The 112,231-nt window shown below is 47.1% G+C and overlaps 2 protein-coding genes across 2 annotated transcripts; both read right to left on the bottom strand.

Annotated features, from left to right (window-relative positions):
• Positions 1–36,817: 36,817 nt before the first annotated feature.
• HTRA1 (HtrA serine peptidase 1) lies at positions 36,818–89,403 on the bottom strand. Its single transcript, XM_025396496.1, has 9 exons — positions 88,758–89,403; positions 62,748–62,847; positions 62,118–62,322; positions 44,794–44,988; positions 44,284–44,316; positions 42,937–43,051; positions 41,564–41,621; positions 39,632–39,727; positions 36,818–37,534 (listed from the first exon to the last, which is right to left on the bottom strand). The coding sequence occupies exons 1-9, from the start codon at positions 89,359–89,361 to the stop codon at positions 37,366–37,368; spliced, it is 1,575 nt and encodes a 524-aa protein (XP_025252281.1). The 5' UTR covers positions 89,362–89,403; the 3' UTR covers positions 36,818–37,365.
• A 4,133-nt stretch (positions 89,404–93,536) lies between these two features.
• Positions 93,537–96,260, bottom strand: ARMS2 (age-related maculopathy susceptibility 2). The gene is given in 3 exon segments (XM_025397497.1): positions 93,537–93,981; positions 95,874–95,902; positions 95,904–96,260. Coding segments are annotated over 3 exon segments (348 nt in total). The 5' UTR covers positions 96,171–96,260; the 3' UTR covers positions 93,537–93,929.
• Between the last annotated feature and the right edge of the window lie 15,971 nt (positions 96,261–112,231).

The raw sequence follows: 112,231 nt of genomic DNA, 5'->3' as shown, positions 1-112,231 counted from the left end.
TTTTTTTTTTTTTTTTTTTTTTTTTTTTTTTTTTTTTTTTTTTTTTTTTTTTGAGACAGAGTTTTGCTCTTTTTACTCAAGGTGGAGTGCAATGGCACAATCTCGGCTTACCGCAACCTCCGCCTCCCATGTACAAGCAATTCTCCTGTCTCAGCCTCCCAAGTAGCTGGGATTACAGGTATGCACCACCAAGCCCAGCTAATTTTGGATTTTTAGTAGAGACAAGGTTTCTCCATGTTGGTCAGGCTGGTCTTGAACTCCCAACCTCAGGTGATCGGCTTCCCAAAGTGCTGGGGTTATAGGTGTGAGCCACCGTGCCTGGCCCCAGTCCTGCTTCCTTTTTCTTTTTGTGATGGAGTCTTGCTCTGTCACCCAGGCTGGAGGTGCAGTGGCATGATCTTGGCTCACTGCAAGCTCTGCCTCCTGGGTTCACACTGTTCTCCACCTCAGCCTCCTAAGTAGCTGGGACTACAGGCTCCTGTCCTGCTTCTTATCCCAGGGCAGTGATTGCTTCAGCCCCCTTCCCCTTAACCAAGCAAGGGGGGTGGGTTGGGATATTATGTGGTCACCTCCCCTAAAGTCATCCCCTGTGCACATCTGGCCCCTGCTCACGGTCCTCCTGCCCTCTGACCTACAGCCCAACCAGCCTGCCATCTCCTCGGGGCCCAACATGCTCTACCCACCTCTCTTTCTCACCTTCAGCCAGAAGCACGGGCCTTTCAAGTCAGTGAAACCACAAGGGGGCAGAAGAGGAAGGCAGCGTGATCAACAGGAGGCAGGGGACGCTGGTGACAAATGGTGCTGTGCCTTCACAACTCACCGTGCCCAAGGAGTGGAGGGAAGATACACAAGAGCCCGGTTCTGAGCAGAAGCCCAGCAAGGCCCTTGTAGGGCCTCTGGGCAGGGCATCAGCCCAAGTCACCCATGCTCCAGTCATGGAGACGTTGTCATTGCCAGCCTATTATTCCTACACTGAGGATGGTGGTCGTGGCTCTGGACTACAAGCAAAGCGGGCCAAGTTGAGCGTCTCAGAGGACACCCACCACCCAGAAGGAAAGCCTTTAAAAAGGAGGGTGGGGGCAAGGATCTGTTGCCCATATTGGCTGAAGAGCCCACTGTAGTCCCAAAGCGAGCTCAGTGGCAGGTGTGGCCCTGGGGGCCCTGAAGCCCTGGCCATGCCCCTCTGTCCCAGAGAGCTGGTTCACATAGAGTTTAAGGCAGAGGCCCAAATCCACCGCTCACTCATCAACAACTACCAAGTCAGCCGTGGTTGAGAGCTTGGCAGGTAGTGTTGAAAACCACAACAAATACTCTAAGGAAATGGAACAAAGGAAGAGTTTTAAACACGTATAGGGCAATGACGAGCACACAACACTCAGCCAAACCAAAGGACAAAAGAGCCACTGGTGTCACCAAAGCTAAAGAGCAGCATGGCCACAATGGGGTCCCTATCCCTGACCAGTGAGGAGGGAAACCGCGATGGATGGCCTCCATGAAGCTATCACTGGTACTCAGCTAGTTCCTTGACTGGGAAATATTCCATTTATATTTCCTTCTTCCTCGTCATAGCACCAGGCCCGGGAGCCAGTGCCTCTGCGTGTGTGTGCACATGTGCTGTATGTGCAAGTGCTCAAGTGTGGGCAGATGTGTGTGCACATAGGTATGGGTGCATGGGTGTGCATATATGTGTGCGTGAGCATGAGTGTGTGTGCACATGTATGGGGCACATATTTGTATGTAGGGGGTGCATGCATACGTGTGTGCATGCAGGCAGGCACATGCTGTGTGGGAGCACCTGTGTGTGCACGTGTGTGAGCATATGTGTGTGCCCATGCATATGGCAGCAACTCGCAGCAGATGCACAACCAACACCCATTGTGGATGTAATTGAATAAACACATTTTTTCATGGCATTCAAGGCCATGGTGGTGGTTTTGATGGGAATGAGGAGTCAGCACCAGGGGAACCAGGAGGTCCAACACAGCAAAGAGCTGGTCCCAGCAGTTCCGGGAAGGTGGAGTGTCAGCCCCATGAAAGGAGCTGCCACTCGTCCCCCCGGTGGAGTGGAGCAGCTGCACCCTCCATCACCTCTGCAGTCATACCCTCCCCAAGACTGTGGCAACTTGGGCAGTTTGTTTGCCTTGCTCCAAAGCATTTGGTGCAATTTTCACAATTTTCACAATGCAGCAGCAAAGAATGAAGTGGTTAGGAAGACCACATAAATGGAAAAATAATGGTAGACTAGGGAAACAAAGGCAGGGTACATTGAGAACACAAAATTGAGGAATACCACAAGGCCTTCCACTAGAGGAACTTGGCTACAATAGATCAACTTGAATTGTGGCTCTAAGGTTCCTAGCAGCCAAAGCAAACAAGGAAACAAGATCAGTGCTTATAAGACATAACCCATTTGCTGTTCTTAGGCATTACTTTTGTTCCCAGGGTCTGGAAAAATGTTTCCCAGGTGGCCTCATGGAGGGCTTGCCTGGGAGAAGGGCTTTCAAATCATGTTTCCACATCCCAGAGATGTTGGAAGTGATGAAACAGGGGAGAAGGGATGAGCTCAGATCCTGGGCCTTCTTCCTCCCCACAACCTCAGCTCCTGCAAAGCATCTCTGCTTTTCTGGGTAGTACTTAGAATGCTGCCCAGAGCTGGCAGCTGCTCATTTCAATTCACAGCTGCCAGATATATCACCTTTGACTTCTTTAAAATTTCTTCTGTCCGTTTTCTAGCATCCAAGACTCCCAGGGGCCTTTCCCCTTTCTAGGCCAACAGAGCTCTCAGTGAGACCCAGGAAGCCCGCATCTGGGTCCCTGTCCCCTTCTCGTCCTCCTCCTCTCTCCCACCATCCCCAGGTGATGTTCTCAAGCCTTACCTGGGCTCACAAGCCCCCTGGGAGGGTAGAGTTTCTCCTAAAATTGCTGTTCTCTCAAGAATTCTCCTGTAGGGCTTTTTTCTCCTCTCTCCTCAGGCAGCGAAGAGAAGGGGAAAAAGCTAAACACTCAACACGGAGGGAAAGGCTGTGTCCCCAGCATGAAATATTCCAAGTGTTCTTGATTATAGTGCATCATGGATTATATCTAAAACATGTTAATGACCACAGTGAGAGAGGAAGGGCAAAACAGCACATTAAAAGTACATCTCGATTGCAAGACAATTCCCAATTTCACATTAAAATTGCATAAAAGACATGCCTATTAGAATTAGCAAAATGGATTTATTAGAAACGGCTGTCTTTTTATATTTTTTCCTAACACAAGAATTTAGAGGTCCCTAATCAATGTCTCTTATTTTTTGAGGAGGAAATTGAGATCTAAAAGGTTACAGACCTTCCCCCACCCCCCAGTTAAAGGTCTCTTGACTCACCTGCTGCCTCTTTATGGGTTTCCAATGGTTTATCACTTTTTGTAACTCCTTGATAAGGCACTGCCTTTCCAGTAGCAGGTGCTAAGAAAGCTAGTAGGTAAGTAGAGATAAGATAGAAAGAGGTAAAGAGAGTCAGATTTTTCTACACTGGCTTCCTGGTTAGACTAGGAACCTACTTTCTTCCCATCGCTTTGTGGCCCAGAGGTTAGGAGGTCCTTCCTGAGGATACAGGAGATAAGTTCCAGAACCTTCTGGAAAGTGTCTTAACTGAACCATGGAAACTTACAGAGAATAGGAGCCCATTAAAAGCTCTTTTTGTGTTTCTGTGTTGCTAAATGCAGTGGCAGACTGACGAGGTTGCTCAGGACTGATTCTAAATTCGGGGCCATGAGCTGTGCTGGGCAGTATATAAGCATCATCAGGTGTGTTGGTTTAAAATACGCATGCCTGGGCCTCACACCCCACGGATTCTCATATGCTAAGGTTGATATAAGGCCTAGAGAGGTTGTTCAAGCTTCCCAGATGATTTTAATTGTGGTGAAATAGATACAATTCCCAGGCGATGGGGATGCATGGCCAGGTGTGTGAGAACTGAGGACTACAGGTGCTGAGCATGCTCACCTGGCCACAAACCCAGGTAGAGATTCACCTTGATGCAGTCTCATGTTCATTTGGGAACAGAAGAAAGGCAGTTTGAGCTGCAAGGCAGTGATCTCAAAGAGCTCACAGAGGACTCTGTATTTAATTCAGTGGGAAATGGGGAACTCTGGCAGGTTCTTGAGGAGGGTAGTGGTAAGAGATGAATTTTATAAAGACAAAAGATAGAACAGTGTGTCTGTATTGAGATGCATGGAGATGCACACATTTCTTGAGCACAACCACACCAAATAGCCTGTGCCAGGGGTCTGGAAAGCTACAATCCCTGCCTGAGAAATTTATAATCCAGTTGGGGAGAAAAGTCACTGGTGTGTCGGAAAATAACCGATGCAAACCACTAAGCCACTTCAAGATCTGTCAATCAGAACTGGCACTAGAGATGTGTACTACAAACCTTAGAAGACACCTGACTTTAAGAAAAAAGACAGGTGAAATCAAAGACCTCTGTAAGCTTGAATTTGGGGAAGAGCTAAGAGTTAGATGGATGATAGTGAAAGATTTCTGAGACAGTACCTGGCAGTGCCTAGACATTCATAAGTTCAAATCTTAATTTATGTTATGGATTACTTTTTTAGAAACAGAAGACCAGTGGTTGTTTTGAATTATTACTTTTAGAAATTGTTTTTTAAATGTAAAGGTGAAAATAAAGCCACTAACAGAGACCAGGTTGTCTGTCATGGTGTATCAGGAGGGCAGCACGTGCCAGCTGGCTCCGCAGAAGCCAGGACTACATGGATTTGAGGGATTGGATGAGGTTCCCCAGAGCAGTGTAGGGCTTCCTCTGGGTCCCATGGGATGCTGTCACAGCGATCCTTCACATTTCTGGGAAACATGTCCTCAGATCTTACAAGTGTCTGACCACAAACCACTTCAGAAAATTCTAAGCTGGGTGCAGTGCCTCACACCTGTAATCCCAGCACTTTGGGAGGCCGAGGCAGGTGAGTTACTTCAGCCTAGGAGTTTAAGACAATATGACAAAACCTGGGCAACATGACAAAACCTTGTCTCTACAAAAAAATTAGCCGGGCGTTGTGGAGCACACCTATAGTCCTGGCTACTTGTTGGGGGCTGAAGCAAGAGATCACTTGAGCCTAGGAGGTCAAGGCTGCAAAGAGCCAAGATCATGCCACTGCACTGCAGCCTGGGTAACAAAGTGAGACCCTGTCTCAAAAAAAAAAAAAAAAAAAAAAAGAAGGAAAAAAGAAAAGAAAATAAAAGAAAGAAGAAAGAAAATTCTAATGTCATGACAAGAAAGCAGTTAGCATGAATTTAAAATGAGGTATAATTTGACTCACACTTGGACTGAAAATGGTCTCTTCAACAAATTGCTGCAACAAGTGGTTGAAATTTAATTCCCAAACCATTTTAAAATTTACAATGAAATAACGAAAGAAAGTCTAATTTTTTTAGAAGCAAGGGTCTCGCTATGTTGCCCAGGCTGGTCTTGAATCCCTGGACTCAAGCAATCCTCTCGCCTCAGCCTCCTAAGCAAGAGTCACCATGCCTGGCTCCCCTTTTTTTTTTTTTTTTTTTTTTTAAGGATAATATGTTTTATTTTAAAGAGCAAAATATATCATCCTTGAGGGTCCTCCTGCCTTGTCGGATCATGCGAGGGTCCCAAGTGTGGTCTCATGTACCTCAGCCCCGACCCGGTCTCTCCCTGTGGTTCTCTGACATTGTATTGAATCCTGGTCCTCTCCACTCCGCCCATCACTGCAGCCTTGTAGAAGCAGGTCTTGTGTGACATGCTTCCTGCCCAGGCCAGTTGGCTCAAGCAGTGTTGGGTGACTCTAGTGTCTAAGCATCTGGGTTTAGTGCCCATGCCTTTGCTGGCCCCCAGGTAGCCAGCCCCAAAACTCTGCTCTGTAATTTAAAGTAACCATAGCACTCTACTACTGAAGAAGGACCCATGCAAGTTTTCTTCCTGGAGCAGGGAAAGATACTACCAAGGCAGGAGAACGGCGTGAACCCAGGAGGTGGAGCTTGCAGTGAGCCGAGATCGCACCACTGCGCTCCAGACTGGGCAACAGTGTGAGACTCCATCTCAAAAAAAAAAAATTAAGATACAAAGACGAAAAGTAAGTTTGCATTTTGATTATACCATGGATTATGTTTATTCAGTGTATCAACCATACTAGTGAATTTCTAAAGGACAAATATAACTTTCAAATAAGGCACAAAATAATAAAATGAACAACTTACCATCATACACATCAAACATCACCACCTAATCCCAAAAGATTTATGGGTCACATGTCATCCCTAGAAAGGTTCTTCATTACATTCTTCTTCACATAACAAAACTGTCCCGGAATATGTAGCATTCTGTGAATGAAACTCTATTTTTACGGGAACTTAGGGAGGTTGGCTATTTATAGGAATCTGTGAGGACTCCCTTTGTACATTGAAAAATCATTTCCGAGTTATTTGGGGGTGGAGATTAGTCTGGCTTCCCAAGCATCAGCTTGCTCAAAGAAATCTTTAAAGTTTTCTTTCCATTTTAGCTGAGAAAATAGAAATAAAAGTGGCAGATAGGTTGGCCTTCTAACAAGAGAGGCTGGGTGTGGTGGCTCACGCCTGTAATCCCAGCACTTTAGGAGGCCAGATGCATGAGTTCAAGACCAGCCTGGCCACCATAGTGAGACCCTGCCTCTAGAAAAAACCAAACAAACAAACTTAAAAATTAGCCGGGCATGGTGGCATGTGCCTGCAGTCTTAGCTATTCAAGAGGCTGAAGTGAGAGGATCGCTTGAGCCCAGGAGTTCCAGGTTACAATGAGATTGCACCACTGCACTCCAGCCTGGGCGAGGGAGCCAGACCCTGTCTCTAAAACAAAAGAGCAGGAGTACCCAGCCTTAAACCCACAACAGGAGGAAGAAAGGCCCCATTCCTTCATGCACGGGTATTCTCCCTCGGGACCTCTTTCACAGCCTTCCTATGCCACTCCCACTGTTTCTCTTTGCCTTCGGGAGGCGTCCAGAATGTTGCATCCATCTGTCACCATGAGCTCTGAAATAACACCTAAAGCTGCAGGGTGTGCATTCAGATGCTCTTCGTTAGGGCATCTGGCCGGGGCTTGCTGGCCGCAACTGTCTTCATCACAGATAATGTATCTGTAATATCTGAGGATCTCTTGACAAGAAAGGACTTGCTAAGAAGCCAACTTATCCACCTGTCAGTCTTCCAGTTAAAACACCTCTTCAACCACCTCCAGATGGTAAAATCTACATGTTTTCAAACATTTACAACATGAGCTTCTACAACTCTTAGTCACCCTTTTTTATGGGCAACAATGCACAAAAGTCACAAGATAAACGTTAGCCACTGCCCAAAATAAAGAAAGGAAAATGCTCATCTCTCTCTGTCCCAGCCCTGCAGGGGCAATATCCCATCTGACTTCCTCTGAGACCTGCAGAAACAGGATTGGGCTGGACTGGCCAATGGTCATGCTCCTTCACCTCTCACCTGGCTAAGCGGCAGCCTCTCCCCTAATTAAGCACATGTGCACATGTGTGCATGCACAAACACACCCAGAGAACCAAAAGAGATTCAGGTGGAAGCCAAATGTGAAATGAAGCCTATCATTCGGGGTTTTTTCCAAAATTCATTTTGAACTTCTTATTTCAGCAGCAGCACGCTCCGGTTCAAATATTCTGAGAATGTGTCTCCCGCCACATAACACGCTTCATGTTGCCTTTCCTCATTCTAAATGGGCCACATTCATGAACTTCAAAGAATTACTGTTTTAACATTTCCCTTTTCCTGATTTTATAAACTTTTCTTCAATATCACTGCAGCTCATCTTTCTATTCCTTAGTGTCTTCCTTTGTCTGTCGTCGGATGGTGGCATATCTATATGTATGAGCAGCATTTTAATTCTTTGACCATGCTCACTTCCAGTATTCCTTTAAAAAGTCATGATTATGGGCCTTTGTGCTCACTCACACAGCCTCCAGAGAGTCTCTTGCACTTTCTCCTGGCCCCTCTCCTGAAGAGCCTAGTGACATTCAACCATTTGTCTTTTAGAGGGTTTTTGCTCTTTTCTTCATTCTCTTCCACTGTGGATTAGAGGAATTGTGCTGATAGGGCTGACATCCCATATGCCACAGCATCCATGACTAGAGAGGACAAGCCCTCTTTTTTTTGTTGTTCCTATTCAAAAAATTGGGGAAGGATTCTGATTGGGCTAATTTAGGTCACATGCTTACCCTTGAGCCAATCAGCTCAGTAAGGCCAACGGTGCCATCTTCAAGAATATGGCAATGCCCAATCAAATGGATAGAGCAGTTTCCAGAAGCAATCAAAAATCTATTCTCAAGAGAACTGAAGACAAAGTACTCAAAACAATAGACACTCACAATAATTAGCCGGGCATGATGGCAGGCACCTGTAATCCCAGCCACTCAGCAACCTGAGGCAGGAGAATCGCTTGAACCCTGGAGGCAGAGGTCACAGTGAGCTGAGATGGAGCCACTGCACTCCAGCCTGGGTGACAAAGTGAGATTCTGTCACAAAAAAAAAAAAGACACTCACAATAAAGTATGTGTAAGCCTGCATGTAGGTGTAGTGAGCTATGATAACTTTGCTGCCTGAAGACATGTTTATACATAATAAACACATCACAAAGAAGTTATCAAAATGCCAATAACTACTACACTAATTTAATATAGATTCTGAATAACTTTCAGTTTTTCTAGAAAAAGTTAGAGTTAAGTATTAACTTAAAATTTTAAATTTAAGGATAAGAATTAAAAATAAGAAATACACAATGTACAGCCTCCACATCAGCAAAGGAGAAAAATGGGGAACATTAAAAAATTTCAAAGACAGGCTGGGAAAGAAATGCAAACAACAAGGATGGTAAATAGAAAATACAGAAGATGTTTGAAATGAAGTTTAAATGTGTAAGAAATCACACTAAACAGAAATGGATTAAACTAACTTTTTAAAAGAGACTATCCATATTGTATTGTTTTTAATCAGGCTGCGTCTGTCCTATCTATAAAAGTTATGCCTAAAACAAAATGACAAGAAAGATTGGGAAAAGATGTACTATGCAAAGACTCAACAAAAGTTTGCATGGTGATATTAATTTGTAGTAAAATATTATATAATTATACTAAAAATTATTAACAGACATAAAGAGGATGGCTACATAAGAATAAAAGAAACATTGCACCAAAATTTGGTTGCATCTACCAAAATAATCCTGAAACATACTGAGCAAAACCTGACATAATTGCAAGCAGAAATTAATAAAACCACAACCATCATGGAAGATTTTAGCTCAGACACTATACATCAAGTACAAAATTCGTAAAAATATAGAAGGGTTATATATGAAAGGGAGCTAGTCACCAAATCATGATTGAAATCCAACCTGTGATTCAATTTTAGGCAAGTTATAAAAAACAGAAGCGTCCACACTATAAGCCCATTGTCAGCGCCCTTTCTCTTATCACACTGACAATCATTTACCCATGAATAGCATGACTGAAAAACTATTGCTGCCAGAAAATGATTAAATAATCTGGATTACAACACACATTTTCAAAACTTGCCAAAGGGTGACAGTTTTGTAAAAACAAGAGGAAGGCAGTCCTTGGCTTTTTATCATATCATTGATTTGAAAAAATGGCATCAGGCTTAAAGAGCAAATAAGACGATAACATCTCCCATAGTCTCTGCCCGAAGACTTGCCACCTACTGACTGGGGGGCTGGTCACTCAGGAACTCTTTCTAAGGCAGGGCTTCCCGTCTAGAATTTTTGCAGGAACTTAAAGAATAAAAGATTCAAAACAACACTAAAGATTACAATAGAATTTTCATGCTGCCTATGAAAGCATCCACAGTTAGTGTGACCCTTGACTGCTATTTACGAGAATATCCCTGGTCAGGAATGTTTATTGCCCTGTCTGAACTCTTTTATATACTCATGTTCACATCTGATTCAGGCTCAATTGTACACTAAGCCTCTTAACTCTTCCTCGGAGGAAAGGTCAGGAGAAAAGCTACTTCACTTCAAATGCCCTGCTTCATTCAATGAGCCTGTGATCAACACTATCAGAACAATATATATCATTTATTTTAACAAAAGGTATTTCAAATGTTGATCTAAATCCATTGACCCTCTTGAAAAGAATTCATAACCCATCAAGGTGCCGTGGCCCAACACTTGATAACCACAGTCCTAGGGTCTCGCCATCCTTACATCCTTTCTGATGCTTCATAACACACAACATTTTGCTTTAGTTGAAACTAGCTCCTGGAAGGCGAATGAATAGTTAACCGCATCATCCATTCACTAAGAAATTATAGAATACCTACTCTGTGTCAGGTCTTGGCCCAGGCATTGGGAGTCAACATGAATAAAATAAGGTCCCTGCTCTTGCAGAGCTTATGATGCAGGTGGGGAGACCTAGGCAAGCAGGTAATAACAACACACTGCCACTACAATCAGATAACCAAAGAGGCCATGAGGGCACCTAGGAGAGTCCCCTTGCTGGAGAGAGTGGCACAGAGTAAGAGTATCAAGTCCTGAAGGCGGTAACTGGGCCAAGTCATGAAAGAAGAGTAGGCAGAAAGGAGGCGGGGAGCAGGTAATGACAGTGGTTACAGAATTAGGGCAGAAGGTTTAACATGTGCAGGGCATAAAGATAGCAGCAAGCAGCAGACACTGGGAGGACTGTGAGTGCAGAAGAAAGTCTAGGAAGTGAGTGGTATGAGATGAGGCTGCAGAAGCCAGCAGGAACCAGACACAGCCTTGTGTGCACCCTGAACAAGGAGAGACGCACATGCCTGGCCCTACAAGGAGGCTTAGCTTCATCTCTACAGCAGTTCTTCATGGATCTCGAGGCCAAAATAGCCTACTTCTTTGTCTTCTTGGGGCTTTGAATCAATTCTTTAGCCTTTTGTCCTGTATTTCCAGCTGCCAGAAGAAGAATCCCTCCAGACGTCTTCAATGCCTGTGGCCTAAAGCGCAGACTTTCAAGGTTTTTTTTGGTTTTGTTTTTTTTTTTTTTTGAGACGGAGTCTCGCTCTGTCACCCAGGCTGGAGTGCAGTGGCCAGATCTCAGCTCACTGCAAGCTCCGTCTCCCGGGTTCACGCCATTCTCCTGCCTCAGCCTCCCGAGTAGCTGGAACTACAGGCGCCCGCCACCTCACCCGGCTAGTTTTTTGTATTTTTTAGTAGAGATGGGATTTCACCATGTTAACCAGGAGGGTTTCGATCTCCTGACCTTGTGATCCACCCGTCTCGGCCTCCCAAAGTGCTGGGATTACAGGCTTGAGCCACCGCGCCCGGCCGACTTTCAAGTTTGACATTCCAGGTGTGACGCCAACTCCAGGCAGTCCACCTGCCTCTCTGCAGACTTTCTTCTCCTACCCACCTGTGTCCTAGTAACAGAACTTACTCTTCACCAGCTCTTTTAAATTGCTTGCAGCAGCCTAGCTCCCACTCTGTAGCCACATTCACTGTCCAGGACTCACCTCGAGCTGCCCCCTTTGGTGGAGCATGAGAAAATGTCTTCCCAATAATTTGGCATTTTGTATGCACCACCTGGCATTGTCAAATTTCTTCTCATATGTTTACTTCTCATGTCCTGAGCTCCTGGAGGTAGCGAATGTGCTCTGAAAGACACATTCTACATTTCAAAAAGTCAGTTGGGTTAGTATGGGTCAGAACCAGAGTTGTGCTCTCTCGTTGTTAAAAGGGAGCACCTTGGTTGTTAGACAGCAGTAAAGGCTAACCCCAGACTGAGATGTCTTGACCTAATAGACAAGTGCCAGAGTCCTGAAAAGGACCCACTTCCTCCCAGTGAGATTCCAACTATTTAATGCTGGTTCCTCCATGGTCAAAGTCATCTCCAGGCCTGGTGACCCAGGGATCTTGGGTCACTGAATGGAAAACATGAAGACTATTGACCTCTGAAAGTGGCAATGTACATTCTTGAGGTGACCGTCCTCTTTTTCTGTATAAATTTTGGTATTGTTCAAATCTCTGGCACATATATAATATACATTCATAAGAAAAACAATTATTAAAGTTTTTGAATGCAAAATAATCAAGAAGCTCATAAAAATGATGCCATAGTTGGATGATGTAGGAGGTTGTTTTTTACTCCCAAACACCTCAGCACCTGGGGGACACAGATGAGTAAAAAAAAAAAAAAAGGAATATCAATCCTGCCATTTGAGTCAGTGTGCATGCATGTGTGAGTGGCTGTGTGTACAAGTGGGGCTTTTCAGTGAATGGTCAAAAGGGGAGTGTGAAGGAAGAGAGGAAGACTAAGAAAGAACACGTAAGAAGCAGAAACACTAGCAAAGACCAGGATATGGAAGAAATGGAAGTCCTTCCTCTAGCCCTTGAGAGAAACACTCATTTCTTGAGGCAGGAAAAGGCCCGAGAAGGATGAAGTCTCAAAGTTTTTGGAAGAAGTTCTTAGGAAAAGGAATTGATTCTCCTTGTTGTACCTCCAGAGAGGAGAACTGGAAGTAACACCAGGTGGATGTTGCAGAAAAATAAAATACAATGCATCCTGGGAAGGTGCTTTCTCCCAGGTCAAGAGTTTCCAGGGAGCTGTGTGGAGCGCAAGCTCCCAGTTCCGTGAAGTGTTGGAACCACGTGCGAAGGCCACCCAGCAGCATACAGGCTCAAGTGACCTCCAGGCCATCCAAGGCAGTGTGGTACAGCAGAGGGCACTAGGATTTCCCCTTTTCCCCTACTTCTCATATCTCCCATGTACAATCCTTAGGCACATCCTGGTGGTGCCAGAATCGAAATATATCCCAACCCATCTACCGCTCCCACCTTTGCTGCCAGCTTCCAGCATCCCAGTCCAAGTCATTCCCTTCTCCCCTGGAAAGCTGGTGTTCTGGCCTCAACTCTTAGTACTCTCTGGTCGGCTCTCCCCACAGCAGCCAGAGTGGTATTTCTTTATTGTGTGTGCGTGTGTGTGTGTGTGTGAACAAATACTTATTTATTTATTTTCATTGACAAATGAAAATTGTATATATTTGTCATGTATGATATTTTGAAGTATGTATACATTGTGGAGTGGCTAAATTGAGCTAATTGACATATGCATAACCTCACAGACTTATTTTTTGGTAGTGAGAACACTTAAAGTCTACTTTCTCAGCAATTTTCAAGAATACAATACGCTGTTATTAACTACAGTCACCATGTTGTACAATAGATCTCTTGAACTTATTCCTCCTAACTGAAATTTTGTATGCTTTGACCAACATCTCCCTAACACTCCCCACTTCCAGCCCCTGGTAACCACCATTCTGCACTGCTCCTGTGAGTTTAGCTTTTTAAAAAATCCACATATCACGCAATATTTTTCTATGCCTGGCTTATTTCACTTAATGAAATGTCCTCCAGATTCATCCATGTTGTTAAAAACGATTGGATTTCTAGTTCTGTGAAGAACGGTGGTGGTATTTTGATGGGAATTGCACTGAATTTGTAGATTGCTTTTGGCAGTATGGTCAATTTTACAATATTGATTCTACCCATTCATGAGCATGGGATGTGTTTCCATTTGTTTGTGTCGTCTATGATTTCTTTCAGCAGAGTTTTGTAGTTTTCCCTGTAGAGGTCCTTCACCTCCTCGGTCAGATATATTCCTAAGTATGTATTTTATTTTTGCAGCTATCATAAAAGGGATTAAGTTCTTCATTTGATTCTCAGATTGGTCACTGTTGGTGTATAGCAGAGCTACTGGTTTGTGTACACTAATTTTGTATCCTGAAACTTTGCTGAATTCACTTATCAGTTCTAGGAAGAGGTGGTATTTGGTTACATGAGTAAGTTCCTTAGTGGTGATTTGTAAGATTTTGGTTCACCCATCACCAGAGTAATATACACTGAATCCAATAGGTAGTCTTTTATCCCTCACCCTCCTCCTATCAAGTGATTCTCCTGCCTCAGCCTCTTGAGTAGCTGGGACTACAAGCATCCACCACCACATCTGGCTAATTTTTGTGTTTTTAGTAGAGACACAGTTTCAACATGTTGGCCAGACTGGTCTCAAACTCCTAACCTCAAGTGATCTGCCCACCTTGGATTCCCAAAGTGCTGGGAATACAGGCATGAGCCACGGTGCCCAACCTATATGTATTTTTTTAAATGCCAATACCGTGTGGTTTGGATTACTATAGCTTTGTAGTATATTTTGAATTCAGGTAGTGTGATGCTTCCAGCTTTGTTCTTTTTGCTCAGGACTGCTTTGGCTATTTGAGGTCTTTTGTGGTTCCATACAAATTTCAGAATGTTTTTCTATTTATGTAAAAAAAATCATTAAAATTTTGATAAGGATTGTGTTGAATCTGTGGATTGCTTTGAGTAGCATGGACATTTTAACAATATTAATTCTTCCAGTTCATGAACATGGGATATCCTTTCTATTTGTGTCTTCTTCAATTTCTTTCATCAGTATTTTACAGTTTTCAGTGTATAAGTCTTTTATGGTTAATTTTTTCCTACGTATTTTTCTATAGCTACTGTAAATGTGATTGTTTTCATGATTTCTTTTTCAGATAGTTCATTGTTAATGTATAGCAATGCTATTGGTTTCTGTATGTGGAAGTTGTGTTCTTGACCAAGAAATGAACAATAAGTAAATCATGGATGCACCAAATGCTATTAAAGCACAGTTGACCATAACCATGAAAGAAAGATGTTTATTAGCATCAACTGTATCAGCCTTGTTAGAATTTATACGAACTTTGGGGAAGATATATTGGGTGGCTTAATACTCTATATGAACGTATGCTTTTTTTCTCAATACATTTTTCTACAGCAAATAGAGAAGTCAAAATCATTCCATGGATCCTAGGTCCTCCAAACACAATCACAATCTACTGGTTGATGGCAGAGTTCCTCCGACAGAACAGCAGTTTGAGAATCACAGATTATCATTTAGTCCACAAATACTTATTGTACCTACTCTGTGCCAGGCACTGTGTAGTGAACAAAGAATACGGGGCCACTGCCCTCCTGGGGCTTCCAGACTGGTGGAGGAACAATTAAACAAGCAAACATGCAGACAAAGGACTGAACCAATGTTTCTCCCCTTTAGCCTGTCTTAATTTAGTTACTCAAGTAACTTATTTAGACATTTAATGACGACCAGAAAAGAACGAAGTAAGCTGTTCAAGATCTGGCTCCTTTCCCATAAGAGTTTCATTGGGCTAGCTTGCTTAAATGACTACAAAAGTACTTCTCGTTGAGTTGAGAGCCATAATGAAACTCTCATTGTATGAGTATTTGTTTTTCAACTTTTTATTTCATGGGCACACGTGCAGGTTTGGTATATAGGTAAACTTGTGCCATGGGGGTTTGTCGTACAGATTATTTCATCACCCAGGTATTAAGCCTAGTACCCATTAGTTATTTTTCCTGACCCTCTCCCTCCTCCCAGCCTCCTCCCTCCAATAGGCCCCAGTGTCTGTTGTTTCCCCTCTATGTCTCCATGTGTTCTCATCATTTAGCTCCCACTTTTGAAAAAAACTCAACATCACTGATTATTAGAGAAATGCAAATCATAGCCACAATGAGATACCATCTCACACCAGTCAGCATGACTATTATTAACAAGTCAAAAAATAACAGGTGTTAGCAAGGTTACAGAGAAAAATCAATGCTTATACACTGTTGATGAGAGTGTAAATTAGTTCAACCATTGTGGAAAACAGTGTGGTGATTCCTCAAAGACCTAAAATCGGAACTACCATTCAACCCAGCAATTCCATTATTGGGTTTACAGCCAAAGGAATATAAATCTTTCTATCCTAGAGAGACATGCATGTGTATGTTCATTGCAGCACTATTCACAACAGCAAAGACAGGAGATGCCAAAACCAACCGCAGCAAAAGCAAAAATTAACAGATGGGCTCTAATTAAGCTGAAGAGCTTCTGCACAGCAAAAGAAACCATCAACAGAGTAAACAGACAACCTACAGAATGGGAGAAATTTTTATAAACTATGCATCTGACAAAAGTCTAAAATCTAGCATCTATAAGGAACTTAAACAAAACTACAAGAAAATAAACAACCCCATTCAAAAGTGGGCAAAGGACATGAACAGATACCTTTCAAAAGAAGAAATACATGTGCCCAACAAGCATATGAAAAAAAATATATATATATATATATGGGTATTCTAATCTGAGCATCCAGACTCCTCCAGAGAGCTAGGAAGACAGCTGAGAGATGCTCCTCTCCATTGAGTATCTAGATTATGACCCTGGAAGAACTGCGGCTCAAGGAAGACGACCAGAGTCAGCCCGCTGGACACTCAACTTCCAGAGAGTAGAGGACAAGTGAGAAGTGTAACAGTAACTGCCTGTGCAATTGTACATCCTACTGAACTGGAAGCATGGTACATTGTAAGGGCTCCCCTAATTCCTGTATTATTCATTTCCTGAGTCAGAGATTCCCAAATCTGGTGCCACAAACAAATGAACTTCAGGTATCCATGAACTCCTAAAATTCAGGGAGTGTGTCTACACTTCCTAGGTACAGAGTACATGGCTTTTATCCAATACTGGAAGTCTGAGCTTTAGAGGTTATGTTCTCATCTACCCAGCCATTATGAGCAGAGGCCCAGGTGCAGGATATGGAGCAGTGAATCCACATTCTGCAGTCATGGTCATCCACAGGAGAGCCGAGCATTCGACTGATTGAGGAGAAACAGACAATGATGATAGCAATAAGCTTTCTTAGGCTCCACACATTGTGCAGAATGTCTTAGCTGCTGTATTTCATGCATCCTCCCCATGGCTTCTAAGGCAAGTCCTAATATCATTATATCGACTTTCCAGATGAGGAAACTGAGGCTTGGGAAGGTTAAGTAACTAGCCTATTATCAGAACGAATGACAGCTCAGATTCAATCCCAGATCTAAATGATTGCAGGGCCGCTTGCTTAACCACTACCCTAGGCTTTCCCCATGGCCAGAAGCACTTGACATCTCTTATGGGAAGCAAAAGGCACTATTATTACAAAGAGCCTCTAGTTACCCCCTTTGCTATCAAAATCAAGTCCAAAGACTGGTACCAGAAGGTCCCAACAGTGTCTCTGGCAAAATCTGATTTTTTTAAAAAAAAGTAAAGGGAATCCAGACAAGTTCCCAAGATTACAGCTGCTAGCAGCTCTCACGCCTGGTATGTGTATACTTCAAAGAGCCATTGTGCATCTTAATTACAGATAAATAGATAGGTATAATAGTCTCTGTTGACTCTTTTGAAGTCTAACTACCTAATTGTGGTCTACTCAAAGGTGAAAATCCCAAGTTCCCCATGCCCTGTCAAGATTACTTTGCCGAAGTTTATAATTCAACTCAATTCAACCCAAACCTACATGGTACCTACTACCTACAAGACAATAGGCCCCAGGCAACTGTGGGAGGGAGGGTGAATCACAAAGATGAATGAAACATTTCATATATCCTTCCTCGCAAGAAATAAGGATGCAGGATGCATTTGGTGTAATTGATACAGTCCTGTTCACTAGGTGCAAATCATTGCTTTAAATGTTTCTAAGGGATCGGATTGAAGAATAAGAACAAGGACCAAGAACAACATCAGACCTGGCATATTATATGCAGTGTCTCAAAACCCTACAACACCTCTATGAAGGAGGTTTTATTGGCCCGTTCTGCAGATGATGTACAGTTGAGAAAACTGCCTGGTGGCACACAGCTAGTAAGTGAGAAGTCGAACAAGAGCCTGAGCCCAATTCTCATGGCCTGGAGAGCCCTCATCCTCCCCATGGCCTCCTGCTGAGAACCCTTTGCTGTAAGGAGAATGCAGTGCCTAGTTCATCTCTTTTATTTACTTCATCTTCCAAGAAGCAAATTCAAAATAATGATATAAGAAATACATTTTAGGCTGGGCACAGTGGCTCATGCCTATAATCCCAGCATTATGGGAGGCCAAGTTGGGTGGATCATTTGAGCCCAGGGGTTCCAGAGCAGCCTTGGCAACATGGCAAGACCCCATCTCTACAAAAATATACAAAAAATTAGCTGGGCGAAGGGGTCCGCTCCTGTGGTCCCAGCTACTGGGGAGGCTGAGGTGGGAGGATCACCTGAGCCAGGGAGGTCAAGGCTGCAGTGAGCCGTGATTGTGCCACTGCACTCCAGACCAGGTGACAGAAAAAAAACCAAAAAGAAATACATTTAAATTCTAGATTGGAGCACTATGCGATATGGAACCATGATCTCGGAAGGGTTAGGGTTTGCAGGCCGCACTTCCTTTTCAATGTCATTTTTAAGGAGTCTTCCATCCACCACTTGCGTTCACTTTTTCATGTGCAACTGACATCGTCAGCAACAAGCAACGGCCTCATGTTCCAGAAGCCCCTCCTCAGGAGCTGTGCGACAATAGCTGATCAAGCTGGCTTCCTCTGTATGAAAATGAGCATGAGAAATCGTAGCTGCCTCCTGTCACCCATGCATGCAGGAATATTATCTAGCGAGCCCATTTTTACACTGCAGTTAATCATTGACAGTATTTCTCACAACTTAGACAATGCCACTAATGTATAGCATAAAAATAATCTACAGAAAGATTAGTTTCCATGACCCTATTATGTTATAAAACATCCAAATTACTGGCATTTAGATTATCAAGCACTTGGTTTGTGGGGAAATGCCTTATCTCAAGAGTTGCTTTATTATTATGGATAACTCTGATTACCAAAAGTTTTCCAGGCAAAGTCCACCATCTTCTGTTATTCAAACATCAAGCTCATTAGAGCCACACACTCTGAACTTATGGTATACCAAGTATTGCATAAGATCTGAAATGAAGTGTTGAACAGGTATGATAATACATTTTAATTTACTGCAATTGATATATGCTAGAGATGCCATAAAATGCCCACCATTATTATGCCTGATAATTGTTAATAGAGGACAATCATGAAATACTTTATTTGGACTTTTCTGTACTATATAGAAATTTACAAGGATAATTAATCACAAGAATCAGGTGGTACAATATGGGTATACTATGCCCCTCCAAACTTCATGTGAATTAAGTTCCTAAGCTTGCTAAAATTATTAATATTTGGAAAACCTTTTGTCCAATAAAGGGAAAAGTTACCCTGTTCTCAAATCTTAGGGGACATCAGAACCAAGGGGTCTAGAATAGGCATAAAGATCCTAATGTATGCTCAGGTCATTCTAATTCAGGTGATTTGGGGGAATTGCACATTAAAGGGATGTAACCAACCTATTTGAGTACAGGGCAATCTCTCCCCTGGCAAGAGGCCCATCAGCAATGCCCTGGGGCTCACCCACACCCTGGTGCTGGGAAGTGATCGTTCCAGCCCTTGCTCTCCACTGTCCTTTTCAGACGTAAGAGCTAAAGCGTAATGACAAATGCCACCTTAACCTTGGAGAATATGGCTAATTTGTTTGCTTAGCAGTTCAAAGGCAGGGATAAGAGGTTATAACTCACAGAAGTAGGCATGATTAGAGTTCACCAAGCCCCTCCTCATCCCAGAAACTCCCAGCCCCTTGGCACCTGCAGCGTTCATCTTATCCCTTCCTCCCACCTCTTGCCAACCTCCCCTTTCTTCGTCTCTCCTGGGCTCTGGCTGCCTCCCCTTTTCCTTGTTGTTCATCATTTGTTTGTCATCATAGTCATTCATTTAAAAAATCAAGAGTCCCCTACTTCTAGTTCATTTATAAAAGCTTACTAAATTTATTTGTGTGTGTGGTTTTTTTTTATATTACCATATGCTTTCTTCGTAGTCACTAGCTAATTCCTACTTATCTTTTTTATGCAAGGTTTTGAGCTGGGACCTCTAGCCATGCAAAATCTGAGACACTTGTTTTCTGGAGGGCAGAGGTATGCTTTACTCATGCCTGCATTGCCTCCCACACAGGCAGCGTGCTCAGAAATACAACAAGTGTCCAAAATATTTCTACTGAACTGAATTAAGTGTGTCTATGCTGCCAGAACTCACCTCCTGGCTGGGAGATGGATACAGATGCAGAGAAAGGAGATCACAACACAGACTGTGTGAGTTTCCTGCAGCTGCTATAACAAATGACCCCAAACGAAGCAGCTGAAAGCAACACAAATGTACCATCTTACAGCTCTGGAGGGCAGAAGTCCTAAACGAGTCTTACGGGCTAAAGTCAAGGTGTCACAGGACTGTGCTCCCCTAGAGGCTCTAGGGGAGCACCCATCTCCTTGCCTTTTCCAGTTTCTAGAGGCCACCCACATTCCTAGGCTCGTGGCTCCTTCCTCCACCTTCAAAGCCCGTCATTCCAACCTCTGCTTTGGTCATCCCATCTCCTCTTCTTCCTTCTGATCCTCCTGACATCTTCTTATAAGGACTCCTGTGATTTACACTGTGCCCACCAGAAAATCCAGAATGATCTCCCTGTCTCAAGATTCCTAATTCAATGATGCCTGCAAAGTCCTTTTGCCATATAAGGTCACATATTCACAGGTTCCAGGAATTAGGAGAGAGACATCTGTGGGGAGGGGCATTATTCAGTCAAACTTGCAGGCAAGCATAAATCTAGGAATTCAGAAAACAAGGTTGGGGCAGGGAGAGCCCCCAGGCGGGATGGCAGGGGTTGGCTTTCTGGAGGGAAAGGTCTCCAGCTGAGCCATGAAGGATAGATCAAACTGGGGGATAAGAGCGTAAGTTTTGGAGTCAGGCAAACCTGAAGACTTGATTTCCTTATTTATAGGTTAGTATAATGTCCATTTCATAAGGCTATTTTGAGGATTCAGTAAGATAATGTATGTAAAGGGCCTGGCATGTGGTGAGCATGCCATGTGACTAAAATCTAGGACATGAAACAGCAGACAGAGGATTTCAGAAACATCAGAGATGACAACCAGCTTAACTGCTCATTTCAGACTATTGCCCTCAAGGCTAAAAGGACATAGCAAAAGAGAAATTGTGGGGGAGAGAAACGTAGTGTCCTAAGAGTGACCACGAAAACAAACTTCGTGCCATTCTCCTTCCCAGAAGTTGTGAGCTCCACATCCAGAGGTCCCGGTCTCCTGCCAACCGTACGTGGCTATTTCCGTTTAGAATCAAAGATGCTTGGGGTGTAGTCCAGCCAAAGGAAATGCCCATGACCACAATCAGGAAACCATTTCCACAACAACCCAGTGCCAAGCAGCAGCCCAGCAGCGGTCATCTTGGGCCACGCCTGGGAAGCTGGCTATTGTCCTCACCTACTGGAGGGAGCGCCCTCCTCAGGTTTCCTCAGATATGGTTTTCTTTTAGAACGTTGGGTTGGGTTCCTGAGAAAAAGAAGCCTGGCAGGGACTGTTGGTTATGATCGCAGTGGTGGCTGGCTGAATGGACCGTGACTTCTGGTGACCACCTCCTAAATGTGCAAAGCCAATGAGTTTGGGATTTGACGCTGCTGAATGTCTGTTACCCGCAAAGTTCACCTGTTGAAACCTAGTCCCCAAGGTGATGGTTTGGAGGTGAGGCTTTAGGAAAGTGATTAGGTCATGAGGGCAGAGCCTCATAAAAAGGGTTAACTGCCTAACAAAAGGGACCCCAAAGAGAGCCCTCGCCCACATGAGGACACAGCAACAAGACAACAATCTATGAACCTGGAAGAGGACCCCCACCAGATACTGCATCTCCCAGTACCTTGCTTTCGGTCACACTGGACTGCTGGAGGTGGGGCAGGAAGGGGAGTGGACCTCCTCCTTAGGTGACATGATTTTTCCAGCAATTAGATGAAACCAATGGAAGCAGGCCCAGACATCAGCATATTTCCTGAAGCCTTGAGTTGGAGAGTTTTCTGGTTGCATAAACTTCAAGATAAGTTACAAGCACAGGTGTTTCCCACTGCGAGCTGATTTCCTTCTCTCTGGACCAGATGAAGTGGTGGAATGGGGTCCTTAACAAAATCCAGATTCACCCTTTTGTGCAGGGCAGTGACTTGGCCCTACTTGAACTTCTGGTTCAGTTTCCCCTGTGGCTCCTATGCTGTATTTATGTCAGCACTGTGTCCTGCTGCCTTCCAAGTCAACAGAGATGGCTTAGGATAAAATCACATTACAAAAATGGACATTTAAAGGCAGAAGAATAGAAGCTATGCCTAAGGGTGGGGGGTGGAAGGGGTATGAGGGAGCAGACCTGGCTCTGGAGGGGATCAGAAGATTGTTTTAGTAATAGAGTTTGTGGGACTCCATGTTTGCATGAACCAAGACTCTTGTGGTTGCAAGAAACAGAAACTTAACTGGAAACCCCCAAGCAGAAAGGGTGTTTTTAGTGCATATCTAGGGTATCTCACGGTCCCCAAGGGCTAGGGTACAGTCAGCCCTCGGGAGTGGATGGGAACTAGGGGCTTGGGTTCCTTCATCATCTCCCAGTCCCTCATCTCTGCTCCCTCGGCACTCTGAAACTCTCGTCTTGCCCACACTGCTTCCTTCCGCCTCTCTCTTACTAGTTTCCTCAGCAAGGAAACCTCAGGCTACCAGCAGCTCTCCAATCTGGATCTGCTCCTTTTAGGAAACCAACAACCATGAACCGAGAATCTCTTAGTTGCAACCTAAGAAAATCGGTGCTCGACACTGTATTTAAATGACAATTTATGTAAGTGGAGAGTCACTAATTGTCTACATCAAGGAGTGGGGCCTCAGAGGGAGATTAGGGGCTTTGGGAAGAAGAAGTGGAGGTTTTAACCCCTTCTCAGAGCGGCCATTATCCTGGTCCAATTAACTGTGCCAGGAGGCAGAGCCACTTTGCCGAAATGGCTGCCTGGGTGTTCACTGCATTTTCCATGCGAACTGAGTAATGGAGAGCTCCAAGGATGATTGTGGATGAAGGAAAGAGAACTAGGCAGAAAAACTAACAGGTACTCAGTACCAAGCTGTCCGTACTTAGGCAAAAAGCTTCCACCAAGGAGGGTACCTCAGACTTATTTCTGACATAATACTGCAGGCCCAAGCATTTCATCAGGAATTCAACCCAAGCAGGAATTTATCGTCTAGTGCTGGAAACAGGAACACATTTAGAGGATGAACACAACGGTGAGGGCATGGGAGCCTACACTCTAGGAAGGCTGCTTTCCTTTTTTATTTTATGTTTTGTTTGTTTTTGTTTCTTGTGGCTGTTGGTTTTCTATAGCTTCAATGGCTAGAAATCGTTTTTAAATGGTGGATGTTTCACCTAGAAAATTAAAGACGGGAGTCGGGATGGGCATAACTGTGGCCTTTCAGTATGCAACAGGCTTGCTGCCAAAGTGGGATTCGGTGGTTCTGGTTGGCCCCATAGCCACAGCTGGGCCACAGAAACGGAACTTACCAGGACACAGATTTTTCAATCCAATGTAAGACTGAGTTGCCTTTGGGTACAGGAAGTCTCCTTTCTTAGGTGTGTGCGTTCAGTGGCAGACGCCTACAGTAGCACTTTGAGGGATGCCAGGTCCCATTCCTGGAGGTGTTACTCAGGATGGGCAGCTCACAGTGGTAACTTTTTGGGGGATCTGGGTCAGAGGACTCCCCAAATTCCCTCCAGTCTTAGCATGGAGCCCCCAGTGCCAGCCCTATTCTCTGGGTCACAGCCCTCCTTGACGGGTGCAGCCTGAGAGACCGCCATTGCCGGACACGGGGGAAGACATGGGCGCACAAGTGTTCTGCAACAGCACTAGTCCTGGGGGCCAAAATCCCCTCTCTGTGGGAAGACCTGAGAAGGTTCTGGGGCCAATCACCTTGGCCAATCCCCTGTGCCCCTCATATAGCCCCAACATATGGGAAAGGTGTAAGGATCCCCAATACAGATAAACACAGTGAACCCCAGCACCATAAAGGCTTATCATCGAGGAAATAGAAAAATGGGTTGTGGCATATGCACGTGATAGAATACTATGCAGAAGTCAAATGGAGCAAACTATAAATATGTATGTATGTATACACATGCACATATACGTACCTATACATATATCTCTCAACAGGATAGATCTCACACAATAAAGCTGAGTGAGAAACAAAGTTGCAGAATAACACACACTACAATATCATTTATGAAATTCTTAAAACCTGCACAAGACAATGTGTACTGCCCACGGATGCATATGTCATATATAAACTTATGAAAAAAACAACACACTAAAGTAATAGCAATGATTGCCACTAGGGTGAGGAGGCGGGAAGAATGGGATTGGGTGGGAGTGATCAAAGAGCGTTTCTTTTTCACTTATAAAAAAGCAAATATAACGAAGTGCAAATTGTTAAATCTGGTTAGATGGAGCATGGGTGTTTGCTATGTCGAGAGGCAGAAACAAACTGAAGCCCCAAGAGATTAAATCATTTTCCCAACATTGGTTGGGATGCTGCTTAACACACACTTTCCAGGCTGTTCACAAAGCAGCAGTGGATATTGATCCCAGGCTGCCCAGAGGCCACCTCCACTCCACTCTGGACTAGGACCAGCATGCTTGACCACCTCTCCTCTACACATGCCTGCCATCTCTCCCCCATTCATCACCTGGAACCCCAGCACCTTCAACTTTTAATAACACGGAAGGCTCAAGATGTTGAGGGAAGGTGAACCGCTTGCTCCACGTCCCTGTAAGAAGTGACTCACATCAGAGCCCAGCTGGTGGTAGGGAGGCCTGGGGGCTGGGTGGCGGATGGGAACAGACAAAGGCAGAGGTGGCTGTAAATTAACACTCTTGCCACCCTGGAGAAGACTAACTTATCACCACCAGTTCCCAGCATTTCTTCCTGGGAGGAAGAGGGGCCAGCATGAGATGGAAACAGATTTGATCTTTGGCATCAGGGGTTCTCGTGTCGAGTACCTCAAGTCACCCCGGGCCATTGAGGCAGGAATCCCTCTGTGCCCTGAGTGGGTCTGGGTAGGTCAGGAATCCATGGTGGAGGGGACCCCAAACCAGGTGTGTCCCTATGAACAGACAAGGAGTGGTTTAAACCAGATCACAGCCCAGTGCCAATAGGGGAGATTAAGCCCTGGTCATCAAAACGAGAAGAAATGCTTAGCAAGCAAAGAAACCATGAGTAGGGAAGATGAATACAGTGGCAGAGAAGCCACCCAAATTAGGGAACATAAAGGTGCTCCTAGCCCTAAGTGATGCTCCCCTGCCCTTTAGGGCCTAAAGTAGCCTCATGTTTCAAATCTCATGAAGCCAGAGGCAGCAGATGCTTCCCATGGAGCAAACAGGAGGCTATAAATGTCTGTAGGTCCCTGTGGACGTCTCCCCACAGCCCCTCCACTCATTTTTCCTTCATTCCTCAACTGTTCATGTACAGGACTCTGGAGAGTCTGTGCACAAGGTCCCTGCTTTCATAGGGTTTATATTTTAGTGGGAGAAAAAGCAATGAATAAGCAAGGCAATGAGGCTGGGGTGTACAGAAGGGGCCAGACGTGGCTGGGGCATAGAAGGGAACAGACGGGGGCAGGTGGGCTTGGAGCCACCTCCCCTGAGCCTGACAGTGCTGCCCACAGTCCGGCTGGGGGAAGCTGCCCGCTCCTGCTAGCAAACTTGTGTATCCATCCTCTCTTGATTACTTCCTCCAGATATCCGTCCCTTTCACACCCAGGTCGTCTGACACCTCCCTGGAGTTTCACGAGGCCAGCTCACCCCCTGGTGGACACACCTCCACCATCATCACAAAATTTTTAAAAAGTGTTTGCTTTTCATTTAATTTTTATTTTAAATTCATGGGTACATGTGTCTGAACAAGTTTACCTATACAGCCACAAATTTTAGTAGGGCCTTGCCTTCTCTCCTAGCCCAGTAATAAATATTTGAAGTGTTCTGGGTCTCCAACGCAATACACCTACCTTATTGTACTAGTCAGGATTCTCCAGAGAAATAGCACCAATAGGACATACAGAAATCTACAGAAAGAGATTGACTATGGGAATTGGCTCACGTGATTATGCAAGCTGAGGAATCCCACAGTCTGCTGTCTGCAAGCCAGAGCCCCAGGAAGTCGCTCAAACCTAGAGCACCAGAGGTGCTAACGTCAGAGGGCAGAAGACAGATATCCCAGCTTAAGCAAAGAGAGAAACTTCTGCCCTTACTCGGCCTTTTTGCTCTATCAGCGCTCTCCATGGGTTGGCTGATTGACGCCCACCTGCAGTGGAGAGGGCGAATCTTCTTTACTTGGTCTGCTTAATCAAATGCTAATCTCTTCCAAAAACACCCTCAGAGATACATCCAGAAATAATGTTTTACCAGCCCTCCGGGCATCCCTTAGCCCAGTCAAGTTGACACATAAAATTAACCCTCACATCCATGAATAAAGAGGAAGTAATGTGGTTATAAAATGAACCAGTGGGAGGAGGGGGCCCTGTGTGAGCAAGGACCAGGTTGTACCAGATATAGCAGCCCTGGGCACTGCAGAAAGGGCTTGGCAGATGAATGAAGGAAGCGGGGAGAGCACATTAGCCAGGCAGGTGCACCTGGGGTGGTGGGCAGGGCACGGGGGCAAGAGGCACCCCCAAAGAGCCCAGGAGGGAGGTGATGGTGGCTGCATGGAAGAGAGGCAGCTCAGGTCTTTGTCACAAGGACAGGTCACTGTCCCCCGCCTCACCACAGGAGAGGGGTTTGTGCGCCCAAGGTGTAGGACTGCATGGGGAAGGCGGCCTACCTGGAGCACCTCCCAGAGCCACACTGACCCAACGCACCGTGCATGTATCCATCTTGTCACAGCCCCCCAGTCCTCATCAGTCAAGAACAGATTTTCTTCCATGGGAATGTATGTTTCTGTCATGGGGAAAGAGTGGGGTTAGGAAGCACTGGCAGGGCAGGTCGGGAGGAATGCACCTTAGTGCCACGTGGGAGCCACATGAGAGCCACCTGCCACACTCTAGCTATTGCAGTGATTTCAGGCTTACATTCCACAACTTGAACCTGCTTGGGGAGTCTCTTCCTTTGGGAAGTTCCAAAACTGTGAGAAAAGTATGACAGTGAAAGAGATCTGACTGAACCAACCCCCATGTTGCCTTTAACCTCAAACTGCCTTTAGTCATTCCTGGACTTGGGCCAGATTAACTTTGGGAGAAATTTAGTTTATAGTTTAAGTGATAATAGCCCTTCCCCAAAACTAAACCACCTTTGTAAAGCTAATAAAATTCCCCCAGGTTAGGAGGATGACAGGCACCTGAATTCTGCTAAGGTGTAGACAGGTGTCCTGAGCAAATGTGAGCAGAGAGTGCTCTTCAGAGAAGAACCGTAACCACCCAATGGGTTTTTCTTGCCCACTGCCCAGATAGAGCCAATTTATAATGATTAAATCGATAATTACCAGCTGTTATTCTGGTGGTCACAAGATTTGCATCTTCCCCAATTACTCCTACAGACATCAGCACTTTTGTAGAACCTAAGGTTGGCCTTTTGCGATGTCTTTTCAGGTTTTTTGCATTTCTCATGACCAATGGCTCCACCCAGACCCACCAACCTGTCCTGTGGCCACACCCAGAAGCAAACTCAGCACACATGAGGACCATTTCCCACACGCCTAAGATTGCACCCCCTAACCAATCAGCAGCACCCATTCCCTAGCCATCCCCCTATCCTCAAACTACCTTTGAAAAATCCTAGCCTCCAAATGTTCAGGGAGGCTGATTTGAGTAATACTAAAACTCTGGTCTCCCATTTAAGCCAGCTCTATGTGTGTAAAACTCTTTCTCTATTGTAATTCCCCTGTCTTGATAAATTAGCTCTATCTGAGCAGTGGGCAAGAAAAGCCCACTGAGTGGTTACAGTTCTTCTCTGAAGAGCACTCTCTGCTCACCTTTGCCCAGGACACCTGCCTTAGATCTGCAACGTGGGCCAATGCAGATGCTGCTGGAGGGCCATCACAGGGTCTTTTTCTGGGTCAGACAGGTGCTTCTTCTGGCTCTAGAGCTTGATAATGAGCCTCATATTATTTCATTTTTAAATTTTAATTAATAGACTTTTTTAGAGCAGTTTTAGTTTCACAGCTAAATTGAGTAAGAAGTATAGATAGTACCCCTATGCCCCCTGCCTGCCCCAACCCCCAGCTACCCCCTTTATCAACATCCGTCACCAGAGTGGTACATTAGTTACCTAATGATGAACCTACATGGACATGTCATCATCACAAAATCCATAGATTACATTAGGGTATATTTTGGGGGTTGTATATTCTATGGATATTGACAAATGTGTGTGCCTATCATTACAATATCATACAAAATAGTTGCACTGCCCTAAAAATCCTGTGTTTCACTTCTTTATCTCTCCCTCTACCCAGCTCCTAGCAACTACTGATCTTTTTACTGTCTCTGTAATTTTCTAGAATGTTACTGTTTCCATAATTTTCCAGAATATTATATAATTGGAATCATATACGATGTAGCTTTGTCAGACTGGCTTCTTTCACTTAGCAATATCCATTCAAGTTTCCTCCGTGCCTTTTCATGGCTTAATAGCTCATTTCTTTTTAGCACTGAATAATATTCTATTGTCTAGGTGTATTGCAGTTTCCTTACCCATTACCTGCTGAAGGACATTTAGCGGCTTCCCATTTTTCGGTAATTATGAATAAAACTGCTATAAATGCCCATGCTTGGGTTTTTGTGTGCACATAAGTTTTCTATCCTGATGCTTTTAAGCATTTTTATAACTTCGTGGATTTTCAGCTTAACATACTTTAAGTAATTTCTACTGATGAGAACACTGTGACTGATAAATGTTTACCCCTTAGCCCATCCAGGACAAGACTGTGCTCAGGCAATCTGACCAATGCCCAGTGGTCCCTGCAGTGAGAACCAGCGTACAAGCACTAGAGGCAGACAGCCTGGTTTCCACCCTCTGCTTTGACTTCAGTAGTTCTGTGTCATTTGACAAGGAAAGCTGCCTCTCTGAGTTTGTTTCCTTTTCTTAAAAGATGGGGCAACGTTGACTAAGGTGTGGTGAGAATTTAATGGGCTGGGAACTGTATAGACTTAGCACAGTATCAGGCACAAAGCCAGGGCTTGATAAAAGTTAGCAAAAATGGGTGCATGGCCAAGGTTGAAAGTAGACACTGATGTGACAAGCCCCTAACTCAGTATCCCAGGAGAACATTCTCCTGAAACCTCCCTTCCCTTGGATGTGCCTTTGTGCATGTGAGAAAGCTGCTCATATTCTTCCATCTCGACTCCACCTTTCTCAACAGCAGTCCTTACACTGAAGTCAGTGCAACTCATTTATGAAGGAAAGGACAAGAGTGATAAATGGGAAAATAGCTTCAAAGTTGAGGAGTCTTGGTTGTTGGAATTTCTGATGCAGTTTGAATCCCACACAAATGACTTCCTTGGGCTTCTCTTTGTTGAGGTTCCTAGAGCCTGCTTATGCTCAGCATCCATGCAAGGCCTTTGGTGATGGTGCCCATTTTCTACACTGGGTATCATCTCAGACTTTGTGTCCGAATGTAATGACTCATCAGAAGAGAACACAATGGAAAATGCACAAAGACAGACCCAATACTCAAGAATTAACAGAGCCAGGCATCTGAGATGGGGAGACAGGTGTCCCCACGGGCTCTCCCTCTTATTGTCTACAGCATTGATGACCTTTCACAGGAGGTGATGCCCATGGAACATGGTGTGAACTTTTCAGTCTTACAAAATCATTCTCACAAATCAACCACTAAGCTTGTGTCACGCCGACTTCACCACTTCAGAGTTAGACCAGTAGAAAATTACACCACGGTGCAAAGAGGGTCTTCAGTCACAAACATCAATGAGCATCAGACAAAGGGGAAAATGGCATGGGGGTTAAGAGAGAGGGCTCCAGAGCCAGACATCCTGGGTTCCAATGTGTCAGCCACCCCTCCTCCCTGCTGTGTGACTTTAGGCTGGTTACTTAACAGCTCTGTGCCTCAACATCCTCATCTGTAAAATGGCGATTCTAACACAATCTCATGGGGCAGCTGTGAAATGCTGTGTGTACATCACATGTCATGGTGGTTGGAGGTGCTGACAATGGTGGTGGGTGAGGGGAGGAGGTGGGCTGAAGGAGGACCAGCTGGCGTACACAAACGCTTACCTGACCGGGTGAGACACAGTTAACTGAACGCTGTTTCCAGACAGAGTCTGTGCCACTTTTTATCCTTTTTTAAAACTAAAACCGCGTTTGTTAGTGTTTATTTCATTTGATCCTTGCTGATTCTTGGCAGAGCCCTACACTGAGGCAATGTCTTTTAAAAGTTCTAAATGAAACAACTGCCCACTGGCAGGAAGGCCCCTCCTCTGTGTGTGCCCCACCCACATTCTGACGGAAGCAGCAGAGCCTCGGCCTCCAAGTTGGGAGCTGGCACTGGCAGCAGTGAGGCAGCGCAGCTGGACCCCCCGACACAGGATGCTGAGGGGGTGGGCAGCCCAGGTAGGCTCTCCCAGAACCAGGCCCAGTGCCCTGAAAAGACTGGGGCCCTACTGACAGGTTTCCAACCTGCAGACATGATTTGATTCCAAAACTGGCATCCCCTTGGCAGTCAGACTCCTTTCTGGGGGCCGTGGCTGAGCGATGTCACCCCTCGGGTATTTCCCAAGATCTCCAAACAACAGAGGAGCCTGGGACCCTGTGCGTGGTGGAGAAAGGTGGGGCCCAGGGAGAACAGTCCACACCCAGACACACCACGGGGTGACTTGAGAACTTTTTCATGGACATCTCTGAAGGAAGCTCATCCAAACAGATCAGATAATGACTGAGGAGGTGGGAGAAAGAGAGAGGCAGGCAACATAGTGTTGGAACTTTGAAGAGTCTTTGGGGTATTGGCAAATCAGCAGTTTTTAAACTCAAATGACCATGACTTTTATTGCCTTGTGAAATACAGGAGCTAGATAATAATTATAGGGACAGTAAAATAGACAGAGGTGAGTGTGGGACGGAACCTGGCCTGTCCTCCTACTAGCTCCAGGCACTTCTGTTTCCCTATGTGCTAAAATAAATACTTGATCTCACAGCAGACAGCCCCCAACTTCCAACGGTTGTGGCGTGGAAGTAATATGCTTTCAGCAGAAGCCACACTTTGAGTCCCAACACAACCATTCTGTTTCTCATGTTCGGAACAGTACTCAATAATTGATTACACGATTTATTCCACAATTTATTGTAAACAGGCTTTGTGTGAGGTGATTTTGCCCAGTGGAAGGCCAACGTCAGTGTTCTGAGCATGTTTAAGGTGGGCTACGCTGAGCAATGATGTTCGGTAGGTGAGGTGTATTAAATGCATTTTCAACTTACAGTATTTTCCTTTTACAATGAATTTATCAGGACAGAACCCCATCCTGAGTCAAGGAGCACCTGATCTGCTCACAAGGTGCCTAGAAGAAGTGATGTAAGACAGCCATGGTGGTACCACTTATGACCAAGATGAGCACACGGCCGGCGCCCACACACCGTTCCCCGGCGCCTCAGACCCGAGGAGGGGCTGACACCGGCCACTGGACACTTTTTACAGATAAGGACAAGGAATCTCAGAGAAATTAAGGGACTTGCCCCAAGTGTCATGGTCAGTAAAGCCCAGAGCTGGGACCGAACCCACGATGGGGAGTATTCCCTGCGCTGGGCCTTGCCCGCAGTGGTTTTGAGAGCAGCTGTTGAAAGCAGGGATGGGATCAATGGTAGACCTCCACCTGAGGTCCCCCTCCCTTCCAAGGTCAACGTGTGAGGCCCCCACAGGTCCTGTTGTTTATCCCTCACAAACCGCCCAGTTGCACTACTCTGAGAGTGAGGCCCCCTCGCTTGAGCCCCTGGGCACCCCACTGGCCTCTCTGTTCTGGGCCCCGCTCCCTTCCTCTCCAGCCTCACCCCCCCTCACACCCCCACTCTCAATGTGCCCAGCACAGTCCTGGGTGCACTGTGGTTACACAAAAAGATGGATTCCATGAAAGAGTGCGTGCTAACAGGATTCATTCCTCTAATGGCAGATGTGACCGTCCAGGGAGGTGTGGGCCCACCTCAGCTGTCGGCTAATCTGTATTGATTGACACCTGCTTTCCAGGCTGGGCTCGGCCCTATGGCCTCAACAGTGGAAAGGCAAATGGACTTGGCCCTGTGGAGCTGCAGCCCCAGAGTGAGTCCCGACAAGGGAATGGGCAGTTAGGACAGCACATGGCCAGCGTGTGAGCTCCTGGCAGGGGAGCCCTGTGGGGCAGATGGTGAAGAGATGAGGAGGAGCTTCCATGCACAGGGCAGGGAGGGTACTAGGATTTAGGTGTAGAGACAAGAGAAAGAACAGCCTGTTCAAGGAATGGAAGTGAATTCCACACTACAGAGCATTGAGAGCAGGAGAGGAATGGAGAGGTGAGAGGGGAAGGAAAGTGGGAACCAAGTCGGGAAGGGGCTCAGATGTCCCAGAAAGGTGTTTAGACTTGTTCCAGGGAGCTGGGGGCGAGGCAGGGCTCAGTTGTGTGCTCCTGACCTGTCGCAGACATGGGAGCACTTGCCTCCTCTGGTCAGACACACCAGGCCAGGGGCTTGGGGCCCCCACTCTCCCCATTCTTCCCCACTTCCCCGCAAAGGCGTGTCCTACCCCCGCCAGAGATGAGCTGGGTGGCCTTGGGCAAGTTACTTAATCTCTCTGAGCCTTCATTCCTTCATCTATAAAATGCTATAAAAATAGTTTCTGGCCGGGTGCAGTGGCTCAAGCCTGTAATCCCAGCACTTTGGGAGGCCGAGAGGGGCGGATCATGAGGTCAGGAGATCGAGACCATCCTGGCTAACACAGTGAAACCCCGTCTCTACTAAAAAAAAAAAAAAAAAATACAAAAAACTAGCCAGGCGAGGTGGCGGGCGCCTGTAGTAACCTGGGAGGCGGAGCTTGCAGTGAGCTGAGATCCGGCCACTGCACTCCAGCCTGGGCAACAGAGCGAGACTCTGTCTCAAAAAAAAAAAAAAAAATAGTTTCTATTCCCTGGCGTTACTGAGGGGACTAAGTGAGATATGTGTGTAAAATGCTTGTACTGTGCTTGGCACAGAAAGCCTTAGCGACAGCACCTGCTGCCACCTTCCACACCCTGCACGCCACATCCACACTCATTCTACGGTAGCATTTACTACATGACACTGCCATTCTATTGTTAACATCACTCCTCTCCCCTGTATGCAGCTCAGATATGACGCCCCCTCTCACCGGCCCTCCCTTTACCATGGCAAGGAAGCCTCCAGCGCCCAGCTGTTGGGCTCCAGAATGCTAACCAATGTGCGCACCTGTCCCAGCTGGTCCAGGGCAGCAGTGAGTGGGCCTCCAAGGCTGGAACGCTCACAAAGGTCATGAAAAACACATGTCTCTAAATGGGAATGGCTCTCCAAGAGAGATCTGATTGTTCTCATGCCTCAAGAATAGAAAAGAGCCCATCTCCTGAGCAAGTTACCTTTACCCTGGAGGTGGGGGCAGTGCAGCGAAAAGCAGCCCCCAGGGCAGCCTGCCTGCTCCCACGAGCATGTTCCAGACTGTCCTCAGCCTTGGCTGCTCCCTGGACTCAACCAGGGTGCTGATGGTGGACACACACCCAGAGCAGGGACCTCATCAGAAGGTCAGGGAGCTGAGAGGGAGACCCAGAGAGCAGGTCTCCATTTTTTTTTTTTTTTTTTTTTTGACAGGGTCTTCCTCTGTCGCCCAGGCTAGAGTGCAATGGTGAGATCACAGCTCACAGCAGCCTTGACTTCCCAGGCTCAAATGATCCTCCCAGCGAAGCCTCCCAAGTAGCTAGGACCACAGGCACACACCACCATGCCTGGTTAATTTTTGTATTTCTTGTAGAGACAGGGTTTCACCGTGATGCCCGGGCTGGTCTTGAACTCCTTGATCCACCAGCCTAAGCCTCTCAAAGTGCTATTACAGGCATGAGCCACCACGCCTGGCCACAGGTCTCTTTTAAGCTACTTCACACTGAGCCTCAAAATCCGCCTCAACCCAGTGCTCTAAATGGTTCCCACCAATGGATCAGCATTGGCAGGATGGACGACAGAAACCTATCTGCCCTCGTGGCACTGAGCCATTCTGATGCTGTCATACCTCTGACCTTACCTGTAACCACCTTCAGAGGTGCAACCTTGAACTGGACTGGCCCGTTCACCCAGACATATGTCCACACAACCTCAGCGAGGCCTGGCCCTGACTCCAGTGGTATTTGCTGAAATGGGCCAAGCATCCTTGCCAGCCCATGGAAATGCTACCGCCCAAGGTTCAGACCTGTCTAAAATATTAACCAGGTGGAGACAATCACTGTGCAAGTTCTGATAACAACGCGTGCCGCTCCTCACCACGCCCACCAGACAGGAGTATTCTTCCAAATTTTCAGATGGAGAAATGGAGTCAGAAAAGACAAGACCCCCCAGGCGTGGTGGCTCCTGCCTTTGGGAGGCCAAGGCAGGCAGATCACTTGAGCTCTGGAGTTTGAGACCAACATGGGCAACATGACGAGACCTTACCTCTACAAAAAATACAAAAATGAGCAGGGCATGACAGTGCAAGCTGTAGTCTTAGCTACCCAGGAGACCGAGGTGGGAGGATCACATGAGTCCAGGAGGTCAAGACTGCAGTGAGCCATGATCAAACAAACCACTGCACTCTAGCCTGAGGAACAGAATGAGACCCTGTCTAAAAAAAAAAGAAGAAGAAAAAGAAAGATAGAGGACCCTGTAGACCCTGTATAGAGCTGCCCAGCTCAGATTCACTCAGCCGAGCCTGAAAGACACAGCAAGGAGGCCCCTGCACACCAGGCCCTCTCTCCTGGCCAGTGCATCAAGAGAAGCATCTGGCAGGGCAGGCTGGGGACAGTCACGTGATGCAGTGTGCTGGGGAAGCCCAGTCACGTGGTTGGCTCACAGTTTTGCAGAAGCTGGAAGCAGAGGACTAGAGCCGAGGGAGCCAAGATTGGAAGAGGCACTGTTGAGCCCACATTTGGTGAGCAGGAGTTCTCCAGGAGCCAGAACAGGGGGCAGGTGCTGGCTCACCAGCCAGAGGGCTGTTCGAGAGACCTTGAAGGGACCAGAAATGGCCAAGAGGAACTAGAAACTGAGCTCCATGGAAGCAGAGATGACAACTGAGGACATTTTATAGATGAAAAACAGGCAGAGAGGTTAGGGACTTGCTCAAGGTCACACAGCCGGTAAGATATATAGACACTGGATTTAAGCCCAAATCCATCTATAACTCCAAAAGCCACACTCTTTCGACTCAGTGCTCTGCCTCCAGGCTTTAGGACTAATTTATGTTGCAAAATCCCGCATCACAGCCTAAAGCAAGCAGAAGAAACAACGATTCTGAAGGTCTTCAAATGTGAGGTGGGGGTTCCAGGACAAGCAGCCCCCATGGGACACAGGGTCTCACGGGTAAGTGCAACCATGTAACCAAACATGTAATATGCAACAAAGTGGCAAGCTGCCGTTTCTGTCCTGTATGGGACCACACATGCAGGCAAAACTCCAGCCCCGCCCAGTGTCCTGCAGAGATGTTGCAGAGGTTCACAGAGGCCTCAGGCCGGTCCGTCACCAGGCTAGTTTCTTCCAGCAGAACCATCTGTGATCTCCCGGATGCCTGACAGGCTGAACACCGATAGGCTCAGGCCAGGACTGGGTCTGACCTCAGTGCCACCCAGGGCATCCTCCCCACCTGTGGCAGCGCCTCAGCTCTGGGGACCACCCAGGAAAGCAGGCCCACATATAAAACATCTGAGAATGAACCTCTGAAGCCACAAGCCATTCTGAGTCATTACCTTTCATGGAGAAGGGAGGGAATGCAAAACACACTTCCAGAGCCGAAGAACTCGCTGGCTCCTTCCTGACTCTACTAGGTCATCCAACCAGAGCGCAGAGACACGCCAGGGTCGCAACAGGCCACAGGCTGCTCAGATGACGAGCACCAACACTGATGAGAACTGTGCTCAGCTGGACTGCCCCTGCACTTAAGTTGGCCCTTTGGCCTTCTGCAGCCTCCCCAGTTAGGAGCTGGACCTTATACCTCTGTTGATGGAGGAAGGATTCAGCTCTCAATCGGGGGAACTGAACCTCCATCCGGTCCAAGGCCCTCGTTTTGACTGCTGACAGTTGGAAAGCTTTGACCCGCTACTCTTGGCGTAAACAGCATCCTCTCTGGTGTGTGCTCCCCACAGGGACATAGGTCTGTGCAAACTTCCAAGCTAAAGTTGTGCAAGTCCTCTTGGGTCAGCTTTCCACACTTTTGGAAAGCTTTCATGGAGATAAAGGTACCTATAGCTGCTTTTGGTTGCACCTGTTTGAGGGCATGTCAAGGGGAGTCCTCCTCTAAACTCACCAAGGCTCAAGGCCTAGTTCTTATTTCACAACCCAGGACGAATGAGGTCAGCTGCAGCCTTGTGCATTCTGGGCCCATTCTGGGGTTGCATCCTGGTCTCCTGAGCTGTCTCCCTTTCAGAAAGAGACTTGGCTTCTGAACTGAAGCTCTAGGGAGGGAGAGCCTGTGTCTTTCCTGCTCTCACTGACCACACACTTAAAATGCCTGGCACAGAGCAGAGGCCCAGAAAATCTTTGTTGACTAGTTGCATGCAGTATGATGTCAACAGACTGTCTTTCATTTGACAAGCTCCGGATGCGAGTGCAACTGTCCTCAAGTCCCGCTTCATAAAGCCAGGGGGTCCGAGCAGAGGTGTGCATAACCCCGGCAAATCCCATGGGATGATTTTGAAATAACTCATAAGACTAAGAGCTCAAACCTGCATGGACAATGCAGTTAATGAGGAGCCCACTAACATTAGAATCATGAATCATTCCAAAAAGACTGCAACAAGCTGCTCTTGGGAAAGGAAAATAAGCACTGCAGAAAGCAATGTGTAAGAAGTACTTTAATAGCTCAAACTCAGAGTCATCGTGCTCCCAGTTCCAAAGAGATTCCTAAAAGAGTCAACTCTGGCCATTTCAGAAGCCAGTGTTCACCCACCCGGGGTCTCTGTGCATTGACCTTTGGGTGCTGACTTGGAGAAAAGCACAAACGCGCCCCGTCCCATCCCGGCTCCCGTGGGGCTTCTTCTATCTACGCATTGTATCGACTGCATTAGTTGGTCTAAGATGATGACTCAGTTAAAGGAGGAGACAAATGCTGGCTGTCTAAGCAAGAATGGCCCAAGCTGGCAAGAAAAAGCACACTGCATACATAGGATACAGAAGGGCAGAGCTTCTGCCTGCGGATCTGCAACATTACATTTGTTTTGCCTGCAAACTATCAAGAAGGATTCTGTTGGCCAGGGAGTCTCCACTGAACAAACAAAATGGCGGTCAAAAGTCTTGAGTGTCCTATTCCAGCAGCCCAGAGTCCTCATCCGTCATCCACGGGAGAGTCTTTGAGGGAAACATGAAGTCCAGCTCATGCCTCTGCCTATGGGTCGATTTCTTCGGGAATCACTGTGATCATGATGTCTTCATTACCTCTACGGACCACCATGTTCAGGGTGCTTTCCCTTTTAATGACATCACTGACGTCATTGGCGGAGACCACCGACTGTCCATTGATACTGATTATGACGTCGTTTTCCTTGAGACCACCACTGCAACACAAAGGGAAACACAATAGCAATGTTTCATGTTTCCATTCCTCCTGATCTGACTTTACATGGACAGAGGCACAGTTTAGAACCTAAAAGCCCAGAGCAAACAGGATTGGATGGTGGTGAACTTAGAATAATTCAAACCATCAGTGGGCCGGGCACAGTGGCTCATGCCTGTAATCCTAGCACTTTGGGAGGCTGAGGCAGGTGGATGACCTGAGGTCAGGAGTTCAAGACCAGCCTGGCCAACATGGCAAAGCCCTGGTTCTACTAAAATTACAAAAAAAAGAGCCAGGTTTGGTGGTGGGCACCTGTAATCCCAGCTACTCAGAGGCTGAGGCAAGAGATTCACTTGAACCCAGGAGGTGGAGGTTGCAGTGAGCCAAGATTTTGCCACTGCACTCCAGCCTGGGCAACAGAGTGAGATTCTGTCTCAAAAAAAAAATAAAATAAAATAAAAAATAAACCATCGGTAGACTGGATACTTATCAAGGTTTTTATTATTATTATTATTATTATTATGTTCTTCCCCCACCTTTTTTTTTTTCTTTGAGATGGGGTTTCATTTGTTGCCCAAGCTAGTCTTGAACTCCTGAGCTCAAGGGATCCTTCTGCTTCAGCCTCCTGAATAGCTGGGATTACAAGCAGGTGCCATGATGCTGGGCTCCTTTTGAGATTTTTAGGCTAACTCATCCATTATGTCCACTCTAGAAATGCCTACTAACACTTGTATGGCCTTATGACCCCAAGGAGATCAAAGGTCAAGATTGACCCCAAAGTGGGGAAGGATGTACCAGGTACTATCTGCCATGTAGCGTGACCATGGCCAACTTGCTTATAAAGGGTATTGCAACTGAGAATGCAGTTCCTACAAGGGTGGGCAGAATGCTTCTGTTAAGAGGCACTTCCTTTGTGTGGTTGCCACTATAACTGTAGCTCTTATATAGGTCAGCGTCAAAACGCTGTCATGGTCCTTCATATGGGCCAACATAAGGGTCTGCAAACTTTTTCTGTAAAGAGGTCCATAGGAAATATTTTAGGCTTTGCCGTGTATATAGTCTCTGTTGAAACTACTCAACTCGGCTGCTCCAGCACAAAAGCCACCAAAGATGTCATAAACCAAATTTCAGTGGACACTGAAATTTGAATTGCATACAAATATAACAAGTCACCAAATGCCATTCTTATTTCAGGATTTTTTCAACTATTTAAATGTTCTCACTCATAAGTGGGAGCTAAACTATGAGGATACAAAGGCATAAGAATTATACAATGGACTCTGGGGACTCAATGGGAAAGGCTGGGACAGGAGTGAGGGATAAAAGACTACAAATTGGGTTCAGTGTATACTGCTTGGGTGATGGGTGCACCAAAATCTCACAAATCACCACCAAAGAACTTATTCATGTAACCAAATACAACCTGTTCCCCAAAAACCTATGAAAATAAAAAATTTTAAAAATAAGTAAAAATAGAAATAAAATGCAAAAATTATTCTTAGTCCACAGCTCCATATAAAAGCAGGCAGTGGGCCAGATCCAGCCCCAGGGCACAATTGCTGGCCCCTGGTCTAGCACTTTTTTCTGGATATTCCAATACAGGTAACAAACCCTGATGGATGGTTGAGCTACTTCTTGTCATGTTACTTTGATATCACTTGGGTTATTTTTCTGGAGGTGTTGACAGGTATGGGCCTAACTGTCAGAGACAATCTGGAAGACTCCAGGAGGAGAAGGGTCCCGAAGCCTAGAACAGGACCACCACATGAGGGCTTGGGGACACTGTTCCTGAAACCCTCTCTCTGGCCAGCCAGAGACTCATTATGAGTCTGCTATTGCTCTGTCCATCTGGAGGGTCCTAGTGGAGCAAGGACTTTTGAAGACAGAAGGCACCCTCCTATGGATGAGTCCCAAGCCGAGCCAGGTCAGAAGGCCTGGCCAGCAGGAATGACCAGCAACGTCCGACCACGTCTGTCAAGGATCAACACCATCATCTGAGCCAGTAGAAAAGGAACAGCGCTCCCTCTTCCTGCTACCCCCACAGGAACAACAAGAATATTAGGAAAAGGGAAAATAAGGGAAAATGACTCTAACTCACGCTTCTGCTGGGGTATCAGGAATTACTTCAATGATATACGCTCCTGAGATCACGTCTGGGAAGTCCCGGTGCCGGTCCTTCAGCTCTTTGGCTTTGCTGCTCCAGAGAAAAAGCACCCGTGTTAGTGTGAAGAGACACCAGTCCTTCCCCAGGCAAAACTCAAGCTCTCACCAGTTCCCTTCTTCTCCCTGGGTCTAATGTAAAATTCCTCCAGGAGTTCTGATCCTATTTTAAAATTGCCTCTCTACCAGAGTCAAAGATTTACTTGGTAACAGCAAGGAAAGTGCTTTCATCATTATTATTATTTCTTTTCTTTTCTTTTCTTTTCTTTTTTTTTTTTTTTTTTTTTGAGACAGAGTCTTGTTCTATCACCCAGGCTGGAGTGCAATGGCGTGATCTCAGTTCACTGCAACCTCTATTTCCTGGGTTCAAGCAATTCTCCTGCCTCAGCCACCCAAGTAGCTGAGATTACAGGTGCCTGCCACCAAGCCCAGCTAAATTTTTCATATTTTTAGTAGAGACAGGGTTTCACAAATTGGCCAGGCTGATCTCCTCTCCTGGCCTCAACTGATCTGCCCGCCTCAGCCTCCCGAAGTGCTGGGATTACAGGTGTGAGCCGGCAATGCAGCCATCATCATTGTTATTATTTCTTAATTAATAGTAGCTATTACTAAGGAGTCTGTAAAGTATAGTGGTTGGCCTGGTTTGTAGCCCTAGCTCTGCTATTTGCTAGCTGTGTGACCTCAGACAGTTGCTTAACCTCTCTGTGCCTTCATTTCCTCACCTGCGAAACGGGGATAATAACAGTACCCTACAACATGAGTTGTGAGAATCAGATGAGGTCACCCCAGTAAAGCACCCAGCCTAGTACATGTGATACATAGTGGCTGGCATCACTGTGGCTGGTGATCACCGCTACCACTCCCTGATCTGAGCCTGGCCACACACCAGAAGCACCTGCGCTGTCATCCCCATCCTGAAGAGGAGGAAACTGAGGCACTCAGGGGTCATATCGTTCCCAAGGTCACAAGGCAGGAAGTATCAGAGCCGGAAAAGGAACCCAGGAAGCTGGGCGCCAAGGGCCTACCATCTTTCCCTCCACCTTCTAGTTCCAAAGGCAAACAACTGAGGAGACACTTTAACCTTGACAAGTGGCTCCATCTTCTGGAGTGCTAAGAAAGGGACCATCATTCACAATGTGTATCAAAATATATTAATACTTTCACAGTGAGTGAATCATTAATTCATCATAGTAATGAACACATTAATCTACCTGTTAGTATATTTTAGTCTTTTCCTACTTTACCTCTGACAGTTTTAGCCATGCCAGTTGAGTCTATACTACCAGGACTCACGAGATCACACCAGAATTTTTCATCCAGGTTAAAACACCAGGATGCCGTGAGCCTGCCAACCACAGGCCGCAGTTCCACCAGCTCGGGGAAAACAAGCACATCAGTCATTCACTTCCCTGCACTGGGCCTGCCCTGGCATTCCTGCAGCCACGGCCCACAAGCTGCTGCAGAGCGACGAAAGCAGAGTGCCTAGAGCTGTGGGAGGGGCTTGGGGCCCTCCTGGAATGTAGGTTTCAACAGAATGTGGGGTAAGGAAGACATGAGCCAGAGTGAATCAACAGCCCCACCACACACGCACTGCTCAGGCCTGCCTTCAAAGAGGAGGGCAGAACCTTCTACACTGGAGGGCCAGCCGCCAATGAAGAAAACCAGCTCAGAATGCAGAAACACAGGATAAAACCAAACAAAGGGGCCAAGGCTGATGACCTGTGCTCTTTCCTGATGCTACTTCATTATAAGCAGAAACTGAGATGTCTTAAGGCTGCATAAGCTTTCTCTTTCAGGGGTGCCCGTGAGCACCTCCTGAAGTTCAGGTTTATTAACATTTAAGACACAGACACGCATCCTGTTTGCCCACCTGGACGTGAGTGACATCATTCGGATACCAATATACTTCTTCTTGGTGATGGCTTTTCCTGGTGAGACAACAAAGGGACGGCAGAAGGTCAGCCCAGTTGGTGGGCATGCTGGGGACACCAGGGGCTGGGGGCCCAATCCCCCAGGTTGCAGGAAGGGCCACAGAAGGGCACACTGAGGTTGCGGCTCGAATCCTGGTTTGGACCCCTCCCCTCTGGGGGACCTCGGGAAAGTCTCATCGTTCAGTTAATGGTCAGATACCTGGGCATGATCCTCAATTCCTCATGGCCTCATCCTGACAGCTGGCCCTTCCCCAGGCTTGCGCTACCCCCATGTATACCTGGAATGTGACCCCTCTGTCCCACCTCCACTGCCACCACCCTTGTCTGAGCCCCCAGCATGTCTCATCCAGATGACTGGGAGAGCTCCTTCTCCGGTCCCCAACTTCCAGCAACTCCTCCAGCAGACTCCCCCTAGCCATCAGAGTGTCCTTTCAGCGACATCAATCAGATCATGAACTTCCCTGTTCTTAAATGCGGTTAGGATGCAACCCAGGCCCCTCACCATGGCCCGCTGTGAGCCTGCTTGCTTGGCCTTGGCCAGCTTTCCACCCCAGAGACCTCCATGCTGTCACTGTGCTCCGGCCCCCAGGCCACTCCAGGGGCCTTGTGCTCACTCAGCTATGCTGAGTCCTCTGTCTTTCCTTCTGGAGTGTTCCCCCCACATCCCTACCTGCTGGCTCCTCCTCACTCAGACCTCAGTTTAGGAGGCATTTCCTGGCCACATCATCTCTACCAACTGCCTTTCCAGTCACTCCCTTGCCGGCCACCCTGATCTGTTTCCTTGGGAGCACTAATAGTATCTAATGTGTCTGATTATTTACTGTCAGCCTTCCCATCCCCCAACAGAACATAAACATCACACCGGCAAAGGCCTCAGCGGAGCCCCAGGCTCCAGTTGGGCAGTCTACTGCCAAGCTGCCTGCTTGACTTAGGCAATAAACGTTTGTAGAATGATCTCCCTGAACCTGTTTTCTCATCAGCAAAATGGGACTAGTAATTCCTAACTGACAGGGCAAAAGAATTAAGTGACATACATAAATAAAGTGAAATAATGGACAGAAGTCACCTAGGATCATGTCTGGTACATATTAGACTGACTCAAGTGACACTGTCATGATCAGAGGACAAAAATGGCGCAACGTCTGTGACCTTCTACCAGGGATTTAGTAATGTTCATTCCTGTTCACTTCTGGATCGGAGACGGCTTGGCTAGTCTTAGGGGCTGCCACTTTTCCCTCCCCCAATTCCCAAAGGGCAGCTGAGCTTCAGGCCAAATTTCCGGAGTCCCCGAGGCTATGTGGGCCTTGCCTACCTTTGGCCTGTCGGTCATGGGACTCGGTGAGGAACTTTTTAATCTTATCAGATGGGATTGCAAAGGAGATTCCAGCTGTCACTTTCAAAGTGTTAATTCCAATCACTTCACCGTCCTGAAAAGCAAGAAGGACACGGCTTGCTGAATCGTGAAGGCTTACCGGCAGGTACACACCCAAAGAGAATGTGCATGAAAGAAGTCACTGAGCTATTTCAGAGATTGAAGCGGGGAGCTGCACGGAGGGGATCCCCGGGGGGAGCAGGGAGAGAGGCATCAGGACACCCAGGCAGCGTAGGCCACGCGCAGCTGTGGAAGAATCGCACACACTCCAGGTCACCACTGGGTGCTCACCTCGCGGTAAGCACAGATAGTTTCAAAATACACGATATTATTTGCTCCTGTTTCACAAGGAATACGTTTCCAAAGGCTCAGAGTCCTCTAGGTGGCTGCCTACACCTTCCTGCTTCTCTCATTTCTAATGATCTTAAGATGACTCTGCTGACTTGAGGGGGAACAACCCTAGAGCTTAGGGCTGTCATGCTTCATTACCCGCAAAGCCGTCTCCACTCCATCCCCAGGGTGCTGCGGGGGAGGCGGAGGGCAGAGCTGGGAACACAGCTGCCCCTCTGCTGGGAAGGGAAAGCTGCCAAGCGGGGATACATCGCCCCGTGCGCACTTCCCATGAGTGCTGAGATGTCAGTACCTGATGCCAAGGCCTTACTAAAGACAGCCCCTACAAATGGCCCCGGAGCTGCCCTCTATGAATGGCCCCGGAGCTGCCCTCTATAAATGGCCCCGGAGCTGCCCTCTAGCGCTGATGGTCTATGTTCTAAGGCTTCACTTTTTCTGCTCAAGTATTTAAGGGTAGACTTAAATGATATCTTCGTGGGTGGGTAACTCCTCCTCATTCCAGCCAGGCCTTAAGGGAGGATTCCTGGCCAAGAGAAAGTGTGTATGAGCCCAGCCAGCTCCTTCAGCAGCCCAGGAGATTTAATTTGGAGGAGGCGCTTTCAGTGACCGGCCAGCACTTTTGGTGACCTTCACCTTACTCCTGCATTGGCCCTGAGTTTCACAGTGTTTACCTGTAACTCTGAGACACAAGTGTGCTCTCTGGCATAACATTTCCAACCCTCACCTCCAGCCTGCCTTACACTTTCCAGAAAAGATCCATAGGGTCATTTGCAAGCATGCAGTACATTCACAGAGCTCATTTTAAAGAAATTTGATAACATGCTTTGGCAAGCTTATGTTTGAAAAGACCCCCTGCGTCAAAAAACAAAACAAAACAAAACAAAAACAGTGTGTACATAAATAAAAACAAACGACATAACGTTTAAAATACGTTACCAGGTTTACTAACGGGCCTCCCGAGTTTCCATACTGCAATTAAACAGAAATGGAAAGGTTACAAATTGTGTCATAACGTGGTCCAATCTATGTCCCTGCCTGGCCGTCTCCTGAGCACGGTGTCTACAGTGGGGGGCATGATTCTTCTCTGAGATTCAATCCCATTAACCTAATATTTTGCTGGAAAAAAATGACCTTAACAATTTTCAGAAAGTTTTAGAGGTGCCGTAAATGGGGAGATTTTCTCTCTGAAGCCCAGAAGCCAACTGCAATCACCCTAAAGCACCCAACACAACTTCTTCCTCCTGGGAGGAGGCTGGCTGTCCACCTGCTCCAGCGTCACTGTCCCCGCCGTGTGACCCCTGTCGTGCTGCTGGCACTAGAATCCACATGGCTTGGTCTAGTTCCATCCTTTCACCCAGACTACAAGGAAGTCAGAGACCGATGCTGACTCCTCTCCTCTGGCAAAACCCTGCCCCAAGCCCCACCCGCAGAGGGACAGAGGCTCACGTTGATGATGGCATCGGTCTGGATGTAGTCCATGTCTGAGTTCCGGAGCCCCAGCTCTTTGCCGCCTCGCTGGGTGGTGCTCACGATCCCGGTGGTGACTGTGTTTTGAAGGGAAAATGGGCTTCCGATGGCGACCACGAACTCTCCCGGCCGCAGCTCTGAGGAGCGGCCAAGCAGCAGGACAGGCAGCTTACCCTGAAACCACAATGGCTGGCATTGCTGAGTTTGTTCAATTTAACCAAATGGGTAAAAGCACAGATATCATGGAAAACCAAGCAGGGACAGTGCCGCGCCATTTGGAAACACCAGGCCCGGTGGGGAACTGAGCTCACGACTAACATCCCTTTGCTGCAGGCAGGACCGGACTTCCCTCCCACCCGTAATCCACACATTACAAGCTGTGTGGGAGCCAGTGACCACTGAAGCCGCACACACGCCAAGGAAACCGTGGGGAGGGAACTGGAGGCCAAGTCGGGGTCTCATCACATCTTGAAGCTATCAGCACAGACTCACTCTGAAACCTTGAGGCCAAGAGACAGAGGAAGACAACATGAATTTAGGGTTTGGGGTGAGACTGCTTGGGGCAGCCTTCAAGAACCAAGCCCCGGGAAGGATCCCAAGCCACAGGCGGTGAAACCTGCCCGGCTCATCATGTGCACACCCATCCTGAGGCCTGGAATATTTGGGGTGCTCTGTGGACAGGGAATTGCACTGACTCAGGTGCACGCCTATGCTGAGTACAGGGCCACATTGGTCAGGGGCCCGGATGGAGCATGGGGACAGCAAGGCCTCCAGGACCCAAGACAGCAAGACCCAACAGGCGGGCTGTCTCTCCTCTCCTGAAAAGGCCCTCCATCAGACACCTGTGCTCCCTGGTCTGGGCGGGCTAATTGGCCAACTCGAGAAGCCCTGATCTCCAGTGGCCCACAAAGGCCAGGCAGAGCCAGGAGCCCCAAACAACTCTGCACAACAAAATGGAACAGAAGCCAGCTCCAGGGTCACCCAAGCCAAGGAGCTGGGGGGAACCACAGAAGGGCCTCCCCAGCTCTATCAGGGAAGGCATCGGCACCCCTTCCCTCTCTGCCATCCTTGGAGCTGAACAAACCTCCTGAGTTCTTTCAGCCTTTGTTCACTTAGAACAAGCAGCTGCCCTGGAAAACAGGGACCAGACCCAGAAAGCAGACAGCCACCCCAGCCCTCGTGGGAACAGCAAATCCAGAGCCTCACGTTTGTCTATCTCAAAAAAGAAAGAGCCAGGGGACCAGTGGGGTGGGGCAGGTGGAACCAAGGGGTTACTTGAGCCATCTCCTCCACCAGGGATGGAGCAGACACCAGCTGATGAGGTGGGGTGACCACCATGCCCATTTAACAGATGAGGAAACTGAGCCTCCAAGAGTCTGGGTGACTTGAGACAGAGCAGGGATTGAAACCTGGGACTGAAACCGAAAAAACAAGACTCTCTCATCCGCTACACAGCGCCACATCATGCCACAAATATCCCCCAACACATACTAGATAAGGAAGGCGCTGGGTGAGAGAGCTCCCGAAATGAGATGTGAAGAAAGAGTCTAAGACCTAAAACTGACTATACAAGACTGAGAAGGAGGAAGGTCCCTCAGATCACAGATACCAAGAGGACCAGGAGAGCACTGTCCATGGTCAAGAGCATAGACCTGGGGCCAGGCTGTGTGATTTAGATAGGGGCCTGAGCTTACGACCACTCAGGTCCTCAGTTTTCCCATCTGGAAAATGGGACTAACATACAGCTACCTCAATGGTCCACTGTGAGAACGAAGCAAATGAAGATCTGAACAGCTCTTTGAATACCCGTTGGCTCCTATAAGCATCATCTAGGTGTTAGTTTTGCTGTGAGCATCTGGGCCTGTGCAAATCCAACAGGGGGAACCACCAACCCCCTTCCCACAGCCAGCCCATGTCACCCAGCTATGGTAAAGGTCTGCCCTGACAGTGGGTGACCCTTTCCCTGTGGGGTTGCCTGAGGCTGGAGCGTGCAGGGCAGCTGGGGGGAGAGGCAGGCCTGCAGCATCCCTACTCGGCCCCACACTCACTTCCCACACTCCTCAAGCTCATCAGCATCCAGCAGCACACCAGCGAGCTCAGCGCAGCCTGTTTACTCTGGGCCCGGGCCAGCAGCCCCTGCCAGGCATGACTTCAGCATTCATGGCGTGCAGGCAGGGCAGGAGGCAGGGCTTGGATGTGCACTACGCCATGCTGGGGGAGGTCCACCAGGGACACTGCCATCCCTTCAGGCCCTGGACTGGCTGGAAGGCCAGGCCTTTGAGGCCTTTGGGGCTGGGCTTGGGACAGGTAAAGGGATGGGGTGGCACAGGTTGCTGGAGCAGGGTGGCCTGGCTGCCTAAGGAGACAGACAGGAGGCAGGAGATCAAGCTCAACTCAGGAAGGGGGCCCAGCAGGCGTCTGCTTCACCACACATTGAAAACCCATCAAAAAGTTATGAGGCAGGGCTTGCTGTGGTGATCCTCATTCACATCTCACTTATCCCCTATCCTTACCACCCATCGGCACCTCCTAGAAAGGGAGGCAGGCCCAGCCTATATGTCTCAGGAGACCTCAGAAGGCAGACAGACCGAAAGGCAACTCTCCTTCCAGCTCTTCTTTTCCACCATCTGAGCTCAGGCCCAGAGGATGCGGCAAGGAGACAAACACTTTTGGAGAAGCTGCGAGGCTGGGGCGGGGGAGCCCCCGGGCAGGGAGGAGGAGATGGAGGCTGCGGGCTGCTTGTCCATGGGCGCTGCTCTCCATGCTCCTGGGGAGGGCCAGGCCTCCAGGGAATGCTGCCTGCTGCCAAAAATGGGGTCCAGAGCACCCCGTGGTTCAGTCACACTTGGGTGACCATATGGGCTTCGACAAGATAGACACCCATAATGTGAACCCAGGGAGTCTCCCCAGGAACCAGTCCTCACCTGAACACAGACGAGAAAATGTGGCTACGTAGTGGCCATTTAGGCAAAGGCTGCACCAATGGGCACCACCAGTGATCATCTCGTTTACGTTTTTATTCACTCAGACATTTCCTAGCTCATGTAGGGCAACCCTAAGACAGAAAAAAGCAAGCAGACACATGCGGCGAAGTAGGGAGGGGTCTCACATTGTAAACCTTGCATTTCTGTGAAAGGAATGAGCCTTTGCCTGGCAGGTGACAAAGTACTTTCACGGCACCCTTAGGAGTTGAGCTGTATTTTCCCCCCATTTTAAAGATGTGGAAACTGAGGCTCAGAGATGGGGGCACTCCTCACAGCCCATGGGCAGCCTGGCTAAACAAGAGAACAGGCTTCCCAGCTCTCAGACCCACATGCCCAGTACACGTTCACCCAGAATTCCAATCACAGGCAGAAATCTTTGCAATGGAATGATGTGTTGCAGAGATGTTGACCAGGTCAGATTTATGGCTCTCCATGAGGTCAAACTGCCTTTTGGGGGTCACTGCCCCAACTCCCCACAGGAGCCACTGGCTGCAGGAGCATGGGGCCCCTCAGCTCATTCCAGAGCCAGGTGGGGCCCGTTCTCAGCCGTGAGCCTCACCTCGAGTCTGTCTGCTCCGCAGCTATACCTCTGCTGGCCAAATTCCTACTCAGTAATTGAGCATTTAATTCCATAGCTGTCTAGACATCAGCTCCACAGGGGAATGTGGAGGAGATGCAGCACAGATAAGGCTGGAAATGCACAGCCACAGGCGCCGTGAAGCCCCGTGGGGCCCATGCACTCTGAGTCCAAGGCCTCTGCACTGCTGTCCCCACGCTGGTTCCTGCGCCACCCACAGCAAAGCATCTCTGAGTCTCCCTTTAAAGCAGCACTGGCCACAGGCCGTCTTGAAGGTGGCAGCTCCTCTCCTTGGCCACTTCACCATCTCCCTGGAGCCCCACAGTGAGCCTAGAAGTAAATGGGGCAAACATCTGTCCTCCACTGACAGATGAAAAGGCCAAGGGGAAGAGGAGAAGAAAGAGGGCACGTGAGTCCCACTCCTCATACCAGATTCTCACACTGCTGGGGAGCGAAGAAAATGTAAGTGAAGTGTGGGCATGACAGCAGTGAGGGGTCAGAAACAGCCACTGCTGCTCTCACAGAGCCCAGGCGGAGACCTCAGGCCCCGCTAAAGAGCTTGTAGCTCAAGTTTGGCACAAGACCTTTGGAGACAACAGTCTTTCTGCAGTGAGCCCAGCACGGGCCAGTTCTCACAGTCTCAGGAGCAGGAAGCCTGGGAGGCCAGAAGAAGAGAGGGGGCATCTAGAAGGAAAACGCCCACTGGCCCCCAGCCTGCAGGGACTCACAATGCTAAATAGTGTCCTCTCAACAGAGCCAGAAGTCTCTCAACAGAGGGACTTTAGGAAGACACGAATCCCCTAATGTCCTAGACAGCCACCCAGGGTAGATGTAGAAACAGCTCCAGTGAGCGTGTCAGAGTCCTGGCCATGGGCTCCATGTCTCCCCACCGTATCTATGTAAATTACAAAGTCCTAGCCATAGGCAGGATGCTGAGCAGGTAGTGGGAGTCATGCTAATACCTTGGAAGAGGCTGGTCCACAGCATGATTAAAGATGGCTCTTTGCATTCATGCAGATTACAACCAACAGACAAACCACAAGCAGGCCTGGCAGCATCGTTTCACAAAACACCACCTCCGTGAAAGAGAACTCTCTCAACAACCATTCGTTGAGCGTCTCCTATGTGCTTGGTGCAAGGAACATCCGATTAAGAAAATCCGCCCTTGCCCTCTAGGCTTTTGCCTCATGGGCAGAGACACATACAAGCCACCAGGACACAGAGCGGTAAGAAGACACGAAGTCCGTCTCCCTCACCATGGGCAGCTCAGCCCAGAGTCTTCCATAAGGGCCAAACACAGACCCTCACTAAAAATAGTTTGTGTATATCAGTTAGGGTGCCTTCAACTGCAAGTGACCAAAAAACCCAACTCCAAATGGAGTATGTAGAGTAGACAGGTGTCTACTCCAAGGGCTGGGTGGTGCCAGGGCGATAACCTGAAGGCTCACAGACAGCGTCAAGAACAAGGATCCTTCCTTCCCTCCATCCAGTCAACCTCAGCCTGTTCTCACAGCCACAAGACGGCCACCACCATTCCAGACATCACATCAAGACGTGACTGCGACCGTGCTGTGGAAGCATCTCTTCAGAAGAGCAAAGTCCCAAAAGCGCCCTGGCGCCCTCCTCCTCGCAGGTCATCAGCAGCATCCAATCAAGCAGCGACCTCAGCACCCGTTGGAGGAGGGAACGTGGCCCCCTGACTGCACTGGACCCTGCGGATTTGCCTGAGTCAGGAATGCAGTGGGGTCGGGGGTGGAACGAAAACAAACCCAGGGTTCTGCCAGCAGGGAAGGAAGTTGGAGGGTGGGCAACCATGAGTGTCATCCAAAGCCTGGGGAATATGGTTCATTTTAAAAGAAGATCCCAATACCAGCACTTAACAGTGTTTAGAAAAGACTGTATAAGTTCATACTCCTTTAAGCACGTTTTAAGTTTGTTCATTTGTTTGTTTGGCGGGGTGGGGCAGGAGATGTCTGTTAATCTGCTTAAGAAGAAAGCAATGGTCACAGCAGTTCCGTGGTGGTGACAGGGAGGTTCAGATGATGGGAGCAGAGTCTGGGCAAGGCAGGGAAACCACTCCTAGCGTGCATGTCCAGCATCTTCCCAGAGCTTCTCCAGCTCTGCCAGGTATGCAGCCTTCACAACCCACCACCCTGTGGACGGGCAGGATGGCTTCACAGCTGTTCTGCTGATGAGGAGACTGCAGGTCCCACAGCAGGTGGTGGTGGTACCGGGACTGGGGCCCTCCCTGATCCCAACCTCCGCTCCAGGTGTTCTTCTCCCCAGCCCGCTCCCCACCTCCCAGATGCTCGGGGCACACAGCGGCCAGCAGTGAAACAGCTGCCCTTGTGCCCTGGATCACTCCACAGGGACAGGGGACCAGAGTGGGTATAACACAGAGCAGGGCAAAGGAGAAGTTTAGGAAGAATCCAAGCAGGGGCCCACCACGAGAAGGGAGGGGAGGTCTGTGCATGCAGCCTCGGCTTTGGGGGCGCTACGTGTGGTGTGGGTTCCATAACTGAACCACAGATGAACCATAACTGCTGGAACTCCCCCAGAGCAGAAAAGTTGGGCCTGTGCTGAGTGAAGCCCCCAGGCTGACAGCGCACCTGCGCCTCGGGCTCATTCTCCAAGATCAACCAAGGTGGGGCAGAAGTGAAAACTTAGGCAAAACACCTATGTGTATATGAGTACATGTACATACACACACACACACACACACACACACACACACATTACCCCCTCAGGCTCCACGTGTGCTGGGAGAACACTGTCCCAGACAGCAGGACATCAGGGCTGGGTCTTGGTCCTGTATGAACTCAGTCTACGACCTTGGCCCACTTGATCAGCTTCTCTGGGTGGCGGTTTTACCACCTCTAAAATTAGGAGTTGAGCCCAGTGATCTCCCGTGGTCATCTCAGCTCTGACAATTAGCTGTTCTTTACAGAAAACCTGGTTGCTTTCCAAAACATCCATTAGCAGACAATAGTTAAATTGGTAAGATCCAAACAGGCAACAGGGTCCCTAATAAATCCCTTTTTTCATACAACTCCCCAGTGGGGTGAGATGATTCCCGCAAACTTATACCGCTGCAAGAGGAGGGGGGATTCCTAGAATTCTCCAGATGCTGGCTTGGCCAGTAATCTTTCATAGAGGACTGTGAAAAGCAATGACCCATCAGTATTTCAGCTTGCTTCCACTCAGGGTTCTGCCTAGTAGCACTTGAGTGCTCATTTAATCTCATTCCCTGAAGCTTGGAGAAAAGGGAAAAAAAAAAAAAAACAATAACAACAAAACCAAAAAAAAAATTGGCAACTCTTTTTCAACCTAATAAGCCAAGTCAATTACTTCTTTCTCGCCTTTGAAAATTACGAAGTGTTCCTGAGTTACAAAAATATTTTTGTTGCTGAATCTGCAGAATCCACTGCATCGTTTCCGGAGGCTGGGACTTCCAAGCTGGTCCTGTGTTGGTTCAAGTTTGCTTCAAAGGCTAATGCTGCAGCAACTGGCTGGGACTCAACTGAGTGATTCAATGTGCCTTCTGGAAACAGTTATGCTAACCTTTCATTTTCTTTAAAAAATATGCAATGGACAAAATAGCACATCCTCCATACCCAGCAAGAAGCAGTGCCATAGAACTTGCACGCCTCCTAAGGACAATCAAACCAGGCCGCAGAAGGGTTGTTTAGGGGGGATGTCAGCATCCAAAGACTTGCTTGAGAGAGTGAGCCAAGCTGGGTAAGGAGGGAAGTGAGCACATGGGCAGGGGAGGAACTGTGAAAAAGGGCGGGTCAGTGCACTGTGGACTCAGATGAACCAAAGATTTGCTGACTCGGGCTACTAGGGAGCAGGACCAGCAACAAAATTAGCAGAGCTCAGTGCAAAATGCAAATGCAGGCTCCTTGTTCATAAAGCATACAGAAAGCACTGTTAAAGGTTCTAAAATATAAAGCTTTTCCCCTTCTTCCACATTCTATCTCTCTCAACCTATCACACTGGCTTTGATTTGCTAGTTATTGCTGTGGTTATTTACGGGACAGTGAGTGCAGACACTGGAGGCCTCACGACTTGACCTCGTGCCCACCAACCCCTGGACCTCGGATCGTGCCCTGGCTAGGGGTGGGGAAGTTGAGCCAAGCATCTTCCCTAAGGGCCCACTCCTCCAACACATGGATAATGGATGACACCAAGGACACTGCCACTTCTGTGTCAGGGTGCATTAGGTACCTGGATCAGGGTGAGAGCGGCTTGACCCTGCCCAGTAGCCCACAGAACAACCATGGCATCATCAGCCTGAGCCCTGCACCACTAAGATGTTATGTGGTGCCCAAGTTGGAACCTAGAACTGCCCTGTGCCTACACCCCTTCCAGGGATGGAGGGTAGCAATGATCGCTGCATAGAAACAGGGAAGGGAAGGTCAGGTGGGGCTGGAGGTCTCAGGGGACCAGGGATTGGGGAGGCAGTAGGAGGAATCCAGCCTGAACTAAATTCCCAAGTTCTCTGAGCATGCTCCATTAGCTCATAGGACTTTATTCACAAAAATACAAATTCAAAGATAAAATTAAAACAGCGAGCTCAAGGCACAGGGCCTGTGAGTACATGGGTCACATGCCCTATGCAGCTGGCTCTTCCAGCTTCTCCAGACAGGGAGGCGGTAGACCAGGAATTCTCCAGATGCTGGCTTGGCCAGTAATCTTTCACAGAGGACTGTGAAAAGCAATGACCCATTGATATTTCAGCTTCCGTTCAGGGTTGTCAACAGCTTCAGAACCCTTCCGTTCAGGGTTCCATTCAGCTTCCGTTCAGGGTTCGGAGCGGATGAGGAGGGGAGGTGGTGGGCCAGGACTGAGAAGCTTGGGATTCAGATTAGAGAAGGTGAAGGTTATCAGTGATCACAAAGTCAAGGATGGTTGTGGTGAGCAGAAGAGCCAGGGAAGGAGGGATCTGCCAGATGGGCACGGAGATCACCAACATATACAGACTGAGAAGAACGGTGTGACCAAGTCGCCATCATGTTTCTCCAACTGACATGTGATTACTACTGTCTAGGGAGGGAAGTAGAGGAGTTAGGATGGATGGGAGGGCAGCAGGGTAGAAGCGGTTCAGGTGGGAGAGATCAGAGAAGTGGGGAGATGAAGGGAGAAAAAAGGAAAAAGAAAAGGAGAAGGAGAACAGAGGATAATGTGCCATAACAGAGAGAGAGAGCACACAAATGAACAAAATGAAACGACTTTCCTCCTCAGTGTTTATGAACACCACCAAAATATTTAGTCTTCTTTACACTATATCAGATGTTTGCCATTTCCAACATTCCCTTACTCTTCAGTGTTTAAACCACAAAATGTCAACAGTCTTCATGGGGGCCCAACAGCTAATGACTGTATATATTCGTGGCATCCAGAGGAGGAATAAGATTGTCTTGGTCAAGTCTAACTTGTGTCTCCTCCATACATCAGCCCCTTTGATCTGTCCCCTTTCATCCACCAACTTCAGGGTGGCTGATGCTGCTACAACAGCATGTAGCACGGCAGATGCTCCATAAATATTTACAAAATCAATGAATAAGTAAATAAATGAAAGAATGAACAAGCCAGGTCTTAAAAGATACATTAGGATCTTGAAATTAGGTAATAACTGGGGTTAGCCAAGGCCTGGCATTTGGGTCTGGGTAACTGACGGGGTAACCGATGCAGCCTGCTTTTCAGCTGTCTATAGGCTATAAAGCTCAGGGCTCAGGGAGGCAAAGGGAACAGTTTGTATCTCCAGGCTGTCATGGTGGGCAGGGGCTCAGCCCTACTCTATTTAGTGGGATCAGAGTCCAGCACACAGTAGCTTCTCAGCATCTGCTGAACTACACTGAAGGCACTCTGACTCCGCCTTACCCATAACCACATAGAGCTTCTTTGAGCCCCATATGCGGGGAAGTTGCCCAGGATGTAGTATTCTTTTCAGATTTATTTTAAAATGTTTAAAACATGTATAACCTCTTCTATATAAGAATAATTTGATATGGTCCATGACAAAGGGCCTTTTATAATAAGTTAATTAAACATATATTTATGACATAAAATGGGAACACAGGGAAGGCCAGTGGTTTCGTGAGCTGCCTGGTAGATAAAGCAAAGAGGGAAATACCGTGAGTCACATGTTCCCATTATCAGATTCTGGTGCTTTGTTTAACCAAAGGAACTGTTAATTCACATGTTTATTAGGATAATTAGTCCTCAGTTCACCAGAAGGTCTTATTTCTCTCTTGCCACAGAAAGAGGTCTGGATGGGGCTTTAGGAAACCAGCTACGGAACTGCATCGATGCTGCTATGACTGAGAGGTGATCGTATCATTGTGAATCTTTGTGCTTTCAGACTCTTGGGAGACTGACTACTTAAGACATTGGAGCTTTCCGGAGTATGAGTAGGAACCCCAAAGAACCAGAACCAACAAGAAATGAGCAACACACAGAGAAACTAGCTAACCAGAAACTTGTTCTGGAGGGTTCTAATAAACTCACAAGGAAATGACAGTTTGCAATTAGTCCAAGATTCAGGTTCTGCAGGCTGAGCAGAAATGGGAAATTAAGCAACTCCACCTGCAACTCTTGTCACCCAGCTTGTTTCCTTGGCTGGCTCTGACTGTCCTTTCCATCTCAGCTTAGATGTCACCCCTCAGATAAGATTCCCTGCCTACACTATCTACTATCTTTGCAGCCCGAGGCCTTCTACCCCTTCACCTGTTTGCTTCATGCACTGTACTTATCGCCATATTTACTTTACTTCACCCGTTTCCCACACTAGATCTTAAGCCTCATGGCTTTGCCCACTGTGGCTGCATCCTCAGCACTTAACAAGTATTTGGCCAAGACAGATGTTCAACACATATGTATAAAATCAGGGAATTAACAAGGAATCACTAAAAGCATGAACAAACTAGACCTTGAAAGATCCATTAGGATCTCAAAATTGGATAATTGCCAAATAGCTTGGAATTCTGACAAACTCCTTTCTACCAATGTCATAGAGAAATGGACAAAAATAAGGCCTCCCTCTGCTATTGTGGCAAGACCAAAGCTTCATCTCTGCAAAAAAAAAAAAAAAAAAAAAAAAAACAAAAAAAACCCCACAATCTCTGGAAAAGAAAGGGCAAACAAAATCAGCTAATCAGCTTCTCTTCCGCTCCCCGCAGCTACCTAGTGCTTCACCTCGCTTGGTTCTTATGAGCATTCCTGCCTCCAGCCACTTTCAGCTCCTCTAGGACAAGGTGTAAATTGCCTACCACAGGGGCTGGCAATTTTTTCCTATAAAGGGCCAGGAAGCAAATATTTTTGACTTCATGGGCCATGTGGTCTTCATCCCAACTATTTAACTCTGCTGGTGCAGAATGAAAGCAGCCATAGACTCTACCTAAATAAGTGAACATGACCAGGTCCCAATAAAACTTTATTTACAACAACAGATAGAGGGCCAGCTTTGGACTACTGGCTGTAGTTGGCCAACCCTGGACTCTAATACTCTGTCACACACTTGATAAACTGTCAAATGGAACCAATTTGTATTCCCCCCTCAATGAAGAGGACAGGAGACATTCCTAAACAAATCCAGTCCCACCAACTTGGGAACTGCTTTTTCAGAACCATAAATAATAGTCTTAATCCAATTCCCTGAAAAGAGAGTGCCAGAGTGAAAAAAGCCATTACCATATTAAGAGAAAAATATAGCCAAAGAATTTCCTTGACAATCAACTAAGTTCTTGAATCTGGGCCAGAGAACACACAGGGGCTCCAGCTCTGAGAGTTTGGGGAACTGAAGCGTTTCCCATGCCAGAAGGAGCTGCAGTCAAGAGCTGAGGAGCCACGTCCCCACCCGCCTCTGGACAAAGCCTGGCACAAAATAAAAGCCAGCTTCTACTTCACTGTCTGGCTTCACATGCCCTCATGAAATATTGATTCCTGTCCCCCTAAAAATGGTAACAATCAATACAGTAATAGAAGCCTCATAACATCAACACCGTCTGTGGCATCATTAGCAAATGCAATGGTAGCCCTCAGAGTTCTCGGAGAAAAAGAAGAGACCACAAAATGCCCAGTACAGAAGGAGTGGGGGGAAAGAATCCAAAATGGAAAAACACAGAAACAAGAGGGGAGCTGGGGCGGTGCGAAGTGCATTCCAGGCTCCCAGGCGCTTCCTTCATGAGGATGAGTGACAGATGACTCCAGGAGAGGGCAGTGGGTGAGCCCAGGCCCTGCGTTCTCTGATTCGCTTTTGGACGAGCTCAGGCCACTGAGTCAGCACGTCTGACCATCAGCTTGCCTGAGGAGAACCGGCGTGAGTCATGGCACGCACCAGCCCACTCCCATCCCCAGCCACTGCCACGTCCCGGGGGGCTGCCTGAACCCCCCTCACTCAGCTGACTCAGGAAAGATTCGCCACATGCAGGGCCAAGTTCCGGTGGCCTGGAGAAGAGCGGCCTGCTCAGCAGCTCCCAGGACATGTAAAAGGCCCCAGGCCCCTCACCCGCGGTGACTCCCCTCTGAACTTGATGAGGATCAGGGGTGTCGGCCTCCCTGCTGCACCAGCCAGCTCAGCAGTAAGAGGACCCTCTGCAAACACAGCGGCCCCAGCGCCCAGAGGGCTCCCTGTCCAGCCACTTCAAACAGGTCTGTGGGTGCCATCTGGCCTGAAGGTGGCCGGGGGGTTGGAGGGGTGGCGCAGGCCTACAGCGGAGGGAGGGAAACCACCTCACAAGCCTCAACAAGGCCGTTTCCAAATATTTACCTGGTTGTTGGCGTCAGAGAAAAGCACCCACAGGAAAGCTCACTGTTTCCCCAGCGCTTTGCATTACCAGAGACCACAGACCTGCTGCAGCCCTGACAGGACCACATGTCCATCAAACTCCAGGCAGGCAAAGCGAGATGGCAGGGGCATCTGCAGCCAGCCTGCTGCAGGGTCATTTCCTCATTGAATATAGGACGGAAGCTCGATGCAGGAGCCGCGGGTGCCTTCCCCTCAATTCCATCCATGTGGTGGGTGCCCTTGCTTCCTCCAGGGCAGACAGCTGTGAACGTCCTACTCGGGACAAAGTTGCCAAGCACCTCCTACCTGAGGACCGATCAGCCGGATGTGTCCCCAACCCCGCAGTCTAGCTGCAGAAATGGACTTCATTTGACAAATGACTGAGAAATGAGTGAGGCGACTCTAAATTGTGATCAATAGACAAGGAGGGAAAAACCAAGAGTGGAATGCAGTTGTCCCTGGGGTGATGTGTCCCCAGAGTGACGCGGTGGGATTGAGGAGACTGGGGCATGGGGCGTCACCTCACACAGTGGGGTGGGGAGAGATGTCTAAGGCAGAATTTAATCAGAGGCCTGAAGGATGGGAAGGTTGGCTCCATGAGGAGCTGGAGAGGGGCGCTCCTAGGAGGGGAACAGCCAAGGCCCCAGGGGACAGCCCTGGCCTGTGGGAAGTAACCGAGCAGGGGGTGTCTGAGCAGAGCAGGTGGGGGCAGAGAAAGGAGGGGAGGAGGGGAAGAGGAGGAGGGCCAGAGGGAGGGAGGGTGCCCAATCAGATGGGGCCCTCAAGGCCCTGGTAAGCAGTTCAGATCTCTCTCAGAACCGCAGGAGATCTGCAAAGGCTATATACAAGATGGGAAGGACATGATTCCAGAGATGCTTTTCTCCAAGTTTCTTAATCAGCACAGCTGGACAAACAGCTGTAACTAAAGTAACTTTCCCTCCTATTTTCTTCAACACATCCCATTATCTCTACCTTGTACTCCAGCCTGAAGAAACCAAACTGCTCTCTTTTTACTTTTCTCTCTCCCTCTCCCCACCCCTGCCCCAAACTGCTCAGGAAAAAAAAACCCACTGGGACAAAATGCCACCATTGGATGAAAGCTTGACATATGCTGCACACTGGCAGTGGCTCATGTCAAACACATTTGGAAAGAGTTTGTAACTAAAGCTGAACTAGTTTGCCCTCAAAGCTGCTTTCTATTAACATGTTTACACGCACACTGTCCCGACTTTCTGCAGCTGGGATTCCCTCCCCAGGCAGGCTGGCCACGGTCGTGGGTCCCAAGGAAAGAGGAGTTTCAGATTTGGGCAGAAGCACATTAAGGGATGCCCAGCCAGGGCTTCTCCCCTCCTGCTTGGAGGGAGTCAGCAGGGCCGGCAAGAGGGGGCTGCTCCGTGAGCGTCTCCCAAGAGCTCTTCCGGGTCCCAAGACTCAGCAGGCAAAGTGAGCGCACATGTGTCTGCTCAGCAGTGAGAAGCAGAAAAGGAGTCATTTGGTCACAAGCCCAGAAACATCTCTGGCAACTTCAAGCCACTGGAGATGTGAGGGGAGCTCCAAGAACGGGAGGAAAAGCAGATATGAAACTGGACTCAGAAAGTGCAAGAACTCAGACAGTGCTGGGGTCTCAAGAGCAGGGCCTACAGCAGCTTCACCATGTTAGTCTCTGTGGGTGACATCCGGCTTCACTTTGCAGTTCCAGGGGGAGCCTCTGCTTGCCCTAACTTGGTCATGTGTCTGCTCCTTGGCACCAGAGGGTAGGACACCATGACTGATGGGCCCACCTACGCTGTCCAATGACGGAGATGTGAAATGCTGGCTGCTGCTGCCAGTAAGGGGGGTAGGTGGGTGGCAAGTGGACAATGACCACAGATGTCCATGGTAATTTTTATTTCACTGAAAGTCTCAAGAATATCACATTTATAGCCATGCACAGTGGCTCACACCTGTAATCCCAGCACCTTGGGAAGCTGAGGCAGGTGGATCACCTGAGGTCAGGAGTTTGAGACCAACCTGGCCAACATGGCAAAACCCTGTCTCTACTAAAAATACAAAAATCAGCCAGTCATGGTGGTGCGTGCCTGTGGTCCCAGTCACTCAGGAGGCTGAGGCAGGAAAATCACTTTAGCCCTGGAGGTGGATGTTACAGTGAGCGGAGATTGCACCACTGCACTCCAGCCTAGGCAACAGTAAAACTCTGTCTCAAAAAATAAAAAAAAATAAAATAAACACGTTTATGAAGGACAATGGAGGACCCTCCAAGTGAAATCAGGATGCCAGGGGAGGAGCTGGGCCCAGATGATAAGCCACCAAGCTAGTCACTGGGCCCATGGACGCGGCAGGCAGTCTCACCAGCTTCACTGGGTTACTCTTAAGTGGCTTTGGGGGAGGCTGGGCCACAGTCTCATACGACAAGGAGCTATGTAGGTGATTTTCATTCCTCAAGCACAGTTTCTGCTGGTTCTGTTCTGCCTTCTCTGTTTTCCTGATCTCTTTCATCCTCTTTGTTATCCCTAAGGTGACACAAAGCAAGGCCAGCCAGAGCCTCCCCCGAAATAACCCATCATCAAAACAAGGGAACAAAAGAGAAAGAGCTGGAAGAGATGCTGTTACTCTCCCTACTTCCAACTACTATCAGCAAAAAAAAGCAGTTTAGTCAGTGGAAACCAGTCTTTTGTGTGGTTGTCTGCAATTTAATATCCTTTCATTTCCAATTCCATTTTGAAAAGCCACATCAGTTCAATTTTAAATTTCAAGCACCCTTTCTTGGGGGACTTGAAACACATGTCAAACAGCATGCTGCTGGCTGAAGAGCTCAGCTCCCAGGACAGCAGGAGTCAGGTCAGACGCACTCTGCAAAGCTTGTCTATTGAGATCGTTCGTGTCTTGCCAGGACATGCCAGGGATGACACGAGGAGACAGTCTCCACCTTGGCTCAAAATTGGAAAAGAATATCCGCCGGCCAGAAGCAGCTGCACGGTATGTGCCCACGCATTCCAAACACGAAGTTACTCAGTGGGGGCGGCGTCCAGGCCAGCGCCTTGCCTGCACACAGCTCATGCCCTGCTGCTGGCTGCCTCCCAAAGGCTCTGTGAGGCTGAACAGGCCCCACGCGTGGCCACAGGCTGTGCTATTCTGACTGGCTCCTTCCGGTGAGACTACCACATCCTGGATGCCTTTCTAGCAGCCTGTTCCTAAACCAGATGCACCCACCTTTCCATGGGCTGTTTAAGGTCAAGCTGTCCCATCATTCCATGGGGCCAGCCTGTATCCCTCCAGCAATAGCCATGGGCTTGGACACGTTGGGAGCAGTAGCCTGGCTGCCTTAGGAGGGCAGGGTCATGATGTGTTTGCTGTGTGGTCTCAGACAGGTTACTAGACTTCTCTGAGTCCCTGTTTCTTCTTCTCTAAAATGGGGATAATACAGCTATTATGCAGATTAGGTGAAAGAGAACGAAGGCAGAGGCTGGCCCAATGATCCTGTGACCAATAAACACACTTTGAAAGATTAGTTGTTGCTAGAAATTCCACAGTGACCTAATAGAAATAACACACAACTGCAGCCTCACTCAAGGCCAGTTACACACACCGGACACAGACCCTATATCTACCCTGAGCCTCTTTGGCCGTGCCTGGCCACCCGGCCATAGAGAGGTTATAGGAACATCGGGGAAGGAGGGTTGTAAATGTGTTAGCTGGTGGTTTTCTGAAGACTGGCCGTAAAGGAGCCTGGGCTGGGCAGCAACTTGATGCCATAAAAAGACAGAGGAGACCCAGAATCCTACCACCCAAACAGCACACGCAGAGCTGTTTCCAGAAGGAGATGTACCCAGCATGCCACCAACAGCACAAACAGCCTGATTAATCCTACGCTTGTCTGGAATTACTCAGCCCACACCCAGGCAAAGGGAGGCAAGCAGAGGGCTGGACAAGAGACCCCAGCTGGCTCAGTCTCTGGTCTTTTCCTTGGCCAGAGGCAGGATTCCAACCTCCTCTGATTGTTCCCTCCATCTGAAGTCCAGAAAATTACAAGGATGTGAAGAAACTAGAAACCACGCTTTCACTGAACATGCCACACAGCAAACCAAACCTCTCTCATCAAAGTGTCGAGTGGGGGTTTTTGATGAGTCAGTAAGAAATGGATATTGTCCCAGACATGAAGACTTTGCTAAGCAAATCAACAGCAAAAATGATTGCAAAGAGAATATTTAAATAGAAAGCATTTTCAAATACAGCATTTGCCGATTGATCTTGGTATGGCTCAGTTCTGCCCCTCCCCCCTCCAAAAAAAAGCTGTATACTCAAATGATTATAATTTGGGCAAATAGTTCAGTCAACACCCTTTTGTAGGCAAGCACGTGCACACTAGCATACTAAAAGCTCTGAGAAGGTCTGGAAAGAAGAAATCCATTAGCTCTGTTTTAACTCAAGGTTTCCAAGACGTATAAAGTATGGAATATTGTTCTGAAACACACCTCATTACCCTGCAAAACCCCAATTTGGGAGAGCTGGTTTGTTTTCAAAGTAACTGTTGACAAGTTAAGGATGGCTCAGTCTAAACCCCAGTAAATTCTATGTTCACTGTGAATGCATGACGTATCTGTGGAGGATAAATAAAATCTGTAACAAGGGTTGCCACAGGATCTGGAACGGGAAGGAGACTCAATTTTCACTACTTACCTACTAATTTCTTTACAAATCTATTGCTTTCTTTGACAAACATTTAAAACATTATTTTAAAAACTTTTATCTGGCTCCTTACAGAAGCTCTCCTGAGCCCCTGCCTCTCCCACACGCCCAGGCCATACTCAGCATCTCCTCAAGGCCCTCCTGTGACTGGTTTAGACTGGCTTCAGTGCCCCCTGAGAATCAGCTGCAATCAGAGAGCTCTGGTGCCTTTGCCAAGGGTGTTCCAGGGCATCTGAGAACTCGCCTCTGCAGGCGAAAATATACTCACCTGGTGGTCAATTTTGATTAGTGCAATGTCTGCTTTCTCATCCACATCCTTGATTTTGGCTTCATAGGTGGCACCATTCTTCAGCTCGACTTTGACCCGGTGCTTGTTGGTCACCACGTGGGCATTTGTCACGATCAGTCCATCTTCCGACACAATAAACCCAGACCCACTAGCCACCGGCACCTCTCGTTTAGAAAACGGAAGCCTAAAATCCAAAGGAGTACACACTTAAGCCTGCAACACCTTAAAATGAACGCTTCAACACATTGATTAATGAATGGGTTCTGCAACAGCAACACACACCTAGCAATCGCTCCTTTATATATCGGGCTTAACATTTAAAAACTCAACAACCTGCCAATTTTTTGCATGCATCAAACAATTCCACTTACAAAATATTCTTAGGGAATCTCTTCAGAGCCCGAGGTTCTTTAAACATTTAGAAGGGTTAAGACTGTAGATTCATAGAGTCGAATAGGGCAAATGTTCGAAGGGAGACACACTTATCTTAAAGTAGGAAGATATTCAGTGACACTTTGACACTTTAATGTATCTCGAAAATAGCTCTCATGTTTTGCTAGTGGCGGTGAAAGCTTCAGAGGTTATAGGAAAAAGGAAGGCTCTCTTTACTTGCGAAACAATTCAATATGAACCACGGCAGGGGCGATCTTCTCCACCACGTCCGCAATAAAGTTATATTTATGGCGCAAACTATTGGGATCTTCCTGCCCTGAGAACAAAAGCAAAGAATAGATACTTAATGATACTCTGCTGTGGTCACCTAGAGAAAGACATGGGTTAGAGGAAGCCAAAATGCATGCTCAGCCTTTGGAATTCTGAAGGCGGAGCGAGCACAACTCCCCGACCTGGGCTCAGCTGCAAATGTCCATCAAACTCCCAAGGGAATGCCCACCCAGGTAAGGCAGTCAAATCCACTCATGATAACCTCTTTGCTCAGGTTCTCTGCTCTCAACAGAGTCACCACAAAATCACCTCTGCTCTGGTGTCGAGCAGAGGCACCAGCAAATGCTTCTACCTCACACCAGCCTTTCCAAGAAGCTGATGGCCCAAGTTTTTTTTGTTGTTGTTTGTTTGTGTTTTTGTTTGTTTGTTTGTTTTCTTTTTGAGATGGAGTCACGCTCTGTTGCCCAGGCTGGAGTGCAATGGTGCCATCTTGCCTCACTGCAACCTCCACCTCCCGGGTTCAAGCGATTCTTCTGCCTCAGCCTACTGAGTAGCTGGGATTACAGGCACCCACCACCATGCCTGACTAATTTTTGTATTTTTAGTAGAGACAGGGTTTCACCATGTTGGCCAGGCTGGTCTCAAACTCCTGACCTCAGGTGATCCACCTGCCTCAGCCTCTCAAAGTGCTAGGATTATAGGCATGAGCCACCGCACCCAGCCAAGGGTCCCTTTGTGATGTGGTATCACCCTCTGCCTGTGTCCCTTCCCTGAGTCCCCACCATTACAAAGAAGGAACCCTCCTGAGAAACACCGCAGGAGCGAAGGAGCACCAGGGCTTTTCTCTAGGAGAGGCTCACCAGATGGGTAGATCTGAGATTATTACGAAGAAACATGAAGGCAAAGGGGCAGCTCCTATCTTTCCCACTGACACCCCAAGGCAAGCTGAGGCCATCGTCCGTCCCCAAAGCAGTTTCCACCATGCCTTAACCACACGTTCCAACCCTGCCCGGGACATCCCAGACAAAAGGCATAAGAGGTGCCTTAAGACTGTGGGTGAGAAAAAGAGGAAAATCAAACGACCATAATGCTTTATACCTACAGTCATGCACCACATAACATTTCAGCCAACCGCGGACCATAACGCCATTGTTTTTACTGTACCTTTTCTATGTTTGGATACACAAATACTCACCATTGTTACATCTGCCTACAGTATTCAGTACAGTAACCTACTGTACAGGCATGCAGCCTAGAAACAACAGGCTCTACCATCTGGCCTAGGTGTGTAGTGGGCTATGCCATCTAGGTTTGATAGGCGCACTCTGTAACATTCCCACAGTGATGAAATCGCCTAACGATGCATTTCTCAGAACGTATCCCTGTCACTCAGTGGTGCATGACCGTTTATACTACAGTGAGTGGCCCCACGTGGTGGGCGTTTCCAAAGCTACTTTCAACAAAGCTGTCACATGTCCCAGTGTGAGGCTCTCACCCAGCAGGGCTAAAAGTTAGTTTCCGTCGACCAGAGGCACACACCCAAGGTAACTGATTCAGAAACAGGCTGCTAGAGATTCAGGGTTCTGGGCTCCCATTTTGGTGGCACGGGTGGTGGCAGAGGCAGTGTGTCCCTGGAAGTGCACCCTTAGCCTACTACTCCAGCTCCTAATCTCTGCCACCTGCTGCTACCTCTTAACAAGTCTGCTCAAGCAGGCTGGAGGGCTTCCAGGATGGTCTGCAGCTAAGAGCCATGCACCCCATTCTTCCCCCTTGGAGTAGCTCAGCGCTGCACAAGCAGGCTCCAGGGACCCACACTCCTTTGTTAGCTGCTCGCTACGAATTGACAGGAAGCTTTTGGAAACTTTCACAGCAATTTCACATGGTAATCTTATGTCTGTTGCGTTGAAAAATGAATAACTGTGGCTTGTATTTCCTGTCTCATATTTTGCATTTTGTAGGTATTTTGTGTCTCATTTACCAACAGGCCTGTGTGCCTGCCCCTAACACACATGCATATACACACAGAGATGCACAGGCACACACACACAAACTCACACATACACACTATGCATACACACCCACACACGTACACACATAAACACACCCACACATACACCCACACTCATACACAGACTGTCACATAAACACCTATACACACTTCCACACAATTAATATACTCACAGATGTGCACATACACACAGAGTCACACATATATACATACAAATGCACACACACAAACACACACACACACTCACATACGTGCCTCTCTCACCACTAGGGTGGCAGCTCTTCCCCAGGCTCTAGGCTGTAAGTAGAAGCTGTGAGACGTCCCAGCTCTTGTGACCCATCACAGTTTCATACCCACTGGCTCCCACATCCCTACCACGCTGGGTCACGAGGGGCCATAGTAACCCAACTTGACACCATGGGGCACAGGGACATCTGGAGGACCACCTGCCTCTCCCACGCTTGCTTTCTCGGAAGTGAGAGCGCATCTGTGAACAAAGGGCCCCCTTCTGTCCTGGCCCCTGACCTCTGAGCTGCTTTATTTAAAGATTGGAATCATCTCTTTTTACATAGCATGGTTTTCTAAGGTACAGAAAAAGATCCGCAACTACTAGGAGGAATAATTTAACAAATTCAGGACAGTATCATATTATTATTTTTGCTTTTAAAACCCTTTCATCAGCTGCCTTAATTTAATTTTTTCTACCTTCCTGTGGAACAGGAAAATCAGGTATCCTTCCCATATTATATATGGGGAAACTGAGGCTCGCAGACTTTAAATAACTTCTCCATGGACACTAAAATTTCTTAATAGAGAGTATAAGTAACAGGTAGATCCGGGCAAGCCCTCCCAAGCCCACAGTGTCACCAGATTTACAGCTTCTCGCTTCAACACTGGCCCCCTACAGATCTGCTACCCTCCCAGGTTTCTAGGTAGTTGGAAATAATTGGTGTGTCTCCTCGAGCACTCCAGTGGGAGGTGTAAATAAGGGAATGGAAATGTTCCTTCTGAACACAGAGCCTGGCGAACGTCACCAGAGACAGCTGTAAACAAACGCATCTGGGCTTCCTCAGACCAGCTTCCTGGGGAAAGGCCAAGAAGAGGTTTAACTCTGGCCGGGCCAGCAACACAGAGACAGCGTGGTGTTTCAGAAACTCACGAGAAGGACCATTACTAGCGCCTTCCCACCAAGGATCATTAACTGACTTCCTCTTTCTGGCTTCCTGAATTAGGTATGGGAGAATCTGCCCACGCCAGAGGCAAAAATGAAGATGGATTGAAGATGGATTTTGCTGGGCAGTTGCCTTCTCACACAGTCACAGAAAGTGGTTCCAGGGTCTGCCCACCAGGAAAGCAACAAGGGAGACCAAGGAGGATCTGGCCTGGCCACTGGAAGGCCCAGTTCCAGCCTCAGTCCCCTGGGCAGCCTCCATTTCCTCATCTGTAAGATGGACCAAATGCCTCTAGAATGAGCTGTGAAGATGGACCAAATGCCTCTAGAATGAGCTGTGAAGTCTGCTCCAGCTCCAACCTTCTGTGATGGAATCCCTGTCTCTCCCTCTCCCCAGCGTGCTACAGGAAGATAAAGAACATGTGAAATTTGAGATCAGGTCCAGGACTCTCCAAATTCTGTAGATGAGGAAACAGAAAGAAGGAGCAGTGGGAGCACAGACCATATGACAAGCCTGACTGAGCCTTCGTGACGCATCTCAGATGAAAAAGCAACCATTGACTTCCATTCTTACCATCCCTGGGTGGACCAGTGGCAACAGGAAAATAGAACAGAAATAACTAAACAGAAGAAACATCAACTAACTGTTCAAAGATGGACAAAATGTCAACTGAAAGAAGAAGAAATATTTGGCTTGTCCAAATGCCATTTCAGAGTGAGGAATAAAAGTGTGTCTAAAAGCAGCTTGGTTCAGTGTTAGATTCCCGTTCTATTAAAAAGGCTCATCCATGAAACTAGATGGAGTGGCCACTGCCTGATGTTCTACAGAAACCCTGGCTGGCCCATCTGCTATGATCTTAACTGTGGGTCAACTGTCTTCCTTCCAGACGGGTCAATCCCAATGGAGAATCCCCATAGATGGGCCCAGGTTGGTTCTGCCACTGCCCACTCTCCAAGGGGTTCAGGGGAAAGAGGGTGGGGGCGTCCAGGCCACTCAGCATGAGGAGAAGGCTGTGCACAGTCTCTGGCCTCAGATGGACCAGAGTGTGACCCTCAGCATGGTGCTCACTAGCTGTGTGGCCTTGGACGTGTTACCTCACTTCTCCAAGTGTTAGCCCCTCATCCATAAAATGTGGTAACACCATCTACCTCAATGTGTTTTCTATGCTGATTTCATGATCTACTGTATATGAAATGTTTGATCAAGCCATGGCATACAATTTAGAAAGAAGAAAATCCACAGGACTTGCACTCTGTATAGGTGCAAGCACGTCACACATCAGTGGCACAGCAGAGAGGTAAAGGGAGGTGTCTGGAGACCCACTCAGCCACCTCCGCTCCTCCTAACAGTGTCGTCATATCACTGCGAAGGTATGATCCAGGGAAGCTGTGTGGCAGGCTGGTTTTTCCGGCCTTCACCTGTATCTCTTCTCCCTAGCTTACAAGGGTACCCCACTACAGAAAGGAGACAGGGCAAGGTCAGCAGATAATCTAGCCTGACTGCAGCCCAGGTGAGCGCTTAAACCTGATGAATCAACCAACCTGAAGAAGGCCATTGTAACGCCCTAGTAGGTAAGGATCATGCCTCCTCCCCACACTGTTCTGTTAAGCCAGAACTGAGGAAGCAGAAGGCAATGAGGATGGGAAGCCTCCAGCAAGGTCAAGGCCTGGCTCTTTTAACTGCTCCTTTATTGAACAGAAAGCTGGAACTGGCTGCCGTTCAGTAATGGACCACACAATGAGGCATGAGAAAGAAAGAAAAGGCATCGAGATTGGAAAGGAAAATGTAAAACTGTCTTTATTTGCAGATGATATATATGATAGTCTATGTAGAAAAATTCTAGAAATCTACGAATATATGACTGCGTTTGTCAATGTCACAGGATAACAGGTCAATAAATAATTGCATTTCTATGTATTAGCAATAATTGGAGTCAAAATTTTTAAAATATAACTATAACAGCATCAAAAATAAATATTGAATAATTAGGGAAATATTTAACAAGATATTTGCAAGATCTGTACACTGAAAGCTACAAAACGCTATCAAAATAAAGAAGACCTAAATAAATGGAGAGAAATACCACACTTGTGGATCAGAAGATTCGCTATTGTTAAGCTATCAATTTCTCACAAATTGACCCATAGATTAAGCATACTCCCAGTGAAAATTCCGAGCAGGATTTTTTGTAGAAATTCACAAACTATTTCTAAAATATATGTGGAGAACACAGAGCCTAGACAATCCAGAGTAATTCTCCAAAAGAAAAAACTGAATGACTTATACAGTGCTACATGATTTCATTTTTAAACAGAAAAACTGAGTAACTAAGACTCGTAAAATGGTAAGTTACAACAATTTATAGAGATGGATCTTTCCACTTACCTAGTAAATATTTATCATTACTGATATTTAACACAATAAACAGCCCATTAAGAGTAGCCAACATTTCCTGTAACTTTATAGTTTAAAAATTGCCAGGATTCAATCCCAATATAATAAATGATTCGTCTTCCCTCTTTATAAACTGCTAGTCAAGCACACAACTTCATAGATGTTGCTTCCTTAAAGCACATCATCCCTGGAGTTTTACACATAATACTTCTTAACAACTTTCAACAACTTCCTTCAAGGAGGAAGAAAAGAGACATACGCAGTGCAGGTAAGCTTCAGTCATTATCCTCCAATATTTCATGTTACTGAAAAGAGCAAGGCATTAAGTGTTTGACATTCATTATCACACTTAACACAATTTGTTGCAGTAAAAATGAAAATCACAGTATGGGGAGTATGAATTAAAGGACAGACTTTTATCTGTGTTTCTCTCAAAAGAATAAGCACAAAGTGGAATATGTGCTTTCTTTTTTTTTGAGGCAGAATCTGGCTGTGTCCCCCAGGCTGGAGTGCAGTGGTACAATCTTGGCTCACTGCAACCTCTGCCTCCTGGGTTCAAGTGATTCTCCTGCCTCAGCCTCCTCAGCAGCTGGGATTACAGACACCCACCACCATACCCAGCTATTTTCTGTATTTTCAGTAGAGATGGGGTTTCACCATGTTGGTCAGGCTGGTCTCGAACTTCTGACCTTGTGATCTGCCCGCCTCACCCAAAGTGCTGGGACTACAGGTGTCAGCCACCATGCCTGGCCGAATATGTGCTTTAGATACATCAAAATGTATGCTGCTTTCATCTTTAAGGCAAAAATGCCAGGTAAAGATCTGAGGCAGGAAGAAGCCAGAATCGTGTCCTTATGGTTCTAATGCCATGGTTCCCATAGTCTGCCCCAAGGGACCCCAGAGTACCACAGAAAATTCATCGATATTTCAGGTTTTCTGGGGAAATACAGTGATACGGGATCACTGTTAGACACCTTGTAAACTAACTCTAGATCAATCATAGTTTTGAAATCAGATCACGCTACATCTCTTTTCATGAGTCCATATGAAGTTGGATTTCTGGCAGTCACTGTGACAAAAAGAATGTACCACACAAAAATCAGTGTTGAACTGGAAATGGGGATGGTGGTGTCCAAACTGATTCCAAGATTTGAAAGGTCATGTGACACCCAACAGGTGCACACATCCCATTCATAAGTAATCATGCTTATTGAATAATGAAATTAAAATGTCTTTTTTTAATGACCACTGTGTTGTAGGGACACAAATACTTATCAAATTGTTTGGACCTCACTGATTGATCAACGGAACTGTTGGGTATTTTTTGGCCTTACTGAGGACCATGAAGAAATGACTGCACTACTGTATTCGTCCATTTTCACACTGCTGATAAAGACATACCTGAGACTGGGTGATTTACAAAAGAAAGAGGTTTGATTGGACTTACAGTTCCACGTGGCTGGGGAAGCCTCACAATCATGACAGAAGGCAAGGAGGAGCAAGTCACATCTTACATGGATGGCAGAAGGCAGAGAGAGCTTGTGCAGGGAAACTCTCCTTTACAAAGCCATCAGATCTTGGGAGACTTATTCACTATCATGAGAACAGTGCAGGAAAGACCTGCCCCCATGATTCAGTTACCTCCCACCAGGTCCCTCCCACAACATGTAGGAATTCAAGATGAGATTTGGGTGAGGACACAACCAAACCGTATCAATTACTAAAGGTGCCACCAACCATGACAGTTTGGGAGCCTGATGCTCTTGGGCTCTCTGCAGTGGTTGGGCCTGAATCCCTGCATAGGCACAAGGAGCAGAAGTGGATAGACAGCAAACATCCACAAAGCTTCAGCATGGAGCCCTCCATCTGCCCTGTGAGGGGCCCTAGCAAAGTGCTATCATCACGGCTTGTAGAGAGTATGTAGAATTGAAAGAGTGAAGCTGCAGCTGGTTGAGGCCACGGTCTCCTGCCCTCTGTCACACATCTATCCCATCAGGGTGGCTGCCGGCATTTGGGGGAAGAGGCTAAGGGAAAAGTAAAACTGGATAATCATTTTGTTTGGGTTAAATGAGATACATTTGTGTGCTTTGAAGTCCCTTCTGTGTCTAGTTAAATTGCTGTGTCTATCCTGCTATATGTGTGGTCTCCAGGGACACCCTACTGCTCACCCTGCTGGTTCCCCTGGTGCAGGCCAGAGGTTGTACAGAAGACAGTGAGTGTGTGGGTAGCAGAAAAATATTGACTTGATCATAACAATAATCCAAAAAATAATAAAAGTAATAATAAATTATTCTATTTTCTCTTTAGGAAATATTACAAAAGCATTGTCATGTGAAAAGGTGAGCAGAGTTCACAGCCAAAAAATAGAGGAGGAGACAGGGACATTTTCAAGATGAAGGAGTGTTCAGCAGTTAGCTCTTTTTAATCTTGTTTTTCTGGATTTTGTGATGTTTGCAGTATTGGTATATTTTCTGAAGTTTGTCATTTTGGGCATTTTCTCTTTTCAATCTATATAAATAATAATTTCATCCCTAATGTTATATTCATAATTTTGAGGGTTTTCTTTTTCTTGAAGAGGGTATCCTGAATTGTACAAGTTTCAGATTCCATAAAACCTGGACCTGCCAGTGGGAGAAGGTGCCAATTCCTGCTCAGGTGGCAATTTCCTACTGTCCCTCGTCCTCCCACCACCTCCCTCCAGAGCACAGGGCTGGCTGTCAGCATGAGGGGCACTCACACCATGCCAGCAGGACACCAGAGCTACACCTATAGAACACACTGCCTTGGCCAGACAGCTAGCAAGGACCCTCAGTCACCAACACTCCGTGGCCAGCATGGGGGCTTCACTTTAGGGGACCAAGGCAGCTTTCCCTGGCATTCCCATTAGACTCCCAGGCCAGCTCTCTCCCCACACTGTCCAGCAGCTAACCCACGTGTGCCAACTCCCTTCATTGTCCCTGCACGGGACCCTGGGGCCCTGCCCCCATTCTTGGCTCTGTCCCTTGTCCCTTCTCCCTGTAGAGCTTCCTGCCCTCGCCTGCCCTGATGTGGCAACTTGGGTTCATAAACACGGAGCATCTGGGATGGGTAGGAACACCAAATTGTACTCCAATCCACACACATGCCCCGTGGGGCCAGCCACCCTAAGGAAGGTCACACCTTTCGGCTCTAAGTTAATGCCTCCATGCCCACTTCTGCCCCTTACAGCTGTGTGACTTCAGACCGTGCCTGTCCCTGCTTGAGCCTCAGTCTCCCTTTCTGTAACACGGAGCTTATATCACCTACTCCACAGGGCTTGGGAGTCCTAGGTGAGACTGCACATAAAGCACTAAATATCATGCCCCATCTTCAAGGCCAAGGCCACCTGGATTACCGTCTCCCAGCTCTCAGACCAGAGCCAGGTCCCCACATCCCTCCCAGGTACATTTCAACACCTCCAAGTGGCTCTTCTCAAGCTTCTGAAGCTTCCAAGAATCCCACTCTGCGCTAATTCAGGCAGGCCTCACCTCTGTCTTCAGTGTCTCCCCTAACTGACAATGCCACTTTGGGGCACATAAACTTCCTGCAGGATCCCCACAGCCATCTCCATCTCCTCGGGCCCACGATTCCCTCTCATTTGCCATGTGGCACTGATGCCTCCACTCTCCCCAGAACTCCTTAATGCACACTCCCACCCTGCAGACCTCTCCCCACACCTCCAAAGTGCTTCACCCCATCCCCCTGCATTCATGCCTCTTTTCCTTCCGGCCTGGATGATCTCATTCTCCTCCCCCCCAGCTAGTCAAATCCCACCCAACCTTCAATGTTGACAATAAAATAATATTATCAATAAGAATAACAGGACCTATTTATTGTATAGCATCTACTATATGTCAAGCCCAATAATAGGCACAAATGTTATCTCTAATTTTTCCTGCAAGCCTGCAGGGTGCATCTTATCACCAATCTACAGAAAGATGAAAAAAACAAGGATCAGAGAATTAAATCATGTTGCCCAAAGCCTCAGAGCTGGCGAGTGGCAAAAGCGAGAGCCTGACCCCATCTGTCTGGCTCCCAGGCTGGCCTCCCTCCTTGGTCCCCACCTTCTCAGCCAGCCTCCAGCCCCCTGCAGCCCACATCATTGTGGGAACATGCTTCACACTTTGTGAGATCAGGGCCAGGACGCAGGATTAACAATCTAACCTTCCCTTCCAGCCAGAACAATCCCGCCTTCCAATTTCTCAGCAGAGTTGATAAGTAGAGCTAATTTGGAAAACAGAACGCAGTGTATTCGAGGGAAAAGAAATGAATCCTCCTTTATTCACAGGGAACAGCATGTTCCCAAAATTCAAATCAGTTGTAAGAGCAGATTGATCCAATCAATGGCATTTTAATGCACTGTCCTAGATTCAAGACTAGCTACATAATATGCAGTGCCCAGTGCGAAATGAGAATGTGGGGCCCTTTGTTCAAAAATTATTAAGACTCCCAAGGGGTAGCAGAGCATTAAAACAGGTGCGGCACCCTTCTGAACACAGGGCAATGTGTGACTGCATTACAAATTCATTTGATTTAATACCCAAAATCCAGATTTAGCACAGAAAAGCGTCTCAGGAGCTGCTCCGGTGCTACTGGAGATGCTGCCTTAATCTGGTCAAACCCAGGAGCCCAGGAGCAGTCTGCAGGGGCTGACACAGTCCCCCACCTGCAGGGAGGCAAGGTAGCCATCCTCCCTGCAATGCCAGAACAGTGCATGCTCCAGGCAAGGCAAGCTGTGCAGCCCAGGCAAGCCCCTCATGCTGACGCTTCCTCACATTTACATTCTAATGTCTCTCCCAGCTTGCAAATCACTTATGACTCTTCACCTGATTTCCTCCACTTTAAATACCAGCAAAGGTACTCCTACTTTAAAGATTACAAATAAGAATACAACCCAGTACCAACAATTGCCAGGATCCCAGGGAAAGGATGAGATGTGAAGACAGAAACTCAGCCAAAAATATGGCTGGATTGGGCCAGTGTGTGCTCACCAGGATGGAGGCCGGGATGAGCTAAGAAACTGGGCAGGTCCGTCAGCGGCAGCTCATCGCCTCCCCTGTCCCAGCCTCCCTTCCTTCTGCCATGTGGGTTTGGGCATAAGTGACAAGAAAATAAAAAAGTTCTTTCAAAGGCAAGAGCACAAAACGCATCATGCAGAGGTTGGAAATTAAGGCCCATGGATAGCATGCTCCATCCTTGCTTGAAAAGCCAGGCAGCAACCTCCCGACCATGTAAGGACAAGGAGAAGTAACTGTCCAGGAGACTGCCTGCTGGGCCCCCACCGCTATATGCTCAGTCCTGCCCTAAAGCCTGGGACATTTCTCCTGGTCGCCTGCAGACACACTGCCACTCTCTCTGGCAAGGCTTCTAGACACCAGTCAGAAACTGTAAATAAAGAAGGCCAGCACCGCAGGCCTCCAGTGCGGGGCCAGGAGAACTTGAAATAATCTTTGGGAATGGCTCAGTGAAGTCTGGGACGCACTCCTCAGCTGCCATCAGTACTTTCCCAGCCCAGCAACCCAGCAGGAGTGAGGTCCAGCCTCGGGGCCCCATCCTCCAGGCACCAGCAGCTTTTGGTAGGTCCAAAATCCAGTCACACCCAGAATTTCCTGGGGTATATGTTGGGGGGTACATGCTGGAGGCCTCATCTTCACCTTTATGCTGTCTGAGGGGCTCATCGTATATTTCTTTGGCATCCCCTTCAGCCCCGAGCATGGCTAGATTAAAAGTAACTACAAAGAGGCTACTTGCTGAATAAATAAATCCAGAACCAAATCCAGATGGGACTCCCAGGAGAAAATGACACACCGGGAAACTTATCGGCAGGTGCCCGGGGCCACTCTCATCCACTTGGTTCCACTCACAGCTCAGCACCTTTACAGAGAGGCGGGGGAGAGCGAATGCAGTCAAGGCTGGATGCGAGCTCAACCATCCCTCTAGTGCTCCTCTTACTTCCCAGCGGAAGGTCCCCCAACCTGCATCTGTGATGGGGCAGGGGTGCAACAACAGAGACAAAGCAGAGAGAATGCAAGGGCTGCAGGCCCAGGGCAACTGGGACCGAGTGCCTGCAAACGGCCAGTCTCTGGGTGGCAGGAAGAGAGGACCTGGAATATTGATCTTTACACTGAATGCAGGGTCCTCTCCGCTGAACTTTAGCTGTCAGGACTGGAATGTGGGCTCCACCCCTCTGAACCAGCCACAGGCACCTGAGGGCAAGTCGGACGCCTGCAGCAGGTGTGAGTAGGCCTGTCCAGACAGGACCCAGATGGAGGCAGGTGGTTAACTAACCTGATGCTGTGCAGCTGGGGAGAGGGGCTGGTCCACGTTCAGGAGGCCAAGGATGACTTTTCCCTAAGAAAAACTCCCTTTGTGAGGTTTCTCACTAAATTTGAGAATGATCATGAGAAGCACAAGGGGAGCAGGCAGAGGAGTGGGGAGAGACAGCACGTGGGCTGCATTTAAATGAGCCGTGAACTGCAGAGAAACACAGAGCGCTTCCTCTTCCTCCAGGGAACTTGGACTATGTTCTCTCAGAGGGTCAGGAGAGAAATCAATTTTAAAAGGTTCCTAATGGCCAATGAGGCATGAAGCGAAAGGAGATGGGGCCTCCTGTCTGCAAGAGGGGTTGCCTGGGGAAAGGAAAAAGAAGCATGTACGGCCCAGAGAATGCAGCAAAGCTGCCCCAGAACACACATTTCTTTCCCAAGTTTTCAGTTTGAGTGGCTGCATGCTGTCTGCCCCGCTCCATTAAATTCCAAGGAAACTTGTCAGCCATGGCTGCAGCCCAGAGCCCGGCCCAGCACTGGTCCGGGGCATGGAGGCAGCAGAAACAGAAGTGAGACCTTGCACATTCCGGGAAACCAGACCCCCATCCTAATCGCTGCTGCTGGTACTGCACATTCCAGGGCGCCGGGGACATGGGGGCAGAAGGGCCTGCGCGACTGGATTTCCTCGAACTCTGCAGAGAAAATGCACAGGAAAGACAGTGGCATTGCTAAGTGATGGCACAGGCAGCCAGCTGAGGTCTAAAGGAAACCTGAAACCCTATGCACTATCAGGGCCACTGTCTGCAAATCTAAGGAAAGCCAGCCTTCGGTGTCTCCCATGGCCAATGGCCCTCAGACCTATTCTTGTTAAAATACACTGAATTCACAAGCAGGAATTATTATTTGTCTAAAAAGGTTAAAATTTGAATGATGAATGACCACGCTCTGTCTTTTGTATAGAAATAAATGAAATTCAGGAGAGTTTCGTGTGGCTTCTTTCTTTCCTTTTAATGAATCAAGGAGGAAGAGGTGGGGGAGCCGGGAGCCTGTCCTCAACTTTCAGTCCACATTGGCACTTCCAAGTGTTGGCAGCCCTTCTCTTTCCGGGACAGTCTCCCAGACGGCTCCAAGTGGGAAAAGCTTGCCGGACGCCAGACCTCAGGCTGCTCCCCCGTCTTGCATGTCCCGGGTGCCTTCAGCAGTAACTGTTGCAGGGACTGGGCCAAGACTACAGCAGATGGTGCCTGGAAAAGTCTGTGGCAGGTGAAGTGAAGGAGGAAGACTTTCCCAAACAAGGCTAAGACAGTCTCTCTCAAATAGAACAGATTCGAAATGCGCTTTCGGGGGGCACTTGGCCAGCTGGCTGTGAACCCCTCTCTGTGCTGTCAGTCACAAGCACAGCCTAGATCTGCATCTTTGGCTTTACTGGGAAAAGATGCCTTCTCCAGAACAACTATGTTGTTGTTTATGTTGTCTATGTTTAAAGGCGCCTGGCATTGAAAATCACTTTTCAGACTCACTGGCGGAAAAAAAAAAAAAAAAAAAATTCGTGTTTTTCAGTCCTTGCTTGGATCTATGGTGAGTGCTTGGGTTTGATCGGTGCTGTTACATTTGATAGTCTTTTCTGGCCTATTTTATGTATTAGGGAAAAGCTTCCAATCAATTCCACTGCACAATTTTTTTTTAGATGCCTCCTGAATGCCCAACATGATGTGTCTATTATTATCTTCAGGGAAACAGCTGACTGCTCAGTTCACAAAAACACCATTAACTTTCCTCTTGATAAGCGCCTGGCTCCGGTCCTGACCTTCGCAGATTTCTCAGCTGGGTTCGCTTCCTGCACCGACTCCTCAACATAGGTTGTTATGTCTGGAGCTGCTGGGGCTGTACAGTCTCCCCAGCCTCCCAGCCTCTGGCCGCAGACTAGGAGGCAGTGCCCACCCGGGTTGAGTCTGCCCCCCTGGTGCAGGAGGAGGGCCTGGGTCTGCAGAGGGGCAGAAGAGACGTGAGGGAGGGAGGTGACAGTGAACGAGCCCCTGTATCAAGGAAGAGGCCAGTTCTTCCAAGCAATACCCAGCACCCATGCAACGGGAACTTGTGAAACAGAGACAGACACCAGAAGGAAGCTTTGGCTCAAATAAGAAATGAAAAGTGGTCCCGGACCCAACACAAGCCACTTCCCCTTCCTGGGCCTCAGTTACCTCAGTGGTAAGACGAGGGGGTAGGCTAGACGGTTTCCGAAATCCTTTCCAGCTCCAAATAAGTTCTATGATCTAATAAATCTGAAAAGTGCATTTCCTCATGTTTTCCTTTCAGTGCGTAATCCCCGTCCGTATAGAATATTCTTGGTTTTAATGCTGGCTTCCTGAGTCAGGTGCTACAGTTTCTTCCAGTGGAACCAGTCAGTATCACCTGTGCGTTTAGACTTTCACAGTGACCTTCCGGGCTGAAATTAGGATTCCCCATCAGGGAGGGGAGATAAAATAGAAGTCTGGTCTCCCTGTATCCATAAAAAGACATATTTCTAATCATAAAATGGAATGAAATAATGATCCCTGCTACAACGTGGACAACCTTGAAAACATTATGCTAAGACACAGAAGCCAGTTACGTATTGTTGGATTCCATTTATATGAAATGTCCAGAATAAGCCAATTCATAGAAACAGAAAATGAACCAGTGGTTGCCTAGGGCTGGACAGAGGAGAAGTACGTGGTGGCTACTAATGGATACGGGGTTTCTTTTTAGGGTGATGAAAGTGTTCTGGAGTTGGTAGTGATAGGTGCATGATTGTGAATACATAAGAACAGCAAATTGTACACTTGGGGTAAATTTTATAGTATGTAAATTATCTCTCGATAAAGCTGTTTTAAAAAGAAAAATAATAATGTTCTTTGTTTCTTTTTACTTTTTTAATGTGACTACTAGAAAATGATTTTGTATATGCAGCTTCTGTTATAGTTCTGCCTATGTGTACAAAACATTTGAATAAATATTTTCATCACTTTTCAAAACAGACCAAATCAGTCTGGCCTCCTCCCGCATCCTGGACAGAGCTGGCATCCGAGAGGCTTACTGCAGCGAGCCCTGGGCTGGGCTTCCTGAGACCTGGGTTCTCTGTCACCTCCTAGTTTGTGACCTCCAGCCCTCAGGTCGCCTCACTGGTCCCAGGCTGCTCGCCTGAGACACGAGTGTTGGAAGGACAAGCTGACAACCACCCAAGCCCCTCCCAGGTGAGACTGCCTGTGATCACAACTCAACCAGGTAGAACCAAATTGGAAAAGTGCTCATTATTCTACCCCAAACATTGCTCAACTGTTAAGAGCAATCAACCTGAGAATAAAAGTAACCTGTAAGACCAAAAAAGTAATCTAACAGTGAGCAGAATGGCTGGGTTCGGCACCATCTTCCTCCATTATTCCTGAAGGACTGCTTTTGGGATAATTTCTTTCAGTGACTTACGAGGTTGAAATTCTAGAGCTGATGGCAACAAATATGGCTACAACCTTTCTGGAAAATAATTTGGCAATTTACACCAGAACCATAAAAATTCCATATCCTTCTTTCCAGTTTCTGTACTTCTTAGTACCTCTCCTAAGAGAATGACCCTAGATACAGAAATAGCCATAAACATGAAAATGTCCATCTCAGGATTGTTTAACATCGCAACCTTGGCCTAAATGGATGTGGACAGGGGAACAGTTAACCAAATGGTGGCAACACTTGGGACAGAAATGATGGAATTAGGCCAGGCATAGTAGCTCATGCCTGTAATTCCCATACTTTGGGAGGCCGAAGCAGGCCAATCACTTGAGGCCAGGTGTTTGAGACCAGCCTGGCCAACATGGCAAAACTGTCTCTACTTAAAAATATAAAAGGTAGCTGGGTGTGGTGGTGCAGGCCTGTAATCCCAGCTACTGAGGAGGCTGAGGCATGAGAACTGCTTGAACCTGGGAGGTAGAGGTTTCAGTGAGCCAAGATCGTGCCCCTGACTCCAGCCTGGGCAACAGAGCAAGACTCTGTCTCAAAATAATAATAATAATAATAATAATAGTATTTCTGGAGAGATGGTAATGGTGAAATATGAATCTTCTTAATTTTTCATAGGATTAAATTACATGTATAATATTAAAGAACTGAGATAGTACAATATGTCATCAAATGTATAAATGCATTTTCTGTCATGTCTAAACAGTAGAGAGAAAAGATACAAAAAAAAAGTCTTTATGCTAGGAGAGGAAAAACTTGTATACTCTGCTCAAAGAAAATCTAACCACAGCTGAAAAGACATGAAAGCATTTCAGTCCTCATTCATCAGTGAGTCCACCATGATATTTATACTGATATTTTCCCTTCAGCAAAATTATTATAATTACCATTCAAAGGCATTTATATGTGCTTATAACTCTTGAAGGGAGACATCAGTCATCAGATGAATAGCTTTTTAGTCATCTTCTAACCCAAGGAAATTATTTTAGGGAGAAGTAGGGAGAAGGGTTTTCTGCAACCTCATTTTGATTAGAGAGACTAAGGGAGCAAGGCCTGTTTCTCCAGCTTTACAGGAATACCATGAGTATGGACCATGGCCTCTCCCAAACACCTAACTGCTCCAACAGGAGGATGTGGCTGAGATGGGGAGGGCTCAAAGACTCAGCCCTGGGTCTCAAGATAAACAGACTCCACACTGGCCCCTACAGATGAGCTGTGCGGCTTGTGAGAGTCATGTTCCCATTGGCTCCCTCAGTTTCCCCACCTGTGAAGTGAAGGGTTGGGCTCTAGGACCTGCCAGGACCCTTCACCCTCAGGTTTCATACTCTGGGATTCTGTCTTCTCTACAAGTCAGTTGGTGGCTTTGGGAAGCCACCAGTGTCCTTACAGGTAAGGTGGTGTCCTCATCCACAAGATGCATGAAAACAGGGAGTTGATGTGGTCAGAGATGGTTGTCAAAGGTAGGAGCAGAATGATACTTTTCAGAGGACAGAAGGACTATATGTTTGGCCAATGATGGGACTTCCAAGGGAACAGACTGTAAATGAGAAGTGTCACACAATCCCACAGACAGAACAATATCCACACACATGGTCCATCCCAGATGCTCTCAAATCCTCACCCTTCCTCCTACGCCTCCTCTGCTATTATCAGACTTTTCCTATTGGGTTTCATCCAGTGGGGCTAAACCACACTGGGCTATATTTTTCAGAGCCAAAAATGCTAGTGGAGAAAGGTCAGGCTGGGATCTGAGGAACCTCAGCTCAGGCCATTTCCTGACCAGCAAACATTAAACAGAAAGTCGGCCTGAGAAGAACACAGGATGCAGGATACAGGATGCAGGCCACCCTGGGAGGAGCGTGCGCTCTCCACGGTGCAGGCAGAGATTGCAGCTTGCTTGGTGTAATGACTGGGATGCTGATGTTCTGGACCAAAGCATCTGCCCTTGGACATGACGGTGGTGAACCCTGCATTTGGCCTTCCTGAAACAGAGGGTCAAGTTCAGTCACTTTGGCCAAGAGCTATCATGTCTCAGTAGGACAAGAGAACATGCCCAGAGGAGACCCACACTTTGACACCCAGGAGACATATTACTATTTGCATCCTTCCGGCTTCACTATTCTTGGTGTTGGCTCTATCAGGAGTCCTGGAAGAGTCTGGAATGGTCAACTAGAGGTCCTAATCTCTTAAAGCTTCAATGCTTTAGGACTCCTGAAGCACTGAAGTTTTAGGCATTGACAAAGCTCCTTCATATTCCTTATATCATTGGACTTCAGTGCTTTAGGATTCCCAGTACTGAAGCTTTAGGAGTTGACAAAGCTCCTTCATATTCCTTATATCATTGGACTTCAATGCTTTAGGATTCCTAGCATTGAAACTTTAGGAGTTGACAAAGCTCCTTCATATCCCTTATGTCACAGCATCCTGTTGATGTCTCCTGGGAAGCATCATTGTCCTCCTGTTGTAGTTGAGGAAACTGAGGTGGAAGGGAGTCATCCCAAAGGCCCAAATGGGGCTAGGACTCAGGTTTTCTAACTCTAGTCGTTCATCATGGAGACCGCAATCCAGTGTTTCAGAATAGACTCAGGAGACGTCAGCACTTCTCTTTCAGGAACTGATAGATCAGTAGGCAGAAAATCAGGAAGGATACAGTTGACCTGAATGGCACTATCAATCCACTAGACCTAAGTGACATTTATAGAACACTCCATCCAACAACGACAGAACACACATTCTTCTCAAGCACACAGGGAACACTCACCAAGACAGATCACATTCTAGACCAGAAAATACCCCCTAACAAATGTAATAGAATAGAAATCATACAAAATATGTTCTCAGCCCATAATGGAATTAAACTAGATATTAATAACCGAAAGATAGCTGGAAACATCCACCAAATATTTGACGAATAAACAAAACATTTCTAAATAACACTTGACTTAAAGAAATCTGAAGAATAGTTTGGGAGTGAGACAGACATGGGCTCAAATCCTGGCTCTGCCTCCTTGCACTGGCTGGCCTTGGACAAATTACAGCTAACCTCTAGGAGCCTCTTCTGTAGTCTCAGCTAGGAAGCAAGGCTAATGCCCTACCTCTCTGGGTGGCTACAAGGTAAGAACAAAGCAAGGCCCATAACACAAAGAGCACAGTGCCCAGCTCCCACAGAGCACCCAGTGGCAGCAGCTCTTTGGGTCACTGTTCTGTTTGGTGACATTTCCCACTGCCCTAACTGTCCTGGAGAATACAATATTCCTGTATAGCTCACTCTGCCACAGAAAAGCAGATGTGACCGCTGAACATTGAGCCTTCCCTCCCCTATGTCTAGTTGGCAAGACTGCCCATCTGCCTGGGCAATCCCGACTGTGTCCATCCGTCTCCACCAAGTGGTGACTGTGCTTACAAAACTGGCACCAAAGAGACAGCTCTTCTTAGTCACAGGATATGATATGACTCATGTGTTGGAAGATCGGGTAAAATCTTGCCCAAGACTATGTGAGAAGGAATTCTACAGCGAATCTCATCAAACTTTGAGAAAAAAAAAAACAGCTCATCACAGAGATAGGCCTACCATCTTTATTGCACAACTAATGAAAAAGATGTTCCTGAGGTTTGAAAATATTGCAAAAGCTTCTGACTCATTAGGACTGAGGTTGTTCAATTTGGAAATTATCAGAAACTCCAGCCACAACAATATGCCCTCGGAGACTTTTGTGTGCACAAGGAGACATAATTATCCTGTGGCGAGGGACCAGCTGCTGTCACGGGATGCTGCGGAGGATTGTTTTTATGAAATGTGCTTATTTGACAATTTGTCCTGGAATCTAAAATAATAGGGTATCCATGGACTCCCAAATTTGCCTTTTTTTCCTTCCTTAAGATGTGACAAATCTTTCCTTGTGAGGAATTCCCAGAGCATGGAAACCAAACCAAGCATCATTCAAGAAGGTCCCAGGGCTTCTATAAACTGCCATCTTCTGGGTGTCACAAGCTCCAGGAAGAGTTAACGAGATGACATCTGTAAAATCCCAGGCAGTCCAGACATGCAGCTCTTAATTCAAGAGAAGCCACACACTGGTCACATGATATAGGCAACAACTGGGACCTCAGAGGGTGATAGTCAAGGCAACTTTGGATACCTCTGCCCAGAGAACCTTTTCCGACATAGTAGATGGCAAATTCCGAGTCAGCTCCCAGACACAAGTCTCACATCACCCTCCTTCTCTATGAAGGTTTCCTAACCCACCCACCCACCTCATCCCCAGGGAGACAAGAGCATCTCAGCACTCTTCCCATACAGCTGACTCCTTTGTCAGTGTCTTGAAGATGATGATGATGATAATGATAATGACAACATGCTAATATTGCCTGAGTTCTAGCAATGCATCAGGCACAGTGCTTTGCGTTTCATGTAAGGAGGTCCTTCCATTCTGCAATGCCCTAAGAGCTATGTATGTATCTGCTATTACTTCTATTATCTTACTGATGGGGAAACTGAGACTTAGAGATGAAGTCACTCAAGAAAAGCCACACATTCAGAAAGTGGTAATCCGACTTCAGAAGCCCAGCCCTTAAGCTGAGCATCACACTATCTACCACCAGTACCTTGAGATCAGGGGCCACTAGTCCTTACCTCTGAGTCCCCGTACCTGGTACGCTTCGAAGCACACAGTAGGTGTTAAATAAATGCTCTGAATGAATTTAGAAGTGGAACTCTTAGCATTGACTCCAAAAGCTGAACTCTGTGCCTTTTTAGCAGTGACGGACATGCCACTTACTTCTGTCCTGAGGCGTGTTGTCCTGGCTAATGTCCCCCTATGGTTCTAGGCACACGTCACCAAGTAGTGCTGAATCACTCCAACTTCCATGCCACTTCCAGGAGCCTTTTGGAAACACATTCAGAATGGCTACACTTCTCGGTTTCTCTATTAATAGGATTTTTCTTTCCTTTTTTTTTTTTTCAATGGCAGAGAAGGTGGAGATGGAAAAGATGAAATGACACAAAGGTATCTCACTTCCGACTACCCAAAGGCCTTGAGGCTCCAGGGAAGGAGCAAGAGGTATGAGGCTCATGGAAGCTCATCTCTTGGGGATGAACATGTCACCCCTGTGGTCTCCTGGGGACTTTCAGCAGCCAGTACAAAGCTGAAACACAAAGCAACCAGGCTCAAGATGGATCACATCCATTCGATGCCAGCCTTGGCTTTAACCGTCAATAATTTAGGAAAAAGAAGTAGCTCTTAAGGAAGCCTCCCCAGCCTTTAAATTAGGAATGAGGCGACCACAACCTCCTCAGAGACTTGTTTTCTTACAAGAATCACAGACCATTCCAGTTAAAAGGAGCCTCAGAGATCAACTGGCCCAATCCCCTTACTGCCGAGGCTCCAAGAGGTCGAGGGAGCCGTTACCTGATCAGGTAACAACCCAGGAAGGGCCAGAGCCACTTGTCCTCAGCCCCTCCACCCCAGCTGGCCTTCCGAGGAACCCTCACCCACTGCCAAACTCACTTCTTCTTCAAATTAAGCCTGACCAGAGCTATTTATTCACTTGAAATATAAGCTCATGGAAAGTCTGATTTCTGAATCCAAGGCATGAAACTCGTCCAAGATCACACAGCTCCAAACGGAGAATCCAGCCCCAAAGCGGAGGCTGTCAGGCTTCTGACCACAGTTAGCTCATGGTGCCCGCCACCATCGCTTACTCAATGCAGTTATTTTAAGTTCCAGTGCAACCCATTTACAGCTCTCTCAGTGGAATGAAGTAACTCAGACACTTGGTTTTTGAGCTTGTTAACGTCCTAATTTCACGAAACCTTAATATTTTAACTCTTTAGCAAAACCAACAGAGCAATAAAAGAAGGCAGCTGACCAGAGCAGGCAGAGCCTCATAAACTGCTCAAAAGACTTCCAAGTTTCCAAGTTTCGGGTGACTAAAAACTGGAGACTCACAACTGTTTCCACCCACCCTACCCTAAGATGAAGCTCAGGTCCCAGCACACTTGTTTTTTAAGTGACAAAAGGTGTATTTGAATTGCCAACAGTGGAAATGACTCTCTAGCAAACCGCCCACTCTAACAACGGAAAAATGCAACCTGGGGAAGCAGTGATTGTACTGAATGTATTGAATGTAAGTTCCCTGTGGGCAGTGACTTTGTTTTATTCAACCCTGTCTCCCCAGAGCTCAGCACAGGGTCAGCACTCAGCTAACAACGATTGCTTGTTTGAGGCTCCCATGAAAGAATCACCTAAATAAAGTACATTTTGGGCTGGCGCAGTGGCTCACACCTGTAATCCCAGCACTTTGGGAGGCCGAGGCAGGCGGATCACGAGGTCAGGAGATCAAGACCATCCCGGCTAACATGGTGAAACCTCGTCTCTACTAAAAAATACAAAAAAAATTAGCCGGGCATGGTGGCGGGTGCCTGCAGTCCCAGCTACTTGGGAGTCTGAGGCAGGAGAATGGCGTGAACTCGCGAGGTCTCAGAGCTTGCAGTGAGCCAAGATCGCGCCACTGCACTCCAGCCTGGGCGACAGAGCAAGACTCTGTCTCAAAAAAATAAATAAATAAATAAATAAATTTTACAAACCATCCAGGCCTCCAAGAAGTAAAGCAACCGTCTAAGCCCTTGGTTCTTCACCAGGTATGTACGTACAGCCTCTGCCTTCAGAGGCTCTGGGGTGAGACCAGGAGCAGGCAATACTAAAAACCACCAGAGGCGGAGTTTCTGGGCACCCCTGCAGCTTGCAGACCTCCAAGCTTGTCTGGGCTCCTGTCAGGAGTCGGGTGGGCTTTCCTGGAGGATGTACTAGGAGGAGAAATGGATGAGGCTTCTGCTGTTTGGGAAGTCTGTTTCAGGTCTTGATCCTGGCTTCTTGTCCATGTTTTAGCAGAGGTCCGGAACCGTGGCTGGTCTTTTGGGACATGGGGGAATCCGGAAGGGCTTTCTCTCTTCAAGAGCAGTTTGCTGTCTGGATCTCTGGCGTGGAAACAGCTTTCCTACAGTCCCTCGGCATTTTTTGCTTTTCTTTAGTGAGGGCTGCACTGACGGCAACTGGAGGCAACCTTGTCAACCTGAGCCTGCTGAGTGAGGGCTGTGATCTGTCCTGTTTCATCTCAAGGCCACAGCCATCTGGAGCTCTGTTGATTTCAGCTATTAGCTGGGGCTTAGCTGGGGGTGGTTTATAATCTCTGTTGCTCTGTCAACGGCACGGCATGCTGGTTATGAATGAGACTCTGGATCCAGTTGTGTGGGACCAGCAGTGCTGAGCAAGGTACTGCTCTGTGACTTAGTTGCCCAGCTGTAACCCAGGGAAGACTACAGCACTCACTCACAGGACTGTCAGGAGGATCAAATGAGTTAGTATGCACCCAGCACAGAATAAGCACAACATATATGTTAGCCCTCATTATTTGTATCCTATTAGTATTTCAATCCCTTTCTTTTTTGTAATCATCTGACCAGCAGAGCTGGAGATGACAGATCTTTGTTCTCTAGTTGAATTGTATACTTTGCCATCCAAACCCTGCCAGCGCATTGACTTCTGAAATAGATGATTTGCCTTCATTTCCAGAGTGGTGAGCAGAGATGTTCTCTGAGGTCTATTCATTAAACAGCTTACAAATGAAAGTACCTTCCTTTGAATGGTGACACGTTCCTCTATCCAAAGATCTACCGTGACCCAAAGTACTGGTCACCTGCCTGGAGACCCCTGATCTGATGACATTTCTACCTCTCATCCCCTTGCATGCTCTGCCCCAGACAAAGCCTCCTTATAATATTTGAAATCACAGCACCCGCTCCTGCCTCGAGAGCTCTGTCTTCTGATCCGTGTGTGACTTGCTCCAACTTCAGGCCTCTAGTCAAGTGGCACCCCTTGAAAAGGCTCATGTCCATTGCAGCTAAAGTAGCTCTCCCGCCAATCTTCGAGCCAGAGCAGGCAGCCAATTCACCTCATTTAACAGTGACGTCAAGTGACCTGCCCGTAGGCACCAGCTGCTAAGTCCTGGAGCCTGGCTTGGACTGAATGAAGTCTGCTGGCTCCCAGGCGCCTGTCCTCGGAAACACCTCCGGAAAGTCAAGGGTGGAGAGTGAGATCCAGAGAGGGGGCGCAGCAAAGCAGTGCCTTCCACTAAGGAAAAACAGAATGGCTGTGTGTCGAAAGCGCCTCCCATTTGTCTTCATTCATTCATTTATTCATTCACTAATCCACTCGTACCAAGTGCCTCTGGTGTGCCAGACAAACATGCAAACGGTGTCAGACACCCTACGGAGCTCAACAAATATTTGCAAAAGAAGGAGGGAGGGATAAAAACAGCATTGTACCCACTCTGTCTCTCCCTCCCTTCAAAGCCACCATGCTTATCCCTCTGTGGCTGTCCCCTCACTGGTACACCGGGGCCCGCCGTGAGCCTGATGGCCAATGGGGGACCTGTTTTCCTCCACACAGGGACTCAGCCAACTCCAAAGCTTGTTAAGCAACTTGCCTCACTAGCAATAAATTAGGCGACTCGCATGGTGCCAGCAACTCAGGACCCCGTGCAATGAGACCACAAACAGCGAGACCAGTAACAGCTGGCTTGTTTTGGACAAAAACATGCTTTTTCAATGTTGTTGCCTCACACCCAGATTATTGCAGTAGTCTAAACTCTCCACCCTGGATGCATTCCGCACACCACTGCTAGCTCAGCCCTACACTACACTAGGCTTTGAGTTGCCCCAGTTCAAGAACATCTGCACACAGGGCCCGGGGCACAGCCAGCCTCTTCAGCCCTGGGACTCTGGGCCACCAGCCTGGCTCACTCCTGCTGCCCTCCCCAAACGTCCCCCAGCCACACTGATCTATTCACCTCCAAACAAGTCTTAGGCTTTGTGTATGCTGTTCCCGGCTCTGAGGGGGATGCACGTCCAACCCACCAGGAAATTTACAGCACCTGACCCCTCTCCCACACCCTTGGAGTTAAGTGCTGGCCTGACTCCTCTGAATGAGGCTATCTGGGCTTAAATTCCAGCTGAGTGACCTTGGGCAAGTTTTTCAACCTTAGTTCCGCTATCTGTAAAACAGGAATGAGAAGCTGGGTGTGGTGGCATCTGCCTGTAGCCCCAGCCACTTGGGAGGCTGAAGCAGGAGAATCATTGAGTCCAGGGGTGGGAGGCTGCAGTGAGCCATGATCACACCACTATACTCCAGCCTGGGTGACAGAGGAGACCCTGTCTCTTAAGAAGAAAAAGAGAGAGAGAGAGAGAGAGGAGAAACTCCCTCCTCGTGAGACCAAATGAGGTCACAGAGGTAACACACCCGGCACACAGACTGAGTGCTCAATAGGCGTGTGCTATCATCATGCCCATTCTCTAGTCTGCGGGATCACTTGTCTCCGGGACAACTCTCTACTGCCTAACTAGGCTGAGTTTCCCGAGGGCTGTGCTCCTGCGTTGGTGAAATACACAATCTCGAATTTCACCCAATTCGGCTCTGGCACCGTCCCGTCCATGTAAGCCAAACTATGCCAAGTCCTAGTTGGTCATACTGAACCATATTCCTATAAAGTAAAATCTAGACCAGTCCCTCTGCACTGTGCTCTCCTATGCCCCTCTCCTGGCACTGCCCGAGTTGAGGAGGCAGCGCTGGGGTCGGGCAGCAGCCGCATGGCTGCGCCTAAGCGCACTGCCAAGCCCCGCTGTCTGGTTCTACACCGCGGGACTGGCCGCCGCTGAACTCGATATTATTCTTCCACATGGCCTCTGCCTGAAGATGAGAAGCATCTCTCCGGAAGGTCCCGCGAGAGAGTTAGACATTGCTCCACTCCACTCCTGCCCCCATCACCACCATCTCCCCTGCCGAACGGGTCCTGTGTGCGGCAGGAGGGAGGGGTAAGCTCCTTCCTCATTACTAACCCGGTCCCTTCTACGCCTCTGCAGATTTCGTGATCCAAAGCCCGATTCAGCTTATTCAAAAGGAGCCACTTTCATTTTTGTAGGGCTGGCTCAAAACGAGGAAAGCAACACAGGCAGCAACGCCGCCGAAACGAGTGCGATGCCAAACCGTTCCCTGCCCGGGGTAGACTTTTTGGGGAAACTCCCGCGGGGGCCGGCAAACACTGTTCCTTTCCAAAAGAGTTACATACAGTTTTCACGGAGCGGTCCGGTGATCAAAGTAATGCATTTTAAAGGGGATGGAGGAAGCAAATAGAAAAAGCAACAGAAATGACTTCTTGTGGTCCTGAAGCCGCTCTGCAAGGCTCCAGTTCCTAGTCCTGAACTTCTCTCCTCCCTTTATGCCCCCACTCCTCTTATTTGTCCTCGGCTCCCCGCGCTGTGTGACTGCCCTCAGGGCGCTCCGCAGCAGGTCGCCAGGCGTCTCGAGCCCCAGAGTGCAGGCCCGGCGCACCGGCATCGTCTGGGCGCAGAACCGGCCCCGGGCTGGGCGCGAAGCTCGTTTCCGAGGCAGCCCGCGGAAAGCCGCCACCCCGGGGCCCACCTGCCTGTCCCCGAGAGTTGCCCTGGCCACCCCGCAACGCTTCACTGCCCCTCGGTCTGCCCACCAGTCCCGCAGAAGCAGGTCCGAGCTGGGATGGAGAGAATGGGGTGCTGCCCAGGAGCGCGGCAGAGTACCTTGGCCGCAGGCGCCGCGCTGCAAGACGATGACCGGCGGCCGGTGCAGCCTCTCGGAGCGGCGGCTGGCGGCGCGCAGCTGGCACAGGTTGGCGTAGGTGTTGGCGTCGCTGCCGCACACCGGTTCGTTGCTGGCGCACACACAGAGGCCAGCCTGCGCGCGTCGCCGCACCGTGGCCGAGGCTGGCACCCCGAAGGGCACCACGCACTGCAGTCCCTCGCCGCACGGGCCCTCCTGCAGGCCGCACGCGGCGCCCTCCGGCGCGCCGCACACCTCGCAGCAGCCGCACGCGTCCCGGGCCCGGCCGCCCTCGCAGTGCTCCGGCTGCGGCGGGCAGCGCGCCGGCTCGCAGCGCTCGGGGCACCCGGTGGCCAAAGGCGCCGAGCGGCCGGCCCGGGACAGCTGCGCAGAGGCGGGCGCCGCCAGCAGCAGCAGTAGCAGCAGCGGGAGCAGCGCGGCGCGCGGGATCTGCATGGCGACTCTGGCGGCGGCGGCGGCCGTGGCGGCTGACAGGGCGAGGGCCGGAGAGCGGCACCGGGGAAAGTGCGGGAGGGCCTCGGGGGCAGCGGGTGCGAGTGCGCGCGGCCGCGCGGCCCAGCCCATTGGCCTCGCAGCGGTGACGAGCCGCCTTGGGGACGGGCACGGCGCCCGGGAGGGGGGCCGACCGGATGGCGGGAGGGCGGGCGGCTGGACCGGGACCGCCCGCGGCGGGGGCAGGGCGGGCGCGCCCGGGCACGGCGGAGCTCGTGGGGCGCGGGCGGGGCAGTGCACAGACCCGCCCTCTCGCGGGACTCAGTTTCCCCGTCTGCGCGCCCCGCATATTCGCCTTCCGCAGGTTCTCTCGCTGCGATTCGCGTCCTTCAAACTAAAGGAACTTCGCAAGGGGGCCCTGCGGCGTCTCCCCGCGGGAGAGCTCGGGAAAGTTCCTGCAAATCGCCCGACTGGGGGCCTGCCCGGGAGGCTCGGACTGGGCCAGGCAGGGACTGCAGGGGCCTCTGCGCAGACCCGGGGCGTTGGCGGCACCGCGGACCTCGGTCATGCGCTGGTTCTGCCCCCGGTACCCCGCATGCGGGACCCTGACCGCGGGGCCTGTGCGGCCGGACGAAGGCAGCGTCCGCGGAGCTGCCGGAAAGCCCGCGCCCGGACCCACAGTGAAGTGATAAAAGCAGAGAGCAGAAGTAATTTGAACAGAATCCTTCACACGTCTGATTCTTTTAAACAGTTGTTGTGGGTGGCACGCGTGTCCGTACTCGCAGAGAGCTCAGGAAGCAGCTGGGAGGCTCGTAACTGGAGAGGGTGCAGCGGTCTCAGGTGGGAAAGGGGTTTTCTCCTGTTTGAATTTTTCACCACGTGCGTGATTATTTCAAAACACTTTTGTTATCAAAAATTTGATTTCCCACTGGAGAATCTTTGGTGCAGCCTTTGGGACAGATGAGAGTCTGAGAGTCATCAGGAGGGCCGAGGGCGACCCTGGAGGTGGGTCTGGGTGCCCAGGCAGCACCAGGCCTGTGGGCAGTAGTCCTGGGTCCACACTGAGCAGATGGGTACAGCTCGCGTCCAAGGACCTGAGAGGAGGCGGTTCGCCCAGCCCTCATCCGGAACCCTCAAACCTCCAACCCTACCCTGGGCAGAGGCACCCACGGTTGGGTGGGCCGGCAGAGCTGACTTTGGGATAGAGTAGCAAGGGAGGGGGCTGGGGGCTTGGAGATTTTAATATTCTTCTGTATTTGGGCTGTTCCCTTGTGCACACGTTACTTTTCCAATACAAATAGTTTAAAAAGTAAACTCCAAATACTTATAAGCCCCCTCAAAGCACCTTCCAAATATGAACCTTGTTAATGTCCAAAGTCCAGAGGGGTCCCTCAGAAAGGCCCAGGAGCCTGGGGCATGGGAAAGCTGTCGGGGTCCCCATGCTGACTCCCTGGACTCCAAACGACAGTCCATAAAGCCAGGGCCTCATGGCTGCAGAAGGGAGGCCTTTACCCAGAATCCCTTCAGGCCTGGATCCTGGAGAGGCAGAGGCCTCTGCTGATGAGAAGCCCTGAGTTCTTAGCTAGCTGTGGTTAACCATAAAAAGTGCGGGGTGGGGGTGATGATTTTCAAAGTCCATCAGCAAAGAAAGACTCTCCCCACTGCAGTCCTGGGGCAGACGGAATTAAAAGGACACGTGGTGGTGAATAAATTGGTGACAACTTATTTTTGTCGAATTCCCTTATTTTACAGAGGAGAAAACTGAGGGCCAGAGAGGGTAACTTCCCTGAGTGTCAGCCACAAGTTGAGTGCTGGAGCCAGTACACCTTCCAAACTGGCCGTGCCTGCCTGCAAGCCCCATCCTCCACCATCCCTCTGAGCAGCCAGACTGCAGACGGAATGAGCCCACCGAACACAGTGTGGCTGCAGCTTCCCCACTGCTTTGCGGGAGGTGGAGGGAGTTTCTAAGCTCTTTCCCTGTCGGGGAATTAAGTAGCTGGGGGTCCCACTGAGTCTCCACAACCCTCTCACCCATTCTCCACCCCTTCCCCACCACACATACACTCTGCTCCCCCAGTGCTGAATAACTTGCATTTTCTGGAACATACCTTTCCGCTTACGGTCTCTGTGCCTTTGCCCACATCTCCTCTCTTCCTGAAACACCCCTCCCCTCCAGCATGAACTAATGTGACCTAGAGAAGCACGTAGGAACCCTGTCATCTGGGGGACTTGGGTTCAAATCCCACTTCTGGTCCTTAAGTCTGTGACTCTGGGCCTTTAATAACTGGAGGAGTTTCATTAGGAGAATGGCAGCGACTGCATCTCTGCCTGGAGTGACTGATGTGCCACCCACAAGCTTCTATTTGGTCAGTGCTGGGTCCCGTCGCCCCATCTAGCATGCTCCTCTTCCATCCTCATGCCCCCACTCAGTGCATTTCCTCTGCCTCCCACCCTCTGTGCTGCTGTTCCTCCCCTCATCACCTCCTCCCCAGGGCAGAGGCCCCATCTTCTTCGCCCCTGAATGCCCCAGTGCCAGCACCGTGCTTTGGCAAGTTATTCAGCACTGGGGGAGTAGAGTGTATGTGTGGTGGGGGAGGGGATGGAGAATGGGCAAGAGGGTGATGGAGATTCGGGGGGACCCCCAGCTACTTAAAATCCCTGAGGAAGTGTTGGCTGAACTGGACCCACTCCTTGATGGTTCACAGCCTAGAAGAGGCATTTGTAACCACAGTAACCAGTAAGTGCAAGCCATGGGGCACGTGGCTGTTCTAGAGAAGGAAGACAGCACCCTGAGAGCCATGCTGGTGGCTTCACCAGGAAGGGAGTCAGCAGGGGGAGGACTGGGGAACCAAGCGGTCCCTAAGAAGCAGAATTTGCAATACCCAAGGTTTTAGAAAGAGCAACCTGGCAGGACCACTGCACAATGAGATCACAGGATCATCTCCCAGCTGTTCGTGCAGCTCACTCCACCTGCCCTGACCCAAGCACGGGTCGTGAAGAAGACAAGCAGCTCTACAGAGGGGCCTCAAGAAATCCTTTGAAACAGAGAAATCAAAGTCTTGCTGGAAGGGTTGTGGGCACCCTGGACCGTCCACATGGGAGGCTGTTGGTGTGTGTGCCTACGTGTGTCTATCGGTGGGCACACAAAGAAGGAAATGGTAAACCCATTGAAACCCGGCCTCGTGGACCCATCACTGACCTTCCCTTAGTCCTAACGTCCCCATATCTGGAGGTAATGCTTTCAACCTGCAAGCATTGCTCTTTCTGTCTTTTAGATTCTTCCCCGCCTGCTGCCATTTATAAAGACATTTTCTTAAAAGAAGCATTTTTCTTTTGATACATCATGAAAACTCATTTCTCACTCACCAAGCCTTGGCACAGTATTCTAGAGAGGATTTTTCCAGAGAAAAGGGGGCAGTTTTGAAGCCAAACAGGCGAGTTCCCCAACATCCTCTCTGCAGCCCTCATTTGCAGCATTGAAGCTTCAGTTTTGAACAGGGCCAAGTCTATTCATGAATAATGAACAATGAAACACCACAGCTGCCAGAGCCTTAATCAGGAAACGAGGCTTCTGAATAGGAATGGAGCAGCCATGTCTGTGCTGCCCCAGAGGAGGATGATTTCCCACTTTGGGCCTCTGTTCTCCCAAATGTACAAAGGACCCAGAATGCTCAGGGGCTCATATTGCCTTTCCTAAGTCACAAGATCTAAGATCTAAGGAGCTGTATTAAAAATTTTGGTTCCTCCTATAAGCTTATCCTATCACTCTACTGCTCATTAATTTCCAAGAGCTCTCCATGCCAGTAGAATGAAGTCCAAGTTTCTTACCCTGACTTCCAATGTCCCCCATGCCCCTCACGCCAGGTTGTCCTCTAGATCCAGGGTGATACAATCCATTCCTACTCATCCATTCTCCCGTAGCAACAGAACCCTGGCTGGGGCCATGCCAGCAAGTAAAGGATGACTTCTCAACTGGTTTTGCCCCCTTTCCTCCGAGTGCCAGGCCCACTCCCATCCCCTCTGGTCACCCCAGCATCAGAAATCATAACCTCCTTTAACAGAAGGTACACCCGGATGACAAACCCACATCAGTTCAGTTAGGTTCGGTTCAGGAAAAATTTCCTGAGCCCCTGCTACAGGGCAGACACTGCTAGACACTGTAAAGCAGTGTCGAACGATCAAGCCCCTGTCCTCAAGAATTTCAAAGTCTAGAATTTTCTGCAATGTTGGAAATAATCTCTATCTGTGCTGTCCAAGAGTGTAGCCACTAACTACATGTGACTGCCGAGCATTTGAAATGCACCAAGTACAAGGATGATCTGAATTTTTATTTAATTTTAATTAATGCCTATCACAGGAGAGAGAGGAGGGTAAGAAAACAAAGGCAGGATGACAGGAGGGTATGCAGTGACAGAGAGGAATCCAGATGTTAGGAGGAGATTGGGCTGCATCTCAAGGGTTGAGAAAGATTTTACCAGCTGCACAGAGCAGAAGATGCATCCAGTTGGTGATGACGCGATGAGTCCGTGCAGGTGGGGAAATTCCAAGTTGTGCAGTGTGGCCGCAGGCGGGAAGAGAGTCCTTTGGACAGTCCAGGCAGCTGGAGGGAAGGGGACCGGTCTATGTTGTGAGGGACTCCCTCTGTCCTCCTAAGGATTTTTGGCTTCACATTGATGCTGATGAGACACTCCAGTTGGCTTTTAAGGAGATATGTTTTGGCAGAATCGCCTTGCTGCAGTGTGGATGATAGATTGAAAAAAAAATAGATTTAATAATATGCATTTTTAAATATGGATACATGACTATATTTTAGGTTGAGGAGCACTTTAAATTAAATTGAAGATGCAGTTAATGTAACTCAATTGGGTAAAAAGTAAAGACATTCCATTCGTTTTGTAACAATTAAATTATTTCTGTATGATCTCTTTAATAGTAGACCCCTCCTTCAAAAATAGGACAAAGGTGAGGAAGTTCAAAATATTTTTGAGAACTTTTTTTTTTTTTTTTTTTTTTTTGAGACAAGAGTCTCACTCTGTTGCCCAGGCTGGAGTGCAGTGGTGCGATCTCGGCTCACTACAACCTCCACCTCCAAGGTTTTAGCGATTCTCCTGCCTCAGCCTCCCAAGTAGCTGGAATTACAGGCACCTGCTACCATGCCTGGCTAATTTCTGTATTTTTAGTAGAGATGGGGTTTCACAACGTTGGCCAGGCTGGTCTCCAACCCCCGACCGCAAGTGATTTGCCCACCTTGGCCTCCCAAAGTGCTGGTATACAGCCGTGAGCCACCATGCCTGGCCTATTTTTGAGAATTTCTGAAGCACTTTAGAATTACAGTACCAGCATTTCTTTTTTTCTTTTTACTTGTTTTTTAGATAGGGCAGCCTCTCGAGCCAGAGTAGGCTCAGAGGCTCCAGTACTAGCATTTCTAATATCAAATCAAAACATTCATGTCTATTTGTTAAATAAGGATACTTAAAAGCCAACCCCAGGCCTGCTGCTGCCCAGTTTCCTTTTAAGCCTTTAAATTCTACATATTTGTTAAGATCTATAATTCAGATCTTTTATTAATTTAGGCAAACCCTTCCCCTAAATCAGTTGCATGAGACCAGCAGTCCATCTTTGCATTAATTGGCTCCTTTCAACATATTTGCTTTAGAAAATTAAAAGCATGGCATGTGATCAAATTTTTCACTCTCCATGGCAAAGTATCAGACAGATACAATTCAAACAGAGCCCCAGGCAGCTACCAAAAGGTCTTGAATGACAGCTTGTCAATTTTCTGTTATTCAGGAGCAGCTTGAAAAGCTGAGCGCCCTCACATTTAGAACTTGCTGTCATTTAGGCAAAATGGTTTAACATTGAATCAAGGACATTATGAGCCAGAATTTTAAATCTGCTTATAAAAAAAAAAAATTAAGAGACAGAAGGGGCTCAACCTTTGAGTTCTTTCATTTGTCTAATTATATAGTACTACAGCAAGCACAAAGCGCCACAGTTCTGTAAGCATTAGAAAGCATTTACTAAGCTTATTTGGCAACATGGTGTCTAAGGTGCTTGATGTCCAAGTTTTAAACCAACGTGACCTAGAAGGCCCAGATTCTTTCTCTACAAACTTGCATGGTGGTTTTCTTACTCATACAGCCAAGGCATTTTTTTAATCCAGAAATGAGCAGGAAAAATGAGCGTTGGAAAGTAGTGAGAATATTGAAAGAATGGTACAGCTTTCTAAATGACTCCTATAACAACCCAGACAAGAAGCAGGCTGAGTTTTCCACTTCCTTCAGTAAACCCTAAAGCCAGTTCACCTACTCGAGGGGCCACTCGGATGGCCTTCTATGGGCTTTGGGTTTCTGCTCACCCCATCACTTTCTCAGACCCACTGTGTCTTCTTGTTCCCTTTTTCTGGCTTGTAGCAGGTGCATCGGAAATATTTACTGATATTCCCAACTCTCCAGCTATTCAACCAGAGGAGGGTTGAATTGACCCTGGGCCCTCCCTCCGCCTCCCTGTGGCCAGTGGTGCTCAAACCTGAGCATGCATCAGAAGCACCTGAAGCCTGGTTAAAATGCAAGCTGCAGGGCACCACTCCAGAATTTCTGATTTAATAGATCTGGGGTAAGGCCTGATCATCTGCATTTCTTACCAGTGTGAGGTGGTGCTAAGGCTGCTGGTCTGAGTACAGAGGAGGTTCCAGCAAGAGGGAAGAAGGCTGGTAAGTAGAGCTCAGGGTGGATTTTAGCAGCTGAGATCTTGGAGTGTGATAAAGACAGTTTGCTCCTCTGCCTGTCACTGGCTCCTTCTCCACCAACTCCAGTGTCCAGCAGACTCTCGCGGGTGGAAATGAAGGACACAGGAACCACCGAGGAGGACAGACTTGCCATCTCAGGCCCTCCTTTCCCCTCCGCCTCAGTTACCGTCGGTCCTGGGTGTAGGTGCAGCATGTAGAGTACAGAGACATGACGTGGTGACAAAGGTGCTATCCCCTTGCCAAGCCAGCTGCCATCTCACTCAGCCAGGAGCATTGTCTTTTCCCGTCACACAAAAATGCCCCCAGGAGTCAGGCGCCCTGATAACTCCACCTTAAATTGTTGGGTGGTCTCAGGGAGGGTCCACCCCTCAGGCCTGCTCTGCCAGAGGAGGCAGCAGAGGTCCCTAGTATCCATTGAAATCATCTGTGAAGCTTTTAAAAAAATGCTGAGACCCAGGGATTTGGAGAAAAAAAAAAACTTGATTGTAGATCATAGTATTGAATCAATGTTGATTTTCCAATTTTGATCGTGTTATTGTGGTATGAGAACATTTTTTTTTCAAGAAAAACACTGAAATATTTAGAAGTAAAGGAAGTGCAACTTAAAGCCTGCAACTTAAATGTTTTAAATGTTTCACATGCTTTAAATGTTTCCAGGAACTAGAATGATGTAGCAAGGGTGGTAAGCATTCGGGAAATCTGGGTTAAGGGTAAATGAGAGGTTTTTTTGGGTTTTTTTTTTTGTTTTTTTTTTTTTTTTACTGTTTTTCAACTTTTCTCTAAACCTAAAATTGTTTCAAAATAAAACACTTTTTTTTTTTTTTTTTGAGATGGAGTCTCATTCTGTTGTCCAGGCTGGAGTGCAGTGGTACGACCACAGCTCACTGTGGCCTCAACCTCCCCAGGCCCAGGTGATCCTCCCACCTCAGCCACCCAAATAGCTGGGACTACAGCTACAGATGTGCACCACCACACCCAGCTATTTTTTATATTTTTCATAGAGACCAGGTTTTGCCATGTTACCAGGCTGGTATTGAACTCCTGAGTTCAAGCAATCTGCCTGCAAAAGTGCTAGGGTTACAGGCATAAGACACCACGCCCGGGGCCCCCCACCTTTTTTTTTTCTGAGACAGGGTCTCACTTTGTCACCCAGGCTGGAGTCCAGTGGCATGATCATGGCTCACTGCAGCTTCATAACCCTGGGCTCAGGTGATCCTCCCACCTCAGCCTTCCAAGGAGCTGGGACCACAGGTGTGCAGCACCACACCTGGCTAATTTCCTTTTTTTTTTTTTTAAGAGATGTGGTCTTGCTATGTTGCCCAGGCAGGTCTTGAAGTCCTCCTGCCTCAGCCTCCCAAAGTGTGGGATTACAGGTGTGAACCACTACTCCCAGCCAAACACTTTTTTAAAGGAAAAAAATAAGCCAGGCGCCGTGGCTCACGCCTGTAATCCCACCACTTTGGGAAGTTGAGGTGGGCGGATCACGAGTTCAGGAGATTGAGACCATCATGGCTAACATGGTGAAATCCTGGCTCTACTAAAAATACAAAAATTAGCTGTGCATGGTAGTGTGGGCCTGTAATCCTAGCTACTCGGGAGGCTGAGGCAGGAGAATAGCTTGAACCAGGGAGTCAGAGGTTGCAGTGAGCCGAGATTGTGCCACTGCACTCCATCCAGCCTGGTGACCGAGAAAAACTCTGTCTCAAAAAAATAAAAGGAAAAAAAAACTACTCCAGATCAACTGAATTAAAAACTCTAAGAGCACAAATAAGCACATAAGAAGATGCTGAGCATCTTTAGTCATCAGCAAATCAACAAATCAAAACCACACTGAGATACTACTTCATAGGCACTAGGGTAGCCAGAATCAAAAAGTCAGATGATAACAAGTATCGGCAAGGATGTGGAGAAATCAGAATCCTCATGCACTGCTAGTGGGAATGTAAAATGGTACAGCTGCTTTGGAAAACAGTCTGGCAGTTCTTCCAACAGAGTCAACGTATGACCCAGCATTTCCATTCCTAGGTAGCTACCCAAGAGAAAGGAAAACATGTGTCCACACAGAAACTGGAACACACATGTTCATAGCAGCACTATTCATAACAGCCCAAAGGTAGAAACAACCCAAATGTCCATCAACTGATAACAGATAAACAAATTATGGCATATCCATAAAATGAAATACTATTCAGCCATAAAAAAGAATAAAATACCCACTACGACATGGTGAACCCTGAAAGCATGGTGCTAAATGAAAGAAGCCAGAAACAAAAGACAACATATTTTATGATTTCATTCATAAGAAATGTGTATAACAGGAAAATCTACAGAGACAGAAAATAGATTCCTGCTTGCTTAGGGCTAGAAGAGTGGGCAGAGGCTGGGCACAGTGGCTCATGCCTATAATCCCAGCACTTTGGGAGGATGAAGCAGGAGGATTGCTTGAGGCCAGGACTTTGAAACCAGCCTAGACAACATAACGAAAACCCACCCCTACAAATAATAATAATAATAATGTTTTTTTTTTTAGTTTAGTGACTGTGCACACTTGTTTTCTCAGCTACTCAGGGGGCTGAGGTGGGAGGATTGCTTGATCCCAGGAGTTTAAGGCTGAAGTAAGCCATGATCCTGCCACTGCACTAGACTGGGTGACAAAGCGAGACTCAGTCTCTTAAAAATTTTTAAAATAGTTGGCCAGATGCGGTGGCTCACACCTATAATCCCAGCACTTTGGGAGGCTGAGGCAGGCAGATCACTTGAGGTCAGGAGTTCCAGATCAGCCTAGCCAACATGATGAAACCCTGTCTCTACTAAAAATACAAAAATTAACAGGGCGTGGTGGTGTGTGCCTGTAATGCCAGCTACACAGGAGGCTGAGGCAGGAGAATCACTTAAACCCAGGAGGCGGAGGTTGCAGTGAATCAAGACTGAGCCACTGAACTCCAGCCTGGGTGACAGAGCCAGACTCCATCTCAAAAAAAAAAAAAAGAAAGAAAAAATAAATTTAATAGAAAATAAAAAGAATAGCTAAAAAGTATGGGGTTTCTTTTTGAGATAAGGAAAATGTTTTAAAATTGACTGCGTTGGCTGGACTTGGTGGCTCAGGCCTGTAATCCCAGCACTTTGGGAGGCCAAACCAGGCAGATCACTTGAGGAGTTTGAGACCAGCCTGGCCAGCATGGTGACACTCCATCTCTACCAAAAATACAAAAAGTAGCTGGGCGTCATGGCACACACCTGTAATCCAAGCTACTCGAGAGGCTGAGGCAGGAGAATCGTTTGAACCAGGGAGGCAGAGGTTACAGTGAACCAAAATCATGCCATTGCACTCCAGCCTGGGTGACTCCATCTCAAAAAAAAAAAAAATTTGACTGTGTTGATGGTTGTCCTTATCCATGAATATACTAAAAACCACTGAAATGTATACTTTAAATGGGTAGATTGTATTTTATTTGAATTGTATCGCAATAAAGCTATTTTTAAAAACTCAGGGGGAGGGGGCAGGGACTGAGCATCCTTAGTGTCTCTAATTTGAAGAACTCCCAGGGACTCCAGTGAGCAGCAGGGCTGAGAACCACACACAGGTCATTTCTGTGTACTGACACTATGTGGATCCACGTTTCAGTCACCCAGTAAGTCTAGAGCCAGAGCAATGTCCTTAGAGATGTGAAATTCAGCAGCACCAGGTATTTTATTTGTCTAACTCATAACCCTTATTTAATCAGCCAATCCGTGTCCAGGTGAACCACCACATTGTCTTCCTCAGTCAGGCTTGGAGTTGCCTAGCGCTGGAGCCTGCCTTGCCCGCTGTGCCCAGACAGCACTCGCCACGTAGCAGGCGCTAGTCTCATGTTGCTTGTATTAAACAGATGCTTGCAGCAGAAGGTATAGCAGTGAGGTAATGCATTTTTATCTTAACTTTCATTTACTTTCTTCCCTGAAAATTGATTCCATTCTTGATGTGACTTTCAGCTGTCAGCTGTCTGCACTCCCAGACGGGGTGATGGCCTGGCACCAACGGAGCATTACCCTGATGAATCATGGTCGAGGTACTTTTCCACTGGGCCAGCCGCCACAGCCCCTTCTCCATCCTTCGGAGAGCTCTGTCACCTCGCCTTGTAGACACTTGTGTGTCTCCCACTGGCCTCCACTTCTTGTGGGCAGTTTCTGGATGCCCAGGCCTAATCCAGTGCTGCCACTCAGTTAATTCTGTCTTCCTTTAAAGGGAACAATTACCTCCTTGAGGAATGAGGCCTGAAAGCTAAGTCTCTGCTATTACATCCGCCTTCTTCTCACGAAGACCTGCAGCTTGAAAGGAGGGGAGGAAGAACTAGCCCTAAGCTTCAGGAAGACCAAGCCCAGCCGCTGTGATGATTCCAAGGAAATTCAGGAAATCCTTGCTAATGGCCAAACTTCCCGGGTTTGAGATGCAAAAGGAAATCGGATCCCAGGGTAATGCTTTTACACTAAGCAAGAAATTGCAGGATATAAAGCTGTGCAGACCGTTGCTCCTGGTTAAGAACGTGATTCTGAGACTCCAGCCTGGAAGGAACTGGGCCCCAGTGTTAACTGTGGTTAATTCTGGGTGGAGGGTTGATGGGTGATAATTTCTCCTTTTTCTTTTCTGTACTAACCATTAATATTGCGGAGGGATGGGCAGTTAAAAATCAAAGGAAGAAAACAAAGAAAGCCAAATCCTTTTCCATCTGTGCCATTCAAGCTACTACCTGGACTTACTCTCCTTGAATCTGGGGCTCCTCTCTCAGCTCCACCTCACATGGCCCAGCTCCTTCCTGGGGTCACTCCGTGTTCCTCAAGTACTTCAAACTCATCCTCTCCTGCCTCTGAGCTCAGTGTATGGGCCTCTCTCCTTCCTTTATGAGCTCCATCCATGACTGCCTTCTGTGGGTCAGCCACATAGCTGAGCGAGGACCACATGCTCCACACCGAAGGATACAAGAAGCTTGTTCCAAATCTATATGGGTTTTTTTGATATTTTAAGAAAGCAGATGCTTTCCCACGCTGTCTAATTCCCTGTTACATGTATACATCTCTTTTAAAAGATCCTGCAAGTCCTTTTAGTGTCTGGACACAGCTTATTCCCTCCCTTTCTTTTTTCCCAATCTCACCTGCCCCAGTCCTCCTGGTCGGTGCTTCTGTTTCCTGCACAAGGACACAGTCTTGCAAACATGGTGATCCCTGAAACCATGTTGGAAATGAAAGAAGCCAGGTACAAAAGACAACATACTGTATGATTTCATTCACAAGAAATCTGTGTAACAGGAAAATCTACAGAGACAGAAAATAAATCTGTAGTTGTTTAGGGCTGGGAGAGTGGAGTGAGGCCTCTCTAGAGAGATGGCAATGCCCAGGATTCCTTTGAAGACATTGTTTAGATATCACAGCATGGTCGGACAATAGTGAGGACAGTCTGGCACTGGTGTACAGATGAACAAATAGATTCATACAGTAGAAGAAGCCAAACCAGATTCCAGCCTACCTCCAGTCACCTGATTTAACAAAGTCAAAGTCACAAATCAATAGGGAGAGGATGGTCTTTTCAGTAAATGATACTGTATCAATTGACTCATTATATAGAGAACAAAATGAACTTTGGTCCCATACACGCACAAGTCACAAAAGTTCATTCAAAGTGGATCATAGACCTACATTTGAAAACAAAATCAATGCAGGGTCCAGGAGAAAGGGTCCAGGCGGGAGAATATTTTTATGACCTTGGGCTAAGCAAGAGATTCATAAACAGGACACAAAACCACCAACCACCAAAAAAAAAAAAAAAAGGAATGAGAAATATGACAATTAAAATGAAGAATTTATGTTTATCAAAGACAAAAAGGGGAACCATCGACTAGGAGAACATAGTTACAATACTTGTATCCAACCAAGAATTTATATTCAGGTTAGAAGACTCAAAAGCAAAAAGGTAAGCAATCCACTAAGAATGAATTCTGGGCAGAAGACTTCACGAAAGATCTACAAATGACCAATGACATTAGGTAAACATGGACTAAAACAACAAGGAGACACACCCACAAGATCCGTGACAATTTTGAAAATGAAACCCTGAAGCAGGCAGAATTCTAAGATCGCGTCCCAGATTCCCACTCTTGGTGTCCGTGCCCTGCACAGTCCACTTGAGTAGGGGCAAGACCTGTGGATATGATGGATGTCTCTTCTGTGACCAGGTTACATCATATGCCAAAGATGGAGGGATTTTGTGATTAAGTCTCTAATCAGTTTACCTTCAAGTTCATCCAAAGCAAGAGTAGCCTAGGTTGGCCTGGCCTACTCAGGTGAGCCCTTTAAAAGAGAGCTCAAGCCTGCCCTGAGCTTGGAGAGATTTTCCTGCTAGCCTTGAAGAAACAAGCAGCTGTGAATTCTGCAGCTTCACAGAAATGAATTTGGCCAACAATTGTGTGAGCTCCATTAGAAATACACCCTAAGTTCCCTCAACCTCTCCCACCCCCCACAGCACCTATTTACTGGTTATCTGCACGTGACAGCAGGGCAGGAACTAGACTCTCAGCCCCCTGAGGACAGACCTTGTCTGTCAGTGCATTTCACTGTCTGTCCCAGCACGTTGCACAAAGCCTGGCATATATCAAGAACATGGCACATTTTTATTGAGACGGACTCCTTAAAGCTGGAATCTAAAACCAATGGCCCCTAAATTCAGCAAAAAAGGTTAATGTGACACCTCTGCTTTTATTACCCATTTCCACAGATGGAAGGATTGGTTGTCTGTGGCTATCTCAAGTGAAATGCAGAATTAGTGAATAAAATTTTCATCTGAATTTAAAGAAAATCTTAATAAGATTTTCTTATTGCAATTTTGTTGGTACCACTATGGAGTAGATTACACTATTCAAATAATCACTGCCCTCCCTATAGAAGAATTATATTAGGTTAAACCAAATACAATTGAGATATTCAATCACTTTTGACTTCATAAAATGCCAATCTCATATGGTTCAACCTAATTCTTCCCTGCCCCTTTGATGTCCAACTTGATCATGCTATTTTCTCTGGCCAATAAAATGTGATCTTTAGTGGCACGTGTTACTTCTCAATAAAGTTTTAGTGATTGCATGTTGGCCAGCATGCCTTTTCTCTCTGCCATGACCACCAGAAATTTTCCAGATAGAGGCTTTTCAACTTGCTTGGGTCTCAGAGTGAAATAACAAAGAGCAGAGCCATAGCCAATCCACCTGGACATACAGCACAACTGAGCAATAAACCTGTGCGGATATAAGCCTCTGAGATTTTCATTACTGTGGCATAACCCAGCATATTCTATCAATACATTCTCTTTTACTTTGCCTTGCAATAGAGGTACATTGTTTGTGTCTGCCTCACTTATATCCCAGAGTCCAGCAGAATCTCTTGTCCATAAGAAGCCCTTGAAAAATATTGATTGAATTTAATTAAGCACAGTGCTTTTTTTCTTCTGGGAAAAGAACTGGCTGAACACAACCAAAGACATTTTGTGGCATTTATTAATGCCTGTTCTACTTTTAAGCCAAAGGACAAGAACCACCCGTGAGCCAAGCTGTATTATGTCAGCAAAACTCCCAGAACAATTAAGCCTCCTTTAAAACTGGCATGGAGCTGTTTCCCGAATCAGCATGAAATCCAGTACTCAGCATGCCTCTGCTAGCTCCTCCTCTGGGGGCCCTCCTGTTACTCTGAGCAAGGCAGTAGGAAGTGGGAGGTGGAAGTTAGGACCAGATCATGTTAGGCCTTCATAGACCAGGAGACATAAAGCAATGATAACCTATCAGTGAAAACTCTCAGAGGTTTTCACGCAGGGGAATGACCACCTGAAATTTTAAATGTTGTGATGGCTTACTGGCTAGAGAATAGATTAGAGAGAGACAGGAGTAGAAACAGGGATGGAATAGAAATTTTCTCAGAAATCATAAATTTCCAATCTGACAAAAGAAAAAATCTTAAGTAAACCAGCATCTATGGTGAAAAAGAAATATTTGTAAAAACAAACAAACAAAAATCACTTCTGGAAAAATTCTTGAGGCTAAATGGTTTCATGGTTGAATTCTCTGAAACTTCACATAAACAGATTTTACATTCTTTCAACTGATATTGACCAGGGGGAAAAATGAAAAACTTCCCAATTCATTTTGTAAAGCAAGCACATCCCAATACTAAAATTTATCAAAAATTGGGAAGAAGAAGCTAAAGGGATCATTTATTGCACATGATATCATTGTATTACTGAAAACACAAGAGAATCAACTAAAAAAAAACACTAATAATTCAATATGGTGACTAGTATAAAAAATTAATTTATACAAGCATTAGTTTCCCTATAGACCAGCAATAAACAGATAAAAAGTAATAGGAAAAAATTTTATAGAACCAAAAATATAGCTAGAAAAATTAAATGAAAATATAAATAAATATTAACATTTAAAAAAAATAAATGTAACTACCTAGGAATTTACTTAACAAGACAAATACAGGAGTTACATGAATACAATGACTGAAGGATTTAAATAAAGACTTGGCTAAATGGAATGACATACCATAATATTCCTAGATGGGAAAAACATTATGTAACTGGAATTTTCCAACTCCTTCATCTGTAGATACAGAAATCTCACCAGCTCATAGGCCCCTCCTACATGACAGCAGGACCTTGGCGCTACCTTATAGTTTCCGGGGTTATTTCTGACAGTCCCCAGAGTATTCCACATCACACAAGCACAGGAATCCTCTGCCCTTCCTTTGCAGTGGTTCAAGTCAGCTGTTGGCAAACTCTCTAGGGGCAAGCTCACCATGCCCCCAGTGCCAGTGGTTCATGGGAGAGGGTACGGCCTCCTCCCCAGGGTACTGCTGGACTCCCTCCTCCCATGTCCCCAATTCAGAAAACACTTGAAGTGGTGGTGTGCTGGCAAATATTTAACAACCAGTTCTCTAGAAAAAAAAAAAGAAAAAGTTTATTATACATTTTACTGATATAAGGGAGATATAGCATATGATTCACAAATAATAATAGTCTCTAAAGCCAGTGTGTGCCATGATTGCCTACAGCCTGCCATAGAAAAATGGTTTTTACATTTTTGAATGATTGAAAAAAAATCAAAAGAATAGTATTGCATGACACATGAAAATTATATGAAATTTAAATTTCAGTATCCACAAATAAAGTTAGTACAAAAACCCAGGCTCACTCATGCATTTAGGTATTTTCTATGCTTTTGCTCTGTAAGAGCAGAATTAGTCATTGTGACAGACACTGTGTGGCCTATAAAGCCTAAAACACTATCTGGCCCTTTACATAAGAATTTGCCAGCCCCTCCTCTAGACTATCAGGAAAACAATCAATCAAGTCCTAATTTGTAGCATTTGCCAATTTCCATGGTGTAAATACTCCCACTGTGCCAGTGTCAAGCTTGCCATCACTGAATGTGGAATTAGGAAGCATGCACAGTAGCATATCATTACATAGTATTTCCACCATACAGACAACAACGGACGTAAATAAGCATAGATTGTAGTAAGGTGTAGTAAAATGACTAACGAATGATGAATTTTGAATATTCATTACCTTTGTTCCTCACATAACTCATTTAATTGTATAAGTTTAATTTTTAATAATGGTTCTGTTTAACAACCAGCTTGGAAAATTCTTGAAAATTTAGCATTTGGGTCGCAGGAGCCAGCCCCTGCACACCACTAATTTGGAGTGACCAATGGCATGTCAGGGGTGGCAGCCCTTCTGGCTCTTGTCTGTACCAGGTGCCACAGAAATGGGGACGGTGCTCTTCTCTGTGCCCCATTCTGCCACCGTTGTCCTGAAGAACAGCACTTCTTGTCTTTCCTATCTTCAAAATGCAGATTTTATTCACGGCCTTCTCTATCTTCAGAGCACCAATCCAGCCTTCCTCTCCTTCCATGTACACAGGTTCCTCAAGGCAAATCTCCTTCCTCTAAAGACAAACAGTTACCTGGGAGATCCCTAGGTGGGAGAATCCTCTGTCCACAGAGTCACCAAACCCATCTTGTGCCATGGTCTGACTGTTGGTGTCCTCCCAAAATGCATATGGAACCTGATGCCCAATGTGATAGCGTTTGGGAAGAGGGGCACCTTTTGGGGAGTTATTGCCATGAGGGCTCTACCTTCATGAATGTGATTACTGCCCTTATAAAAGAGGCTCCAGCGAGCTCCTTCACCCCTTCTGCCATGTGAGGACACAGCAACAATGAGCCATCTATGAAGCACAGAGCAGCCCTCGCCAGACATCGAGTCTGCTGACACCTTGATCTTGGACTTCCCAGCCTCCAGAAATGTGAGCAATAGATTTCTGTTGTTTATACATCACCCAGTCTGATATTTTTGTACAGCATCCCAAGTGGACTAAGACAGCTAGACTCTGAGTTTCATCTCAGGTTTACAGGAACAAGCATCCTGACAATTTATAAACTTAATGTAATTCCAAGTTTTTAAAAGTAGAATTTTTTGGAACTTCAAAATAAGCAGTTGGACGTTCAAGAATACTGAGAATAGAAAAACATTTCTATCAGATATTAAAATATAAATAATTACTAACATATAATACTATAGAGAAATATTCATATTAATGATATAAAAAGTTGTGAAATGGACTTCAATGTAAGTAATTAGTGCCTAAGTAATATTCCAAATCAATGAGAGAAATAGATTTTAAAAACAAATAGCATAGAGAAAACTGGCTGAATTTCAGGGATGAGGTAGAAAAGTATATTAGATCTTTATGTTATTTGCCAAAATCATTCCAAGTGTATTTAACTTTTAGAAGTAAAAAAGGTATTGGAAAGTATTATAAGTATATGTATAAAATCTTTGTGTGGCAAATTACTTTCTAAGTGTGATAACAAAGGCAAAATCCAAAAAGAAACTTAAAATAACCATAAATAAGAGACAAATGATGAACAAGAATCATATTTCAGTACAGGACAAAGGTAAGTAAATACAGAAAAAAGATTAATGTTTATATACAAAGGATTCTTAGATATCAATAAGAAAACTTCAACAGCAATGAAAAACTTGAGATAAAAACAGGCAATTCTCAAAAAGCATAAATAGAAATGTTCAGTTAACATTTAAAAAAACCTTACAGTTTTCAAAGAAATACAAATAAAAATCACAAGATACCATTTTTCTTTAATCAGATTGCTAAAAATTAAAAGTATGGACAAAACCCAGTACTGTCAAGGATGTGCGGAAATGGGCACTCTTTTTTTTTTTTTTTTTGAGACAGAGTTTTGCTCTTGTTGCCCGGGCTGGAGTGCAATGGTGCCATCTTGGCTCACTGCAACCTCCGCCTCCCAGGTTCAAGCGATTCTTCTGCCTCAGCCTCCCGAGTAGCTGGGATTACAGTCATGCGCCACCATGCCCAGCTAAATTTGCATTTTTAGTAGAGACAGGGTTTCTCCATGTTGGTCAGGCTGGTCTCAAACTCCTGACCTCAGGTGATCTCCCCACCTCAACCTCCCAGTGTTGGGATTACAGGCATAAGCCACCCCACCTGGCCTGCACTCTCATGCACTATTGATGGGAGCGTAAATTAGTATATCCTTCCTAGGTCTTTTGACAGTACCATGACAGGAAGTGCATATACCTTTGAGAGCAACAAACCCATGCCTGGGAGTGTATCACTAGTGGAGAAAAGACATGGCCTGCAGTATTGTTAAAATAGTGAAGAAGTAGAAACAATCAAAATGTCCAATAAAGGAATGGTTAAAGTTTTTTTTCTGTATAAATACACAAGGGAAGACCAAAGTTAAACCTTTATAAATAGTGGTGTCCATATATATTTATTGATAAGTGAGGGTGTCTGTAACATACTGCTGCATGGAAAACAGGCTACAAAACAACATATAGAGCATGGTCCCAAATACGTCAACTTGCCAGTGTCTATGTGTAAATAAGCACAAAGAGCCATCCAGAATAAAGTCGAGTCATGAGAAGTCTGGTGATTTTTGCTTGTATTGTTTTGTGTGGCGTGTGTGTGATATTTGGCTTGTTTACAGAGGCTACAGATTTTTATACACACACACACACACACACAAATAAAGCTATGTACATAAACATTTAGTAAAAGACTTGGAAGTATAATCACTGAAATGTCAACACAGGTCATTTCTTGATGAAATTACAAATTATTTTTATTTCTTTTCTTTTTGCTTACATGAATGTTCTACAATAGGGTGTTCACTGTAAAATCAGAAAAAAAATTAAGGCTATTCTTTTTTGAAACAAAACAAAGATTCTTGTCTTGAGGAAGGCTTAGGCTCACAAAAGAAAAAAAAAAGTAAAGACTCTAGTGCAGTAACAGCGATGGTGGCTCTGTGTCCACAACAGCACAGAGACCAAAGAAAGGAATGGTCAGTACCAGCAGTGAGAGCCAGGGAGGCTCCGTGTCACATGACAAAATGAGTCATGGAAGGTAATGAGGAGCTCACGAAATGGACAGACAGGGAAGCTATGGGTGTTTGAGCAGGAGGGAAATCATTTCCACGGAATTACACTCGAAGGGTTGTCCTCACTTCTAAGGGTGAATATGGAAGACCACCTAAAAAGTTTTCTACCAAACCTGTGAAGGACATTGGTCCCCACGTTCCTTAGCATCACCTGTAGCAGAATCCACATCACAAAAGATTCCAAACATTTAATACGTGGAAGGTTCTCTAGCTCTAAAAGGGGATATGGTTAGTTGCATCAAACAACAAAGGTTATTCTAGAACTCAACGTTTTCCTTTTCCGTTGCCAGAAAGCTCAGCGTTTAGTTGGTGTTTATATGTGATTACCACCTTTCTTTGATTACTGATGAAATTCTGTCTATATGGAAGACCATCAAATAAAGAAATTTTTTTATTCCAACCTGTGTTTCATGTTTAATTGGTCAGAGTCGGTTCACGCACACAGGCTTTCTCAGTGGGTTCTTTATCTGAACCATAGAACACAGGCAGTGATTTAGGTAACTGTTTTCTCGGTTCTAAGGATATTATGTAACGAAGGCCATCCTAGATGCATAGGAGAGAAGTTAATTCCTTACATGTAATGGATAATGGATAGCTTAGGGCAGAGGATCTCAAACGTTTTTTTTTTTTTTCGTTTTTGTTTCATTTTTTTTTTTGAGTGAGTGTCTCACTCTGTTGCCCAGGCTGGAGTGCAGTGACACATCAGGGCTCACTGCAGCCTTCATCTCCCAGGCTCAAGCGATCCTCTCACCTCAGCACCCACTGCAAGTAGCTGGGACTGCAGACGTGCACCACCATGCCTAATTCTTTTTGAATTTTAGTAGAGACGATGTCTCACTATGTTACCTAGGCTCATCTCGAACTCCTGAACTCAAGCAATCCTCTCGCCTCGGCTTCCCAAAGTGCTGGGATTATAGGTGTGAGCCACCATACCCAGCCAATGTCAAACTTTAATGGGTGCCAGAATCACCTGTAGGCCTTGTTAAAACAGATTGCCTGTCCTAATCCCAGAAAATCTGATTCAGTAGGACTGGGATGGGAGCAATAATTTGCATTTCTAGCAAGTTCTCAGTAATGTTGACATCGTTGATCTCAGGGACCACACTTTGAGAACCACTGCCTTAGGGGGTTAGGATTTAATTTCTCTCACAGCAGACTTGAGAGGAGCCCACGATGTGATTGTTAGCACCTGAAATTAAACGTAAAACCAAACATGCATAAGTATGAAAGGGGCCCAGGATGAGCTGCTGAAACCACTGCACTGGTGTAGTACTTATACAGTGGCCATTACTACTAGAATCCATTTGCATTTTGCTCATTTACTTCCTCTTTGGGCCAATCTAATCAACAAAGAGCTGGATTTGGACTGTTTTCATTTTCTAATATCTTCCAAATGTTGAAATCTTTGGCTTTTAGAAGGCACTACAGTGAAAAGAGAAAAGCTATTTAGTCAGCCCAAAGTTTAAGAGCAAAAGTTTAAAGTGAATTCCATTCCAATGAACTGAACTGAACATTGGCATGGGAAGGGAGAAAGGAATCAGGTGTTTTGGGGTCACCATGGCTTGTGTGATGGGAAAGATGAGAAAGCAATTCCAACACCTCAAGGAGAAAGTGGCATTTTGGTGAGAATTGAAGGATGGGTGGAATTAACAGGCAACATTATTAGGAAAGTGGCATTCCAGGCAGAAGAAACAGCATGAATAGCAGCAGGAAGGTGGGAAACTGGGAGATGGAAAGGTTCGGTTGAACTGGAGTGCAGGATATACACAGAAGCACTGTGTGAGAAGGTGGACATGGAAGGGCCACGAACATAGGCTAAGAAGTTCAAATGCTATTCACTAGGATAGTGTTTCTCAAATGGGGAACCTAGACATGTTCTCCAGGAACCATGTTCTTTACAAGAAATTATACTTTTTACATTGAATTTTGATAATTTTTTAAAGACTCCTAAATTTAATTTGGATGGCCTCCTCTTACCTGAGTACTACCACTTTAATCTGGTGGCATGTTTGTGATCACAATGCTGCCAGGTACAAATCAGAAGATATCACAACTTGTCATATAAGAAATCTTCACAGCAGTCGTATATTTTGAGTTGAAGAACAAAGTGGGATCTGTAGTAATGTGTTTCTCCTTGAATAAGTTCTGTATATTGTGCTCAACTCTGCGCAAATACATTTAAAAACTTAGATAAAATGTATAATTTTCTATGGATATAATTGATCAAAACTGACCCCAGAAAAGATAGAAAGCCTATCAATTTTCATAGAGGAAATGAAGAAGTTGTCAGTGGCACACCCTCAAAAGAAGACCAGATTGAGAGGGTTTCTGAGGGGAAGTCCACTAACTCTTTAAGGAGTATAGAATACCAACTCTTTTTTTTTTTTTTTTTTGAGATGGAGTTTCACTCTTGTCACTCAGGCTGGAGTGCAGTGGCACCATCTCAACTCACTGCAACCTCCGCCTCACCGGTTCAAGCGATTCTCCTGCCTCAGCCCCACAAGTAGCTGGGATTACAGGCACCTGCCACCATGTCCAGCTAATTTTTTGTATTTTTAGTAGAGAAAGGGTTTCGTCATGTTGAGCAGGCTGGTCTCGAACTCCTGACCTCAGGTGATCCACCCACCTCGGCCTCCCAAAATGCTGGGATTAGAGGCATGAGCCACTGGGCCCAGCCTAGAATACCAGTTCTTTTGAAGCTGTTCTGTAACAGCTTAAAATTTAAAAAAAACAAAACAAAACAAAACAAAACAAAAAAAACCCTTTCAAGCATTTTCTATGAAGCTAGTAAAACACCACAAAACCTACAAAGACTAGAGCTACACAAAAGAAAAATGCAGACTAATATGATTTATATTCATGCAAAAATCCCTAATAGCAAACAAAATCTAGCAGATTTTTAAAATAATCTATCTTGACCAAATGGGATTTATTCCAGAAATGTAATGATGGTTAAATACTGGGAACTGGATTAATAGCTTTCACCAAATTAATTAAAGAGGGATAAAAATATTATTTCCAGACAAATTGAAGATATTTAACAAAATTCAATCACCATTCTTCATTTAAGAAAAAAATCTCAATAAAATATGAATAGTTGGATACTTCTTTAACCTGATAAAATATTTCTCAGCCCACAGGCCAGCAGCATGGGGAACCACTAGAGCAAGCTTGTCCAACCCACAGCCCATGGGCCGCATGTGATCCAGGACGGCTTTGAACGCGGCACAACACAAATTCGTAAACTTTCTTAAAACATTATGAGATTTTTTTGCGATTTTTTTTTTTAGTTCATCAGCTATCATTAATGTTAGTGTATTTCGGCCGGGCGCGGTGGCTCAAGCCTGTTAATCGCAGCACTTTGGGAGGCCGAGATGGGCGGATCACGAGGTCAGGAGATGGAGACCATCCTGGCTAACACAGTGAAACCCCGTCTCTACTAAAAAATACAAAAAAATAGCCGGGCGAGGTGGCGGGCGCCTGTAGTCCCAGCTACTCGGGAGGCTGAGGCAGGAGAATGGCGCAAACCCGGGAGGCGGAGCTTGCAGTGAGCTGAGATCCGGCCACTGCACTCCAGCCTGGGCGACAGCGCGAGACTTCCTCTCAAAAACAAAACAAAACAAAACAAAACAAACAAACAAAAAAATGTTAGTGTATTTCATGTATGACTCAAGACAATTCTTCTTCTTCCACTGTGGCCCAGGGAAGCCAAAAGATTGGACACTCCTGCACTAGACGCTTTTCCACTGA

The sequence above is a fragment of the Theropithecus gelada genome, chromosome 9, assembly GCF_003255815.1.
Source record: "Theropithecus gelada isolate Dixy chromosome 9, Tgel_1.0, whole genome shotgun sequence".
In the NCBI taxonomy this organism is placed as follows: domain Eukaryota; kingdom Metazoa; phylum Chordata; class Mammalia; order Primates; family Cercopithecidae; genus Theropithecus; species Theropithecus gelada.
The sequence above is the reverse complement of the archived record's forward strand: the minus strand, read 5'-3'. Positions and strand labels throughout refer to the sequence as shown.

What these genes read in the sequence shown, in the direction of transcription:
- HTRA1 (XM_025396496.1), bottom strand. Translation starts at nt 89,361, where the DNA reads ATGGGCTGGGCCGCGCGGCCGCGCGCACTCGCACCCGCTGCCCCCGAG. An exon ending in TAATCAAAATTGACCACCAG is followed by an intron (nt 44,989 to 62,117) that starts GTGAGTATATTT and finishes TTGTGGTTTCAG; the next exon opens with GGTAAGCTGCCTGTCCTGCT. An exon ending in CCATGACCGACAGGCCAAAG is followed by an intron (nt 41,622 to 42,936) that starts GTAGGCAAGGCC and finishes TTGTCTCACCAG; the next exon opens with GAAAAGCCATCACCAAGAAG.